This window comes from Amblyomma mixtum, chromosome 10 (genome assembly GCF_055824585.1).
Source record: "Amblyomma mixtum isolate Tamu chromosome 10, ASM5582458v1, whole genome shotgun sequence".
Classification (NCBI taxonomy): Eukaryota; Metazoa; Arthropoda; class Arachnida; order Ixodida; family Ixodidae; genus Amblyomma; species Amblyomma mixtum.
In genome coordinates, this window is record NC_143021.1 from 149,761,811 (window position 1) to 149,864,626 (window position 102,816).

The window sequence follows — 102,816 nt, forward strand, 5'->3', positions numbered from 1 at the left end:
TGCTGCCAGGTCCACTGGACAGCGTCAATGATGCGGAACCCTTTCTAGCCTTAGCTGAAGGAATACGGTGGCCGCAGCTGGCGAAGGAATGGGTTAATTAGGGCGACATGGGAGAGGCCTTTGCTCTGCAGTGGGCGTAGTCAGGCTGATGATGATGATGATGATGATGATGATGACAAAGCCACGTGTTAAACGGGCAAGACCGCGAGTATCGAAGACCACATGAATATCTCGGTGATAGGACAGTGGTCGCCAGGAAGAGATAGATGACAGTCCACATCACTCTTGTAGCTGGTAGTCCATTCACTCGCTACGGGTGCACGAGATGTTGCTTGCGTTTTCACACACAGCAGGAACGTGCGCAAGAAGGCAGAACGTGTTGAGCGTGGCGGTCGGTGGGCTGCTGCCAAGCCAACTCTCAAGATCTCAATGCAAGACGGGTAGGTTATCACCACAGAGCGCTACCGATTTTTTTTTCCCGACGAAGTGTGCCTACGTTCCTGAGGAGGGCCCGAATTAAAGTCCTGAAGTCCTTCCAGATTCACAGCGCCGGCGAAAAATGAGCTGCCGCTACGTCATTTTGTGTGAAGTCTGCCGGAAGATAGGCATAGCCTTCGCGAATAGAAGCCGCGGCCTTCTTCAGGAAACTATTAAACGCCAGCTGTTCAGAAATATGTGCTGGTGCAAGCTGTACCGATGTCGCACAGGGTACCAAAATGAGCCATCTGTGCATCAGTAGATTTGTGTAGGAGCAGACCTGACCTCGATGGGTATGCGCGCTTTGAGTTCGTTAATAGATAATTTTTCAACATGTTATCGCTGAACATAAAAGAACTGATGTCCCTCCAAGGATAGGGTATTCAATGAAAAGGCATACTTATCCTTCTGGAATCTGGAATCTTGCTTGTCTATGCACCTTTGACAAAGGTCAGTACAGCAGATCTGGCGGTGCATGAGGGAACTGTTCGGGAAGTCAAAGGTCTCCCCAAACACTAGTGAGTTCAGTTTTAGGTTGACGTCTAAGCGTGACAAAATTTCCGACAGCGTCAACAATCACATGAGAGGCTCTAAACGGCCGACAGATATTTTAGCACGATCAACAGCCTTCGCGGCATTCTACTGAGCCCAATAAGTTTTCAATGTTTCTGCGTGTCTCAGAAGGCCATGACCATTTATTTATTTGTTCATTAAAAATACCTCACTGCCGTGCGGCAACATAGAAAGAAGTGGATATACACAATAACACAACACAACATAGAAATGTCAGCGTAATTTTTTAAGCGCTTGCTAGTTACACAATGTTTGTTAATGCATTCTTGAAATAATCATTGGTCATTAATTTGTGTCAGTGATGTGGGAAGGTGCGATCAAATAAAATCGTTTATTTTCAGCATTGGTGCAATGTTGATGGCTTCCGTGACAAAAAACTGTGAACACAGCTTAAGAAGGTAAGAGAACCATTTTGGCAGCAGCGACTTTACATAAACAACACTACTGTTCAAATACAACTGTTCAATAGCATACATGAGCTAATAACATACATTGTTCAGTAGCATACATTAGCTCTATTCATCAACATAATTCAGCTAGAAAAGAGAAATCAATCTGCATAACAGTTAAACTGCGCTACAAACCCACCGAATTAGTGCTGTAAAGCGTTGCACATGTAAGATCTCAATGAAAAGGCAAACAACACACTCACTCTGTACGTCCAATCACACAATTTCCGCGACAAAATCAAAACTCAGGGCTAAGAAAATTGCCCAGCAACAAATATGTCGCCCAATGCTGCACGAGTTAGATGAGTTAGATTAATGGAACCAGAAAAATGTGTTTTCAGCTGGCTCAGCAGAAATCGTACATTGTAGGTTAATGTTTGCAGAAGACAATTTCCTAACGGCCGCGACACAAACCATTCCTCAGATGACCTGGTTCGGTACGTGCGAGATTGAAATGTAAGAGTACACAATTTCCTCAGGAACTGCTTATAATATAAGCTTGAGACTGCAGCAGGTACGGTAGGGGATAATTGCAAATTAGCTGTATACTAACTTGAATTGAGCAAAAAGATTTTGAGTGTGGTGACAGTATGAAACATTAGCAATGCAGCGGACGCTTTCTTTTCGAGCCGAGCCTATGTAGTATAGTTATCTTTTTGTAGTCGTGGCCAAAATTAACGTGCAGTAGTTAATGTGGGACCTAAAGACGGTCTGAAAAACTTGAAATTTATTGTTTGTTGGAAAAATGACTCGAGATCGATGTATTAAAAGCCGACAGCGAAAAAAAAAAATTTTCGACCAGTTGCTGTTTGTGCGCACCCCAAGTGAGGCGGTGCGACAGTAGCACTCCTAAAACTTTGTGCGCTTCTACTATATTAACTCTAGAGCTCCCCAAGTGCAGCCCGGCAATCAAACTTACTGGTTTGTTTTTTTTGAAGAAAACAGTATAGCTTTTGATTTTTAGGGTTTTGTGCTTAAACTGTTTTTGCTCGACCAATCGAGCGAATTGCAGAGGATATCATTGGCGGTATGCAACAGGTATGAACTATTATATGACATGAAAAACAATCTTGTGCCATCAGCGCACGAAACGAATTTGGCACGCTCATCAATACGAACCACATCCTTCACACAGACGTTAAAATAAAACGGTCCCAAAACGCCGCCTTGACTTGCCGTTCATTTCACGTGTCGTATGTCCAGGGAAAAACGAATGTATGCACGTTTTCGTTCTGCAGAATGGTATTCGAACCATATGGGTGTGATCCATCCATGGTGACACGTACCATGGGTGTGGAATAAGTCCTTCACACAAGTAAGAATGGTGAAAAAGTTTTTAAAAAGGCGAAGATGAAGTGTTCTGCGTTGAGACACAAGGAATGGCAGATCCAGGCTAGCTCTCATGCTAGCTATGCTTGCAGTTCTGTTAGAATTAGAGAGAAAAAAAACCATTGTGGACAACGTGAAGTGAGTGCGTCCATTTCTGCTGATAAGGATCTCATACTGATGCTGCGTACTCGAGTTTAGACAAAATTAGTGTCTTGTGCAGTAAAAGCTTGAGAAGATAGTGCTTTAACGAAGTTACGGTGGAGATATTCACGTTTTGTTTACGTTTTTAACGACATGAGCAACATGAACAGTCCAGGTAAATCATTTGTGACGAGAACACGGAGGCATATTTAAGAGCAAAGAGTTTAGAGTCATCTTGTTAGGGTGATGCGAGGGCAAGTTATTCGTTACTTTACACACAAGTATGAATCTGCACTTGTTAATTGTAAGATTCATTAGCCAAGGTTCACATCAGGTTGAAATGGAATTCAAGACTGATTGCAGCGTTGGTATGTCGCTGTCGCATGTTATATCCTTGCATATTCCGCAGTCGTCGGCGAGTAGGTGAATGTAAAATGAAATGCAGGGAAGTAGGTCTTTAACGTAAAAAAAGGACAAGATGCGAACCGAGCTCGGAGCCTTGAGAAACCGGTGTACGCCACACTCTGATCCGAGGTGTGGTCATTAACTACAGTGAACTGTTGACAATTTGCAAGAAGTGCTTCAAGCCAGGTTAGAATCTTTGGGTGGTCCAGGTCAAGTTGTTGTAATTTGATCAGTAAGCTAGCTATTACATACTTTATCAAAGGCTTTCGCGAAATCTTTGAACACGCAGTCAGCTAGTGAATAGCAATGAAGAGAGACACAGATCTTTAAATTTATTTTTTATTTATTGTTTGGCGGGATGTTTGATTGATTGCAAGGTAGGTGGGTGGCCAAATTCCAATCCACTGATATTAAGCTACGCACCAGCTTTTCTGAAGGAGAGCCGAGGTACTAGCTACTGTGACCCACCTAAGCAAAATTGCAGCCGATGTTGCGGTGCCAAGGAAACGTCTCGCATCAAGGTCACAGAGTGCTGAGACCACTGGGATCCAGAAGAACTTCCTCCTTGTCAGCAACGAGAAAATGTGATGCCTTCTTTCGGCTTATCTGCCCCGATGTCCAGACCATTCTGCAGGCTAGTCTGGTTCTTCATTTGTTCTCTGGCGCTACCTCTCAGCCCGCTGAAGGCCAGCCTGTCGATTGCAGCGGTTGGAGCCTCGCACGCCGCGTACGAGAAGTACGAAAGCAGGTAGCTCCAAGCCATCACCGAGAAAAACAGCGACATCTGCAAAAAGGATGCGCAACTCATTTTAAGTGATAGCGGTATAAGATGCCCTGCCATTTGTGTACACACGCACATAGTAAAATTGCAACGCGAAAGTGATGCTGATGAAAGCCCTCTTTCCGATGGCATTGCACCGGACGCTTGTCTTCTGCAAGCATGCTAGAAATGTCTGATGAGGAGGTCCCTCGGATTTCAAAGCGCAGGCTATTATGATCGTAGAGCCTTGAGAAGAGCATATGCGCCAATAGCTACTCCAAAGTTTTAACAAAAGCCCCGTACAGGCTCATAAACACATACTGCCGTTTTTATATGATTCACCACAGAGTTTACTACTATGTTTATCAGCTGAAGCTCCCTAGCCTCCCCTGCTACAATGCAGATAATCACCTGAAAAACTATCACGACTACACTGCACGCATCGGTTAAGCGGCGGTGCTCCATCTGGTAGAACTCATTTTTTATGAGAGCCTATGCCATCGAGCTGCACTGAAGCTTTCTCACCCTCACTTTCGCGGTGTATATTTGGCTCTCGTTGAAGGCTTATTGTTTTCTCACAGCAATTTACATAATCCCTGGCAACACAATGTAGAGCCCCTGGGTCCAGCATGGGCAAGTGGGGCTAAGGCAATCCCGCAAACACACGCGTAGCCGCTATGGTGATTAAGCTGGAAGGCGAAATGGATGTCTCGTGTTAAATGTACATGACTTCTACTTTGATATAAAAAACCGGTAATGGCGCAAGAAACGAGGACACGGAAGGCACACAAAAGACAGGACTGACGCCACTGTGTGCCTTCTGCGTCCTCGTTTCTTTCGCCATTACCAGTTTTTCTTTTATTTCAACATGAACGAACTCGCCTAAACTAGAGTTTTACATGGATATGTGAAGGGCTAACTCAGTCCACATTTCTGCATCCAACCTACACGAAACCCCGTCGGCTCCACGGCCATATTAAACAGAGAAGTGAGCTCCACGCTTAAAAGACCACGGCAAGCCCAAATGAGGCCGCCCACTCAAAATCGCTGTGAGTCTCACATCGGCTGTGGCGGAGTTTATAAGTAGGAATACCCGCATGTCGCCCGCGTCCCTTCCTTGTCGGGCACCTGAGTGCAGGTGAAACTTAAATGTCAGCTCTATGCGATAAAACCTCATGAAGCCATTTTCCAGCTGCCCACAAATAAACTGCTGCAGATCCCACATCGGCTGTGGCTGCGCTGGACAAGGCTGGGCCAGTATGCTGCACACATCGGTCCTTTGTCGGGTGGTACAGTGCATATGTCACATGGGACTGCCGTCGCAATTCCGCCGTCGGTGCTACATCAGCCGTAACGGAACTGTGCCCACCAGCTTGCCTGCATTTTGTCTTATATGAATTGTTTTAATTTGCTAATTTATATTATACGTTACTGCGAATTACTCCTAGAGGTATTTTCAATAAATCACCACTACTCAATTACAAAAATATAGGTATTTCAGTCTTTTGCACTCACGAAAAATTGTATACAATAATCAGATCTTACGCCAACCATGCACGGTGCCCTGAAGTACCTGCAACGCTAAGAACTTCATTGTAGTTCGGAACACACAAATGGGCTGCCCTCAAGGTACCCACATCGCCGGGTTAATATGAACTCCGTATGGAGAATCCACATTTATAATAAGGACTTGTTCTTGCAATAGATTTTGAGGTGAGCAGCTAGGACCAGCCTGACATGTACAAACTACATTGCGATATCGGGTATCTATTGGTCAAAAGCCGGCGGAGCAGCCCAGAAAAAGCCACATCGACCTCTTGAGCAGACCATGCGGGCAAACTTCTTTATCTCATCCCCTCATCTAATTTTGTGAAGCTCTTACCTACGCTTGCCTTAGCATGGAATCCACTCCGTTACCTTTAAATAAAAGAAGTTAACCTGCCTTGATAGTCCATGCCCTGACTAAGCCAACTTATTACTCTTGATTTTGAGTAGTCTCATTTATCCGTGTTAGTTCTCTGACCTGCTCAGCTCGCTTCCGGTCACTTGAAGTTACGCCTACCATTTTTCTTTCCATACATCGCGGCGCTGTCCTTATCTTAAGCTGGACCCTTTTCGTTAGAGGGGCCAGCACTTCACAGCATACTTTGTCCAGCACAGAATGGGATCTTCTGTAGTTTTAGTAACCTACTAATCATGCCATTCATCACCGAGATTAGCAGGCCCTCGCACGCTTTGCGGCAGTTATGGTCTGTGGTGGTGTATGCGCCAGTGCGCCAGCAGGTCACCAAGCTTTAGATGTAGACCAAAGCGGTCAATTCGAAAAGAACTATATAAAAGAATTAATCAGAGAGCGAACTTGAGCTGGAGATTTTTTCTTAATAGTAAGTAAAGGCGAGGACACCAAGATTACAGCTCGTCGCTGTAGCTGTGTGCATTCCTTTGAGTACGCGGTAGCTCTAAAAACATACTTGGTAGGAAGGCAGCGCAAAAACGACTACCACAGGGGAGGACAAGACACAAAAGAACGCTACTATCAACTGATTTATTTTGTCATCGTCACATTTATATAACCAGCCAGTCACATTACATGTCACATTTTGCAGCACCAGCTATCTTAGACTAACAGATAAGAAAGATTGAAACACCTCTTCAATCTTTCTTATCTGTTAGTCTAAGACAGCTGGCGCTGCAAAGTGTGACATATCATGCGACTTTATGGCTATATAAATGTGACGATGAGAAAATAAACCAGTTGTTAGTAGCGTTCTTTTGTGTCTTGTCCTCCCCTGTGGTTATCGTTTTTGCGCTGCCTTCCTACCAAGTATGAATAACCAACTAGCCCAGCACCATGTTTTATTGAAGTCTAAAAACATAGGCGCCAGGAGCTTCGCTCTTGCTCATGACTGATTTATTTTAAGTACCTTTGTCATAAAGAATTGCACACAATTTCAGGAGTCGGATACACAAAATTAAAAAAAAATTATCAAATATCGCCCTTAATCCGAAATTCATGTCTTTTCGAAGTGCCATACTCCATTTGTCAGTAAATAGAAGTTATATTGCCCCCTTCTCTTCCGTGTAAAGAAAATGAAATGATGCAGATAAATAGCATTGCAAAACATGCATCTGCCTTACTGAGCAATTAATTTATCTCGCACTGATTGCTATAATGACGTCAAGGAATCAGAATGGTTCAGTTTTGTGTTTTTCTTCATCTCTTCCTCTCATCTTCTTAGGCCCATGTAGTGTCAATGACGGTACACTTCAGAATGCTCGCCAAACGACTAGAAAAATTTTCTGGTTGCTTCGGACTATAAAGAACTTGAACACAGCCTAAAACAACACGCCAGAATGAAAACAGGTAAAGCTGTGATGTTATTATTTAAACGCCCACCTTCTCCGCACTTTATGCCTGCTTTTCTGAGAGAAAATTGATGATATGCATATTATGACTGTTGAGGGGTTTCCGCTCAATGCGACAGGTTTTCTGCATCCGCAGCGTGCGAGCGCTTACCTGATTGAAGTGCGACCAGAATAGGCGCTCCCTGGAGACGAACTGTACGAGCTCTATGAATGGCAGGTGGATGATGTAGACGCCGAACGACAGCCTGCTCAGCGGTACGAATACGTCGCAGGAGAGGAATCGAGCGAAAACACCTGGAAGAAAAAAACTCACATAAAGGCTCCCCTTCGCGCTGGCGGAAAAGATGGGTAACATGCCATTGAATGGCTAAAATATGTAGGCGTTAACCAATTGCTAGCTTTATCTTTCCTGAGCTCTTCCATAATTTCCTATATACGCATGGGTTCCAGCCGTCTCACCGCCTCGGCCCGTAGAACAGGTCAGAGTGATCCAGGCTAAGGCGACGGACCATAGAAAGCGGTCTGCAAACACAGCAAACATAGTTCCGGCCTCGGAGGTGGGATGCGGGCTCTTGTACCAGGCGAACTTCATGAAGAAACAGCACAGCATGCCGATGACAGCTACGCACCATCCCGTGAACTCCACGGCCTGACCAAAAAAAAAATGAATGAAAAACACAAATAAGAACAGCCAGTGCTGAAGATCGCACAGCAGCTACCTTCAGGATGCAATTGGTCTGGCTAAGGCCTAAAGGAATTTCAAGCTCTGAATTTGTTTGCGTGCCTTCCACCACTAACCTTGCCCACTTATGGAAACATTGAAGAATTAAAATCCAAAACTGTGCCATGACGAGTCAACTACTAGGCGACAATGCATCCCAAAGGGAAGAATGATTCGTGATTGTTATCTCCGGCAGAGAAAAAGAAGACAAAAGCACGAACAGCAGAATGTTAGAGGAGCTGCTGCTAGCTTAGATTTGATGATACAATTAGTACAGTGACCAGAAGTGGAAGGGAGGGTGCGGGTAACACAACGTAAAAGTTGCTGGAAACCACATTCGTTGAGGAAATATAGTTTAGAAATGGGTAATATGGATGAATGAATTTTTACTTGCCGAAGCAACATTGCTAACAATGAGGAACATAGTAGAGGAGGTCTAAATTTATTTCGACACTGAGTTCTTTAACGGGCGGTACAGTGGAGCTGCCCAGAATTTTAACGCTTCACATCCGTAGGTAATGTGTTGCTTGAACCAAACAGGGTACCTTAAAGTGACGCTAAAGAGCAATATTGAGCCTATCTACACTAATACATTAGCGTGGCGTGATACAATAAGTTCAGTTTTAGCGCAAACGGAGCTCTGTCAAGCCAAACAATTTCTTATAAGTGATGTACGCATGCGACACCACTCGCGGTCGGATTCTCCCAACTACGCCTGGTGACGTGAGTTCTCCGCCCGCCACAATTGGTCCATCGCTTCTTCGTAAAGGGCTATTTGGACGGCAATGGGCAAGCTGCGTCGGCGAAGCGCTCTCATACTGATACCGTGTCTTATGTGCAGTGTGCTGACAATTTTTTTAACGCGTTGTGTGAGTCATTGGTGCGCAGATTAGCAAGCATGCACGCCACAAGGTACTGCCACTCAGGAAATTAAGACACGATTATTGCGTCCCGTCGAAATAATGCTCCGCCTCAGTGAATTTTGCATAGTAAAAAGTTTTTCTGTTTTGAAAATAACCCGACAGCCTCAACAAGTGGGCTCAAGGTGAGGAGTCGCAATAAAATATTACCATTACTAGACCGGTCATAGAGAAATGCGCAGAATATGACCAACACTTATATGTAGCGTTCATTGATTACGAGAAAGCATTGGACAAAGCTGAAACTTCAGCAGTCATGCAAGCATTGCGAAATCAGGATGTAGAAGTTTCTGATGTGACAACAGTGGACGATATCAACAGGGTGTCTCAGCTAAATGTAACCAAGCTTTTAAAAGAGACGAAGAGCCCTAGCCCCAGTGAGACCAACTGAGGGTTGTTGCCAGTCGCGTGTCCTAGTCTGCAGTATTTTTATTATGCGAACGTAATTAATTAGCTGATACTAATTAGCTCAGATTTTAATTATTGACTTTAGGAAGAAAGGGTCAATGCAGCAATTGTAGATCAAATAGAAAAATAACCGGTTGCCTTGTTTGCAACCAATTAGCACTGATGCAGCTTCTTTTATTTGCCTTAAAAGAAAACCCGCGAAATACAAAGAGAACCACGTGATAGGGAAGCAGGTTCAGCGCTCCCAGACTACCAGACGACATAAATTATAAAGAATGGTTGAGGCGCGTGTGGACTCAAACGGAGGGACGCCGACGGAGAGAACTTTTTGCTTGAAGCCGTCTTTTATTTCACGAATACTACTTGTCTGCTCCAGAACGCGTCTTCCACTCTTGTTCTTGACATTAACAACTGACACCGACGAGCACTGAATTAACTTGACACGATGCGAAAAAGAGTCCAGCAAAGCTTTGCTGCACTGGCTTTCTGTGCAGTGTTCCTCGCTGAAAACAGGAACGAAAGTTCATTCCAAGATGTACGGTACACGAATTCTTCACTCGCAAAGACCAAACATTTCACGAGCAGTGCTTGGAGACAAAGAAGACGCAGCAGAAGAGTGCGTACTGCTCCCTCTTGACGAGGAAAAACACCTAACGCCAAATAGTTCTGCCCGCCTGACACGCAATCTTCGCCGACGAAAACACCAACCTGGCGACATCCACTTGTGCACGGGACACTGATTCTTGAACGACAAACCCACGCTCTTGGTGGATTACGTCTGACGACAGAAAATGGCTCAATATAAAAGCGTGAAAGTGCACGAGTAACTGCAATCCACACCCACCTGCCGTCGTCGCCGTCTCGCTGTGGTCGGCATCACTGGACGCAAGCTTAATATTCGCGGTCTGGTTGGACAGAGAGATCCGGGGAAGAGGCTTCAGAATCATGACGCGTCTGTCACCATGTTCCGCGGCCGATATGAATGTGGGAAGCTATCAGAAATTTGGGTTTTGATTTTCCCAACAATGTGGCCACCTTCCCGGTCTGAAAACGCGTGGGAAGTTTCCGAGGAATAATGCGCCTGTACTGCTTCGTCAGCCATTTCTCTTCAGTGTCCCATTAACTCATTGAAAGGACATTTCTAGCACGTTCGGTAAATGTTGACAAAAATGGCAGTTTACTCTACTGCTGACGGGCCATGCACTCGGCAGTGATCAAACAGACCAATCGGGCAATAAAAGAGGCTTCACAAAAATTCACAAAAATGAAGCTTCAAGCTTCAAAAATAACAATCGACGGCACGAATACAGTTCCTTTCGAGCAGCAGGCCTCGGCTGCTGGCCGCAAGCAGTAACAAATCAGAAACCAACACTCTAATTAAGTTTTCAACGCTTCAACTAATTCTCCCTTTAAAGTTATGGTTTACTTACCAGACCATTTCAACCTGAGTTAATCAGCGTGGCATCGTGACATTATCTGAATTCGGTTGTTTTATCAGGACGCGATGATATCGCGATGAACTTAGCTACACCACATAGCCGGCTTCGCAAAAAATGGCGCAGTGGCCAAATTCACTCTTAGGTCAGGTTACGTAGATTGTTTCCAAAGCTAGAGCGGTTCGAAGGGCGCCCGCTTCTCATAATTTCGTGGTTAGAAAGCGCTCTTCCCAGCCGGGCGCGACGCGGTATTCAGCTGCTGGTATTCGCTTACACTGCCTGTCCCAGACCCGCTTCTATAGAGGGCTTTGTGCAGCCCTTTTCAGCGCACAGAAGCGTAGCATAATGTAGTTTCATGCCCAAAAGCACACATATTGCGGTTCCCCAACTAGCGAGCGATTTAGACTATGCTTGCGTAAAATAAAAGTCCTGTCACTTTGTTTTTAGTTGTTCCCAGAAAAAACAGGTTCTACAAATTTTAACGCTTCTAGTACACACTAGAACAATTTGTCTTGCCGTCGCCAGTGGCTGAAGCCCTAAGTTTTCTTCACTGCTGGAATACACTCGGTAGACGGTAAGGGTGTAGTAAAATCAAGTAGGTATAATCATTCTAATTTGTGGTCATTTATATTTAGCTGATGTCTAAAAACAATAAAGAGCAAACATTAAGAAACTTGATGGTATCGAAATGCGCGCTGACTGCTCAAGCATTTCGAGAATAAGACAAGTTTATGCATTGAAATATCTTTCTGCAAATTTTTACAAGGATGCAAATTGTTATTTTTGACTGACAATGCAAGATCGAAAAAGTTAAAAATATAACAAGCGAGTCGATGACGTAGATGGCAGCTTGGACCGCTGCGTAGCCATTTTTTCATCGTAATAATGACGGCCTCTTACACCAATGCCCACCTTGGAAATTTTCTTCTCTCTGAAGTTGTCAACGAGGAGACACGTGATGCAACCGCTGAAGTAACATATGCCGTGACAGAAGGGCCGCTGGTAAAGATCACTTATGGTCTGTACTGTCCCCCTGCAAAAGGGCACATCACCCCACAGATTATGTGCACGTGGAACGGGTACTCCTCGTTCCGTTGTACCTCAGGAGTACACCGAACATAATGAAACCAGCATGAAAACCGGGAACACGAGAAGTGGAAGTACACAGGACAACACTGTACTAACAACTGATGTTTTATTGAAAGATGGCCGACCCAGATAACCAAGCAACCCTTGGTATGACCCCTACGGCATCCGTGACTCTGCCAGTGTGGTAGCAGGACTCAAGGTTCCACCTGGACGTTTTCTCTCGACACACAGGACATTTTTCACTCTGTACTCAATGATGAACTCTTTTGAACAGTGCGCGTGCTCATAGAACTGACAGGTGCCATAGCTTTTCAAAACACTGCTGAATGTGGACTCTTTCGTTCAGCTTTTGGCGTTTGATTTACCGTCCACCATTATATACATTTAGGAAAGAAATAAGGCATGAAGTTCGGCTTGTTGGTTCTTGGAATCAGTCATAATAAATCTGGTAGATGGGCAGACAGAGGCAGCCAAGCGGATAGGCGGACAAGAATAAGGACTAGCAGTCAGGCGGGCAAGCAGGCAGGCTGCTAGGCGCGCACAGAAACGCAAGCAAGCTGTAAGGGAGAAGTAAAAATGCGGAAAAGTTACGTAGCGAGAAGGCGGGTAGGAAAGCGAGTATGCAGGCAGGCATAAAGTGACAGGCAAGCAAGCAGAATGTGTGTATGTACGCAAGCATGTACGCAAGCATGCAAAGGGCACCTTTGCTAACGCACGAATGCGGAGCATCTAGTGTGTGAGAAGGAGGACGTTCGAGGAATATATAGAGGCAAACAGATGAGCCAGTAACGATGAAAACACAGAAAAAAAGTGGCTGTGGTTTTGCTGCGGTTAAACCGGATACAGTAGCGAGAGCCTAGCTTCTTTCAGAGACGCAGAGCTCGATTCATCTTCATCTGTCGCCAGGCCTGAAAGAGGTACGTTAGACCGAAACTTGAATAGGACAGCGCAGTTTGGAGCCCTCACCAGCAGTATCTAATTGAATCACTTGAAAACATTCAGAATCAGGCGGCTCGCTTCATCTGTTCCGAAAATGATAGCCTTGACTCATTAGCTCATCGAAGGAAGATTTCGCGGCTGTGCCTACTTCATAGTCTATATTATAATCGCCCTGACCTGAGAACCTTCCTTTTAGTACGACCTGTACGAACATCACGTCGTCTTTTCAATTCTGTGAGCGTGCAGCGCGTAACTGGTTCGACAAACGCAATTAATAAGTCGTTCTTGCCCTTGGCTATTGAAGAAGGGAATTCAATCCCTGAACCAATAGTCCGAGAACGTGACAACTCTAAATTCAGGCAGCTAATATCAGCTCACTTCGCCAAATAACCTCATTATCAGTAAACATTTCCTGCTTGACTCATATCAAACGCGAATTTCGCTTCGTAGCTCTTCCCTGAGCCCATATACATGTCATTATTTCTGCTTTTCCTTGTATGTTTTTGCTCTTTCTTTGTAAGAATTGTGCATATAAAACTGTATTGAATGTCTTGTAAACACATGTGGAAATGAATGGTATGGGTGTTCTTTTCATCGTTTTTTATTGTCCTTTCATTACCAACGGTTCCATAGAAATGTATAACGTTACCTGCCTCTCTGCTTTTAATTTCGCTGTATAATTAGATGACCACGTGCATACATTACTCGTTACCCCCCTCCCCCCTTATGTAATGCCCAACCCTGGGCCCTTAAGGGAAAATAAATGATGATGATGATGATCTAGATGCACTGTCGTCGGCTAAGCGGGCCCGTCTAGCCGCGTCGTCCTTACGTAACTTATCGAGACGCTTAGCGCGCTCTTCCTCGGTCTCTTAGGCTCACCGCCTCGTCTGGCCTTCGTTGCTACGACGATCCCTAGCTTTCTCCGAGCTGTCCATTTCTACCACAGGCCGCGTATCGTTGTGATATATATACCCGTCGCATCTCCGAGGACACTCCATGAATGCGCCCAACTGACGATGCGGGCAGCTAGAATTTCGATGGCGGCTAAATTCTAGAGGTCCGTGTCACGTGCAATGTGTGTGTTCGTTAAAGAACCCGAGCTGGTCGAGTTTTAAGGAGCCCTTCTCAACGGCATCCCTCATTGCCTGAGTCGCTTTGGGACGTTAAACCCTCATAAACCATAAAAAATTTCTTTGATCCCACTGTTTATGCCGTCCTATATGGTGCGGCGCGGGTGTACATAGAGATATGTGATACAGTTACTGTGTATTCCCTTTCCCGAAAAACCGCCACGCTGACTTCGGGAAGCGGTTGACGTAGTGTAGCTCTCGCTACAAAACAGTCGGGCAGGTAAGCATAAAAAGCGGTCGAGTGGGCGGGCAATTAATAAGGCGGAAACCTTTAATGCCTCATCGTTGTAAGCGGTAGATGTCGACAGAAATGTCACGCTTTTCAATTGGTCGAAATGGTCGTGACGTCACAGTGCGCGAATTTCAAACGGGGCCAATTGTACTTTGGTTAGTAAACCATGCAACCAATTAAAGGGATGGTATAGTGATGTCCAAGTACAATAAACAAATGAATAAGACCGAGAGTAAATTAGCCGAGTTGGGGAATCTAACCAGGGTCTCCGGAGTGCGAGACGACCACGCTAACCTCTCCGCCATGCCAGCTCGATGGTTTGGAAAAAATAAAGGCGCGTCTAGTGAATACGGTGTCTTCGTTCACTCCCGTCTTTCTCCCTTCAGTGGAAGAAAAATTAAAAAGCAAAAAAAAATGAAAAAGTAAAGAAATAAAAAATGAAAAAAAATGAGAAGAAAAAGTTAAAAAGCAACGAATAAATAACCTAAAATTAAAAAAAGTAAAAAAAAAAACAAATCAATGCAAACCAGTGCGCAAGGAAAGGCTTTCGCCTTGCAACACTTAAGAGAGCCAAAGTGCCCCCTGAATTTTTTGGTTGGCGAGTGGACAAGCAAAGTGGACAACCGACCCCAGGGATCGGTACTGGGACCTCTTCTCTTCCTTATGTACATTAACGACCTACCTAAATGCATTTCCCATTCATCTATCAGGCTTTTCGCAGATGATTGCGTCATTTATCGCACAATAACTGACCACAGTGACTCTATTAAGCTTCAAGAAGACCTTACAATCATATCTAACTGGTGCGATAAATGGATCATGCAACTAAATGCTAGCAAATGTAAAAAAAATGCATGTATCGCGTCGCACTAACATCACTGACAACACGCGAACTTACTTTCTTCGCGGCACTTCCCTTGAATCCGTCAAGTCATACAGATACCTAGGTGCTCATATTTCATGTAACCTATCATGGCATATGCACGTTGAGCATGTCACTAATAACGCTAACCGGGTTCTTAGATATTTACGACGAAATTTTTCTGCTGCGCCTCTACCAATAAAACTAACACTTTACAAAACATTAGTGCGGCCGAAGCTAGAATATGCTTGCGCAGTATGGGATCCCAGTCAAATCACATTAATCAACACACTTGAATCCATTCAAAACCGCGCAGCACGTTTAATCTTATCTAACTATTCCCGTCATGCCAGCATTACTTCCATGAAAAACACCCTTACCCTGCCAGACCTTTCCTCACGCCGTAAATGTTTTCGACTCTGTCTTTTCCATAGAATGTATCATTACAACCCTGTATTAAAGGATCATCTTTTTGCTCGCCCATCATACATATCGTCCCGTTCTTACCACATGTTTAAAGTTGCTGTTCCATTTTCCAGAACAAAAATGTGCCATAATTCATTCATTCCCAAAACGAGCGCAGACTGGAGCGACCTTCCTCCCTCCATCGCTGCCATTTCTGACATCTGCAATTTCAAGACAACTGTATTTTCTGCCGTTTTGTAAATAATATTCTATATAACATGCACTGTTCATTTTATGTATCTTACCACTCCTTTCTGTAATGCCTTCGGGCCTGGAAAGTATCCGAAATAAATAAATAAATAAATAAATAAATAAATAAATAAATAAATAAATAAATAAAATTTGACGAGGTTGAGCAAGCAAGCAGAGACAGGCAAGCAGGCAGGAACGCTGTCTGAAAAAGATAAAACATGCGATTGGTCCGGAAGGAGTAGATGGGCAGAAAGGCAGGCATGCAGATGCAAGTATGTAGATATGCTAAAAAATTTAGGAAAGGAGGCAAGGAGGCAGAGGTAGCGGAAAGAAGCAAGTAAAGGCCTTCAGAGGCAGGCAGAAGCACGGAGAGGCAGGCAGGCAAGCAGTTCGGTATATGGACTCACAGACAGAAAGAGAGACGCTTACTGTGGTGTGGTGCCAGGAATGATGACGAATGGCTGAATGTCAGGATGACTGGCCAGCGTCCAGACAACAACAGCAAAGCTGAGCAGCGCCAGAAGGGTGAAAGCTCCCATGGCCAGCGTTTTCCGGCTGTGGAGAAGTAATGTGGGGGGCGTTAAAATATTTTATTTTTGTTTTTCTTTGGAACATACTGCTAGGCTATTTCCAGGCTTTTGCAGGACTGAGGACAGGTTGGTTTTCTTTTTTAAGGACGTCACAAAAACATTAACAGAGAAGGTGTTCACACAACTGAAATAACAATGTAAAAGCGATAATCATGGGAGACAGTTTCAAAATACATGACGCAATATTAAACAACACAAAACAAAGCGCAGTGTGGAAAAAGATTTCTTCAGAAAATTACGTGCAGTACTTGGCTAAAAAGTTTAAATAACACTCATGACAGGTTACAAAGAAAACTGCTCAGAGATTAAGAGTTAACAACATTTGGATTAAACATATTCCATTCCCTAATCGCTTGCGGAAAAAATGAAAAACGGAAGGTGTCAGTATTAAATTTATACTCTGTTAAATGCTTTGAGTGTTTCGTTCTGGTATTGCATTTTGGTGAAAGAACTAAGTAGAGTTGAATTCATTTTTAGGGCACCGCTTAAGAGAAGAAAGATGAATTTATGGCGCGAGGTTCGGGCGCGGTTACTAATGGTGGAGAGATTTGCCTTGTTTAGGAGTTCAGGTGCGGAGTCATTACGTTGATGTTTGTTAAAAATAAGCATTACTGCTTTCCTCTGAACGCCTTCTAACTTATTTATGCATTATTGTGTGTGCGGAAACAAACACAGGATGTTGTTATCGAGCACAGGAAAGACGAGAGAACGGTATGCCAGTAGCTTGGTGTCGGGAGGGGCAGTCGGTATTGATCACTTAAGAGAAAAGAGTGCGGAAAGTGCTTTCGAAGATATATATTCTACATGTTTACCCCGTTTCAGGTCAGAGGAGATGACAGCAGCGAGGTATTTGTCTTTTTGAACTGATTTTAAATATTTATTTTCCACTTCATGTGAGAAGTAATCAGAAGTACGAGAAGTAATAGAGCAGTAATCAGGCTCACTGTTTTGCTGAATGCACGAAAAGCTCGTCATATTACGGCAGCCTCTTCATTGCTTACATTAAGCCTTCATTCAAATCATTTCTTTTAAAAGTAGCGCTCTTTCGCGATGGTATTCGGGTGATTAGCAACACTACAAAGTAAGTGCTACATTATTTCTGACTCGCTAAACTCCCTTAGCAGGCGACTGGTTTACTTTTGTATTTACTCCGTCTGCCTCCCTCTTCCTGGGCGCTGGTCCCCTCCTCCGAGAGCAGGCAGCCAGCCTGCTAAGAGACATTTCTTTTCTGAGATTCTCACCTGCACCGCAGACAAAATAAACGAACCGGAAAACAACTGCAGCCTATCGCGTCTTGCAGAATATGGTGAAGTATTAAAAGCATTTCAAGAAAGGTGTTGCTCATCTAGAATGGCTTAGATGCTGGCTGTTGAAGTTGCCTTTGTCTTCGCATGGTAGATCTTCGAGCAAGGCGCAGCGTACGGTATCTCTTGTTGCTCTCGGGGCCTGAGGATCCTCCGCCATCGGTGGCTTTTATTAAGTGGCCTGCGTGTTCACCTTTTTCCGTTGTTTTGGCACGCCTCGTGCCACCGGGTTATGCCGCTTCTGCTTTTAGGGATTGGCAGCCTGCTCAGAAAACCCGTTTTCGGTGCTTCGCGCCCCATAACTCTCTCCGCTCTTCATCGGCCTTAGCAACGTGTTGGGCTGCCTCAGCCGCCTTCACGCATTTGCGTGCGGCTACATTAATATGGCACTGGCGACATAATACAGCCTTTCTACATTTTGACTCAACCGGCTTAACTGCTCGGCTGTGGCGGCAGTGCTACTGATGCCGGGTATTTGGAAGCGCAAAACAAACACATGAAAGATGAGCAAGATGACATCAGAAAGGTATCGCGAGGAGGCGACCAGTCTTATGGCAAAAAAGCCATAAGACGCTGAGGTGGTGGCCGAGTGGTAATGGCAATAGGAAACGCAGCCCTTCTGTTTGTGCTGGCGCTGATTCAAATCCCGCACGAGGCTGTCGATTTGTATGTTTTTTCTGCCGATTACCATTGTGATGCATTTCCGAAGTTTTGGGACAAGTCCGGCTTCAAGGTCGGCTTTCTTGTTCAAGCTTTCGTACACCAGTGTGCTTATGTGTAACATACTTAGTTTTACAGTGTTTTCAACGGAAATCTAGCATGAGACCTCGTGCTCAAGGTGAGCCCAGGTTATTTACCTAGCCGTTCCTGCACCTGTGACTATTTTTTGGTATGAGGGGATTTAACATCCCAAAGCGACTAAGGTTATGAGGGATGCCGTACCGAAGGGCAGTGGAAATTTCCGCCTTTCGAAGTTACATCGCAGAGTTCACGGGCGACTAGAATTGCATCTCCATCGAAATTCGACTGTCACGGCCGGGATAGAACCCGCGGCTTTCGGGTCAGCAGCCGAGCGCCATAAGCACTGAGCCAACTGGCGGCTCGACCGCGTCGCTCAGTGCAAAATTAATATTTAAGCAGGTTTCAAGACGGAAACTAGCCCCCTGAGAACGCAATTCCAGTTGAAGTAATCTGCGCCATAATCTCTCGACTCCATAAAAATCCAGCAAGTCTTCTAATACAGCATAGAATATTCTTGTTCTGAAGCTCTCTTTAGATCGCTGGTTCGAGAGAACTCGTGCTCTGCCAATTTTGTGCTCGTTTAACTCGTTACTGGTCCGTGCAAAAGCGCTTATCAACTGTTTTATACTGTAGAACAAAGACAACATGATCCGAGTAGGTTACTGCACTACTCACGCCACTGACGAATGCACGTGGATCCATGCTCGGCTATCCTTCCTAGACTAGTTCGCATTGCCTCCGCAGCGGGGCTTTAATGTTCTGATAATCGTCCAAACCGACCGGAAAGGGCTACTATCGGCCAAGAAATCTAAAGCCACAAAGATGAAGCTGCACCAGATGTAATTATCAATTGACAACGACTTAATACTGTCCCAGATTCGAAAAATGGGACCTGTCGTAAATTGAAAATGTTTTTACTATTGTGCATATACTAAAATCAACACTGCAGAAGTTGTTGCGACTGTAATTAAATATTAACGATCAAAAACAACAGCATAGAAAGAATAAAAGCCAACAGGTTGAATTACAAGGATTAAATCTTAGGAATTTGATTCAAGGGCATTTAGAGAGGTTTTAGAATTCGCTAACGTGCATGTAATACATGCGAAACCTTGCATGCGAAATAACACCGCTGCAAAATACACGCGAAATATCACTGCTAACTGGTGCGCTAGAAACGGACTACTTATAAAAATTTTCTAAATCGAAGTTTCTTACATTTATTTCCTTGTCTGTAAATAATAATAGTAACTCCAATAAAAGTAGTTGATTTTCAGGTAAGTGTACGTTCCAATAACCTGGCACATATATCCCTTTTGGACAAAAATTCGAACCCTATACATTGTTTGGATCACTGCTTATTTCGTGTTCTACTCGGCAGTTGCCTTAAATTTAACATGCATAGAGTTACAAGAAAAAATTATCACATCGTTTTTGAGTACTGCTTAACGCTCGTCGTTTTTTTAACCTGGGCACAAGGGTTGCGCTGCACAACGCATTTATTTATAGTCATTACAAGTGCTGCATAGCTTCATTTAGTCTGACATCTTTCTGATCTTTCGACTGTTCAAAACATTTAGACCAGGCCGTCAGAATATTTGCGGCAAATATTCGGCACTCTCCTACCTCCCAGTTAAATCATGTTGTTAGTATGCTTGGCATTCATGGTATAGTCGAATTCAAAATTACAGGATGCGGATTCCTTCACTGCAAATTATTCATATGAATGATTTCACTAACACTAATGTTACACGCTTTTCGCTTCATGAAACTCTGCTTCCTAAAGTTTGTACTACCTTTGGCATTGAATGGTTGGATTTTCTTTTATTAAACTCTGAAATTCTGTTCTCTGCGATATCAAACAAGCATTCTCACTGTCGTCATTTGAGCGCCAACTTAATATGTATATTTTTAGGCTAGTTTACTAGCATATTGTGAACTTGTAAACTCTAGAATTGTTTCAATATGTTGTGTTGTTTGGATAAATATTCTTGTTGTTTTTCACTTAGTGACAAGTATTCTTGTTTCTTCGCTTGGTGCTGTCTTGCTCGTCATTGTTGTCGCTGTCAAATGTTATTAACTTGTGCATTTTGTTATAAGACGTCTCCCTACAGTAGCAATACTTTGGGACCATTTTGTTGTAGAATATGTATTTGTGTTACTCTGCGTGGTTTTGAAATAAACTTCAAACTTTAAGAAAGCAAGCCCAGGAAATCTGTTGAAAGGCTTGTCTTGCACGGTTGCAACTAGAGCCGCGTGGTGCTGAACACTCACAATCACCGCGGCAAGTTCGAATGTTTCGTACATCGGATTGATTTCCAATGGCCGTCGGAAGTAACTCGTGTGAGCGCAAGATGTTTTTTATCGGCCAGATTTTGCAGCGGGGAGGAAGCGTCGGCCATGAAAATCTCCATGTTTGCGCGGAATTCCTCGGCACGCCCAGTTTTCTCAAAATTACTGCTTTAAAACATCCCAACCGAGTTACGCGGTGTTGACCACTGGCGGGAGACAGATGGTGCTAGTTGCTGAAGTCCAGGAAAGCTAGGAATGATTTAACCTTCAGACGCTGCATGCGGTGCTTTCGGTGACGTCGTCGTAAAACACTCAGGGTCAACTGCGACCTCCTGGGGCCGTATCCTATAAGCTGTTCATTCTCAGTTGTCTTTCTCGCTCTATTCGGTCGTCGGTCAATGGTCACTTCGATATACTCGCGGCTTTCATCATCATTATCATTTATTATCCCTTAAATGCCCCTAAGGGGGGGGGGGGGAGGTTGTCACATAAGGGGGAGGATGACGATAACATATGTATCAATGGTCAGTAATAGAAAAACGAGAACAGGCACTGCAATACCGTAATACAAAAACAATACAAGAATACCATTAATTGTAACAAAACAAAATTCATCAACTCCTAGAACAGACTATAAGCAGTATAAGTGAAATATTATAAAAAGCACGCGACACGGACCATCATCACATAAACTCGAAAGAATAAAAATCTCGCAAAAATCAAACGTAGTTATTTGCAGAGATGGGTAGCAAGTCTAGTCCTAAATTTAAGTGCGTCGTGCTCGGAGGCTATTGATTCGCGTAGTTTATTCCATTTTGCAATTTTGCCGGGAAAAAAGAACCTGTTGAAAGCATAGTGTGGCCATGCAGACGCTGAACACTCTTTGAATTAAAATGGCGGCGAGAAGTCCGTAGTGGCGGCTCTAAGAGAGAGTTTGGTCGATGAGGAAAATTACAGTATAGTTTATGAAACAAAGTTGTGCAATTTTTCGTCGGATTTCCAGTGGCTGAAGGTCAAGGGAGGCTTTGATAACAGTTATGCTGAGGAGAGTGTCGTACTGGGATGAGATGAAACGGGCCGCACGATTCTGAATGGATTCCATAGTATTAGATATGCTTGATCGGGTTCCAGGTTTCAGATGAGTATTCGAGTTTGGTACGGACGAAAGTTTCATAAGCGGAATAACGGCCTTAGGGGCGTGCCGGTGCATGATGAAATGAACTCTGGCGCAACAAGTACACTAACAAGAAAGGGACACCACATGCGCACATTAGCGTTTCATAAGCGAGTTTTAGAACGAAAGGAGGGAAAACAGAGCGGGATCTTCTGATGAAACCGAGTGATTGGGAAGCGTCTGCACTAAGTTTTTGAATGTGGTCTGCCCAGACGTCTCTGGCAAGCGACCCAGCCATCGGGTGGTTGGCGTCCGAACCTCACCATTGGCTGAAATTGTATGCAATATGCTGCCAATTGTTAGGTACACCCCCCGTCAAAAGTATACAGCCCAAGGGGTTTGCTTGCGATGCCTTCAGTGCCCCTGATTATGCATACTCAGCGACAGTAATCTCTCTAAAGATAAATGGCTTCGGGTCCTCAATCCTGCCAAGATTTGGACTCCTAAATGCGCTAGGGAGCCCCGCTAAACAGCTTAGAACCGAACCCCTTGGGCTGTAAACTTCTGACGGGGACTGTACATCTCAGCGTTCTGCCAACGGTCGGCGACCGTATCTAACCACTGCCTGCATTGGCTGCGATGTTCAGCCAATGATACGGTCCGGTCGCCAACCACCCAATGGCCAGGTCGCTTGCCGCAAACGCTTGAAAGACGCAGGTATATAAAGTGACCATTGACAGACGACCGAATATGTGCGAAAAGGACAACCGAGAATGCACAGCCTATAGAATACAGTCCCTGGAGTCCCTTACATTGCACAAACATCGCGCGGCACATGACCTTTATTAGTTTACCTTTTGTCGAAATGCAGGCTCGGCCGCCCGGATTAAATCCCGCGAATTTGTTCTAAGCGGTGGTACACTGTCGATAATGAGCCATCATGGCAGCCGCATCAGTGTACGTAATTTTAATGCAAATTTGAATGTTATCTGAATTCAATACATCTATGCATAGTTGAAAAAATGATGGGTGTAACGTTAAGAGATCGGAAGCGGGCGGAGTGGGTGAGGGAACAAACGCGGTTTAATGACATCCTAGTCGAAATCAAGAGGAAGAAGTGGGCTTGGGCAGGACATGTAATGCGAAGGCAAGATAACCGCTGGACCTTAAGGATAACGGAGTGGATGCCGAGATAGACAAGCGTAGCAGAGGGCGACAGAAAGTTAGGTGGGCGGATGAGATTAAGAAGTTAGCCGGGATAGGGTGGGGCCACAACTGGCGAAGGACAGGGTTAATTGGAGAGACATGGGAGAGGCCTTTGCCCTGCAGTGGGCGTAGTCAGGCTGATGGTGATGATGATGCATAGCTACGAGGCTTAGTCGGCGATTCGGGAGTGGACTGCTTCCATTAGCTCTGGCAAGTGCATCGCGCGAAATTTCACCGCGAAATAATTTTCTCTGCAGGAAACTTAACACATCTATCATCAATGCTTACTTTTTCAGAAGTAGCATAACCGGAAGGGCGACGATGAAAAGCTGAAAGTCCGCAGAGAGGTACCAGATGTGCCCAAGCAGGTTCTGCGATTAAAAAAAAAGAAGAGATAGGTTTGGCTGACGTAACCCCAAGACTCGTGTAATCGAACTGAAAACTTGTGCAAGACGCAAAGCTCGCGAGCTCATGCGGTTGTCAATTAACTTCAGCTCTTTTAAGACGAAATAAATTTGGTTTATTAGGGTTTAACCCCAAAGCAACTCAGGCTATGAGGGACGCCGTAGTGAAGGGCTCCGGAAATTTCGACCACCAGGGCGTTCTTTAACGTGCACTGACATCGCACAGTACCCGGGCCTCTAGAATATCGCCTCCATCGAAATTCGGCCGCCGCAGCCGGGATCGAACCCACGTCTTCCGGGTCAGGAGCCGAGTGCCATGTCCACTGAGCCACCGCGGCGGCCACAAAAAAGAAATTATATAAAACAAGCCGATGATTGAGGGTCTGAGACAGAAGGCTGGGGCGGGAAAGTATTTCTCGTGTTTTAAAGATGTAGATTGATTTAAGCCATGTCGTTCATTAATAGCAGTTGCAGCGATTATATAAGGTCGCCATCTGTCTTGCGCGTCAAAGCGACTTAGTTTGCCAAAGACGTTTTCAAGACATCCTTTATCAGCGATCAGATTCATTGATTACGTGTATGTCTTTTGTTGTTGCAAATTACAGGTAGTTTTGGTTAAAAATCGTTTTAGTTTTTGTGAAATGTAAAGCTAAAATTTGCGTCACATAAAATGTCTCCGAACTCTCTTGAAAGCGTTGGTCAAGCAGTCTTAAACGTCACCAGTCCCTGGTAATGCGCGAACCTGTCACTATAAATGGACAGGAAAACAAAAAAAAAAACATCTCTGGGAATGCCACTGGGCTGTAGGCTTGCCACGACAGCAGAATGTCCCCCCAAACGAAAACAGGCTGAAGCGGAGCCTTCGAGAAGGGAAAGGCGGTTGAGCACACTAAATGCAGTCTAAGCAGGAGGCCTCTGTGGAAGCTTTAGAGTGATCGATTAAAACATTCATGCCTTCACTTAGCCCTGATGTGTGGTCTCTTCGTTTCATTTTTTCTTATTTAAATATATTGTCAATCACCAGAGGGAATGTAACCGGGGTGGGTAGAAGAAATTTTTTTTTGCAGTATTGGTAACAAAGAATTATACCAGAGACAGAGTGGCACAATCGACTGGCCACATTATTAAAGGATGTGTCTAAGGATATGTACAAGGGATTGAAGGGGCAACACAGAATACTTACTGTGTTTCAAAATACATATATAACAATGGTAAGTGCACAAGTTGTAAATTTACGATCATCAAATACATGCAAGAAATGAAACACCAAACACGGAAAGCAAAATGATCAATGTAATATTGAGACCGATATCATAAAAAAGTTTTACTCTGCGTCTTCCGAGTCAATTCACCAATGGGAAGCAATGGGAACGGGCTTTGAAAAGGCAAACCAAGTGCCAAAGGGAACGCCAATGGAAGTGCCAATGGGAGTACCAATGGGAATGGGCTTTGAAAAAGGAAATGGAACGTGGGCGAGGCACCTCGTCAAGAGGTGTATGTGACATGCATCTATGTTGGTTATCTCAATGCGCAACATTTCTTCAGCGTAGGGTGACCTTTCATTTGCGAAGTGACCGCAGACGTTATATTGTGCCCTGAAGGCCGTTGTGCATCGCGGATTCCACGCGTTTACAACAATGGAGCAACGCCATTTAAGTTTCACCTTAAATACGAGTGGTCAAAACATTCACTGGCTGCAATGGCGATTTCTCTGACGAAAAACACAAGGCAACGTTTGTCTTTTGCTTTGTTTATGGGGTTTCACGTACCAAAGCGACTCAGGCTATAAGAGACGCCGCAGTGAAGGGCTCCGGAAATTTCGACCACCTGAGGTTCTTTAACGTGCACTGACATCGCACAGTACACGGGCCTCTAGAATATCGCCTCCATCGAAATTCGACCGCCGCGGCCGGGATCGAACCCGCGTCCTTCGGGTCAGCAGCCGAGCGCCATAACCACTGAGCCACCGCGGTGGCACAAGGCAACGAGGCGATAAACAAGTCAAGCAATGGAATAACTTTTAAAGGGGTGGAGACACCAAATTTTTTATTGGCGTGTTCTTTGCTTCAAACATTCCGCATTCCCACAGGACACGTGATACGTGCTCCTCGATTCATATATGCGTGGAAAAAGATTTATTATCGCATTATTTAGAGTGAGCAATTTCGGTTTCGGTTTCGTCGAATCATCGCCTAGGCGATGCCGCGCGATGGCGTTCATAGTACGTCAGGTTGATGTGCTTTGATGTCACTACTATTCACTGTTATCGTTCCCACAGCTCTGCGTCACTAACTACAGCGCTAGCGATGAATCTCGATCGTGAGAAAGAATATTTGGACTCTTTGGAGCTGAATTAAAATATATGTTAAGCGTTTGTTGTACGTAATAGTTCTCCGTGGGTGACCTTGTATACAGAGAAAGCCTTAACAAGCTTTTTATGACCTCAAAATTTCATTTCTAAACCCCTTTAAGGAAGGTTTCTCAACATTTATTTCTGCCATTGCAAACACTACGGCATTTCATAGCTGACAGTAGGACGGATCTGTATTTTGCTAATTAATTCGGAGATTTCGGTGAGTGCAATGCAGCTCTCAATTTTTCTGTGTGCACGTGTAATACTTTTTGAAGATTATTTTTGTCAGAAACTTTTCAGACACATATCCATGGAGTTTAGCGAACTTTTATTTCCACGAGTACTGGGTATATAAAGAGTAGCTTTTAGGACAGAGCAGGGCTTTGTGAGCATGGCGACCTATAAAAATTTTGCACTTTTTTTTTACTGGTTAAACGGCCTGCGGTTGTAAACACAGGTGTGGTAATTGTAAATGCTAAGAAAAATAAAACTAGCTTCAAATAAAAAGCAGTTCTTAAATCTGCACACAAAGTTGCACAGTTGTGCTAAATTTATTTGCTTTTCATTCATAAGTGACAAAAATTGTGTTAATTGCCAATGAAGAATCCGTAAGTTTGAAGGGAATAAAACTTTCACGGAAAAAACATCAAGCACGGTTCTATCTCCTAGTTAGACTTGGACTCTATTGTAGTCATTTTGGTTTTATGGTATTTTTCAAAGTGGCGAATACAGATTTTTATTTAAAAAAAAGCCGTGAAGATTGGTTCTATGCAGGTGACTTGTAAGCCAAGGCGGACATTTTTTTCCCGATGGAATGCAAAAAAAAAGAATTGTGAAGAGGAATAACAGTCAGTTCTTTTTATTGTTCTTCTTTGGGCTCACAATTGTATTGCGAAATCGAAGGCCTTCAACAAAGACGGCGAGTCCCGTTCATAAAGTTTCTGAATCAGCATAAGGCTAAAATGCGCTTTTGATTACACGCTAAGTTTTGCTTTGCCGCATTACAGACCACAGAAGTGGAGTCCAGCTCCGCGGTATCATTAAAAAGTCTCCCTGACAGCTGTGCTTTGGGACTTTCTTCTGTGCTAATTTATCAAATTTATCAAAGCTCTCATCGATGGAACCCAACCTGTCAATGAAAACCTGAAACCACCCCAAAAAAGAAATTAAACCCCGTCAATATCTTTTCGCCATATACGACGCAAACAGCGACTGCATATGATTCAAATGACATTTAGCTGCAATTTTCAATGAAAGAACGCAGCTTCAAAGCTTCAAACGCTATTTTTCTTTTTCACGGTGAGCATCACGAATCACGAAGCCGATTCTGAAATTTAAAAAAAATTCACTGATCTTCGAGTTTTACGCTCTTAAACTTGGCAGATTAACATTTTTCCCTAAAACCAAATACAAAAAGTTGACAAGGTATTTTTACAAAAATAACCGTATTTTAGCTGCATTAAATCACGTAAATAACGTCCTTCCTGCCACACAATCAACTTGCATGTACTGCACTGAAGTAATTATCTGGTTTTTAAAGGAGAAATCTCTATTAAGGCGAAAGCCTTTAATGCCTCATCGTTGTCGACAGAAGGTTGTCAGAAGAGGTGTCACATTTTTCGGTTGGTCGCAATAGTTATGACGAGAGAGCGCGCGTATTCGAAGTAATGAAGTCACCCACGGATATCTGACGCCTCCTTTTGGAGCACACGACAACTAATAAAATAGTCGTCCGCTCCGACAGGTGGCGTAAGGCGTCCGTGAGTGACCGCATTACATACCCCATTACTAGAGGCCGGATTTTTAGGCACTAAAAAACACGTTTTAGGCGCCATAAATAGGCGGTTAAAATTGCATTTTAGGCACCTAACGGAGAAAAATAGGCACTATAAACTTTATCAAAAGTGCATACAGTTCCGAACTTCAGCGCGCAATATCTGCCGTAAAATAAAACAAAAACACCGCGGGAATTATTTGGTACCTTAAGCAAGGTGCGAACATTAGAAGCCGTTTTTTTGTTTGAGTCATTTACTCTATGGTTTGAGTGCACGAATGCATTTTCGTATGTACGCACGACTGCCAGCTGTCTAGTGTGGCCTGCTCCACCAAGATTACCGCCAAATGCCATTTGATGAAGATGGCATGAGGCTGGGGCACAAGGAACAAAAATAAGGCAGGTTACCCGGGTGGAAATTTTAATCAGTTAAACTGTTTCCAGCAGGTTTATGGAACATTTTACAGTTGGTTTCAAATGGAACCAACTGGGGATTATTTGGACAAACCTATAACTTACTCCGTATACTTTCCGAAATGTGGTGCCATCTGGTCAACTACCACTTTAACAGCCAAAGTCATCAACAAGCTGCCACAATAAAATGGCAGAAAATAGGAAAAAGGTTGCTTCGATATTTTCGGCTGACGTGGTTGGTATTGTGTACACAGCCGGCGTAAATGCAGTGTTCACCACCGCCAACTGACGAGGTCATCTAATGTTGCCACGTGTGTGCTCTACTCAAAACCGAAATGGATTCGAAAGCAAACAGAAGCTGAAAGCAAAACCACAGCGTATTTCAGGCCCCTTTTCTGCAAAATAGGGCATTTTTAGGCACCGACGTCGGAAATAGGCATTTATAGGCACTGACACCCAAAATAGGCATTTATAGGCACTATAAAAAGAGTATTAAACACATTGTCAACACCTAATTCGTGCTCATATGTAAAAATGGTGGGCCTACGAAGCGCTGAAAAAAATAGGCATTTGCCTAAAATCCGGTCTCTACTCATTACTATTAACAGAGCCGTGGATACAACCGAACTCATCGAAGCAGGGGGAGAGTCGTGCTAAAGAAGCACTCAAAGTCGGCAGTCAAAGTGCGTAGTTGTAATGTGTAGTCAAAGTGTGTAGTTATAATGTGTAGTCAAAGTGTGTAGTCAAATAAAGCACTAGTACAGCACAAACAGCCTCGCAGTGAATACCAAACAGTGCACCAGGAAAGGTTTTTGCCTTACAGCAGTTTAGAGAGCCTAATACCCCCTGAATTTTTGAATGATTTAAAACCCTCTATGTATTGCTGCAGCGAATCCGTGTGATGTATAGGCAGGGCCGGAAACTTACCCGCGCATCCATCTTGTAGAAATTCTGGATGTGAAGCAGTAGGTGCCACCAGTGCTCGGCAACCTCCTCGTGAAACTGTAGGAAAAACGTCTTGCTCTCTGGCCCGGAGATGAAGAGTGGGAGAATGTAGAAGCACATCAGGATGAAGAAGAGTGGGAAACACGTTCTGCAACAGCACAATGAACAGAGGTACAAAATAATACGAGTTATTTAGTCTGAATTCTAAGTACACGCTATGGCTTTGCGGTCCTTCTTTTCACGTCTGAGTAAAATTTCCAGTATTGGAAGTCAATATTTTCTTTATAAAAATTTTGCCTGGGAGCAAACACTCAGCAAGCTTGATGGTTTTAGGCTGGTGGATGGGACGTAGACAGCCGTATCCACGAAAAAAACAATACTGAAAAATGAAATGTAGACAGAGACTCGACATTCTCGAAATGAATGAAAATCACAAGACAACTTAAATACATTATGCCTTGGAAATGGGATAGCATTAGCAGCGGTTGAAGCCTTTCCCGGCAGTGATGTCAATTGTGGTTTGGGAACGTCACTTTTCTCCGCTAATGGGATTGCTCCAGTCTGGGGACGTCCATTCCCTCCAGCCGATAGGATAATTTAGCTCTTGACGACAGATTTTCTTCGCGATCAGATTCAAACCCAGATCCACTAAAAATTTTCGTGACAACCGTTTACATTTCGTACTTAATGTCCATACATAGCGAGATCACGTGGAGAACCGCGGCTTATACGAGAATGGCCAGAATGTGTCCCTTCTTTTTTCTTCTTTTAGTCTATGTTTGTGCGCCAGCCAATCGCTGTCCTGACCATGCAGTGAGCTTATTTGTAATTTTTTGAGCAGTTTAATTAATAGGCCCATTTACTAGTTTGACAATATTATATACCCTTCACACCGAAGCAACACTAGGCTTATCAGCGTTAATCTTAATACAGTTCTGTAGCCTGCGTGTTTCGCATGAATGCACACAAAGTTCTTCCTCCAGCAGTTTTTATCCATGCTCCCTGTTACGAGCCTGTGTGCCGGCAGAAATAAAAAACAACGTCTTATGACGTAAATTTAGTTAAGTGTACGTACAACAGAATGCAAAAAGTTAATCAATATAACAAAATATGATAAATGTCCAGGAATTGGGCAGCTATTTGTCTACACAACCAAATGAACTGAGCTGACGCATTTATGCGTTTTTAAAATATTCCGTCAAACAAAAACTTCCATTAATAATGTACGCTGCGCTTGACGAGGGCGCAGTTGCTCCTGTGCACGCAGGCACCTACGTAAAGTACAGTCTTTGTCAAAAGTTTACAGACCAGGGGGTTTGCTTCTAAGCCTCGCAGTGGGACTCCTGTAACATTCGTGGTAGTCATACCCATCGGAGGAGGCAGGATCAGAAATCTTCTTACCTTCAGCAAATTTGGAGCGCTGGAGATGCATTACGAACCAGACAGTGTGGCTCAGAAGCAAACCCCCTGGGCTGCAAACTTTTGACAAAGGCTGTACATGCGATGACTCTGGGCTGACTTGCTCGTGGGATTCGCTTTCCATGCAGAAACATATGCAGGGCAGAAAGCGGAACATGCAAAAAGAGGGCAGAAATAGCCGCTCAGGCTGCCTGCCCACGCACCGACAGACGTTGAAAACGCCCCTGCTTATACACGCTGCGCACGCAATCAGCTTTTCAGGAGTGTTTGATCCCGCGACCACGCTGTGCAGCCATGTTTACTCGACAACCGAACGGTGGTCTTTGTGACCAACTGAAAAGCTTAAGGAATGCTTTCGTCGTGTTCGTTCCAGTGCAGCTTTCAAGCAGGCACGCTTAAATAGCCAAGAATATTTTAAAACCGGTTAAGGGTAGGCTAAACGAAAAACGGCGTAAACGATGAAAGACGATGTAGCTCTGTAAGCCGGCAAACAAATCAGATCTAGAGTAACCAAATCAGGCTCGCCAATTCTGGAAAAGTTTTAAGAGGCCTTAACTTTTCAGTAAATGAAGTGTTGAATCCCTAGTGCCACATGACCTGCCATTTGCGTTATATGTCTCCGTCTTTCCGAAAATAAAAAATAAAATATGTCAGCTCTGTGTTCGTCCACTTTTCATTAAGGTCCGCACATTTATGAGCTGCGAGAATGCTGAAGTCGCTAAAGAAACTACATAGCTCAGCAAAGTGCAATATGAATGCTAACAGCACTGACGTGAGGACGGACCCATACCCTAAAGTTGACTAACGTGGAAAATTGGGCGTGTTGGTCCGTCCTTGTGCAGCGCCGTCCTTGTTGTCTCGTCTAGTCCTCGGCTCCTTGCGCTGCCATTTGTTTGTTCAAAACCCTAAAGTTGCTGCACAAAACAACAGTTTGAGAGCTCGTGATAAATCACAGGTTGCTGTGGCAGATCAGAGCCATGGAGGTGAATCAATACATTCATTCTGTTTGTTGCTGTGAACTGCGCAAAAACTCTATATCTAAACGAACATATCCAAAGTTTATCATTGGTGCGGAACTCCTTGCTTTGTGTTGAGGCCAACAGACCGAGGTGACTTAACTGGGATGCGTCTCTCCCCACCAACACCCTCTGCGTGTCTCTAACCTAAGAAAATAGGCGTGTCATTATCTTAGTTCTTGTCGACCCTTACTTTTAACTAGATCTATGTATAATTTTTCTTACCTTATCAGTCTTCGAACGACACCTATCACGAACAGGTGAGGGCCGTTTCTACTCTGCTTCGTGACAATAAAGCAAAGGAGAAAGCCGCTGCAAGATGATCAAAACAGGAGTGTAAATTTATCAAGCTATCGATGTGAATGAGCGTGTCAAGAACTCAAGATAGCATGCAGAAACAACACAACCGCAAGCAACTGTGTTTTCGGCGTTAATTCACTTACCTCACTATGGCTATAGCTAAGTGCTATGCTTTTTGACGCCGCGTATATATTTATACGTATGATTTTGCTACGTTTCCACACCAACGGCTACCGCTTTGACCATCTTGCCTGAACATGCAATTTCATCATGCTTGCTCCTGTCTAGAATAAAGCAAGTACATCTTATTTAGGAACAATTCTACGAAAAATTCTGGTTCACGTTGAGCATCTACAGCTTCATTATTGTTTTATAAAATCCAAGGACGTTCTGCCGAATTTCGCACTGCTCTCAGATTCTCATTGACATTCTTTTAGAGTCTATTTGTGTTTACAGTTTTACTCGTTTATAGCTTACCTGAGAAAAAAGAACGTGTCAACGCTGTTGAACGCTCCTGTTATGAGCAAGGAAGGCCAGTAGGTAGCGTCGATGAGGAAATTCAGCATACGGGCTGCGAAATCAAAAAGCATTTGCATTCATTTAGTTTTCGATGTTGAAGAAACCGCGTATACTGTTGCGACCGAAGAGTCGTGAAAAAAAAAAACAGACCTGAGGTATATTTGCCGCAAAATTCATTCAGTAATTCTATTACAGAACTCGGGTTTGCAAATGAGGTAACTAAGTTTTACTAAATCTCGGAGGTTAGCTTTTCTTATGCATTTTGGATGCTCAAACGCATAGCTGAGGGCTGCTCAAAACGTGCATATAATTTAAGAGAAAAATATCTTCAAGGGTGCCTGGAATAACCGACTCGTCCGATTATAGGAGGCGCCTCCAACTAGCAGCCTCCAGAAAGGGGTCGCAAGTTACGCCAGCATCTTCATTCACAGTTTTATAACCTTCATGAATAAAACCCGTGCAACTTCCTTTAGACAACTGGAGAAGTAGACAGGTATCTGTATACAGAGTTACTGCATAGCCTGACAATGTAAGTCAATGTTTCGTGTTGGTTTTCCACGCAGCACTGACGCATGTATCAGACAAAGGTGAGCACGTGGCACTAAAGCACACCTCTACATTGCCGAAAAGCCGACACCCCAGCACTGCTTGATAGACTGTACTTAATGTACGGCCCTCGATTGTTGCAGGACGATGACTGTTTCATGTACGTTTTTCGTGATTTTCAGGCTTGCTTTTTTCCCGCGTGCACATTTTCATTTAGTTCCGAGGACGCGCAGATTTATGACATGTTTGTGCTTATAGTTAAAAAGAAGGCGTTAGCGATTTGTACAGTTAACAAGACGCACCGCAACTCGTGCCCGCAGTGAGTGTATCGTTGACATCCCGTTGAAATAGGCCTTAATAGAGCCAGCGCACACCACTAACTTGTTTCATTCTCTATGACAGTATTTTTCATACAATAATTTGGACCCAACATCCTAAATAAGCGGATTAAGGGTACGCCCGCTCTACACTCTGCGCCAAACAGCTTCTGCGTGAAATTGAAATGGCTCTTTCTGATAACGTGTATGTTTGGGGGAGAGAGATGGCGGACTTTAATGCTTCTATGCTCTCGTAAGAAGCAAAATCCTGTACCGTAACTGCAGTCATGCAGGCAGGCAGATGGACCGAGAGGCCAAACGATCGACTGACAGACAGAAATAGAAATAGCCAGAATGAACGGAAGAATAAAGAGCGAAGGAAAGAAAGGAAGAAGCAAAGAAAAGAGGAAAGAAATAAAGAAAGGCAGAAAGAAAAAGAAGGAGAATTAAGAGAGAACGAAGGAAAGAAATCTTGTCTTTTATTTTTAATTACGACCTTTATTACGCCTTTCCTACCTCGAATCTCCGGAGTGGTCTCGTGAGCCCACGTTTGAAAGTTCTTATTTTCCATAAGATTCATGCCTGTCAACTAAAGTCGCCTGGTAGTAGTCGCTGCTGGTCATTTTACTAGCCTGTTATAATCTGTGTTATGTGGTTAATTATAGAAAAACCCGCTTCGCGTTATTTCCCACGAGAATTCCACCTTCTTGAGAGCGAAATATTAAAGGCAATGATTGGTTCTCGGAGGTGTTCATTGGGGCTAGTGGGAACTGAATTCTACGAGAGTTGCGCTGCTTGAATTTACACGGACGCAGTTAGCAAAGGCAAAAAAGAACGGTTAAGCACATAACTGCTTTTGTCAAATTTCGTTAACTATCTACGTGCAAATCGAAGTCCATCTCTCGTACAGAAATGGTTGCCAGAGGCCTCAAAAGCTATATCAATCGTCCACAATGTGCCAAAGTGCCATTAATCTGTAAGTTGTAACTTAATTTTTTTTTTGAAATAGAGCCCTTGTTCCTTGTACAAGCTGTTTCAAGGCAAGGTAAACAAGAGCTTTCAAAGATAGGCTCTCATTAGCTGCAGAGGTGGTTTCTGCAGCGCGCTAATGCCACAAATTCTGACGTCCGCACACAGGGATACCATATTAATTAATAAGCTTTTTCACTAACTTTTATTAGTTAGCTCTTCAAAATCTACAGTTGGGCGGTAGGTATCATGTCGAAATATGTTGAAATTCGACTAAAAGCAGCCCCAACTTTTAGAACTTGCAAAACGCGATAAGCCTCGGTGTAGGCACGTAAAATGCGATCACGCCGTAAAATCGGGGAAACAAGCAAAATTCATGGGCAGACATCGATCCAGCAGACCACACTACATCGCCATTCACTTCGAAACGGGGGCAAACCGCCCTATTCGTTAACGACGTTACGAATTTGAACTGACTGGTGAGAAGAATCTCCAAAGCAATTTGCAAGCTCATAAACGTCTTTTGCTGCGGGCAAACGTCAAGATAACCAGAAAGACCGAAACACTAAATTATTCCGTAGACCAGGGGTTCTTAAACTTTTTTGCTTGGAGGAACCCCAAAAGCCTTCAATAAGTTCCAGGGAACCCAACTCCCGCTTTCACTTACCAGCAATGTTGTCGAGTGCATTTTTGAAAAGAGAGAGTTGCAAAGGTTAAATGTTTATTGCACAGATTAATACAAATACTAATGTGATGGGTGGTACTGCTTCCATTTTAACAGCAAGTGAAAGGGTGGCTCAGTAGCACTCAGAGCCAGTCTCATATCAGCTGCCGGGTCAGGGCCGGTGAGGGTTCTCGCGGAACACAAGAAGACAGCCCGTGGAACCCCTGTGTTCCGCGGAACCCAGTTTGAGAACCCCTGCCGTAGACAGTAAGTGGATGGAGTTGTCCTGAGCTTCCCTTTGAAATACCTGCACTAAACTAGAAATAACTGACCAAGTTTTTAACTTTTGGCTTTACTGCGCAAGATAGTATGGCGAAAGTCATCATCATCATCATCATCATCATCATGACTACGCCCACTGCAGGGCAAAGGTCTCTCCCATGTCTCTCCAATTAACCCTGTCCTTCGCCAGTTGCGGCCACCCTATCCCCGCGAACTTCTCAATCTCATCCGCCCACCTAGCTTTCTGGCGCCCCCTGCTACGCTTGCCTTCTCTTGGAATCCACTCCGTTACCCTTCAGGACCAGCGTTTATCTTGCCTTCGCATTACATGCCCTGCCCAAGCCCATTTCTTCCTCTGTATTTCAATTAGGATGTCATTAACCGGCGTTTGTTCCCTCACCAACTCCGCCCGCTTCCGGTCTCTCAACGTTGCACCTATCATGGCGAGAGTGAAGGCTGGCAATTTGGAAGATAAGAAATTTTTCAAACTTCCACAATCGACCTCGTGGCAAACAATTGCGAAAGTGGGAAATGCCCGCTTTACAGCTCATTAATAAGTTGCTCATTCACGTGGCACATAGATAAAATGGCTTCGCTCGAATTCCTTATGCAGAACATATGAAGGTAGCTTGTGTACTTGATGATTACCAAGCACAGCGATGCCATTCTATATGCGGGATACGAGGCAAAGGCAACTGAACAAGCTTTAAAAACGTATTTTTTACTCTTGATATTTCTAACCAGATTGCCGATTCAAAATATTTAGAAACTACGCCGCCTTTGACGTTGAAGGCATTCAGGTTCGCAATATAATCTTTTGACCTAAAAAAGATCATCACTAAACAGTTTGAATAAATAACTTTATCTACCTAATCAACTTATATTTAAACTCTATAGCGTACATTACATCTGCCTTGCTGTGCACTCACCTGCGCAAACACACCCGCGTGTCTCTCACATTTATCTTTTCAAAAGAAAGGCCTTTACAGACAAAAAGAAATCGCCCGGTGTATCCTTCATGAATGTAGCTAATGGCCGGGCTCGTGTGTCGGCCACTTCCGTCTACTTGGCAGCTAATAAGTGCAAAAAAATTAACCTCTAGCAGTAACCTGGCGCCGCTTGTAGGCAAATATGTCTGCGCGGCACCATCCGCGCGATTTGCCAGATGAGAACCGCTGCCTGCTGCTGTCGTTATTCTCACCTTGCAACATGCACCGCTTCGCAGCTGTGGGACATTTAAAACAGAATTCATATTCAGAGGAGTGTACTCGAAAAAGACGAGAACAGCCGACCACGATGTGACGCCGATAAGCCGGGTAAGAAGTTCATGGATTCAGCCCTTTTGCTCGCTGATTTTTAATTCTTGGTGTGCGGTGTCTCCGAAGACTGTTAAGCTCTTAGCGCTACAGGAATTTCCAACGCAATGCATGGAGAGCGGTGAGGAATCATTACTAATCAGCGGTCAGAATTAAGAAACTTAAAGGTATGTGCAACTAGGCGTCATATATGGCATGAGCCTCTCTATTGTAAAATATATGTTTCCCCGAAATAACTATAGCTGGAAAACAGAGGCGAGAAATTTCGCTTTTGTGTAAGGGCACCACTAATGCAAACCTTCGGGAAAAATATTGGTGACCTTTGATTAGTGTACATGGTATTTTCGTCATATCTACCTGTATCCCCGAACTCAATTGCACAATGCCCCGCTCCGTTATGCGTTTTGAGGAGGATGAAACGATTGGTACTTTTTCGTAACTTAGCGTCGTTCACAATTCTGCGGTAGTTATATTTCAGCAAAAGCAGGCAGAGCGATATAAGAGGCAACGTAGGTTGATGAGAAAGAAAAAAAAAACTTGGGTGGTGCGCTTACAGACGCTGTCCGACAATGTCATGAAGCAGTGGCCCATAACGATGTGGCCGAGGCTGAAGAGTCGCAGGCCGTGCAGAAACTGCAGAGAATAGCGGTCGGCATCGGCTCGGTCGGCAACCATGAGCAGCACGCGTGTGTTTGACACCAGCGAGAACGCCATCGCGAACTGAACCAACGCACCTGAAATCAAGTGCAAAGTCTTGTTGTCATCAAAATTTGCCGATGGTATAAAAACTCATTCCAGGGAAGCCTAATGGACATTATAAACCTTTAGCATACCGTGTACCGTGTTAGCGCTGCCGTTACCGGAGTACCGGGAGCCCGCCCTGATTGGTCGATGATTGGTCTCGATGATTGGTCTGATTGGTCGATGATTGGTCTCGATGCTGCTGGTGCAGGCGCAGCTGCCGGGTACGTGGCGATATCTGGCGCCGTCAAGACGATTTGCGCAGGCTCACTGGGTGCGCGCGGGCTCCCGGTACTCCGGTACCGGTAGCGGTATCCCGGTACGTGGTATGCTACAAGTGTCTATTAACTCCTTCAGTACTTCGAATGAGACTTATTTGGCACGGAGAGTTCTACAGGTAATCTGGGCGACGTGTGGTGCTCGTCACGAGCTTGTGTCAACGTGGCAGGAAAGAAGGGAGGTCGCATTTGTTTTGTTAACAATTTCTTACGCAGGAAAGCGCATGAGAATTTTTTAATTTTGTCTTATTTTAATTTCATTATGTGATTAATGGTGAAAGTGCCACCTTAGTTGGCTGTCTTGAGCGTTTCTACCGGCTTCGTTCTTGCTCGTGGGTGAAATTAATAGCACATTCCCACAAGCAAACAGTGCTAAGTGTCTGTGCCATTTTTTCGATGAAGCGGCTGCTTAGTAAGATATTTCCTAGCGAGCTCACGTTCAAAACAGCTCAACTGACAGCACTTGTTCGGTTCTTTCGTTTTGTAATTTTTAGTAGTAAAAAAATTCCCCAAGCTAGAATAAATTATACTTCCTGGCAGAGAAAGAAAAATCTATATGATTTGGTGAATGCGAAGGATTGAGTAATATCCGCACATTTATGCTATTTTTCTCGCGGTGTGCAAAGGGCAGACTTGGGTGATTATGACAAGAGGATAGAATGTTCAATATTCGAAACTGCAGCCTGATATCATGTGGTAACGTATACTTGGGTCATCTAGCTTGTCTTTGGTGTTCGACGAATGTTGCAGAAAGCCCGCTTCTAGCATTACGAACCAGGATGGCACGCTCGCAACAGTTTATTTTGCAACAAATAACTCCTCTACGTCAGTGTTTCAGCAAACACACTCTGTGGCGGCACGCTGATAAAACGATATCCTTTAAGTCAAAGAAACTTTCCACTGAGATGATATCTATAGTTTTGACATTAGGAAATCATCTGTAGCTACTGCTGATGGCAGTATACCAGAAGAAACTTCAAAATTTTGCAGTCTCATGTGGCCTGGGTGCCAGCTTTTTGCTTTGGAGCCTTGTGCGCTTACTTTATTTTTTTCTTAATTTTTCATGTCTTCCTTTCACTTCGTTATAAAACTTCGTTTGAGGTAGTAGCGCCCGTCTTGTAGTTTGCAGTTCGTCCATGCTGTACGGATGAACATTTTGATTGGCACCCCTTCTCTTGCTCTGCTGTATAACTGATCCCACCTTACTGATTACCTAATTTAACACATGTCCAGGGTTGACACAACTCGCGTTAAGAAAACAAGGCAGTTATCATTTCCACGCTTCGTATTTATCGTTTGGATGCAAAAACAAAGGCAGAAACGTTATCCACTTACTCCGTTTTTTTCCACATTTTGATTGCAGCGGCAAGATGTCTATCAACGTGGCAGCAGCGATGGCAGTGGCTAGGAGGCCTAAAAATATTCTGGATGCATAGAAACATGTAATATAGTAGGAGAAGGTTGCGATATTTCTTTGGAAACAAGAGTTTTTTTTTGTTTTCAAAAATATGTCACAATTTGTTTTAGCATTCCTCTCCTGGCTGAAGCCATCCTGCAAAATACTTGCCGAACGGATTGTGAACCGGCCGGTTCAAGTCGCTCACGAAAGAGAAATACAGGGTGTCTTAAATAAGTTCTGTTAAGCTTCGAAACATGAGAACGCGCCAGTCAATATCCAACTATTGTAGGGTTGTAGGCAGACGCCTTTACCAGGTCAGCATATTTTTGTATGCACCTGAGGGACTAATAATAGAGAAACGTGTTAACATTTCCTCGTTAACTTAAAACCAACATCTTCATTGTGAAAGTTGCTGAGAATGTTGAGATACGCTCAAGTCACTTCATTTCTTCGAAATACTTGGAGCAGGTACTTTTTTTTCAAACTATGCAGGGGTTCAAAAAAGACATCTCGAGATTTAAAAACTGGCATGCAACTAGGCTGCCGAGTCGCGATGTGGGCACTCTCAAAGGTGTCCCTATCACAGGAACTCGGTAGCGCAGAGTCACAACGAATAAATAACCCGCCGGTTTCAGCGATGGCTCCGCGATAAGCATGGGAACTTAGTTATAGAGGATATGGCGAAGGGGCAGGACCACGTCGGCGTTGTGGTTTGGTAGACCACTTACATTTTTTTTAGTCTAAGAAGGCAGCGCATGTGCTAAGGCCCATGCTTGTGCTAGCAGAATGGGGATTCTGGCAAAACCATGGACGTGGCCGGTATCCTGTCCAATCATGCGGCTTTGTGGAGCCAAACGCCTTCATTCGGGCGCGTTCTAGTGTGTCGGCATCGTGACGTGGGAGGACATATTCATGTCAGTTTTTAGATCGCGCGAGCATTACTTTAAGCTGGAGAGATTAACAGCACAAATATTACTTTAAAAAAGTGAAGTGGACACTTCTCAATACTCTTAAGAGAACTTCTTGCTGGGCTAGTTGGTAATTCATTGTAAAAGAATAAGAAGAAATTATAAGAATAAATAAGAAATAAATAAGAAGAAAGCTATAATGGGGGCAATTTTTTTTTATATTTGCAAATGACTGACATTCTTTACGATGCCGCTCCAACCACGAACAGGGGAGCTGACAGTGTGAGTGACCAGGAATGAATGCGATATCTCGTGCGATCTTATGCGATGGATGCGATCTTTCTCAATATTCACTACACCACCTACATTAAAAAATGTGCGTTAAAACTATGGATGTGAAAGTTTGAAAATTTATTTTTATTAATTAGAAAATGCCGTGCATTAAAAAAGGTGATGACTTTGTCAAGACGGTTAGAGCTGCACTCCATGAATTTGCATAGATCGAGTACTCAAGTAAAACTTGTTGCTGGGCGAGTTGGTGCATAGTTTCTGAAAAAATTAGCGCAACTCAAAAACAATCACGAGAAAGAATCACGAGATACGGCTGAAGAAGGGTCTTTAGAAAAATCTGCATGAGCAAGCAACGAATATACCGATATCAGCTTTTTTTCTGCTGTGGTCTGTGGTGTTCAGTGCTTGGATTCAATTTTCTTATGTCAAATGGCGTGTTCTGTTTTCTGGCTTTTTCATATCACTTTCGTCTTTTCGGATTCCATTAAAACATGTTACTTTTGCCTTTTACACCGCGTCACATCTTTTCGTTGTTTTCTTTCTTGCTTTTAAAGAATCATCAACTCTCTTATCGCTTTTGACTCACCTCGTGTTAAAGGGTTTCTTTTATCGTTTTATCATCTTTTACCGACTTCTGACGTTTATTGCAGCTGAGGGGTGGCGTGACGATAACCCTATACATTCTTCGTGTCTTTCAATAAAGAATTCAGTTGTCAGCAGCGCGATGTCCTGTCTTTCTTTCTGGTGATTGTTTTTGTGTTGCGCTAACTTTTTCAGAAAGAAAATAAATCGTGTGGATGAGTTTTACAGCTTGGTGCAACTTAGCTGAAAATCTGGTATGCTTGGTGCACATTTTCCGAGAAGCTCCATTTTTCTTAAGCCTGAAACGCTCTTATCAAGCACTTAATGTGAGAAAGAAGCTAGAATGGGTGCAATGTTTTTTTTTTATTATTTGCAAACGACTGACGTTCTGCACGACGCCACTCAAACGGCCAACAGAGGAGCTTACAGTGTGAGTGACCAGGAATGGATGCGGTACCTTTCTTCAGCATTTGTCATAACGTTGTTTGTGAGTTCACCTTACATGCAGTGTGTACGAGCAAGAAGGGGTGGTTTAATATCTCTGAATTAAGGAGGTTTAATGAGCACTGAATACTGTGACGTATCAAGTTGCTTTTTTGATTCAAAGCTTCACTTTAACAACCTGACTTTTTGGCACATATCGAACATGACGTTTGATTAAATATGTGAATATTACCCGACTCGAGCATTGTTGCTTAAAGCTGTCATGTTTGCTTTAGTGGAAAAATGTTCCTCCTGATTGCTGAATAAATAACAGGCTGGATAAAACAATCCCATCGAGTAGCAAAATCATAGCAGTTAATTAGCAATACTATACCCTTGCGTCAGCGTATCATGTTTCTGTGGCTCCCTAAAACGGGCAGACATGACTTACACAATTGCCTTCTGCGTTGTACTCCAAGGCGCCGGTTCCGCCGTCATGCAGTTTGCAACTCGGATGTCTACCATTGAAGGTTTCACTGCAGAAGGAAATAGGTGGATTCTTATTCATAAAAAAAGGGAAGTTAGTCTGTCGAAGTATGGTTTTAAGCTCTCAGCATTCAAGCGGCTCTCTCTGAAAATTCGTGATGGCCATTGCCTTGCACGTTCTCGGTATAGATGTTCATACCGTCTTGGGCTGTTCCCCTTTATTTTTTCGTGATGTTCTCGTCTGTAGTTTGGTTTTGGTAAATCAATTAGTGAGGAAGGCGTTTCCGATGTGCCCATATATAAGGAGGAGCTACTGCTACCTCGACATTTTAAGTACCAACAGGCCCTGTACGATTTCTCTCGAGACCGACTTTAGAAAGTGCCTTCAGCTGGACGTAGCCACTAAGTCACCAAGTAGCACCCAAGTATCCGACCTAGAGCATGCAGAAGTGGTGTGTGGTTTTTATCAATACTCATCGGGCCCCCGTATCAACGCCCCCCACCCTCCCTCTATCGACGAGTGTCTGTTCCGTACAGTCTTTGGCAAAAGTAACCAGGCTGCATAGTTTGCTTCTAGCTCACACAGTGGAGCTCTTACAGTTTCCCTGAAGCTGAAATGGTCGTTAAAGATAAGGACTGGGAGTCTTCTTACCTTCCAACAAATTTTGGTCTTTAGGAAAGTCACAAGGGTTCGACTATACAAGCTAGCAGCAAACCTTGCAGCCTGGTTACTTTTGCCAAAGACGGTACTTGGCGTTTCTTGACTGATGACTAGGAGGCGGTTCATTGTTACATTTAATAAAAATGCCACCCTTTTTGAACGCTTGCATGCAACATTAACAACAAATAAGAAACGTGCTGTCCAAAGCCAAGAGTGGCGTCATTAATATTACTAGTAATAAAAGAATATTATAATAATTTTGCAACTATGGCCAAGTGAAATAAAAAAAATTGCGCTAATTGAGGGTCCCTTGTATCCTCCGAGGGACATTTTCACGTACAGTCTTTGCCAAAGTTAACCAGGCTGCACAGTTTGCTTCTCAGTCGTATATTATAGCTATTATGCCAGCCCCCAAACTCTAAATTTCTATATGGCAAAGAGAACCCCTGTCCTCACCTTCAAAGACTTTTTTGACCTGTAAGGAAGTCGTAAGGGCTTTACTTTACAAATAAGAACCGAACCATGCAGCCTGGTTGCTTTTGGCAAAAACTGTACGTGCCGTTTCCGGTGGGTCAGTATATTGCAGATACTAAGCAATCAGAAATGTGGCGTGTCCAGATACAACTATTTTTCTTTCATCCATAGCTCTTCAACGTCCAACTTCGCTGCCTCAAGCGCGGTTTTAGCCTTACCACTTGGCACAAATTTTCTATGAACTCTCTTGTTCACTTCCAGTTCCAATGGCAGTGCTCATGCTGAGAAGGTTAAGAGCGCCCTATTTCTCTTTCGCGCAGTTTCCATATCACGGGCATGTTGCGGTACATCGAACAATCTCGATGCCATTTCCTTACATGTTTATCTTTATGCACAAGATTTTAAACGTCCGGCATATTCACATTCAGTTTTCCGTCAGTTTCTGCTCCGCTCTGCTTCTTTCGGCGCAGCAGCGGAAGTAGCGACTTCTAGAGATAATTTGTCTCTTTTACCTAGAAGCAAAGCTCGCGCCACTGTAAATGCAAGTGTCTTAAAGAGAACTTCATCCAACGCCAGAATGCTGGTAAATTGGTTTTTGAGGAAAGGAAATGGCGCAGTATCTGTCTTACGTATATCGGCGGACACCTGAACCACGCCGTAAGGGAAGGGAGGAAGGCAGGAGTGTAAGAAGAAATAGAGAAAAAAAGGTGCCGTAGTGGAGGTATCCGGAATAATTTCGACCACCTGGGGATCTCTAACGTGCACTGGCATCGCACAGCACACGGGCGCCTTTTGCGTTTCGCCTCTATCGAAACGCGGGGGAGACGAGGTTTGTTACTGGCTTGGCTACTGCTGACCCTAAAATGTGGATTTTCCTTCGAAGTCGGCAGCTGCGCCGCGAGGCTCTCGTCTTCGCGCAGATGAAATTTTAACAACGCGCTTTTCACTTCGATAAATTTTACAGAAGTGTTAGGCTTGTATAAAAACTCTCAGAGTATATCTTCGAAGTTTGCTACGAGCAGAGTGGAATTGCTTTGGTGGCTCAATCTACACTTCACATCCTGCAATAGCAAAACTAAAACGAAACTTCATCCGGGCATTCACGCACGCCTCCATGGCGGATGCAGCGCTGCGCCGCCAGCTTTCCCTCTGGGCAATATTAAAGAAACTCTATGGCCTTCTGAGGCCTCTTCGTGGACGCAGAAAAGCATAATGAGGAAACAAGAGAGAGACAATGCTGGAAAGCATGAACAGTAAGCGCATGCGCAGAGCACCGCTCTCCACTGCACTCATGAAGCAGAACCAGCGGTATAGCTATCCTACTAGGCGCATGCCCTTGATTCGTTCGAACTGATACGACCGCTTTTACCTCGCGCGTAGGCTGCGCACAATGTGCAGTGAGGTCTTTCAGCATGGACTGAGGCTATGGTATGGTATTAAGCCTTAGAGCAGGGGTTCTCAAACTTTTTTGCTTCGAGGAACCCCAAAAGCCTTCAATAAGTTCCAGGGAACCCCCCCCCCCCCCACCCCGCTTTCACTTACCAGCAATGTTGTCGAGTGCATTTTTGCAAAGAGAGAGTTGCAAAAGTTAAATGTTTATTGCACCGATTAATACAAATACTAATGTGATGGGTGGTACTGCTTCCCATTTGAGAGCAAGTCATGGTGGTACTGCTTCCCATTTGAGAGCAAGTCAAAGCGTGGCTCAGCAGCACTCAGAGCCAGTCTCATATCAGCTGCCGGGTCAGGGCCAGTGAGGGTACTCGCGGAACACAAGAAGACAGCCCGCGGAACCCCTGTGTTCCGTGGAACCCAGTTTGAGAACCCCTGCCTTAGAGGATAATCAGCATGGTTCAAGAGTCCGCCAGAGTGAGACAACTGCAGGTCATTGGTTTCTTGCAGAACCTTCTTGTCCTTTTCACGAGCCCAGAGTTTGCAGCATGCGAAACGTAATGTTTTACACTTCTACGTGCGTAGTAATCATTGGATATGTGCAAATAAGGTTTTCTTTTTCGCACACCGGACACAGCTATGAAATCAATGACACAGCAATGATTTAAGGGGACACACCTGAGTCCACTATGTTTTGCAAGTCTTCTTGGTTGCAGTCATCTAGAAAGCAGATCCCGAGCCGAAGCATTGGAAGGTCCATGTACGTGAAGTGCCCTTTGTAGTAACGCATCTACACAACAAAAATAGGCAGATTAAAATGAAGCCTGAGGTTAATGCGCCTTTTTGCTTGCAATGCAAATGTTATTCGGCTAAATTGTGCGTGGATGAGATCCCGTCAGTAGAGAAGGAGGAAGTAAAGCAAGCCTTAGGTGCACTGCAAACGGGGAAAGAAGCTAGTGAGGATTAGGTAACACTAGATTTGTTCAAAGATGGAGGATATATTGAGCTAAAAAAACTAGCCGCCCTGTATACGCTATGCCTTGTAACTGCGAGCATACCAGGAGCTTGGAAGAACGCTAACATTACTTTAATTGTTAAGAAACGCGACGTCAAGAACTTGGAGAATTACAGACGGATCAGCTTACTGTCTGTTGCCTACGAGGTATTCACTAGGTAATCGCTAATAGAGTCAGGACAGCCTTAGACTTCAATCAACCGAATGATCAGGCAGGCTTTAGTAAAAGATACTCGCCAATAGACTATATTCACGCTATCAATCAGGTGATAGAGAAACGCGCAGAATCTAACCAACCCCTGTATAAAGCCTTCATTCATTACGAGAAAGCATTTGACTCAGTGGAAACCTGAGCTGTTATGCAGGAATTGCCTAATCAGAGTGTAGAAGAGTGTTATGTGAAAATAATGGAAGATATTTATAACGATTGCACAGCTACCATAGCTCTCCATAAAGTCAGAAATAGAATTATAATAAAGAAAGGTGTCAGGCAGGGAGACACGTCTCGCCAATGCTATTCGCCACCTGTTCACAGGAGGTATTCCAGGGCCAGATATGGGAACAGCTGAGAATTAGATTTAATGGAGAATACCTAAGTAGTTTGCGACTCGCTGGTGACCTGGCCTTGCCAAGTCACTCAGGACATGAACTCCAAAGCATGATCAATTTCTTAGACAGGCACAGCAGAACGGTGGGGCTAAAAATTAACATGCAGAAAACCAAAGTATTGTTCAACAGTCTAGCAAGAGAACAGCAGTTCGCAGTTGGTAGCGAGGTGCTGGAAGTAGTGAGGGAATATGTATAGTTAGGGCAGGTAGTGACCCCTGATCCGGATCATGAGAGGGAAAGAACTAGGGGAGTAAAAATGGGGTGGGGCGCATTTGGCAGGTTCTCTCCGCTCATGAATGGCAGTTTACCAATATCCCTCACGAGAAAAGTATGCAACAGCTGTATCCTACCGGTACTCACCTATGGGGCAGAACCGTGGAGGCTAACAAAAAGCGTTCACCTTAAGTTAAGGACAACTCAGCGATGTATGGAGTGGGTGACAGAAAAAACGCGGGTTAATGACATTCTAATTGAATCAAGAGGAAGAATAGGTTTGGTCAGGGTATGTAATGCGAAGGCAAGATAACCGCTGGACCTTATGGGTAACGCAGTGGATTTCAAGAGAAGGCAAGCGTAGCAGGGGGTGGCAGAAAGGTAGTTGAGTGGGTGAGATTAGGAAGTTTACGGGGTTACGGTGGCAGCAACTGGCAAATGACAAGGTTAATTGGAGGTACATGGGAGAGGCCTTTGCCCTGTTGTGGGCGTAGTCAGGCTGATGATGATGATGATGATGAGAATGAGATTTTCTCTTCAAGTAGCAATCATACATGAAACAAAGCAGCTGCTAGACAAAAATTATTTTTTTTATGAATTTTATCCCAAGCGCCAGTTCAATAACCTGCTGAATATTTTGCATTGCGTAACTTTCGAAAGCACTTCAAATCTGTGGACTTTACGGAGGACTGCATCTTAAGCTGAAGGGCACAGCAACTTGTTTAACGAAATCAAGCTTGTTGGGAATCCCTGTTGCTCCAACATTTCCGTATATGTAAGCACCATAAAATTCTTATCACCGATGAAACAAACCAAACTGCGATAGTTTCATGGCATTTATCTGCTATATGGTCTTATCATTGTGATGTTCGCCATGCTATGAGGTTTGTCATTTGTTCTTTGTGAATATAGATCATTTTATATTAATGAGGGCTTACGTTAGGCAGCTACCCACAGTGAACTCTCGAGAAATTTTTGTTTGCCTTACTGCTGCTTTCTTTTTTCTTGCTTTCCTATATCCTTCAGGGTCCAAAGCAGGGCAGTTTTCCACCCCCTGAGAAGGATCCTTTTATGGTGGGGGTTCTTTTTCGTGGCCTTTATTTTCTTTTCAGTTGTCAGGATTCTTGAACTAAGGCTACGTTGTTTATGCTCGATAAGCAATGGGTTTTAGCGAGCGTTTATTCGTCGATTAAGCATCTTGGTTTTGCTTCACAAATGAGCTTATAACGGAATACGTACCCGCAGTCTATCATTTCAGCGTAGTTGTCTTAGAAGTCCTCCAAACATCCTTCTGACCTATAATATCACAATTAAGGTGGATAGCTTCTCAGTCAGTACAGAGTAACTTAACTCGATCACGTTCCTGCACTAAGAACTTCCAGGGTCCGTTCTGAATTGTGGTCTCTCTATGACTGGTGATGCAAAATGGCAACTGAAGATGTTTTGGGATTCAAAAAGTTTGAATGCGTTGAATGTGTGGAACCTGCAGGCAAAGCCTGCGAAGTGTTTTTGGACAAGCACAACAATCGGTAACGCAATCGCTGATTTTTTCCCTTGCGCGTTAAGTGTTCCCTGCAGTGCACAGCGCTAGGTGGGGGTGCACCCTGACGTCCCTTACAGTGCCAGTACATTTACAGCTCATAAATGCTTTCTTTCAGAGAAAAAAAAACGAACGCCGCTGAAGGTAGTGCCTGCGGAGCTTTGGTGGCATTCGCCAGCCCACGGCTTGTGGTCGAAGGTAGCGAAAATTTGAAATCTCCCCGTCCTTGATGTCGTCACGGAGCTCCTCTGCACTAATCCAGTGCTGTGAGGACTAGCGTGATACTTCATCGTCGATTACGTCGCCATTTTAAATGCTAGCGCAGAAAGGCAGGATTTGCCTGCTGCCTATATGACTTTGCATCTTTGAAAATTGCGTAATTTTCAACAGATGATGCAGCTGCCCATTAAGCACCCGGTTACGTATCAGGTACCACAGCCGCCTTCATCCGCTGATGTACAGACGGTCGACATGGAGCTCCGAAGCTTAAGGGCAGTCAAAACCCGAAACGGCCAGCACCAACTCATGAACTTGACACAAGCAGTCTGTTATCGCTGTCCGTTTCCCGCTCTAACTTGATTTGATTTGGTGAAATAAAGTATTATTATTATTATTATTATTATTATTATTATTATTATTATTATTATTATTATTATTATTATTATTAGAACTACCCTTGCCAGAAACAACCAACTCGCCCGAGCTTCTTCCCTTGTCACAAAGGTAAACAGCGCAAAGACAGGGCGAAGAAGTACGACACAGGCTCTTCGTCCTGTGTTTATGCTGTGTCCCTTTCTGTCATGTTGGAGCAACTAATCCGCAACGACACCCTCGTGAACTTGTACCCTTGAAAGCGCCGAGGGTTAATTGACTGATCTAAATAGGAAATAATTACCGGCTTCTGCTCCAGGGTGTCGAAGCTCTTTCTGCGTAAGGTGCGCCGTAACCTTTCCAGTGCGGTTCAACATTAGCCACCTTTAGCATACCGTGTATCGCGGTACCGTTACTAGTACCCAAGTACCGGGAGCCCGCGCGCTGCCAATGCGCATGCGCAAATGGCCTTGTCGGCACCAGATGGCGCCAGGTAACCGGCAGCTGGGCGCGAACCTGCAGGATCAGGACAGATCAGCGCGTGCTCAGCGGCGGTTGGCAGGCTCCTGTTATTCGGCAATGGTAAAGGTAAAATGGTACACTGCATGCTAAAGGCGACTATTGAGTAATTTAGAGCACACACTAACTGGTTTTTATAAAAGCTGATCCTTGGGACCTATCTGACTGTATCCTTTCATTCGAATGTTTTCTTTCACCGACGAGTTTTTTCTGCGGCTTCAACGTTTGAACCAAGCATGAAAGGAGATAGTAGTTGTATGTTCTAGTTTAGTGAACGGTCTCTTCGCGGTAATAACAACTAGCTTTTTAATCAACTGTCATATGATGGATGGTCATTAATACACGCAGCACGACGTCCAAAAAGGCCTCATTTTAGGTTTCTGTTCAGCGGAGAAACCGCAGTAGTTGTTGGCCTTCGCGTTGCAGAGTCCAATAAGTCGGGATTAGTCGTAGGCTTCATGACGTTATGCGTGGAGGAAAGTGACGATTAAAACCTGAAAAAAATTGCCATCGCGAGGACGCAATATTACTTAAACATGATTATAACATGCATATGAGAGTGCAAACTAAAGTAAGTGTGCAGGAAAGAAATTTGGGATACTCAGACGGGAATCGAACTTATGGCTCTTAGGGCACGAGACAGACACGCTAATCCTAGGTAATGGAAGCAAGATGGCTCGCGCGGATGGAAGCGAGGCCTTCTCTGTATTGGAGTGAATAAAGAAAAAAAAAACAAATTAAAAAATTTGAAATAAAAACACTATTTATAGAAAGTGCAGTGTCCGTGTCTGCAAAGTAATATACAAAGAGGACCCTAGGGCGCTGAAGGGTCACATTAAAGTCATTTCATTATACCTTTAAGGCTGAGTTAGCGTTTTGCCGGATCCCCCAAATACATAAGCTTTCGAAAAGGTTGCAGGCAAAGTAATCTGTACAGTGCAGGTAGATTCTTTGGATATGCAAAATATGTTGGGTAACAGGGCTGAGGGTGAGTGCGTTTCGGAAATTGTTGAAACGGATATGGATATTATTTCTGGCGAGCTACACACCTCACAATAAATAAGAAGACTAACAGGAATAGCTAAAGTTTCCTACTGTCTATTTGTTAACAAGCATACTATTTAGCACATCTTAACTGTATTGTGATTCTCTATATCGCTGACAATGCTACTGCGGAAAAAGCACCCTTCTAACTCAAAGAGACTGTTTTTAAAAATTGTGCTACATCTTACGTGAAACAACCGGTGTGTTATATGTAGTCAAACTCGATGTCTATACTTTTGCAAGTGAGGCCTGTATTGTGGCCTAAATTTTGGCCCTGTCAAAATGTTTCAGTCCACACGGTTTGCTTTTCAGCCATGTATTTTGAGCTCGTGCGACTCTTTAACACTCTATAATTCTGCAGTTGGGAAAGAGCTTTCCTTATCATTTTTTTACCTCGAAGTCATTAGGGGTTTTCGTCACGGCTCCGCTCAAATCAAGGATTTGGATGTATTTCAATCTTTAACCTATTTTCGGACTGCTTGTCGTCCTTAAGCTGTACCAGAATGTATACACTATATTTGCGATGTCTAACCAAGCAACGGTATTTGTTTCTAACCTGTATAGTGGAGCACTCATGGAACCCCTTAAGCTCTAAATCTGCTAAGGTAAGGAGAACGCTTGTTGTCGTCACCTTTTGGTGCCGAAACCACGCAGGCAACATTCGTTGTTCGATCACTTTTGACAAAGACGGTGCGTGCGTGCGCCGTGCATCTTTATCACATTTGTCGCAACGTTCAGTACTCGTTGTTTATGTTATCTACAATAGGTGCTGCATTTGAAACTGCTTAGTCCCTTTGAGTACACAACTTCATTCCACTGTTTGTGCCATGGACGTCCAAGAATATTTACGTGCTGAGCACCCCGCCAAGGAGACTCACCGAAACTTTATATGGCTGCAGCGGTCTCCGCGTGTGCCGCAGCATGGCCCAGCATTGGTCCTTAGCAGGCATACGGTGCTCAGGATGTCTAAGGTACCCTGTGCCTGGATACGTCTGTGTAGTTGGGTAGTTCACGGAGTGCCGCTTCGTATGGTCCCTAAAACCATTATCAGTAACAAGCTTTCCTGCCTCTTTAAGGTGACGGTGCATACCCAGGAATTAAGGTGTAGCTTTTGTGATGTGGCGCTTGATATCTATAGTTCCTGATTTTTTATTTATTTATTTAATTATAGATACTGCGATCTTGTACAGATCATAGCAGGTGGTACAAAATAAAATACAAGCATTTAAACACACTCAAATTCCTGACATTTGCAGGCACTTTTCAAAAAGCCGTAAAGAATTATGATTAACAGTCTCGCTATTAAGTTTGTTCCAATCAGTAATTGTCCTCGAAAAAAAAAGAATACTTACAGCAGTTATTTCGCCCGTTCAAAGGGGTTATTGCTATATTTTCTTTTCTCCGATGACGGATGATATTAAGTAAAGTTTGCGGGGGTAGGGTGGCCGCAGGCTGGCACAGGACAGGGTTAATAGGCGAAATAGGGAAGAGGCCTTTGCCTTGCAGCCGGCGTAGTGAGGTTGATGATGATGATTGTCTTGTTTCAGATAGGGCCCTGAGGTAACAGCGATCCCTTAGAGAGGATAGCATTTCATTGGGTGCACTGCTCTCTTTTTGGTTTTTGGACAGTCAAGACATCATATCCACAAATGCGATACGCAGAAAGTGGCCTCAAGGTGCCGCCTAGTATTGTCTACCTAGGACCTCAATAGCGCTACAATTTAGAGCTCGGGAAATTTTACGGCTCTAAGCTGGCCTTATTTGATACAGTGCCACTTCGCCCTGCCCTCTGGCAACATGCAGTCTAACCTTCGGATGCATGATGTCCCAAGCGGACTCCATCAAATTATCAATGGCTGTAGCATTCTTCGAGTAGAACACGAGGCTGCAGTACTGGCCGTGCGAAACGTCGTGGCCGTAGCTGTCCCGGACGGCGGTCTCCAGGCATTCGTCGTAGGCTCCGAGATCCGCGCGTGTCCCCTGGAGAAGTCCCGTCGGGTACTTTCCCATCGCATCCATCACTGTAAGCGCCAGAAGTAAAATTCTATGAGAACAAGTGCAAAAGTTGTTGCGGAGCACAGTGCTTTGGTCATTCGCATGACGGTATTAACTGGTCATTGAATAAATAGCAATGTCCTCTTCACTCCTTATTTCTGTGACGCGAAGTGGTTATGAGACACAAATTTCATTACTCTTTTCCTTTGGTCAGCTTGAAGGAGCACCGGATTGAGACAACTGCACAATCAGAACATGTGGGTGGGCCGCCTAGTCCTGTAGTCCACTGGTTATTGCTGCTGCGCGGGCCCTCCCCACCAGCCAGTGCTGACGGTCACGATCATCGCTGATCAGAATAGCCCCCCACTGCTCCTCTGAGGGGTTGGGAGTGGGGTCAACTAAGGGATTAAATTGGCATGCCCACACCATATGGTAGAGGTTGGCTACCTCTCCACAGTGTGGGGACTGCGGAGAGTATAGTGTTGGGTACCACTGCTGTAACTTAGCCGGCGTTGGATATGTGTTGGTTTGTAGTCTCCTAAGGGTGTTCTCTCCTAAAGAATATGAAGCAAATAAATATGTTTTAAATCAATCAATCAATCAATCAATCAATCAATCAATCAATCAATCAATCAATCAATCAATCAATCAATCAATCAATCAGAGGTATTTAAATTTCCCCTGGCATACAATCACCATCTACTAGTACATGCAGAGTGGTTACAAAACACATCTGTTTCTTCTGAGGCGCTCAGAGGGGTCTTGAAGCAGTCCCTGCGGACGCGACTCACTCTGCAGTAAACACTACCTCCGATAATAGCGCCTGACATCACCCGCCGTCCTAGAGGGCGATTTTAAAAAGACGAGGTTTGTTTTTCTTTGAGTTTCAGTGCGCAAATATGAAATCACTCTTTACTTTTGCCATAAAGTGTTGCAAACACACGACCCGTACTTAAATGTGACTCAAGATATGCCAGCGGCATTCTAAAAAATTCTTTTGCTTTTTTCCTTCGTAGCTGTCACCTGTTCACTAAAAGAAAAGAAATAATTGATAGCAGTGGAGCCATATTTGTGAAGTCGAGCGCGTGACGAAATCCTGCCTGGCCGGGGTTATACATAAAAAAAAAAACAGAGACGGCGCTCAGTAAAATGAAATTTGAAATTGACGTTTCGACGCCCAGAACGGCGCCTTGTTCACAATGGAATCACACCAAAAGGGTTCGTCTTTAAAAGCTAGAGTAATCGCTGTAAGGATCGCACGTAAATCGGGTTAAGATTGCCCTCGTTACGTTTAAGGGTGTGTGACGCTGTCTGTATCACCAGGGACTCGAGATGAAGCAGTGATGCTATCAGTATTTCTTTCTCGATGATTCGTGCTTTTTCACAATCGATTTTGTGATTTTGCATCACCGCGTGCTCTGCCAAGGCGTCACTGCGAGTATTTTCATTCTGTACATCACGAGCGTGTTGTTGTAAGCGCTTTTAATAACCTCCAGTTTCGCCGAAGTAGACACCGTTGCAATTTGCGCAAGGGACGGCGTAGACAACTCCTGGGAATTTCTCTTTCGGCAACTGGTCGTTGACGTTCATCAGTTGTTGTCACATTTTCTTGGCGGGGACATGGGCTACTTGAACATCATACTTCGTAATACACGGGCGAGACACTCACTTGTTTTCGGAACATATAGAATAGCCGAACGTTTCTTGGGGGAAGAGGGGCGTCAGGTTGTCGAGGTCGTGACAGCTGTCGTTCTGTTGACCTGATGAAATGACTTTGGTAATCACAGCTAGCGAGATCTTTCCGTACTCTTGATGCGTCCGCAGCGGCGTCAGTGGTGCTTGTGCATATTTTCTTGGCCCGCTGCATTAAATTGCTGACAACTGCTCTCTTTTGGGCGGCAGGATGGATGGAACTGAAGTGTAGGAAGCAGCCTGTGCGTGTAGCCTTTCTGTATACGCTAAACGACAACTTGCGGACTACCCCTGAGACAAAGACGTCCAGGAAAAGTAGACTGCTGTCCACCTCTTCTTCCAGCGTGAACTCAATGGCGTCTTCTTGGCTGTTTAGGTGTGTCACAAACTGGCTCACCACGTCCTTGTGAATAATTCAAATGCAGTCGTCGATATAACGGAGGAAGATCTTGAGGGGAGGGTTAAAGGAGACGAACGCCTGTCGGTCCAATGATTCCATGGTGAGATTAGCGGCTGCCACTGAAACAGAAGCACCCAGGGGGTCCCGTGGACTTGTTTTAGAAGTTTCCCCTTAAAAGAAAGAAGGTATTGCTCAGGCAGAAAGCAAGGAGCCGGCGCAGGTCCCGTGCTTCTATTGGTGATCTTTCCGGTAAAGAGGCATCGCTATCGAGCGCAGCGATGCACACGTCGACAGCCAAGTCAGTCCGCACACTCGTCGAAAGACACCATCACGTCACTGTCTTCAATCAGGGTTTTGCGGGTCTTCTCAACAAACTCGTATGAGTTGCGAACGGGACATGTCCCATGGTCAACAGGCAGGGAAAGACCACGGTGCAAGAATTTGGAGAGGCTGTGCCGTGGGGAGGGCATAAAATCTACGATGGGTCGCTTTGGAACTTTTTCCTTGCAGTCTAAGATTCTGGCTTACAAGAACCGACGTTCCGCTTTGCCAACCACACTGAGCCCAAAAGGCGTCGACACCGGTCTGTTGAGACGCAAGGAGTGGGGAACCATGGAGCGGCCTTTGCATGTTAGAGTAAAATTCAGGTGTGCTTTAAACGAGGCAATACGGCAGCTAAGGCCAACATACTGACCAATCTTGGCCATGGGCCTGGCGAAGGTTGATGAGGTCTAGAGTGTGACAGAATCCCGTCTGGCCGGGGGGATGCATTTCAAAAAACAGAGACGCCGACCAGTAAATTGAAATTTGAAATTGACGTTTTGGCGCTCAGAACGGGGGCCTTGTTCACAATGGAATCACACCAAAAGGGTTCGTCTTTAAAAGCTAGAGTAATTGCCGTAAGGATCACCCGTAAATCGGGCTAAGGTTGCCCTCGGTATGATTAAGCGCGTGTGACGTTGTCTGTATCACCAGGGACTCGAGATGACTACCTCGACACGTCACGACCTCGACAACCTGACGCCCCTCTTCCCCCAAGAAACGTGCGGCTATTCCATATATTACGAAAACAAGTGAGTGTCCCGCCCGTGTATTACGAGAATATGATGTTCAAGTAGCCCATGTCCCCGCCAAGAAAATGCGACAACAAATGATGAACGTCAGAGACCAGTTCCCGAAAGATTGGTTTGGTTCAGTTTATTGGGGTTTAACGTCCCAAAGCAACTTAGGCTATGAGCGACGCCGTAGTGAAGGGCTCCGGATAATTTCGACCACCTGGGGTTCTTTAAGGTGCACTGACATCGCACAGTACACGGGCCTCTAGAATTTTGCCTAAATCGAAATTCAGCCGCCGCGGCCGGGATCGAACCCGCGTCTTTTGGGACAGTAGCCGAGCGCCGTAACCACTGAGCCACCGTGGCGGGGCGGTTGCCGAAAGAGAAATTCCCAGGAGTTGTCTACGTCATCCATTGTGCAGATTGCAACGGTGTCTAGATCGGCGAAACTGGAAGTTATAAGAAGGGCTTACAAGAACATACTCGTAATGTGCAGAATGAAAATACTCGCCGTAATGCCTTGAAGGAGCATGCGGTGGCGCAAAATCACAAAATCGATTGGGAATAGGAACGAATCATTGAGAAAGAAATACTGACAGCATCACGGCTTCATCTCGAGTCCGTGGTGATACAGACGTCACACACGCTCAATCATAACGAGGGCAATCTTAACCCGATTTACGCGCGATCCTTACGGCAATTACTCTAGCTTTTAAAGACGAAGCCTCTTGGTGTGATTCCACTGTGAACAAGGCCCCCGTTCTGAGCTTCGAAACGTCAGTTTTAAATTTCATTTTAGTGGCCGCCGTCTCTCGTTTTTGAAAAGCCATATTTGTCAATGGAATGCTCAACGCATTCAAGGATGAGCTTGTGCGGTAAAAAATAAACGAGATCTTTAATCTCAACGGAGAACGTCTGGTACTATTTGTCAGTGTTAGTGCTAAAAAATTCTAAAACCTTATATATCTAGCATACTTACATAGCTTACATACTTACATACGTTAGAAATCTTAGATACTTTGTTTAAAACCTTCAGAACGTAACCACACTGAAGACTTTGTAGAAAACAAGTTAAATTAGCATTACTAACTTGCTCTGTAACTTTTTGAATATTGGCTACAGTTAAGTAAAAAAAGGTGTATTTATTTTTCTTGAATAATACGGTAATCAGGGTAACATAGAAAGTGGTCATTTTTAAAACCTTTGCACAATTCGGCTGAAACAGTCTGTTGAACCAGCTGGCACAGTATAACAAAACGCGTGTCGTAGCAAAGACGCAGCTTGCGTTTCAGAAGGATAGACTAACATAGAGAGGGAAGCTCATTAGACAACGAAAAAAAACTATGAACTGAAATAAAAGCAATAAATAAAAGTCTCTGTACTGTTAATAGATGGAAGGTTAATGAAATACTTGATCCAAGCTCTGAAGCAACGTGATGAAAGAATTTTTGATGTCGGGGAATAAAATTAGTCCATGCATGGGACATGAGACTGCGACCAAGGAAAAAAAAAGCAAGTATATTCCCATTATTGAACTTTTGTTTCCTGCGACAGCTCTGCTCCTGCTTCCCTTCATCCTCATATTTTCCTTTTTCTTCCGCGGTGGTGTAGCACGAATGCTTATGGGCGCGGCCAATTTGCACACTGCACAGTGAACATATTTTACCATCGTACAATCTAAATTCGAGGAGCTTTGTCATTATTGTCCTAATGTCGAGTTTTATCCGCTCCCGTAAAAAGGTCTCGGCCAATCAAGGGAAGGCAAGGGTAGCAGGGGGCGGCAGAAACTTAGGTGGGCGGATGAGATTAACCAGTTTGCGGGCATACGGTGGCTGCAGCTGGCAAAGGACAGGGTTAATTGAAGAGGAATGGGAGAGGCCTTTGTTTTTCAGTGGGCGTAATCAGGCTGATGATGAAAATATTGCTGTGAAGGTGACGGTTGCGCAAACACAGGACGGACCACAAAGAAGAGACATAGAGACAACCTTCGCCTTCACAGCAACATGCAACACAGCAACTTTTGATGAAAATGCTGTTATGTATATATTGAAGCTAAATGTGTTCTATTGCTCTGATATGTCGCAAAATCTTTCTTTCAAGTGTTTCGATGGATCGCACCGAAGATTTAACGCCGGCATAGAAAACCAAACGTTAGTAGAAGAAAGAAATGCAAGACGGTCGTCGGGTGGTCTACGGATGTATTCAATGTTATAGTGAAATCCTTCATTATAGGACAAAAAATGCACTCGTAAACGGTTTCCCGATCAAAAATGCTTCTGTCCTAAATTATTGGGTGCGGACAGTCGCAGTTATGTTACCGCTCGCTGCATCCGACTGCACTGTAAAAGGATCCGACTGTAAAAGGATGTAGTCGGCCCAAATTGCGGCGCGAAGTGTCACAGCCCGCCGGGGTGTGAAATAAAAGGAACAGAAACTGAGCGAGCAGGATTTGAGCGGGCGGCGCGAACAGATGAGCGTCGCTAGCCGCTGCATAGGCCGCAATCGCCGCCGGCTACCATCAAGTGTGTTCAAGTAGACGTGGTCGCTGTACTAGCAACAAAAAAAAAAGCCGATTAGAAGGCCACTTCGTAGACATGCAGCAAATAAAAAATTCGCTGTGGCTTAGCTTGGTTAAGACCGGTAATTGCGAAAGCAATATCCGTACCTACGCCATGGTTCAGCTGGCAGTGTAGCTGGTGGTGGTGCTTGTGGTTAGACTTGTGGCGATGCATCTGTTATACAATCCAATCCAACCCAATGTAATCTAATGTAATCTAATATAATCTATTCTAATCCAATCCAATCCAGTCCAGTACAATCCAGTCCAGTCAGGCCGCCGTTCATGTGCACCGCCATCGCACACGGACGGCGCGAGATCGCGAAGCAATGTTAAGCCGCTGGTGGTTGGCACAGCTACTGCTTTCTAGGGACGTGAGTCGAGCCTAATCTCTTCAGCGTAACGCCACAATCGCGCTCCTAGCGGAGAGCGCAGGAGTTAGGCGCCGGTGGTGCCACCGCCGCGGCTTGCGACGGCGCGAGTCGGTCGCTCTTCTCTTCGGCGTGATGTCGCACATGACGTCACACAGAGGTCAACTAAAGGTCAATGGTGGCACCGCCGCGCCACGGCAAAGGCTGAAAGTGCAAGTAGTAAAGCTTTCGCTTTAAAAAAATGATAGGGGTTTAGCGTAGTTAAACCGAATAGACCTGCGAAAGCAGGTGTTCGTTCTTCAATGGGAGGGGACACCTAAGCTCCGCTTTAGGGGTGTGGCACGATATCTTTATTGGCTTAATGGCCATGTATGCTGAACTGGTAATTACTACTTAAGATTCATGGATGGCGGCGAGTCCTCATATACCACTACCAGCGCTGAGGCGCAGCAGTTTAGCGATGCGCCACTGCACTGGCAGGTGCCTGTTTCTATCCCAGCCATCAGTCAGGATTTTACCACGCATGTTACTCTTCTCGAGCAACCTCTCGCGCAGACGGCACGACGCTCGTCCGAATTTACCTGAGCTTACTCCAGTTACTGCCCGAGCTTAGCCGAGTAGCTACCCGAGTTGCTAAGCAACGGCGACTCAAGGTCGTTTGGTAGCCGCACTGCCACGAGCATACGTGACGAGCCGAGCTGGGCTCCGGTAGTGTTGCTTTCGCAACAAAAGAAATCCTGGGAGATTTGACTGAATGTATGAATGGAAGTCACGAACATCTAATTTGAAACGGGGTGATGGCAGTTGTCATCATGGTAAAATTTTTTAAAATCATTCTTTCGTGGTTTTAAAATTCTACAAGTTCGCCATTTTCGTTAACTACAATATTTAATCCCGCACTTCTAACCTTATGACGCCTCACTATTTTTGAGCAAGCAATCTTTCAATCGCTTTTTGCAAACTTAAACCGCAGATTCACTCGCATTTTAACTCCAGGATGTCAGCCAGAGTGACTGTGCCTGCATCGACATCCGAATGATACTGCCACATTCTAGTATTAGACACTGAATTGTTTCTCGAAATTTTCCGAGCACTGCACATGTGTTGTCTCCTTCGTTAAATATCGTTTTGTCGCTTCGCATATTAACACCCTGATCTAGCTTCAAAGAGTAGGGCACTGCATCTTAAGTTACCACAGAACGATTCCTTCCTGATCGGCCATTCCAAATTTCTATATAGTTGTACAGTCTGCTTTTTTCCCATTCAATTAATCCAATTTTTGCATTATGCGTCTTTACCTGCCACCTAAAGCTCTTGATTTTCTTTGTCCATGTTTCCCGCATACTTACTGGTTAGTTCCTAGTTCTTTTCCTCCACGGTGAGTCAACGCTCTTTCTTTATAAGTATTTAAATACCTTATCTACCCACCTGTGATCGTCCAATTTCCTCAGGTGTTCTTCATATAATATTTTACATCGAGTTCCTCGTGTTTCGAGCGATGTCCAGCCCATATCCCCCTGTATTAGTGATTCTGAATTTTTAAAAATCTTTTGTTTGGGTTCCTTATCGCAGTCTTCTGCTGAAACTAGCAGAGCTTAGCATCTGCCATAACTTGCTCCATTGGATTAAGGACTTTCTATCATCTAGAACACAGTTCACCTCGGTTAATTTTTCTAACTCTTATCTCATCTTATCTTATCTTATTATTCGTCAGCCTATACGACATCGGGGGTACCATAAGGAAGCGTGTTCGGGCCTTTGCTTTTTTTCAAATCTATATAAATGACATACCTGCTGGCGTAACATCTAAAGTTCGACTTTTCGGTTATGACTGAGTAATTTACCGTAACATTACTAGTGAGAGTGACCGCGAATCCCTGCAATCTGACCTGACCGCAGTAAGTGTATGGTGCTCATCGGGGTTAATGACATGAAACGTTTCTAAATCTAAACAGATATCTTTCACTCGTCCCACAGCTGGCATTCCAGCCACTTTTATTCGTAACGACAATTAAAAATAAACGGAAATAAAATAATGCTAATAAAAATAAAAAAATACAAATTTATTAGTAAAAAGTTTCAAATAAAGATAATAACAAATAAAAAGAAACGAAACGATAATTAAATAAATAAAAGATCATAACAATTAAAAATAAATTGAGTAAATGAACAATTGAGTGAGAAAGAGGACACGTGGAATGGCCTTTGCATTTCTGCTCTTAAGAGGGTTCACCAGTGGCAGTGACCATAGGAAATACATGGGAACTTTCAGAAGCTATACTGTGTCTAAACATGGGATTTTTATGAAGTTTGTGGCAGCGTTTTCTTCTTTAGTGAATAGAGGAAATGTTGCGGACAAATTTTATTGTTTAAGTTTCATTTTTTTACCAATTAGACGCAAAGTTACAGAAAAATGGTGCTTTCAGATATGCCGAACTTTCATGTCGTCTCGGGAAAAAACTAAGCCAAATATCAAAATTTCGTCCGCAACATTTCCTCCCTTTTTCTTTCTTGATTGTTAAGCTGCAATTTTTATCCATATCGAGCCTAGTGTTTGCGTTTTACAGGCTCAGAAAGTTGTGTATGTATTTTCTGCGGGGGTTTGAATTTCGCGCTAAAATTTTACTAGTGCGACGTAGCTCCACCTGGCGAGAAATTATTTTGTCCCTACTACACTCTACCACTAACTTCTTGCTTGTCTGTGTTCGTGCGCACACTTTTTTCTTAGAACCTGGACGAACTTTGATTTCTTTCTTTCCTTTTTTTCTTGCTTGGGCTGTGTTTCGAAAGGATTTTTGCTTTTCTTTTTTCCTCGAGCCTGTGGTGCGAAAAGGAAGCGGGATGCAAGGCCACACCCAAAAGCACCTCACCCCCCCCCCCCCTTCCCGCAGCACACACAGTAAGGCATTGTTCGCACCAAAGCACACGTGAGTCGAGTTATTGGGTCAAAAACCGGTTACTGGGTTCATGTAAACGCGCCGAGTCAAGTCAAGGGGTCGGGACCAGTACACTCCGCCGCAAGGGGTAGGTTGACTCAACTCCACCCTTCCCCGATGTGCTTGTAAACGCTGCCGGGCCGAAAAAACAGAGGGGAGATGATAAATGCCAACTTGTTTTTCACTTGCGCCGTCGCACCTCCGAAGCAGCGGTGGTGTGCCTCAATGTTGGATCCTACCACCGCTCACTCGAATGCGGTGCTCAACGCTTGGTGTCGCTGCTGATGAACCGGTCTCGACTAGCTGAAATCGAGTTCATGTAAATACGCATTGGTCGAGTTGGGTTGACTTCGCTCAGCCCGACCCCCGACACAACCTTATTGGTTCATGTAAACAGATCTAAGCAAGACCTCGCTTATGCAATGCGAAAGTTTGCGCTCAGTCACCGTCACGGTGTAAGAATATATTTAGGTGTTGACACTGCGCTCGGCGGCGCGACCAGGACTTGTTCGCCGCTCCCTGCGCTTCTCTCGAACGCTGACAGATGGCGCTACGCACCCGGGACCCCTAAAGTCACTGGAACTCTGAAAGTACCGCAGCTGTTTTCTCTTCGCCGCCGCGCCGCCTATTGGCCAGTTGCGATCACGTGATTAGGCGCCTCCATAGATGGTCCACTCGCTCTAGGAGCCGACGGGGGCGCAGTGCTTCCGATGGGGTTGGACTGCGTGTTTTACGAAGTAGCACGTTCAGTATCGCATCTGTGTGCGTGTGCGTCTGTCTGTGTGCGTGTGCGCGCGCGTGTCAGTTCCTCTATCTGAGCCTATGTCTGCGTGCGTGTGCGTGTCTCTGTGCGGCGCGCGCATGTGTCTGTGCGCGCGCCTGTATCTGTGTGCGCGCAGTGTGTTGCGCGCGCGTTTGTCTGTGTATGCGTGCGTGTGTCTGTGTATGCGTGTCTCTGTCAGTGCATGTGTCTGCGTGCGTATCTGTGCACTGCGTGTGTCTGTGTGTGTGCGTGTGTCTGTGTATGCGTGTCTCTGTCAGTGCGTGTATCTGCGTGCGTATCTGTGCACCGCGTGTGTCTGTGTATGCGTGTCTCTGTGCGTCGTGTGTCTGTGTGACAGCTATAAATGTCTTCGGTGACGTTGCTTTACGAGATTTCGGAGAGCTCGTCGACTTTAGGGTCACCCAACTGCCTCCCACAAGCCTCCGACCGGCTACTGACCACACGGAGCGAAGAACAGGCGGCAGGAAACAGTAAGCGTAAAGGGAACGTTTTATACGCAGCAGACTTCCAAGTGAACAGATTTACTAAACGTTTTCCTATATCCCGCTGGTATGTACGCAGCCTGCCGGCTTTAAAGTTTTCCGGGTCCCGAAAACATGCATTTGCGAGCCTCTCGCGGAAGCGATAGGACAAGCCTGCTTCTTGCGTTGTTAGCCCACACCCGTGGGCTCAAGAATACGAGAGGCTGCGCAGCTGTCGTGCAACGCTTTCAAGGTTTTCGAAACCCTCACCTCATCTAAGCTCTCAATCATGAATACTTTCATTAATTTTTGCGCAAAACCGATGAACAAGGCCGCCGCAAGGGAGACTTTCTTCGCCTAGCAGACGACGCGCTCGCCGCGCTGGACCACCTCTGGCAACAACACCCCAATGTTGCCTGCGCGCCGCCCGCTGGTTGCGGTACTTTCAGAGTTCCAGTGACTTTAGGGGCCCCTAGTCGCCGAGCTTCGGCAGCCGTAATGCAGATGCCACGGGATCTTTCGGTGCCGCTGCGTGTACGCGTGCTTTGTGAAGTGCGGCAAGACAACGAAGGATTGAAACTGCTGTCGACACCAAATAATTTTGGGCTACTTCGTGTTTTTCTTGCTGAGACTGCATGAATGGGCGGAACAGCAGCGAGGACGCAGCCCTGTGCTGCTTCCGAGCTCGTTATCGAAATGCGTTCATAGCAAATTTTTTTTCGTTCATCCGCACGACTGCTGTGAGCATAGTTAACTACACTGCCTCTTAAATATAAAAGGTCGGACGCAACGCGCCCACATTTGGCCTGAAGAGCCTACGCGTACATAAACATTGCTTGAGCAGTGTATTGCGCCAATGCTGCGAGATGACCGCCGTGTTGAGAACATGGTTAACTTCGGCCACCTGGAGTTCTTTAATTTGCATAGAAACCTCAAGGACGTTTCCGCATTTCGCCTGCATCAGAAATACTTACTCCGCAGCCACGAATAGAACCCGCGCTCTTGTGCTGTATTGCAGAACGCCACTGCCGCTATACGCGCGAACGCCGGGACCAAAACAAAAATCCAAGTGTGCATTTGCGGCTTTTTAATAGCAAGTGCAGTCCACAATTAGGTACGCGAAACGCAAATAGTTACTGGAAATGCCACTGGCGTTGTTTCTGCCAATCTTATCCCTCAGGTCGGCACCGACGATGCTGAGTGGTTGTCTCTAGCACTAGGCCCGAGAACGTAGGTGTAATGCCGGCTGCGGTGGCCGCGAAACAACGCAAAAGGTGCCCGTGTGCTGTGTGATGTGAAGAATCCCATGTGGTCTAAGTTTGGAGCCCTCCATTGCGGCATCTATTAATGCCCATATGCCCCTTCGGGACATTAACAGCACAATTTGCTTTTTTTTTTTTTGCTCAAATGCGGCCTGAATAGCCATTCTGTTGAACAAACAAATTTATTACTACAAGTAGCCTCTCTGAGAGATGTGATTTCCTGTAGTCACTAGGTTACGCACAAAACACAGTGAATCACAACCTACTGGGCTACTTTCGTGTAATCAAGAGCCAAGACCGTGACTGCAATTGTGATGATCACTGCATTCGTTTATTTGGACGATACACTGAGCGAATCATCCTCTATCATCTAGGATGAGCACAGCTTGGCCTGTTTCTTTTTTTCTTGACACTGCTTTGTCATGACAGCATTGGTGTGCTTACAATGCTGCCTCATACGCATGCTGACGTAATAGTGGAGGAGCTGTGCGAGTACTTCTTCCTTGTGATCAGCACATGGGAATGTCATCGTGTATGTATCTATCACTGCGTCTATGGTGTCCCAGTACACCGTGTGGCAGTCTGCATAGTCAACAAAAAACCGCTCCGTATGCTTTAGAAGGTCAAATATGTTGACGTTAGGGTGGGTAAGACGCCCTCTGGTCTTCACATTTGTTAGAGCTGCTTCAGCAAAAGAATTATTTTTTACGCTGAAGGCTGACAAGCAAGCAGCGCAGCTGGTAACTCTTCGCATCTTTCTGCACAAAAAACCGGTGACATAATAAAGTATGCAGTCTGTAATTTGCCCTCCGTCTGATTTGTGTTTCCGAACGATATCTTCACATTCCCAGTCTTCTACTGAAACTAGATCGTCTAGCTTTTCTTTAATTTGATTGATGAATCCAGAGCATGATGCCACTTTGTCGTCTGTTGTAATGAGGGCCCTGAAATATGACGCATCCAGCAATGGTTCCTCACCCTCGACGACTTTGCAATTGCCATACTTCGGAGGTTTAAGGATACTGTAGATCGACAGCGTCTGGTAAAGCTGCATAAAGGTGGGCATCGAAGGGTGATCATTCTGGCTTCCTGCCAACCGTATTTTGCCAAAGAACCGCTCGATAGGATCTTGGTTCATTTTGTTGGTTAGGACATATTTGAAGTTGTGGCAATCAAGCAGCACCTCACAAAGATCCAAAGTGGACTTCAATGTGACTCGAAGTCCCTCGCAAGTGCTCTTTGTCAAGAACATGTCTTTTATAATGTTGCCACTTTCCAGTTCTCTTTCCCAGCTGTCCAGCCAGTCAATTCCATGCTTGAGAATTGCGAGGTCTCGGCTGTTCCTTGTGATCCCTTCTGCTGGAAATCGCCTGTTCAGTGCATCAAACAAATTGTTTAAAAACAACGTGAATTCTTGAGTTTTCTCGCTGCCTATGAGTTTGCGGATACCTTGTTCCCGATAAAACTGAATACCCGCCGCCATGGAGCGGCTAAAGACTTGGGTGGCTAACTTCACACGCATCTTCTCACAGTTACTCGGGTATATGTGAGAGTGCGTTATTTTCGGGCAGACTTTTAGGCCCCCCGCGTTGGCAACGTCTTCCTTGTAGACTTCAGCATAGTACTCCCACTTGATCCACTGTCCTTCGTTTTTCAAGTATCGCTGCTGCTTAAGTCTATTTCTCACACACTTAAACAAGTGTGGAGTGTCAGAAAACGCAAAAACTTTTCTTTCAGGGTCAACTGGGTGCGTGAACGAGTTGCAGCTCTCCTTGAGGCTTCCATTAACACCTAGAATGTTCCACATGCTCCTGTTTGTTGACGCGCCATCACAGACAAACCCATGAATCTTTGCACCGGCTTCTTCGAGCATCACAATAGCTTGGAGAAGCAACTGAGCGAGAATGGAGCCTTTGGTTGCATTTTTTGCTGCGAACACCCCTATAGGTTGAGCGTAGCTATCGCCAAAAGGACAGAACATGAAAACGAGGGCGTGATCAGCGAGCTCATCAGCGTTTCCAGCGTCTGTTGCCAGCCCTACATATGTCATCGTGCGAGAATTGACACGTTTACTTTTTCTAACCTGCATTTCATCGAACATGATAATCCCATGTCGCTTGAAGTCGTCCATTTTTTCTATTTTCCTTTTCAGAGCAGAAAAGAACTTGCTGTCAAATCCCGACTTAAATCCCACCATAGAGACATACCGGCGTATTGTTCGGACTGACGGCAATGCGAGCACTTCGTTTTCCATCAGGAACCTGTAGGCTGCTGGTGACCTGATATGAAGGAGCAAGCAAAGCAGGATCCAGCTGTCCGAGTATCGTCGTCCCTTCTTAGAACCAGTCTTGCCAGCAGCCACACATTCCTTTAACACAAGCTGTTGTGCCTCAGTAAGGTTCGCATCACGAGAAATGCGGTCAAGTGTTTCATCACTTAATTGTTTAAGCTTGGCTTTGCATTTGCTCAGTTCCGCCTCAAGCTTTTTTTTTCCTTTTAGAAGTCGCACTTTGGACCTGTAGCAGGAAATTCTTGCCTTCCGCAAAAGGTCAATGCGGGCTTTTTTGGAAGGGCTGCTTAAAAGACGAATGTGCTTCATTTCTCCTCTCTTCTTCATACGGGAGTAATGTATCCGGAGTGTGTCTTTCAATCTTTCGCAACGGTCGCAACTTGCTTGTTCAGAAAATAACATGCAGTTTCTGTGCCGCCACACGCCACATGCGTCGATATATGCACACTCGGGTTGGATGTTGTGGTACATCTCGCCACCGGGGCCACCAGCGCATACGTGCAGGTTGTGAAACTTGTGAATCACACTCTCCAAGTCGCTTAGGCCGCATGGAACAACATCGCCGCTTATGGCGTTGACAGTTATAGGGTGACCATAAATGAAGGCACGCAGTGACAGCATTCCGCTGGATGAAACTGTAGCATCTAATGACTTCCTCAGGAAAGGTGCCTGGTCGCGTTTCTTCGCCAAAGCCACTTCCGTGAAGACTACAGTCTCCACACCAAAGCTATCAACAACTTGTGTTGCCCACGAGGTTCCTGGAAGTTGAATGCTGGATACATAACTCGAGAGACATGAAAATGTGAGCGGTTCCTTTTCATCTTGGCCGCTGACAGACACTCCCTCGTGACTTTCCTCGACTAATCCGAGGCTGCTGCATGCTGCCAATGGTGCTTCAGTCTGGACGTGACACAATCCATCTGGACCACCCTGATGTGGACTCGTGCGGTTGTCCTGACGAAAAATGAGAGAAATTATATCAGTGGAAATGGATTTAAGGTATTGTTATAAAACATATGCTACTATCAAAAGCAGCCAAACCCAAAAAGCTACAGGCAAAAGTTTCGCGGACTGCTTCAAAAGCTAAGGGCTTAATCATGCTGTATGTTAACAACAGCTAAATTATTTAATGTCCTGGGCTGGGCAGTTACTATTAACCTGTATTGCAAGCAACTGTATCTCGTTATCCAGGGGCACCTATAGGTATCTATGGCATGCCGGGAGGACCGATACGGTTAGCAGAAAGTTATGTACAGGGAACACTAAGCACCTAGAATATTAAGTACCCGGAGCAGTGCAGAAGAGAACAAACCTTAACGTCATGAACGCCAAGGAAGACGGAGGTGGCACTTGAGGAGGTGCCTCCAAGTTCCATGGTGGGAGAAGGGCACGTTCCTTGATCACTCCACTCACATGTCTGCAGTTTCTTCTGAGGGCTCGATGATGGATCGGTGCCTTTTTGTTTTTCACAGACCGTCCCAACGGGCAGTGCGACAGCGGCGGGAGCGGGCCGCTTGCTTGACTGATCGCCACACGTGGCCGTAGACTGTCGTTTTCTAGGAGGCTTTCTTGACCTTGTCGGTTTTGTCAGATATTTCGGACACCCGGGAAAAATACTGGGCACAGCATTCGCCGACAGCACCGGGATCTTCTTCGGTACATTTAAAAGTACCTTGCCATTGAACTCGGCATAGTACGATTTTGATATCATATGCTCGGGAAAGTGCTTCGCGCAGACGTGGTCGCTCGGTTGCAATATCCTATCTGCTCTGGGAATTGCCCGGCGCCAAAGTTCTAAGCGAGCAGGCTCAGACAGAGCTTTAAAAAGTGAAACTTGATCCGGACAACTCCGGTAGCCCGAACTGCAGTTGGGTACGAAGCACTTCTTACCCATAATTGCGTCTAGCAGACTTCTGGACCCGGCTGAAGTTGACAGGTGTGTCACAGCAACAAACAACAGATCACAGACACAATGCACATAGGCCGCGACGACCGTCCATGGCGTCGGCCCGCGCCACCACGTGCGTTTCCACAACTGTCAATCCGGCTTGTGCCGAACCGCGACACAAAAAGCTAGTTCTAGCAAAATTTGCTCGTCCACGATGGAAGCTGACGACGTGGAAGCTGAGATCGTGGTGTTCACAGCTTGTGATGCACTCTCTCAGCCCAAAACATCGACCAACGCAGCCTAAAAGGGCACCTAAAGCAGGGCACGCCGGAGAAGGGAATATACGGCTCTGGGCACGCCGCTTGCCGCACCGAAATCGAAGGGCCTCTGCTCCGCAGCGCCCCCGCGCCGCTGCGGTCGGCGCATGTACTAGAGGGCGAACACAATCTGTGCGCGCTCTCCGCCGCGGCGGGCGGCCAGTGTCAACACCTAAATATATTCTTACACCGTGGTCACCGTGCATAGCTACAGGACGCTCTCGGTGCTTTTGCAAACCACACTTCTCGTCCTTTTAAGTTTCATCCAACTTTGATCTGCTTGGCGCCTTGTTTGTGCTGAGAAGCGGAAGATGGGTGTTCGGCGCAGGGAAGGCTCGTACGAGACTAGGCAAAGTAAGCTACAGGCTGTCACTACCACCGAGGACATGCTTCTGTAGCTATGTAAGGAAGGCTACACGGGAATGGGAAGAAAACCAGTCAAAAGGCCTTGACTGCCGTGGTCGTCGCTAGGCCTATAGCCTCTTTCGCATCGAAGCCGCTGCGGCCGGCGCTTCGGAAGTCGCCTGAGCTATGATAAAAGGCTTACTCTACACATCGCTTTGCAGTCAACAGCATCATCTCACAATAAAATAATAGTGGTCACTTTCCGCGATGCCTTCAGCAGCGAAGCGAGCGGGCGCCAGGCGAGCCGGACCCCAACGTCGGGCCAGCGGCAGCTGCGAGGCGGTTGTGGCAAAAAGTTTGCTCGTGTTACAGTCGTTACCTTTACCAGCAGCTCAGTATTGTTCAGCGATCCTCAAGAATGACATTTTTTCACATTTCTTATCCCAGGATTTGTTGTTTACGTCAAGAACACACTTTAGCTCGTTTTTGTGACACCGGCAGACAGGATCCAGGCTGGCCGGCCGGCCGGCATGCTCGGCGTACCTCACGTTCGCACAAGAAAACACAAAACAGCTATGATACCAGAGAAGATGCTTCCGAGGTTCGAGCAACGACAATATGCCTGTGCAAGAGTGGATCTTTCGGCAACGACACCGCCTGCGGCAACGCCGTGTGACGAACTCCGCGCTGGTCCCAGGTTGCCCTAGTCGTCGCTAGGCCTACTGGTTTCGCATCGAAGCCGCAGCTGACGGCGCTTCGGAAGTCGCCTGCTATAAACGGCCTATCATTCACATCGCTTTACTGCCAACTCGTCCCGTAATAAAAGATATGTTCGATTTCCACGACACCTTCCGCAACGGAGCTAGCAGACGGTAGGCGAACCGCACCATGTAGCAGCAGCACCAAAGCGGCGGTTGGATGAAATCTGATTGTATCGCAGTTATTACTGCTACCAGCAACTCTACATTGGCGAGCAATTGTCAGAGATGATGCGTTTTTGATATGCATCTATCCCAGAGTTTGCTATGGACGAGAACAAACAATACTATTGCGTTTTTCAGTCGCCGGTGGTCGGCATCAAGGCTGGCAGGCCGACCCGGCGTGGCTCGGCCCCGAGAGCCCTGAGCAGCCCGCTTTAAAGGCCGGGATACATGCGACGTTTTTTTGGACGACATTCGCGCGGCAGAAAACGTCGCGACGGCGCGACGCCCGGCTGGAGATACATGGAGCGTTGAAGCGGCGGCGCGCCGCCGCGTATCCCTCGACGCGAAAGCAAATGTGATCAACTAGTGGCGAACACCACTGTGCAAGAAGGTCTGTGAGAACCGCGACGCTGACCATTCTGTTAAAATATGGAAAGTTTCACTTCGACACCACTGTACAAATTTTAGCACGCGCGCTTAAGTATCTATAAAGATTTGCGTGCTCGAATGCATGCCGTCGCGTACCTTTGGACGCCCACTCAGCCGCGGACACCAGCGGCTGCGGTTTTCTTCGACACATTCGCTTCAGGAAGGGAGCGCAGGCATTCCGATCCAAGATTCAGCCGTGTTCTCCAAAAAAAGCGACATTTCAAGTCTGATTAAGCGTTTATTTTCACGACAATAACATTTCCGTGCCAAAAACACGGCGTAGCTCGACGGCCATGGCGGCCATGTTGGCGGCGGCAGGCAGAGGACCGGAAGAGCTGGCTTTCTGCGCTGCTATTGGCTCGCTTTAGCCGCCGCTTCCGGTCTCACCGGACGCCGCGCGTCAAAATCTAGCCGGTCCTGATCGGCGGCGGCGGGCGTTTTTCTCGACGCCGGGAGTCAAATGTGTGCCGTCGGGCGAAAATCGACGACTCGCCGCGGTAAAAACGCTCCATGTATTCCGGCCTACGCTGCCGCTCTCCGCGCTCGTATCGGCTCCCGCTTCCCGTCGTAGCGCTTGCAGCGCGCGGCTCGTCGTTGACACCCAGCAGGTTGGACGCAGGCGATGAGCTGCGATCAGTCGTTGCGAGGTCGTTCGCAACGGCGCGCCGCAGCGAATCGCACACACTTTTTGCTCATGTGTCCCCGCCTTAAGGCTGAAATCCCATTTCGGCACTCATCCGCAAAAGTCGTTCCTTCAGCTCGGGGTACATAGTTCGAGAGAAGCCGCAGCGACGGTTGCGAGACACAGGTGAACACAGCGGGAAAGCGAGCGAGCGAAAGAGCGTGTCAACCGGAAGTAAACAAACCGATCTCGACGATGACGTATTTGTGGGCGGACCATGGTCCCGGCCTGTAATTTTTATTTTTTTATGGTTCGCTCCGGTGTACGAGTTGAGAGGGAAAAGGCTGGAGGTCATTTTTAATAGCCATTATCTCTGGTTCCACACAAGGTACATAAAAAAGTTTTGCGGTAGGATGATCGATCGTTCAGTGTCTATCAATACTTCGACTTCTCTTTGCCTACATGGACACCTTTTCAGGGACCCTTTAAGCACAGCAGTAGAAAAATCGTTTTGTCACTACTGCTTGAGCGCGCCACGCAACAGTTTTCTGCTTCTTGCACCCGTTCGCAAGCAGAGTTTTGACGACGGCGAACTACTAGTTCGTGTTTGAAATAAATTTGGACGACATGGTTTAGCTCCATAATTTTGGAAGTACGAAAGAAACGAGGGCGAAAGGTACACTTGAACAATCACAAAACACTTAGACAACTGTTTAATGTGACAGCTGTGTAAAACCAGCAATGAAGATTAATCGATGAAACGCACACCGTAAACCAGGCATATTAAAGGTGGCAGACACACACACACACACACACACACACACACACACACACACACACACACACACACACACACACACACACACACACACACACACACACACACACACACACACACACACACACACACACACACACACACACACACACACACACACACACACACACGAGTGCTGGCACACACACAAAAGAAAGATTTTTTCCCAACAGATTAAGAAGTTTGACTTAAGATTTTGTTAGCGCGAAGGAAATGTCAGTGAAGTTCCTCGCACATACTTCTTGCGGCATGATCTATCGTCACTATTCCTCGCTCTCCTTCAATTCGTTCGTAAAAATGAACGCGGTGCTATGAAAAAAAACAAAAAACTAGCAAGCACCTGCAAGCACCAGAACCTACATGCTGCGTCGCCTTTGTGTAGAGAGGTGCATTCCCTCTCATAAAAGCTTATACTTCGCCGAAGCTTCTAGTTTATATACAAAACAATTGCGCGTCAGTTCATCCACATAGAGCGGCCAGGGTGGTAAGCACGAGCACGTTACCTGTTGACCACTGCTGCTTTCTAGTTTTATTTCTTGTTGTGCGGTAGCAACTTTGAGACCGCTATAAACAAATGTGGCGAAGTCTGCACTGAAATGTTATAATATGAGCCCTTTGCCACGCCGTTCTTGAGCTCTCTAAGCCTAATTTCCAAGCGTCGACCTGTCTTGGGTATGTAATTCATGATACCGGAAGTCTTATCTCTTTGCGCAACTAAATGGCAGCATCTCGAATCAGAACTCTGAGACTGCGAATGAGAGTGCGAAAGCACTCGCAAGGGGTACTGAGAATGCACTAAAGCCTGTTGTCATTACACCTAAACGCGCAGCGTACCGACTTGTGGTTTCCTAACAGCCCTGTACGGGAGTATATCGGACCATGTAGAACAAACACGTAGTTCCCAGTTGGCAGTACCAGATGTACCATTTGGCATCTATTTTTTCCTTACAATACTTATATCAACTCGCTAAGGCAACATCGAAAGGAAGGAGAGGGTAATACAGTCTAGCCCGGTTATAACGAAGTCGGCGGGAATCGGAAATCACTTCGCTATATCCGCTATTTCGTTATATGTGGACTACGAAAAAAAAATGCAAACATCGGCATACCGATTTATTGCCGCTGAAAGAAGTCGTCCAGCGTCCCCTGAACACGTTTCGCGAGTGCGGACTTCAGGATTGCGGCTTCCATACCATCCAACTGCGAACCAAAGATCTGGTCGAACTCCGCGATAACGCGATAACGATAAAAATGAGCCACGCTTCCAACATGCACAATGCTGCCGCGCTTTCTCCCTGCCTTGCGCACCGCAGCACCGACATAAAACAAAGCGCGCGCTGCCACACCTCCTGCAGACTGCAGTCCAGCCGTGGCGCCGACTGCCTGGGAGAAATAGAGAACCGAGATTGGCCAAGACGGCCGCTCTCTGCGACGTCATCGAAAAAAAAAATCGTCTCTGTTCTTTTTTACATTTTTCCCCTGCGCGGCGTGCTCTACCGCTCTACGCCGTGACGCCGTTCAAGGACGGCGCAACACGAGACCGGCGTGCTATGCGATGCAGTGAAGCAACCTTTCGCTCCGCAGGAGAGCAGACGACGCCACGAAAGGACGCCGTCAGCCGAATTTTGCTCTTATTTTCGCGGAAAAAATCGCCTCAAGGAAGCAAAAATGTGTTGATTGGCAGATTATTTTTCGGTTGGTATTAAATCTCTTCGTTATATCCGCTGACGCGCTCTTATTCACTTCGTTAAAACCGGACCCAAAATGTATTGAAAATGCAAAAATGGGAATGGGAAATTGAAATCCCTTCGTTATAACCGCTATTTCGCTATAAGTGGCTTCGTTATAAACGGGCTAGACTGTACATCTGACAAAAACAGCCTAAGTATGAACATGAATAACTAACAATATTGCAGATGTGAGTGTTTTACGCAACGTAATACAACATGGAATAATTTACATTTACTCGGCCTATTCTTAACAAGTAAAACCTGGTACGCTGTAATGGCCCTCCCGTCCTTTCAAGCAGCCTTGATGAGTATGGTGTCAAGGGTACATGTAATAAAGAGTACAACATGAAAAAACGGCGAAATATTTAGTTTCGAACAACATGCAGCAAATAGCATAGAGCTTGCGAGTTCACTTCGTACTACTTTTGTAAGGATCGTACGCTCATTTTGTATGCATACCTTACGTCAAAAAAATATATGCGCACAAAAACTATGCATAAATAGTGCTTAGGTGACAGCGAACCTCACCTCTATCGTAGGCGGCCAAATATGTCGGACTATTTATCTAAAAGTAGGTTGAAGTTATTCTTCTCTTTTCCCCAAAAAAATTTCTAATATTAATGATGAGAAACAAAAACTGATGTTATCAAAGCTGAAAAGTGCCCCCCCCCCCCCCCCCCCCCCCTATGTAATAACCTCGTCTGGAGGGCCTTTAGGGGTAACGTGAATAAATAAATAAACTGGGAGCAGTGTGAAATCAATGTTTTTTTTTTGAGGTATTCAGGGTTTTTGAAGCATCAGTGATCTTGCACGTTACGAATATACTGTAGTCGGATACAAATTAAGAAGATAGCGATTTTTCCCCGTCAAAGGATCCTTTTCCATCCAATGGCGTCGACCGGTATTCATAGAGTTGCTAGTTTGAAAATGCAGGGAGTGGAAGCTGAAAACAAATAGCCCTCGACCCCCCCCCTCTCCCCCTGCATTTTCGGGGTTAGTCCCTTCCGTTCATTGTCACGCCACTCCCTGAATTTTCACGCAGCTCACTCTAGGAGGTTCATGAGAATTGGCCGGTGTCATTGGCTGAAAGGGGGTGCTTTGACGGTGAAAACCAGCTTTTTTCTTCACTTGTACGCGACTATAGTACCGCAGTCATTCTACGTAGGTATCGATGACGGTGGCACTCCATGATCGAGGGTGTAGATCCTGAAGCTTCCTGATGGCTTAGTGATCCCTCGACATGTCGAAGAAACGCACTACACTAGGCCTTCGGACATCAAGTGCCCTTTATTGCTCTGCCACAGCCCATGAACATTTAATTAGACGCGCCTGCCTCTCACAACGTTCGCCCACCCGTCGAGTTCTCGCCTAGGCGATGTTTTTCCCTCGGAGTTCCGCCAACCCGTCCGCATCTCTTCTCCAAGACCCCTTTCGCGCCACAAAATCGGCCTTAAATAAGCTTCCCCAGCCTTCTGAGGACCATTCATTTAACCAATCGTAAATGCGGTAGTTAAAGCTAATGAGCCGAATTTCCTTCAAATTCAGGGAGCCAGTGGCACGCCGAGGCACACGAGGATGTCTCCTCACGAGCACCACATGCATTCAACGTTTCCGCTCATTTATTTCGGCTTGTAGCTGCCTCTCGAATACACAAACACAAAAACGAAAGTGAAAACACAAGAAAAACGAACCCGCAGCGGGGATCGCGCGCACTGCACTAGTCATTCTCCCCCCGTTCGTTGCTCGGTTGTGGCATATTTGGTTATCGACACGCGGTGTGCCGTCGGAAGCAATATTCTGCACGCAAGGGGTCCAGCGCCAACTCCGCTTGGAGGCCCGGACGTGGCCTTGCAAGGCTTCTCCTTTTCGCTGCCGGTTAACCTTCAATCCAGGAGAGCCGCGTTTGTTTCAAAACAGACACATAGAAACGACCAAGGGCAGGTGGCTGCTCACGGAGCCCTTACACGACGCTAAAATCAGAAGCGAGGACTAACTGCCCAATGGCCCCATGCGCAACAGGTCGGCAATGTAACTGCCACCTTTCTCAAAAGTAACCCGGGAAGGGGTTTGCTTCTGAACCGTATATCGCAGCCGTTCGGCACACCTGAAGACCGAAAGGTCTAAGGAAAACGTGGACAAGGATTCTGCTTTCCTTACACAGAACTCTAGTTGAAGAGACAAAAGAGCTACTACTGCGGTTAGTTGGAAATACATCTTGGAAGGTACTGGTGAGCGCTATCAAAATACGGAAAGGAACTAACACACAGCACGAAGGCCTTTCGAACAACAGTTTAATCTCTGAAGAAACAGGACTATATGCACATATTGATGTCATATCATACACAAAAGATGGAGGAGCGCGTACACGCTCACAAGACAAGGAAAAAAAGGAAAAGGAAAAAAGAAGGAGAAAGATACAGGAAAAAAAAAACAGGAAAACGATCAACACGTGCGCTTACAAAAGCCGAAGATTACTTTTCTGGAGGTTCCCGCTAACATCACCGAAGGCGAGCTGACGCGTTTCTTATCTGGAGCAACGTGCATTGCGAAAGCTTCAATAATTTCACGTTCCCGTCTGCTTCTAGCCAGACCTACTATTACCTTGGTGTCTTTTAGCAGTGGTTTGCATTTACAGTGTGCGCAGTGAGGTGCCAGATTCCCGGATTTTGCAAGTTGAAGACGTGCCATAAGTACTTCACTGCGCGACTAAGAAAGAAGCTCCGTTGCTTGTCTAGTTGTCACGAACACGGTACGTCGCTATACTAGTTTCAAATTTTTTCGCCTTCCTTTTCCTTGCATCTAGACTGGCATTAAAGGTGCACTGAAGAGGAATCTGAACTCGTCTTTTTGCTGCGGGAACTCGATCTACACGTTCTGAGCGTACTTCCATGTTCAATTAACCATGTTCAATGTACCTTCCTGAGATTTTTTTTTTTCAGTATCATGTTTTGTTGCCATGTATTGTTACAATAGGCATTTCTTCATTTAGTCGTGTCAAAACGACTGTTCTTCTGACATGCTTTTTGTTGTTAAATGTTTGTCAAGTGCCACCTGTCGTTTCCATATAGGGGGGCGGGGACTAGTCAAGCTGCGGTTGCAGCTTTTAGCCCCGTCTCCCTCCATCTTTTTTTGATGGAAAATAAAGTAAAAAAAAAACAAACTTAGAAACTTCGACTTATTGCACTGTGTGGCCGATTTCTCTTATTAAATCGAATTAATGTCCGGCTCCCACCTTTTTTTTTGAATTCTCCCCGTACGGTGCGTGGAGTCGACGAACGCGTGGAGTGCCTTTCAGCCAGCTCCGTGGAGGCTTTGCTTTCGCTTTATTTTGTTTTTTAGGTTTCCGTGAATAAATAGTTTCATTCGCAGATAATATAACCGCAAACTAAGCCCGCAGAAATAAAAATACGCGCGGACTATTTGCTACTAGGGATTACTACGTATCAATTCGCCGATGGCAGAGCGGCAAGCGGCCACGGAGCTGGCTGAAAGGCACTCCACGCGTTGGTCGACTCCACGCACCGTACGGGGAGAATTAAAAAAAAATGTGGGAGCCGGACGTTAACCCAATTTAATTAGGGAAATCGGCCACACAGGGCAATAAATCGAAATTTCTAAGAATGCTCGGAACATGTCAATCGAGTTCCCGCGGTAAAAAGACGAGTCCATATTCCTGTTCAGTGCACCTTTAACACTTTCAGAAAAAGAAAGCCAGAAGAAAAAAATCGAGCGGCTACTTACACCTCATGGCCCACGGCTCGAGATTCTGGAAGGCGCGCATAGTCTTGAGGAGAGCGACGCTGCACTCCGGGCGGATTTCGGCGCCCAGAACCTTCTTCAGTACCGACGACGGTATGCTGGCCATGCCACATGCCACGATGTCCCGCACAGTTTTGGCGTAGTCCACGCTGTCCCCATGCTGTGCCGACTCCGCTGTCGTCGATGTCGGCCCGAATCCCGCCGACTTATCTCCTTTCATGCCTGTTGATGTCGCATTCTCTGCTGTGCACCGCTGCGCGAAGATGACCAGAAGCACCAAGCCCATGGCCACGAGCACAGATCGTGTGATTAAAGGGAATGTATGGGAACCTCTAGGCTTAAAGAACGAACACATTGGGGGCGATGATGAGAGCGAGAAAAACTAAAAACAAACTTTAGGCCACAAAAAAATTATAAAAAAATTCTTTGCCACCTATACTGGACTTGGGTGAATTCAAGATTGGAGAAAATAGTTCCTAGGCAGCATATTAAAGTTCTGTGTCACTGCAATTTGAAATACGCGCATGCACTGACTGCACTCGAATTACTGAATCAACTGACAAACTAAGACGCCTCACTGTGCTGTCCTCGGTGGGTCACAAACGCATTGCCTTTACGCGCCTGCAGCGTCTTGCAGCGAGCCGGGAGCCAAACAACAGGCGCTCGATGAATTATGCACGTGCGGGACCAAGTAAGGCTGAGTGAACCGTGCAATCGAGCCCTTGCCTTATTACTCCGACTATCTTGCTCTGCCTGAAGGTCTAACGTCCTCTCCAGATACTTCCCCTAGGACGGTCGGTCACTTTCCCCACCACTCTTTCTTTTGGCAGGAGAAGGCAGCCGACTTTTTCCGAGCACCTGAGAGTCATAATCTGTTCCCTTCACACCCGTGTCTGCCTAGAGGAAAAAATGGTCTTCAAACAGTCGACAGTTAATGAACGCAGAGACAGAGTGAGTGTTTTGGTTCTTCTGATTGCTAAACACACAAATACACAGGCTGTCCAAAGTAAAGTGAAATGCTGAAAAAAAACACGCAAACTTTTTATATTTTGTTGTCAGCTGCATCTCGAGGCTTTTAAGTATTTTAGGTTTCCTGCATTATACCACAAAATGGCTGTCTCGCAATCGGAGTCTACTGTAGCTTAGGATGTGGCTCGTTGTGTTGCTTTCTAATTACAGCATCCTCTATTATGCAGCCTAAGAACCAAAGGTGATCCAGAGGTCACATGCAATCAGAGACACCATTTGGACAACAGAACGTGTGAATTAAGAGACCATCGCTCTGCACTTATTTTTTGCCAGTGGCTGTTACATGTAAAGGCCATCGACACGATTTTCCTGAGTGAAGAGATATTTTTATGTTATCGCGGAAAAAACGCCCCTGCCAATCAAAGGCGTCTGCAGAACTTTTTCCAGGGGGGAAGGGCATCCGATGTCCGGGGATGGGGGAGGCGGTAGGTTTGTAGTGCTTTCTACTACGGAATAAATAATATCCGTAATTCCAAGGCCGGACAACCGCCCCCCCCCCCCCCCCCCCTTGCGCCCCCCTTCCGGACGCCCATGCTGCCAATGCTCCCCTTCTACCTCGCAAGCCTTTCGGAGCTGTACATGAGACCAGAAAAGCGCTCTGTCTGTGCAGCTCTCTGACCAACTGCACGTAGGTCGACGACCTCTCCTCACCAACTGTATGAGGGGGGATGAGGGGGCGCTAGTTTAGAGCTGCCAGCGTAAAGAAAATTTCTCCCTTCACGAGCCTCTACGGTCACGTAAAAAAAAAGATAAACTGCGAAAGAGTTGAGAGCAATAGTTTAGCTTTTTTGGGTATTTCTGTATGCCTTTTTCGATATAGTGGCGTTTGCAGGAAGAAGAGTTAAAGGCCCCCGAAATTATATTACGAGGCGCAATTGTATATTAGCCCCGTTGCCGGCTACAGGCGACCATTCAGGCTGCTCACCCTTCGCCGCTATTCCGAACTCGTCGAGAAACTTCATTAAGTTTTTTTTTTTTTTGGTGGCATCAAGAACACCGCGAGAGCCAGCAAAAATTGGTGTCTTCAGTTCTTGCACGGGCAACGCGTTCGCATTTCGTACAAAAATATCTCTCTTGTTTTTCCTCCTCGTTTCAGATGACACCTGTACTAAGCTTTGAATAACGCTTTAAGTACTCATGAATATAAAACGCGTTGTTCGTTTATATTTAACAAATACGGAGATTCTAGTTCCGTTTCTAAAACCATGCCAGAAAAAAGCATCCGATGATAAGTAAAATGAGTATTGCGGATTGAAAATTCTTCTGTCATTTATAAACAGTCCAGAATACCAACGCGCGCACTCAAACTCAGGTGTTTCGATCACGTCCATCCAGACATCATCCTATCAATAACTTGCTCCCATACGCAGCGCGTGCTCATTTGTTTAAGTATTCATTCTTTCCTCGTATTATCATACATTCGCGTGAATTGCCTCGTGCAGTTATTTGCTCAGAACATGCACCAAGAAACCAGTTGAAATCGTTGCTTACAAAAAACCTGACTTAAGAGGACCCTCGCTATTGGCGGTTTAATTTCGCTACTTAAAGCAAATGCAACCCGCAAATGCAACCGGAGCCTACAGTCGTGCCTGGAACGCTACGCGTTTTCACCATCCCAGAGCCATAAACACGCATCAGATAGGACACGAAACAAACGCTCTCAGAACTCGGCCACAAAAATTGCTTCGCAGGGGTTGCTTCGCACGAAACAGAAGAGCCAAGCAGACGACGATAGCTGCAGCGACATGATCGGCGCGCTTGCTCGTCCCCTCTCCCGCTTTCCGCTCTGCTTCGCCTATGCACCGCTGCACCGTGCAGTCGACGCTCGCGCGTTCCGGTTAAAAATGTGGGAGGGTGTACCTTTCTAACGTTTTCTCTTTTTTTCTTCGCTTCAAACGGTGGTTTTCATCTCGAGTATTGGTACTGCTTACCAATATGTTGCTGAAACTTTAGCCACTTGTATTGTGTTTTCGTTCAGCATTTGCCAAGTCTTCGCATCATTGTGTCATTTTTGTCTCTCTCCCCTTTATCTTAAGCGCATTGTCATGTATGCTTCCCGAAGTACTGGTGCATTTTGACGCGGGTTCGATCCCGGCCGCGGCGGTTGAATTTCTTTGGAGGAGAAATTCTAGAGGCCCGTGTGCTGTGCGATGTCAGTGCACGTTAAAGATCTCCAGGTGGTCGAAATTTCCGGAGCCCTCCACTGCGGCGTCTCTCATAGCCTGAGTCGCTTTGGGACGTTAAACCCCCATAAACCAAACCAAACCATATTTGCTGTAAAGCTTTTTCTCACCTGCCTGTCCCTCGAGACCGCCCTAACCCTGCTGAAAAAAGTTCTATGATGCAATAACCTCATAGATCATTTATCATAGAATATCGTACAATCTGTATGACATATCATACAATCTGTATGACATATCATACGAATTGTATGATATATCATACAGATTGTATGCTATGTCATACAGATTGTACGATATTCTATGATAAATGATGTATGAGGTTATTGCATCATAGAACTTTTTTTTCAGCAGGGCTTGCGCAAATAAAAAATATAGACAAAAACTAATCCCGAAAGAAAAAAAACGAAAGAGGCGCATGAAAGCCGCTGTTTGCTTATATTTACCGCTATTTTCTGCACTGGATTTAGTAAGGATGTTATGTACAATATTCATTCAGTAAAATTAAATTGCTTGCAGAAATTATCAAAATTAAGCAGCATGCTAGAAACAGAACACTAAGGACAAAGACAAGAAAACATAGTTGAAAGAGAAAATGGAATCTTCGTTTCGTTGCGGCTCAACGGCTTTGGCGTTCGGCTATTGAGCTCACGGGAACGCGATCGAACCATGATGCCGGAGGCCGAATTTTGACGGATACGTTGTGCACACACGTCTTTTTGCTTAGCGCCGTGACATGGGTGCACCTTGTTTACACATATAACATTTCAACACCCTTGTCATCTTGCCCAGCTTAGGGTTTTCTAAAGCATGCAATCCAGCCCACTAATTGCGGATATTGAATACCCTGCGTCCAGAGTGCGAAAGAGAGACTGCAATAAAAGCTATCATTGAGAAATAACATCAACTGTTCCCATCGACACTGTACAGTGCTACAACCGACATATCTTGCACGTCAACAGGCGCCTAGGAGTCATTCAATTTATACGGCAGATTAAGTTATTTGGAAAGCGATAAAATTATCTCATTCACCATGAGCCAACACCAACAATATTTCTGGAGTGCATTTACATAAAATACGCGTCTTTTTTCTAGTTGTCTCCACTCGTTACCGATGTCATACAAGGAAAGTTATATATACAACTTACAAGTTATATATACAAGGAAAGTTAGCGCAGAATAAGGTAATAGCCATGTCATTTGTTTGATCCTGTTTGAGTACCTCTCCTAAGGCATACTTTGTGGTACTGAGCACGCCGTGGCAACTATAGCTGCGAGGAATACCGGATGTTTGAGCGAACACTTTCAAAAACTTTCAGAAATAAGCTTTTTGGGGTAACAATATGGCTTTTGCGGCCTAGTATTATCAGTGTTGGCGGGAACCAAACAACCGGTGAATCGTCCTATGTAGCAAGATTGTTAAGTAATTTTCAGTGATTAACCTTTTAAATAGTAGAGTTAGTCTTCTAGTAGCATTTAGAGATTTCTAGCCTACGTTAGTAAAGGGAGGTGAGTTTTTCGAATTTCAATACTCCTAGCCCTTATGCTGTGGCTTGACGAAATTTGACTTTTTCGACTAGTTGCGTGCAGTGGAGTAGTTGATTTGCCTGCATACTTTCGAAAGCACATGTATTTTCGTACGATGCATGCAGCCAATATTTGTCGAGCCGAACTTCCAGAGTATTCGCGTTTTTAAAATTTTAAAGCTGAAATCACTATTACTAACAACCGGCTACAAGTTTAATTGCAACTAGGCGCCTAACTCTAATAGGTAAACTGTTAATTATTAAAAATTACTTAACCAACTTTTAAGACGATTCACCTTATTTCTGCTGTCCGCCAACACTGCTAATGCTATGGCGCAAAAGTTATATTTTTACCCCAAAAAGCTTATTCTTAAACAATTTTCGAAATGTTCGCTGAAATACCCGGTATGTAATACTATACTCTTAATCATTTACATCCAGCGCCGCTTTCTCCTTTACTCCGGTTAAGTAACTCAAATCACAAGTGTACTACGCACATTTCTCGTTACATGTCGGGAGCGCACACTTCAGGCGTCTGATGTGCAAGAAGCCTTCGCCTTCACGCCGGCCACCGAGGTCAGTGCGGCTACCGTGTCATTAGGGCTCCCCTATTGCGTTGTCCGACGTCAGTATGTTGCGTTTATGCGTGCGGCAATGTGGCGGCACGTAAGTACACAAGTCATCAGGGGACCCCACCCAGAGCAAGGCTGCATTTCGCGACTCCTCCTCGCACTTCGTAAACAGGATGTAAGTAAAGCTGGGCGGGTGCTTGGTTTTCATCCAAAAGATGCACGCAGCCTGCTTGTGTTCGTTTCTCTTCAAAACGAAGAGATCTCGTCATGTGTGAAAAAAATTCAGGGGGCACTTTGGCTCTCTAAAGTGCTGCAAGGCGAAAGCGTTTAATGGCGCACTGCTTGTCTTTATTTACTTTTTATTTTTCATCTTTTGTTTTCTTTTATTTTTTATTTTAGCTCATTTTCTTATCTTTATTGTTTTTATTTTATTTCCATATCTTACTTTTATTTTTGTTTCTTTTCTTATTTTTTATTTTCCTTTTCTTGACTTTATTCCATTTATTTTATTTATGAAACCCATGCATTCACTAGATGCGCTTTTATTCATGTTCGAACCTTGAGCCTTCGTGGCGGAGTGAGAGAGAGAGAGAGAGCTACCAGGAGTTGTAGTATGCTCTGTTGAAAACATGCGTGGTACCGTGAGAGGTTATCTGCGTGAAGTTGTGCTTGCGTACAGAATGTTACAAGTGCGATTTTCAATGCAGTACTTCTCCAATGTCACTAGGAAAAATCTGTACAAAGATTTAATTGAATCATTGCTCCCTGTACCCATTTACCGATGGTCAAAGTGCGGAGGCCCAGGAGCAGATGTGCTCAAAAGGGTTAAAAGAATGCCAGTTTACCCATCTTTGAAAACTTTCTTCTTCAAACTTCACACCGGAACACCGTCGGTCAAAACATGGATGCATGATAAAGGGCTCTTTGTCCCTTGGTCAACAGATTGTTTTCTCTGTAAAAAACCTGAAACAATAGATCACGTGTTTTTAGCTTGCTGGGATGCATTTTTCTTCTGGGATGTGCTTCAAAGAACCTTAAAGAAAGATTTACCGCTACACCCTCATGGCATCAGGTTCTTACCGGTAGGAAAACAGGACATCCCTTATGACACTATTATGCTCCTTGGCCTTCATAGTTTATGGAAAACACGGACACAATTCAACAATGCAGAAGTAGTTGTGAGATCTCCACGCGAGCATTTCATTGAAGGTGTCATACGTCTGAGGGAAGTGTATCAGGCACTGCCTTATCAGGTTTGGTTTGGTTTGGTTTATGGGGTTTAACGTCCCAAAGCGACTGAGGCTATGAGAGACGCCGTAGTGAAGGGCTCCGGAAATTTCGACCACCTGGGGTTTTTTAACGTGCACTGACATCGCACAGTACACGGGCCTCTAGAATTTCTCCTGCAAAGAAATTCCAGCCGGCGCGGCCGGGATCGAACCCGCGTCTTTCGGGTCAGCAGCCGAGCACCATAACCTCTGAGCCACCGCGGCGGCACTGCCTTATCAGCCAACTTGGTTAAATGTGTTGGATGACTTGGTTGAACTGAAAAAATTTTAACCTGCCGTGTCAGTGCAAGTGTTGCTGACAAGTTTTACTTCTTTGTACCCGTTGTGAAAATGCAATAAACAAAAAAAAGCCTTCGTGGAGGAGTGGTAGCGTCTCCGCTTGAAATGCCAAAGGCTCTGGTTCGATTCCCACCCTCGGCGCAGTTTCTTTCTAAGCAGTGACGCCGAAAGCGGGCAAATCTGCCGACACGGCTGCCGACACGGCTGCCGACACGGCTGCCGACACGGCTGCCGACACGGCTGCCGACGCGTATGTCGACACGGCTGCCGGCGCGTCAGCGAACGCGTCTGCTAACGACTATGAGGCCTTAAAGGCTTTCTCCTTAATAACTCATGAGTGCGGCTCCGATTTCGCACAGCTGCTTAGTCCTTTTAGATATTTAACTGCTGTTAACTTCTGCTGTATAGAAGGAAAATATTTACGGGCGGAATAATAAAACGCTCTGCTTAAAGCCGTTATTTGCGACCATTCGCAGGCCCTTTTATTTTGTGAGTGCCCTTCCCTCCCCCCCCCCCCCCCTCTTAAAAAAAAGAAGTGCTTGCTTGGCTACAAATTATCATAAGTATTCCGTTCCTTCTACAGTGCTTATCTTCTGGTCGAGCTCAAAGACGAAGGAAGTGAAGCGCGAACAGCATGGACAAGGAAAAACAAGTTAGCGCGCGTAAAGGCGTCACCGCTAAACACTCGAACACAACAGCGATCACGAAGGCAAGACGCATGGTGGCTCTCAAAACAGGACAAACCAATTCCGTTGGTGCAAGCACCATACGTATGCAGGCTAATTAATCTACGCAGCGCTATGCTTTAAAAAACAAGGAAATATTCAACGAAAGTGGCCTCGGACTCGGCTGCCTCGTCAAGGTCCAAATAATTTATAATTTCCGCTGATTTTCCAATTACTTTCTTTGATTAGACTCTTTGTTTTACGAACAACATCCTGAAAAAGTCCGGCAGAGGAAAATGACAGCATTAGGTATGAACATAAAACCCGACCACTTTTCAGATGAAATGAAATAAAATGCCAGTGCTCAGGATGCTCAAGAGCGTTTGCCTTATTATTTACCGGATAAACATAACTGTAGAAGGTCTGGCTGTGTAGTGCATCTTTCTTAACTGGTAAAAACACATGGTACCGATCAAGACGACCGCTTCGCACTGTGCCTTCATCGACGCTTGCCACTACTTTTCTGAATGAGGCAGAAAATCAAGCCGCGCACAACAACCGAATAAAGCTGGCACCGCACTTCTTATTGTTTTGACGGACTAACCATACAGAAATATTATGAAAACGCGAGGCAAGGAGCAGTACAGCTCGACTCCAAAGCAGGTATGAAAAAAAAAAGTGACGAAGCCTTCAACCAGCCCCACTCATTCTTCCTGGGAGGCTGCTTTACGGACCGCTCAGCCCGCCGGCCAGAAATTGCTGGTGGATCGGGCTTTACGTGAAGCACAAGCCCGCGGACTCCTGGACCAGTAGGTGACCACCCTGGAAGTTTTTTTGTGTGTGTGTTTAATAAAGTTGTTTCCATCCAGCATCTGGAAAAGAGCAGCCAAGAAAATGTAAACAAGAAAGCTACATGATCTACTTTTTACGCAGAAAAAAAAAAAACTGGGCACTCGTATGCAGAAAGCTCCGATTTTCCGCGGAGAAACCAGCCAAATGCAGGTAGGGTCAGAGTATTCACTTTATTAAGCGACACAGATGAGCAGTTTCTTCATCAAATCGAGCCAGATCCTGAAATCTTAAAAAGGCGGTATTTCGTGGCTGTTAGGTTTGCGCCGACGTCCGGTTTGGCCAACGCGTCAGTAAAATAAAATTGGGCATATTTAATTACAGCACGCAGCTAGATAGAACGTGTCTTAAACAAAAACAGAACCATGTATAAGGCGAGTTACTATTCATAGGACCCAGGTCCAGTAAGCCGACTGGTACATTACTAGGAGAACATGTGTGGCAACGAAGAGCGCACTGCGCCGACCGAAGCCGGCACGAATACTCGGTTCTAAGAGGTATCTTAAAGATTTTTCACCATTTCTGTGGTGCAGGAAGGTGGGTACGAAGAAATAGACGACCGGGAACGTCAAAATAACCAAGAAACAAGTAGCTACCAGCGATTTGGCCAGCATGTTTCTGGTTAGTTGTCATGTGTCAATTATCACTGAACTCCTCATGCGCGAAGTGCTGCTGACATCGTTAGGTGCATTTGTCTGTAGATTTTTTAATGTCATCCTAAAAAGTTGCCAGTGTGTGCCCCACGACCTGCTGAGAAGTATATGCCAATAAACCTGGACAACAAAATTACCTTCGAGGATTTTTAAATATTATTGATTTCGAGGCTAGCAACTTACAATGGGGAAAGTGTCTGAGCGTCACACTATTTTATTTCCCGACAGCATTTAACACACACTGTGTTTATTTGGTAACGGTGGTTTCAAATCTGCTGCAAATATATCCTGAAGATAAACTTGTTGTTACAATGGTAGTGAATTTTGTGACACGCCATTAATGCGGACTAGTCAATATAATCGCAAGAATATGTAGAAGTAATGTATATTACTATGACCCTAGAGGGACCATCTTCACACGAGGAATATTTGATGCTATGCTAAACAAAGCGTTCAGCATCGTGACTACTAAAAGCAAATATACTGCCACGCGCCTAACGCGCCGCGCGGCCTCCGCGCTGAATCGAAGACGACGACGAAGCGGCGGTGGCCTCTCGCGGCGCGCTTGTTCTGTTTTGGTGTCGTGGAAGCTGGCTCTATAATTAAAAGAAGGCTCCCAGTCTTGGGTTCTTGCCGACGCCTACCTTCGCGGCTCTTCCGGTCGTGACACTGGTGGAGGTGCTGGGTAGAGTGTACCGCGACCAATGGTGCGGTGTAAGGCGAAGGCCCAGGAGGGGGGGCCGCGCGGCGCACGACGTCCGCGTACGTGACTGGCTGGACAGGAGTCGGGTACGACGCGGGATCGTATGGGGTCAGTTGCGGCGCCGGCACAGCTGCAGCGTCTTGTGCCCTGAGTGCCTGCCGGACTTCCTCGCGGATGACGCTGGTGACGGAATCGACGCGAGGGGCAAAGGTGGCTTGAAGGTGCTGCAGCTCCTCGCGGACCACGGAACGGATGAGTTCGCGAAGGGAGTCCGGATTCGGCCTGGGTTCATGGTCGAACCGGTCAAACGTTGATAGAGTCGAAGTTTGACGCAGTTGCCGGTCGTACTGATGGGATCTCTGCTGCAGCAATTTCTCCATGTGCACGGCGTCGGCCAGAAACTCCGCGACGGTGTTGGGCGGGTTCCGCACGAGGCCGGAAAAGAGCTGTTCTTTTACGCCGCGCATCAGGTGCCGCAGCTTTTTTTCTTCAGGCATGGCCGGATCGGCGCGATGGCAAAGACGCGTCACATCCTCGACGTACATGGCAACACCCTCATTGGGAAGCTGAATTCGAGAGGACAGTGTACGCTCTGCGCTCTCCCGGCGGTCGCTGTTGGCGTACGTACTCAGGAGCTGACGTCGAAAGTCCGGCCACGTAGAAAAAGTAGTCTCATGGTTTTCGAACCACGTTCGTGCGGAGTCTTCAAGGCTGAAGTACACGTTACGCAGCTTTGTAGCGTCGTCCCAGCAGTTAAAGGTCGCGACCCGTTCGTAGTGAGCCAACCAGTCTTCGGCATCTTCAAACAGGTCACCGTGGAAGGACTTAGGCGTGCGTGGAGTCTGAAGGGTGAGATAGGTGGGGCTGGCTGCAGGGACGGTCGTAGGCAGGGCGGGCAGTGGCGTCGCCATGAGTGGAATGGTAGTTGAAGGCGCGCTGACAACAGGGAGGGCCTCGGGGGACAGGCCTCGGATCCTCCGGCTGGCACGATGGACGGGGGTGGTCACAAGAGGCGGGCGCGTCGAGTCGTCCTCAGGAGTAGGGAGCAGCGGTCGCACCTCCACCAGTGTCAGCATCTTCGTCGAAATGTGCCAGGATGGGCGGCGATTGGAGTCGGCGTCGTAACTCGTCGAAGGCATTCTGCTGTTCGTTGCCCCAGGAAAATGACGTGTCATCACGGGTGAGGAGTGTCACGAATATGAGCCGACACCTTGACGAAGGGCAGGAAGACTGATTTCGCCGAAAAAACTTCCAAATGACCTTACGCAGAATGGAGAGCGCACATTATATCAATCGAAATAAGAAAAACAACAAAATGATTTCTGGTGCATCTAAGCTTGTGCTGCTTAAAAATAAAAAGCTTTATATTGCATGCCATCAGTGTTAACCGAATCTCTTACGCACCATTTAGTCTGTTTGGCTGCCGACAATAGTGCAACTTTCGTATACAACTTTCTTGGCTCTGGACATGCCCATAAGTGTTGTTCGAGTATATGAGACACTTGGACTCAACCGGCGTGCCGATATGTGGCAGATCTTTGTTTGACACAGAAATAGCCTGAATACTTCATGTTGCGGTGTTCAAATATGAAAGGAGGATGTAGACTGTGGATAATATTCTATGCATTGCCGGTGTAGGACGATATTTCGCCAGTGCTTGTTGATACTCGTTCAGAGATGGCCTTATGATGAGTATGCATATGCTTTCTGTGCGGAAGCACTATTCCGGTGGTAAATCCCTGAGTAAGATCTTGCGATTTCTGCGGGTTTCTGCGAAGTGAAATAAAGAAACAAAAATAATTTAAATATTACCGCGACAGGGATACGAACCCGCAGCATCACAAATAGGTCGGCTTCTCTGGCCATGGTACCAGATCAATAAAAAAAAAGGCTATCGCTGCAGCCAATCATCCCTCGTGTTAAAATGCAACAGTCTCTCACGCAGCGCACTGCACATCGTCGTCTTCATCAACTTCCGCCTGTGGCGCGGAGACAGAGTTAATTCTCTGTCTTCATTGTCATCGCTATCGGTCATGGAACCCTGCTTGCGCATGTGTATGTGATTTAGGCAAAAATTCCACGTCATTTTTTATAGAGACTTTACTTCTTGCTATAAAATCTCGAATTATCCTAATATCGTCATCCTGACTACACCCACCACAGGGCAACGGCCTCTCCCACATATCTCCAATTAGCCCTCTCCTCATACTGTTTTAGCAGAGCTATTATAAAAATTACTAGGCCCAGGTGCAGGCGACCAAAAGTTTACAGAGCACGTTAGGGGCAGTTATATGTTTAGTGAAGCAATTTCTCAGTTTCTGTTCGGCCTTTTGGAGAGTTCTGAGCTTGATGCAATGCTTGCATCAATGAACAACATATTGCCACCTGGGGCCAAAACGTGGAGGAAGCCCGCCAACTCGCCCGCATGCACATCAGGAGACAACAGGGCACAGATGCACGCCGCTACAACCAGCGACACCGCCACGTCGAGTACCAACCGGACGACCAAGTGTGGGTATGGACCCCTGTCCGTCGCCCAGGCATGTCGGAAAAACTCCCATGCTGCTACTTTGGCCTCGAAAGAGTGTTGCGTCGCATAGCAGATGTGACTTATGATGTTCTGCCCGACGGTTCTGTGCACAGTGCGCGCCGTCGACCCCAGCCAGAAGTAGTGCACGTACTGCGTATGAAGCCCTTTTTCACGCACTGACAGCGCTTCCACAGTTGTTTTGGTTTTTGCTTTTTTCCCAGAGGCGCGTTTTCCCCCTGTAATTTCGCCCCTTCTCTTGTTGTTCTCCTACTTCCTTCAGTTAGCTCGTGGCGTCGTAGTGGCTTTCCGTATTCCCCTTCTTTTTTTCGGGAGGGGGAATAACGCCACCAGGTGGCCGCAGGTGGCATCAGAAGACAAAGAGGTGAAAGTTGGCTCACGCGCCCTGAGAGCTGATTCTGTTAGCGCTGCTGGCGAACGGTGTCTCCTGCCTTGGTTCCGTCACAGTATGATCTTGCTTTGTACAGGTTCCTAGCTGTCTGAGTTGAATATTACAAATACATGTATCAAATGATGCACAGTTTTTCTCGGGTGCACTTCATCTTATTTTTCCCAATCTTATACAGCTTCTTGGAGTTCCTCACGTCTTGCTGTAGCACCACATTGTAATTTATCTGAGCGCTACAGATAAGTATATTTACACCAGCCCAGCCTTTTATTCCACGTGTCATCAGGCAAAAAGTTTGGCATTAAGCCATGAGAAGACATAGTTGACTTAGCATTTCAGAATTTTTGCTTTGCAGACATATACCGAATATGAATAGTTAACATACGGAATCATACACACTTGTGCTGAAAATCTGGGACCATACTTATAAAGGGACTCTGAAATGATTTCGGTGGGCATATACTAGTGCAACAGATCTGTAAAGGTGGCCTTTGGGGTTACTTGAGTAAAAATCGAAAGCGCTGCGTGGACCCTATGTTGTAAAAACAATTTTTAAAAATCGTTGCTCGCAGTAGCTCACAACCGTTTAGGGCCACACACCTCACCGCGCGTCCCTTACCCCAATGATGTCAGTGGCACAAGGAACCGCTCTCAAGATCACCACTCTGCTAAGCTTTCTAAATAACACTAATTCACACACGGAAATCACCAGTCATATAAGGTTCCACCAACTGTTTTTTGAACTTATGCATCGTTCACCTCTGCCACACAGCCGTGTTGACTCACGCTTCACCTGCTCTCAGCCCTCGTCCTGCGTTCTCGTTGATAGCTCAGCATATTTTAACGAGTGTGAAAGTTATAGGGTAGTATAAAGGAGCGTTAATTTCAATCAATATTTACTTCCGACTATTTACTAATGCGAACAACAATTATATGGGATTCATATAGAGTGGCCTGCTAAATTGTGTCATTCTTGCACGGTAACGTCGGTCTGTTTAGAACAGCACACTTTAAAAAGTGTGAAAAGCCACGTAAGCACGTTTAGCTGTTTCCGTTCCATGATGTGTCTTAGGAAGATTAATGAGGTTGCGCGTCATCGCGAAGCGCATTTGCGAGAAAAGACATGCGGAAGGAATTGTCCAAAATGAAGCGTACTTCGGACTTTGTTTTTGTCATCGCATCACAATGGCGGGCAAAGGCCACCATAAAGCATGCGGTAACAATTGTAGCACGCCTAGCTGCGTCCAGCACACGTAGTTTTCAGGCAAGGGGTTTTACCACAGCAACCGACTCGTTAAGGGGGTACACTAAAATAAAGTATAGGGTGAAACACTGTAACGAGAGATTACGCCATTAGTGCAGTGCCAGCTAAAAATGCACTGCTCGGCAGGTATGTCAGTAGACGGCGAGCGCTGGTCTGCTCGGTCGAGAGAATGCCGGTGCTTCTTCTGACTGATGTCGAGAAGAAAGATCATGCTACCTAGAACAGAGTATCAGACTTGTGATTTTGTTCAATGTATAAAGTATAAATCAACGGCAGAAACGCTTTCTGTTTATACCAACCACATACATAATGCTCAGTGTCGCTCTATTTCCGGGAACACGCCGCCAGTGGCGAACGCCAGCCCGTGTACTTAAGGTGAAATACTAAATTCAATGCATGAACCACTCTTGTGAGTCGAAGAAATTGAAAACGTACCTGCAAACCTTCAAAACCCGCGCTCAAGGCCTCACTATGGCGCCCGTTCCTTGGCCTGTTGCCTACAGCTAGCTCGTTAGCGACTGCAGCGCCACCTCGTTTGTTTGCGAACATGGAGGAGGTAATGCAGCTGGGCAATAACAAAGTTTCTAGCTTCATCTGACGATGTTTTGACCGCTTATGGGGTTTAACCTCCCAAAGCGACTTAGGCATGAGGGACGCCGTAGTGCAGGTGTCCGGATAATTTCGAACACGCATTGACTGCAGAGTACACGGGTCAATTGCATTTCGCCTCCATCGAAATGGGACATCCACGGCCAGGATCGAGCCCGCGTCTTTCGGGTCAGCAGCCAAGCACCATAACCACTGAGCCATTGCGGCGGCAGCTGACAAAGTTTCACCTTGTGCAGTACGTTACATGTGCGAAAACTACGGGCACAGCGTTTTCCTATAACTTACTCCAAATGAAATTGTGGGACGTGGCGGAGCCCGCTTTAATTGTTTTCTCCATAGAATATTGCAAATGTATTTATATATCAGGCAATGTGCAAAAAACTGACTAGGCTGTCGATCAAATGTCGTGACATGAAATCTCAATCAGTTTGTTGTAAAACACTAAAGAGGGTACTCCTTATTCTGACATATAGCAAATGGCTGACCGAGTGTGTTAGTGTATGTATTCGTGGACAACAGTTTTAGGTGATAGAGTGGCATCTGCACTCTAACTTAAGTTAAAGCATATTTCTCTGGAAGTATGACTTAATAACAAAGGAAGACACTCCCGGAAGTGAGACTAGTCATTCTAGTTTTTCCGCATTCGAGAATTAATAATGCGTGTCCGCATCAACGTCTATGCGAAGAAGCTGATGAGTTTTCTAAGCAGGAAACTTTCTGCGAGCACACAAAGGAAAGTGTGCCGTGGATGTAACGTTGGAACACATCTGACATTTAGTTTCTGTTATGCTGTTGACGACTCATCAGAAACGCATTATACACACACCGGAAATCAACTATCTATCTTTATAAGGGGCTAGCCAAATGCACACACAACAAGGGCGTGTGTGTTGTCGTCGTATGTAGAAATCTATAAACAACAACGCATTACGGTTGCAAGCCGTGAATAACTTGCTATACAAGTACAGTCTTTGTCAAAAGTAACCAGGCTGCATGGTTTTCTCATTTGTATAGTAGAGCCTTTACGGCTTTCCATAAGGTCGATAAGTTATTTGAAGGTGAGGCCAGGGATTGTCCTTACCATACAGAGATTTAGAGCTTGAGGGCTGGCATAATAGTTTAAATATGCGACTGAGAAGCAAAACCATGCAGCCTGGTTACTTTTGACAAAGACTGTACATTAGGGCAACATGATAGCAGCATGAGTTGCTGCAGTATCTGTTGTATGTCCTGAGCACGAAACGAGAAGGTCTAGCTTGCACACACAACAAGGGCGTGTGTGTTGTCGTCGTAGGTATGCATGCAAGAGATCTATAAACAACAACGCACTTTGGTTGCAAGCGGTGAATAACCTGGTATACAAAAACTTTGGGGCAACATGATAGCAGCATGAGTTGCTGCAGTATCTGTTGTATGTCCTGAGCAGGAAACAAGAAAGGCAACCTTAGCAACAAGTCCTGCACATGCAGCGAGGAACAGAGAGGCAGTCCTTTATTTGGCAACTTTGTTTCAGTCGCCGAGGCTGGAGCAAGCTTGTTCCAGTTTGAGGGCCAGTTGACTCTCACACTGGCTCGAGGCCAAAAATGCACTCCAGGAGGGAGGGGGTGAGTAAGAAGTGTTGGAGGATTGTATGGCGACTGCGCATCTGTCGAGGTAATGCTCTAGATCTGCATATTGTTCAGGGCAGTTATGGCAGGCTGGGGTAGCACGGAGACGATGTAGGTAGGACCATGAGGGGTGCGTAATGTGTTTAGCTGTGTTTTGCAGAGTATGTTTAGTGATGGTGCTGGTAGCATGGGACAAAAAAGGCTACGCTTGAAGCGAAGGAAACCTGAAATGAAAATTTTGAAACAAAATATTTATACACTATTTCTTCATATCTGTTAGCCAATCGCAGTTTTTTTTTAAATGACACGTGTTGATTTTGGCTTGAGAACCTTACAACTCATTTCGCTTCCAATAAATGGTATCTTACAAAATATCCCAAGAGACTTTACCCGAAAGGTGTTTGTTAAAAATATTGTTTTTTTCTTGCCTCTGATGGGCATATCAGTCTGGTCCATCTAAAATTAAACTTCTGAAATTAGGCATATTAGGTAACCGCTGCTTAGAGCACCAGACCAGCTGGTCCTGTAGTTCAGCCTAACTGTAGCCAGGCAGTCCAGTAGGAGGATGTGATTCCGGAAGAAATGCGGCGGATTGCGTAAATGCAAATTCGAAATATAAAGCTGCAAGAGGCGTTGCGATGGAAAAGCAGAGTGAGGTAAATGGTTCGTAAAAAAGAAGAGCAAGGAAAACTTAGGCAAAGCAAAGGTAAATGCATAATGGGTAATACTGACGGAAGCGTGAGGGAGGCCACAGTAGCATCGCTGAAATGCAAAGTATAGACTGTGCCAACAGGGAAAACAAGCACCAACGACCAAGACCTACCAATACCTCGTTCAACCAAACCAAAATTAGCCGAGGTTTAGCATGGCGCTAAGCGCGGAATATTGTGCAGTATCACAAGTTGAGTTGGGCCCTTAAAGGGGCCCTGCTACATCATTTGAGTGCATTGTTTAGTTTCGCTGTGGCGCTTGTTGAGTTACGGCGAAGCTATTACCACCGGTTGTAACACGCATACTTCTGTGTCTAATATTTTAATTTGCTCAAGAACCAAAATCATGACACTGAAGGTGCCGGCACACAGTGGTGGTCCTTGCCATCGGATATGACTTCAGGTGGAGGGCGATTATAAATGTATGGACGACAAATATCATGCAAATTGTGTTCATGAGCAAAAATATGTCATCTTGTTTTTGTATTATATTTAAAAAAACCTAACATCTTTTTCTTACGCAAAAGCATTTCAAAGCTTGTGAGAAAAAAAGCATCGGCAGAGGCGCTGCCTATTACCTTGCATCAAAACTTCGTGACCTCGTTAGTGCATTGTTACCCTCTACACTTATGTCGAGCTTGCTTCCGATGAACTTCCGCTCATTTTCTTTACCGAAATGTTTACCGACGAGCGCTCGCATCCTTAGCTGGCGACGCCATTGTATGGTCCACTAAATTCGAGTTACACTACGATTTGCCATGAGCCGTAGGTACAACGCACTCCCAGGCTGTCTGAGTAAAGATGGCTTTCGCGGATTGAGCTTCCATTAATTTCCCACTCAAAATCAGTGCAAAAGAATGTGCCAACACGGCTGCTAACAACAGTATGAGGCATTAAAGGCTCCCGCCTTAAAACTGCCCCTAGGAACGCGGAGAGGAGGGTTGCCGGCTGCGACGCGGGCAACAGGCGGCTGCAAACGAAAGGTCAATCGGTGGGCGAGGAGGCGAAGCGCGCAGTTGTAGCGACAGCTAGGAGGCCACGCACATGCGCAGTAGCGCGCGGCTGCGGCGTCGACGGCTGCGGCCACCTGCGCTGCGCGTGACGCCACTCAGTCGCTGTATACGGTATACGCGAAACTCGGCTCCGACCCTCGTAGTGAAGCTTTTCGCTTCAAAACATGTCGTTTGCTTGCACAAATTTGTCCGTTTTTTTTGGTACTAATAAATAGTTCGATAGAGCCAAACGTGTCATATTATTATTAGTATATGTACATTGAGGAAAACAATTGTCACAGTGGTACTTATTGATAACTTTAGTAAGGATAACCTAGACCGGAAATTTGTGTAGTTGATCAAAGGTTGCGAAGGTTGACTAAATGAAGAGAAGGTGATGATTCTGAGCGCTTGTTTTCCCATAGAAATACCTGTAAGTCTAGATAAATGAGCCCTGTATGTGCTACCCCATGAAGTAATACAGTTGTCACAGTAATACTTATTGATAACTTTAGAAAGGATAACCAGGACCGGAAATTTCTGTAGTTGATCAAAGGTCGCGAAGGTTGACTAAAAGAAGAGAAGGTTCATTCTTCAGTCAGTCTTCAAATCGACTAGGGACAGAAAATACAGAGAAGCATTCCTAATCCACAAATTTAAAACACTCCAACCAACAGGGATTAACATGTCCAGAGGAAACCTGGAATCTCTCAGGTACATTTCAGGGTTAGCATCATTTTAAATTAACAAATGTCTTGCACGTGGTCAGACCATTTCCTAGAACCTCGCATAAGTATATTATCTTTTCAGGAGGACACAGGGGCGCGATGGGGGGCGCGGGCGTGGAAGTAGATAGGGACAAGCCCTTGTCCCTGTCTGCTTCTATGTCCGTGTCTTTTGTTGCGCCCCTGTGTCCCCCTGAAAAGTTATGAACCAACACGTTAAAATACAAGTACTTCTGAGTATACTATCGCTCTTTGCACCCTTCCCACGTCATATCTTCCACCACATTTCCGGCCTTCTCACCCTCTCCCTTTGTTCACTTTTTTTTTCTCCTAAACCCCTACTATCGGTTCTCGGAAACCATGACATTCCTGTTCCCCCTCTGCCCCCCCCCCCCCCTTTGGCTTTCTCTGAACTCGAGCCATTCCACCCCCCCCCCCCCCCCCTGCCTTGTCCTTCCTTGGAAATGTCCCCCCTTTCGTTCTCCTTCCAGTGCCAGCCTATTTTGTTTACCTTGTTCTCATTTCCCTGTACCACGGTGACTAATCTTATCTGAGTTTTTCAGGTCCACCCAGCGCCTGCCCCCCGTCGCAGCCCCTTCAAAGCCTTTGTTCATTACACACCCTCGGGATATAAGTTTTTCCACTATTGCAGCTTAACGAATCAAGATTCACCTCCCTCCCCTTCCTGACACGCATCCCCTCTCACACCACTTTCCTTCCCCACCCCCGGGGCCTTCCTCCTCGGAGCGAAGGCCCTATTTAATCCCTGCCAATGATGAACGCTTTGCCCAGACGAAGACAAATCCCCTTGTCGAAACGTTGGCTCAAGCAACCTGAGGTTTTCCCCTCCCTTGTTCATTTTGTGATCGCCAAGGACCATCTACCACACCCTCTCTCTACCATAGAAATACCTGTAAGTCTAGATAAATGGGCCCTGTATGTGCTACCCCATGAAGTAATACAGTTGTCACAGTAATACTTATTGATAACTTTAGAAAGGATAACCAGGAGCGGAAATTTGTGTAGTTGATCAAAGGTCGCGAAGGTTGACTAAAAGAAGAGAAGGTGATGATTCTGAGCGCTTGTTTTCCCATAGAAATCTGTAAGTCTAGATAAATGGGCCTTGTATGTGCTACCCCATGAAGTAATACAGTAATTAATATGGCAGTGCAAAATGCGTAATATATAGAGAACAATGCATCTAAACTGAAAAATGGTCGTGTTATGATAAGCGCCCTTATCCAAAACATATTTTATGAAAAACACATGCAGCCTAACGATTAAATTTTAAATTGAGTCATCAATCAAGCCTAGAAAGATAGCACAATGTGTTTGTGATATGGCAACATTTTTGATATGTAATGATAGTTGTGAAGTAAGTTTTCTTTGAGGGGCATTGAATATCAAAAAATGACTTCAGCCAAGTTATTTTGACATAGTTAAAGCGGCTCCAGTTCTCTAGGGATTGTAGCAATGAGTGAAGGTTTGTAATTAATACAGAGGACATGTTACCAGCAGCCATGACGGTTCATTCGTCGACATACAGCAGACATTAGGTTATATTTCAACAAGATGGAAGGTCATTACTAGTGGTTAGAAAATAAGGGGCTCAAAAAATAAACTTTGGGCACTCTTTTATCATTAGTCCATGAGACGACAATATACCTTTCATACACACGCTTTCATAAATAACTTTTGATTACAGTCAACGCCAGAGCTGTAACGCAATAGCTTGCTAGTTCGGGAAAAAGAATTCAATAATGAATATCATCGAAGGCGTTGATGTAGTCTATGAATACAGCTCCGGCTAGCATACATTTATCAAATTGTGTCCTGATCCAGTCGAAAAATATAGCAGGGCACTTTCAATTGAATGCCCACGTCTAAAACCGAACTGCAAAGGAGATAAAAAATCAATCTTGGCGCAACTGATATATATATATGTATTTCTAGTAGTTTTCCTACACGCTTGCTTAAAAAGGGAAGAGTAGAAATAATGCGGTAATTCTGAATTTGAGATTTGTCGCCTTTCTTAAATATCGCAGTTACCTTAGCGCGTCTTAAATGACCAGGGAAAACTCCTGTCTCAAAAATGAGATTGACAACGTGATTGAGTGGCTCGGAAACAATGTGCTGGACGAATTTAAGGCGGGAAGAATGTATATTTTCAAATCCAGCTCCTCTGAGGTTGCATGATACATCTACGACTTCCTGGGGCGTGCATGCTCTCAGTAAGAAGGATTGTGACTGACGTGGTAGAACAGGAACTTCAGCGGTTCCAAGTGTTCCAGGAGGGGAAAAAAAATCACAAAACGCATTGGTTATAGGAGGGGGGTCGTGAAGAGCTAAATAATCTTTCACGATAGTTTTAATAGTTTGTTGACTTGTTTTCGCATTTAAGAACTGATTAATCAGTTTCCATTTTCTTTTCGCATTTTACTGCATTCCATAAGCATAGTTTCAGAGAACTTTTTTGTATTTTTAAGAGCCTTGTTTATTTTTGCTTGCAGGTAGAAGCTTGTGCCGATGCAAAATACGCGTATTGAACAGTTGTCATTTTGTTTTTTTCTACTAGTTCTTTTACCTTAGGGTTTCTAGAACGCATGGAGAAACCCAGGGACAGCGGTGTGCGTGATGCCTTTTGATTGTTATACTTTTTGTGAAGGATGCAGCTGCACTCTTTATAACACTTGAGAACGTATCAAAGGCCTGTGCAGTGCCTGAACTTGAAATAATTGCTGAGAAATCTGCCCGTGCCATTTCTTCACTGTAAGCCTGCTTATCTAGTGTCGTCTTAACGTAATTCGTTTTATTCTAGATATGATGCGATTCAAAGTAAAAAAAAAACACTGGATAATGGTCAGCGGTGTTGACTTCTGCAACTCCAACATTTCGCGAAAACTCAGCATTAGATGAAATAGTGTCTAGCAAAGAATTTTTATTACGCGACACGCATCGAGCCGGTACGTTTACGAGAGACTCAAAGCCAAATCCACTAAAGCAACTAATAAATTCTTCTTGGCCCGGCCTTGTGCAATAAATTAAATGAATGCTTGAGTGACCCAGTATTAGCACATTTTTGTTTTGCTGAGCAATTTTTTCCAGCCTAGTGGAGGAAGAACTGCGGAAGCCAGCAGTTCAACGTGAGGGAAACGGATAAACAGTGCCCACGATTCTTTTTGGGGTGTATTGAGGGAAGAAATTTTCATTTTCCACCCACTACGACTCACACTTGTTCATGCTAGCGCTTAAACCATCTCGCCTGTAGAGTGAGAGCGAGGATGAAATGAACATAGCACCGCCCCCGTGAGGGCTGCTATTGCGATGAACAAATTCAGCTTTGTAGTCTTGCAAAGAGAACAATGTTTTCATCTTCGGGGTGAAGAGAAGCATCCGAAAAGCAGATAAGTGAAAAACGATGGTTTGTTTACTCAAGTAATGTAGGAACGTCATTAAGACATTTACTCGGGTTTAGAACTTTGAAACGAACAGCACAAGCGAGACTGTTTGCATAATTTATCTCTCAGATCTGAAGTCGAAAAATAATCCATTTACTCTGCGCCTGCTGTTATTGAAGCGTCAGAAAAAACTTCTCCCTTCTTCTCAGATGTTATTGTCAACACAGTGTTGTCTGTTAACTTGCGTGCTCTGATGACATAGTTGTTCGCCCAAAGGAATATCTTTTTTTGCTTTATTTAGTTTCAGAGCCACCGCTGAAAGTCTTTTGTTAGCTGGTGTGAGGTGTTCATTTACGAACACAAAATTATCAGCCAGTGCAGAGAAGCCAGTACCTTTCGTTGTCAGGCGTGTCTTACGAGGCTTTGCCAGGAACTGATTTCGCTTTTCCCGGGAACAAAAAAGTACAATCCCATTCTTCGCGTTAAAACGTGTAGGAACACGATACACAGTTTCAAAATACTCAGCCAACAAACCAGTTTAACAAACCAACAATCCAGCAAATTAACAATCCAACAATCCAAATCATAACCCACAATCGAATCCGTAATCCAGTCCTGAATCTAACAAGGCACGAACATTCAATGAATAAAGAAAAGAAAATTGGGGTCTCGGCGGGAGTGGAAACCGGGCCTATGGCTTGCGAGACGGGGAGGAGGAGGAGGAAAAACTTTATTAAAGAGAAGGGGAGCTGCGCGAGCTTATGGTTGGGGACCTCATTCCAGAGCTGGCTTCAGGTGCCCTGCGGGCCTGTTGTGTGAGGGCTCGTTGTTCCTCCAGGTTATTGCAGCTCAGCAGCGCCTCCCGCCGCTCAAAAGGCGGGGACGATTGCGCTACGTCGCCCCGGTTAGACGTTTGCAGCTGATAAAGTCGCGTCTAGCGACTGCAGAGTTGCCTTAGGAACGCATCTTGGAGACATGCGTTGAGGCGTAAATGAGTAATTATGAGCTGATAAGTTACAGATGTACCAATTAACCGAGTACGAACGTACATTTCCGGTAAATTTACATCTCGACTGGCGTGTCGTAGCGCCATCATGCGGTACACACTGAAAACCGCCCTCGCAATGTAGAACGCTGGTCCAGCAGATGACGTACGCGTAGTAATGCAGCGGACGCCAGCTCGGCCACTTAGCCATGCCCCAAGACGCTAATTAAGATGGGGGACAGCGCACAGCTTTCACATTTCCGCACGTAAGGAGAATTAAGTGCACCTCATAAATTTTTCGATTATTTGAGGTGTTCACTAAGAGCCGCAGCACTTTCACAGTAAATCAATTAGAGCTGTGAAAGAGAAAAGATCAATGAAAGAGATAAAAGGAATATCAAAAAAGCCATGAAAACGATGAAGACGAAGTCAATGACAGTGAATTATAAACACAGTTAACAGCCAAAATGTGTTAGAGTCCCTATGAGCACGGCAGGTTTCACCTAATGTGCCCGATAGCGAGGCTGTGAGATCATTGTATCAGTACGCTGGCCGTCGCGTTAGCAAAGTAGGGAGTTGACATGTTAAACTGATTCACCTCCATGATAGCTAAACTTTTGTCATTTTTGAGTGCATAAGCGACATCGTAGTGACGCATGTGGTTGTGCAGATGGTATAAGAAGCCGTGTTTCTTCGAGATAAAACCAGTTGTAAGTCAGCGCCTGTCTCCTGTCCTGACCCGTCGTTTTGCGCTCTTCCATAACAAAAGGTTTCACGTGAGAGTTAAATCCTCTTTAATTAAGGACCACAGGGTGCCGTGGCGTTATACGCGTACATCAATCGCATAACAGAGATTAGTTTGAACGGTGCCACGCCATGAATATTTTGTCGCATGGACTGTCCAGGCACCCGAAGCGTGATCAAAGATGTTCAGGCGCATGCAGATAATGTGTCCTTTAAACCCTAGAAGAGGACGACAGGGTCTCACGACTGCCGCCCAGTCTCCAAGTCGGTTAGCCCATGAGCGTGCAGGTCAACCCTGTAATTGACCTCGAGGAGCAGATAACCAGACCGCACTGCCCGTGGCTATCCTCAGAAACCATTTCTGCGCATTTTTGAAGGTTTGTGAAGAGGTACACACATAGAATTCTGTAAAATGGAAGCAGTCTCAAGTCACGGCAGGGCAAGGCTCCAGTACAGGGCAACATAGCATGCAGCAATGCGTGGGGCACCGCATACACGGGTCACCAAGCCAAGCACTCGCAGACTTTTCTCTTTTATCTCCAGAATGTAGGCGAAAAAGAAAACTTAGGCTTTAAGTGGACAACAGACACTCTAAAAGTCATCTGATTGTTAAGAGCGTTAGATAACTCAGTGCAATAAGTGTTGCCCGTAAACGATATTATGACAGTCATATTTGCGTTCACGAGGGAAACGGATTATGCGATCAATAGGTCGTCAACCTATTGGACATCTGTGAGAGAGGAGAAATTTCATGAAAATCTTTGATGAAGGGACAGCATAGCAGAGTCCTGAAGATAGATCCCTACAAAACCAAACTTGACACACTAAACCGACGTAACTTCTGTTTACCCTAGATCACGCAGCTTTCTCTACCTTGTAGGTAGCTAGCAAAACAGCTGCAATAGCACCTACCTACAAGGAGCTTAGTTCGAGTGTCTAAGAAGCAAACAGTGTCGCTAAATCAAAGGCCTCGATGCGATCACCATAAAGAGCATCAGCCAACACACGGCAGAAGACTGCCGGAGCAACAAATAAAAAAAAAGTGACACGGTTAGCTTCAAATCAACGACCGGCTCAAAAACATCCTGATAGTCATGTAGGCGGCTTTGCAAAACAAATTACAGCTGTGGATGAATGGCTATCTCAAACCCCTTAGCAACGGAAAACAGAAGGGATATAGGCCGGTAGTTGCCGGGAGCAGTGCGTGCTAGGGCCGCAAAAACTAGTACCATAGATTATTTCCACGAGGCGGAAAAGTTGCCGTGCTAAGAGAAGACCTAATTATTTCCAGTGGAATTGATGCGATTCCGTCGCGACAAACTTTAACGGTGAAAAAAGAGATGCCATCACCAACAACAGGCGTTTTAGATGGTAGATGTCGGATAGCGTCAGTTAACTCCGGACTGCATTAAAGAGTGCGCTCAGTCACTAACCTGAGCAGGGCCGCTAGTGCCATTCCATGCGAACTATCGCGTTCGCCATACTCGCGGTTGAGGCCATTTATTCTTCTTCTCAGGGATGCCCGTTGTGCCATTGGCGATGGCGGCGTAGCCATACACTTTCATTTTACATCTCGCCATAACGAACGTCCTCAGTGTAACTTTAAGTGCCGTAAGGCGACCTTGCGCGGCCCCTTCAAGCGTCGAGTGAGCAGCCGTATACCTTCATGTACTCCGGCCATAGTGCTTTGACCGCCCTAGCTGCTCTGCTCCTATTACGTACTTTTCCCCGTACGTAACTGAGTGGACTCGACGATGTGCCCTCATTCAACCAAAGAAGCCGTCACCCATCCCAAGGAACGGCTGTATATCGCAACCACTCCTGTCACCGTGCAAGCAGGATTAACAAAGATTGGGCGGAGGGGTTTGGATTGCGTCCGAAAGACAATTCGGTCCGTTTTATTCTCTTCTAAAAGACAAGGTCGCGTTTCCTGGAATACTGCAGCTTTTCGGTTCAGATTCCTCAGGCCTGAATTTAAGTGGAACACTTCACCTGCTTTGAACTTGCTCACGATGTAGCTCTATAGGATTTTTTTTATTTTTAAGTTAACTGATACACCAAACAGATCAGTTGGCTGAGAGGAAGTGAACCTATTCCCAGTCATTGTCAATATTTGATTTCCTGTCGTGACTGACAAGACGCGTTTTGGAACGAAATGAAAGAGTATCTCAACCAAATTGAAGGCGACTGAAAACCTTTTTCCACGAAAGCTTCCTTCAGCCTATGTTAATGGTCTTCGCCACGTGACAAGAAAAAGGAACCGAACTCTGCTCCCTGCTGCTGCTCGCTCAACTCTCAGTCGCCCCTCGGTCACGTCTCTATGAAGGAAGAACCGAGTTGGTGGCAAAACGTTGGGCTGCTGATAAATAATGGTTAGTGTCAGTATTCTTCGAAGTTTATACGTTCTGTAAAATCTTGCTGCTACACGTATGGCCTACTAAGTGCAGCCGGGAGAAGGAACTCCTTGGCACTTCACCATCGACAGGCAGTTGTACGCGATCACGTCATGGCGCTAAACACAGACGGAACACAAACGTTTTAATGGTAGGGGATGGCACTGACTACAGAAAGAGGGAATAAATTGATTTCGATTGAATAAAAGGCGCAGTAATTGCCGGAATTCACGTGGACACCTTAACAACGGCGTAAAAGAGGAAGTAAGGAGGGAGGGAAAATAAAGGGAGAGAAGATGCGCCGGAGTGGAGGGCTCATGATTAATTTCGGCCATCTGAGTATCTTTAACGTGCATACAACTGATATCGCAAAGCGCACAGCGCACGGGCTTCCTCGCTTTCGCCTCCGTCGAGACAAAGGGGCGAAGCGAGAGACCTTTGAATCATCGTTTCAAAGGAACGCAAGCGAACGATTGCTTGCGTACTGTTGTAGTGCAGTAGGATTTCAATGATTGTTGATGCTGCAA

At 45.4% G+C, this 102,816-nt stretch overlaps 1 protein-coding gene across 2 annotated transcripts; it reads right to left on the reverse strand.

The window, feature by feature from the left end:
- Positions 1-3,648: 3,648 nt before the first annotated feature.
- On the reverse strand, positions 3,649-76,962 carry LOC149327340 (nose resistant to fluoxetine protein 6-like). Of its 2 annotated transcripts, XM_089563460.1 has the most exons (15): positions 76,164-76,962; positions 51,358-51,569; positions 44,696-44,807; positions 41,456-41,540; positions 38,737-38,825; positions 36,937-37,116; positions 32,247-32,340; positions 31,695-31,781; positions 29,017-29,182; positions 23,433-23,515; positions 16,327-16,452; positions 11,898-12,018; positions 7,960-8,149; positions 7,652-7,794; positions 3,649-4,158 (listed from the first exon to the last, which is right to left on the reverse strand). In XM_089563460.1, the coding sequence occupies exons 1-15, from the start codon at positions 76,534-76,536 to the stop codon at positions 3,943-3,945; spliced, it is 2,277 nt and encodes a 758-aa protein (XP_089419586.1). In that variant the 5' UTR covers positions 76,537-76,962; the 3' UTR covers positions 3,649-3,942. The 2 variants fall into 2 exon arrangements, with proteins under 2 accessions (XP_089419586.1, XP_089419587.1); XM_089563461.1 differs by lacking the exon at positions 31,695-31,781.
- Positions 76,963-102,816: the final 25,854 nt, after the last annotated feature.

Excerpts from the sequence above, each read along its gene's own strand:
- LOC149327340 (XM_089563460.1), bottom strand. The coding sequence starts at position 76,536 with ATGTGTTCGTTCTTTAAGCCTAGAGGTTCCCATACATTCCCTTTAATC. Across the intron at positions 29,183-31,694 it reads GTCGTTCGAAGACTGATAAG|AACGTGTTTCCCACTCTTCT; the intron begins GTAAGAAAAATT and ends GTGCTGTTGCAG. Across the intron at positions 7,795-7,959 it reads CTGTTCTACGGGCCGAGGCG|GTGTTTTCGCTCGATTCCTC; the intron begins GTGAGACGGCTG and ends TTTTTCTTCCAG.